The following is a 112,941-nucleotide window of genomic DNA, read 5'->3' on the forward strand; positions in this document are numbered from 1 at the left end:
TCAACCCCAGAACCTGTTCTAAATGTTGGGGCTCAGTCCCAGAAGAAATCAAGTAGAAAAGCTAATTAAGAAAGCTGTTACCAAGCTACCCTGCTTCACTGCCACCCTGAGCATAGTCCCGTAGCTAATAATAACAACAACAATAATAATAATACTCCATCCAGCTGACTGGGTTGCCCTAGCAATTCCAGGCAGCTTCCAGCAAATTATAAAACTTACCGTGGTTTTATTACATTTAAAAATTCACCGGATTGCCTTCAGATGTCTTATAAAAGTCAGATGGTAGTTTATTTCCTTGACATGATGTGAGGGCGCCACTACTGAGAAGGCCCTCTGCCTGGTTCCCTGTAACCTCACTTCTCACAGTGGAACTTAGTAAGCTGCCTGACCAAATCAGGTCATTGGATCACAGAGGTCTCCATTATCTCCATCACCAAGGAGAAGCTGCAGCCCTCTGGAGAGAACGAAAGCACCCTCCTGAAGGGTGGTCAAGAGTCAAAGGTCCTTAGTGGAGAAATCGCAGGCCCCTGAGCTGAATGTGTCTGGACAGGGTGATGGACTAGCTGGAACTTTGAATCCAATTTACGATAGCCATCTTCAACTATCTAAAGGGCTGCCACATAGAAGATGAAGCAAGCTTGTTTTCCGCTGCTGCAAAAGGTAGGGTCCAAACCAATGGGTTCAAGTTGCAATAAAAAAGATTCCAGATAAACATCAGGAACTTTTGGACAGCAAGAGCTGTTCTACAGCAGAACAGACTCCCAAGGGTGGTGGACTCTCCCTCACTGGAGGCTTTTAAGCAGAGGTTGGCTGGCCATTTGTCATGGATGCTTTAGCTGAGATTCCTGCATTGCAGGGGGTTGAACTAGATGACCCTCAGGCAGTGGCGTAGCGTGGGTTGCCAATGCCTGGAGCAAGGCAAATATTATGCCACCAATCCATGGTTCCTGTCAGGACCAGGTGGCAGCAGCGTTGGTTGTGGGAAAGGGTCTTCCTTGCAGGGAGAGGGAAGCTGGGGAGGGGATAGCAGTGGCAGCCATTTATTTTATTACGTGTTATTATTTATTTCATGAAATTGTACACCGCTTGTTAAAAAACAAACAAACCACCAGTTGATTTTTCTTCTGAAATTTTATACCCCATCCCAATTTTGCTCCTGGGGCAATAGCCCCTCTGCCCCTTCCATGCTATGCCACTGCCCTCAGGATCCCATACAGCTCTACAATTCTATGATTCAAATCATAAGAGCTTCTAATCTCCTGATTCAGGAAGGCAATTCATATCTTCCTCTTCTGCTTGACCCTCACATCCAATGAACATTGTGACCCCTTTGGAACCTCAAAACCAGAGGTAGCTTCAGGTCGGAGTGTGTGTTTGAGATCTAGTTAATCAGTTCCATCCAGCTTAAAACAGGGCAGTTGTTTTTTTAAGAAAGTCCATGCACATATTTGGCGGCTGCTTCTTTTGTGCCTCCTGCTGTTCTGAGAATTGTTTTGCCAAAACTCACACTGTTGCATTTGTGAACATATCCCTACTATGCAGGGAAAACAGCATCAGTGTTTACACAAACCTGGTGGCCACTTTTCTTTATAGCCTCTAGCAACACCTCTAGGATTGCATCAGCTTTTTGTAAGCAGTATCTTACAGCTTCAGATGCACGAACAGTGCAAGGGTTGGAGATTATACATGCATAGGTATATATTACGACAACACTGAGCATTTATAGCACGTTCAAAGTGCTCAGTGCTTCATGTGCACTTAGTATCTTAGTAATTGTTACAATAGCCCTGCAAGATAGGCCAGTGTTGTTATCCCACCCAACATGCTGGTCAGAGGGAAGTCCCAAACCACAGTTAGTATACCATCCACTTTGTGACTGCCCCCTGTGCCCCATGCCAGCCATTTTATGATGGTGCCCATGATACTTGCTAAAAATTTCAAATAGGCCCATGGGCCCCCTAAAATCGCTGACCTTGCTCTCCTGTATGTACTCAGAAGGAACTCCTACTAAATTCAGTGGGGCTTTCTCCAAGGTAAATGGGGTGAGGATGCCAGCCATGGCTGCTCTTTTGCAGAGAGAAACTTAATTTTGTGTGCATGGACAAACACACATCCTGGTGGCATATTAAGGAAGCTTATTTGTTTTCTCGGTTCATTCTCCTCATGAAGTTGCTTACAGTCCAAGATGGACAACAGAGAAAGATGAGGGATGTGGATGAAACACTGGCAAGTACTGCTGAGATGCAGTGCCTGAAGTGACTATTGAGTTGCTGGCAAATGGAAGGTCACCCCACCAAACATTACACATACTTAAGGATTGTTTAGGGTCGAGGATGAGAATCTAGGGTAAACCAAGACACTCAGGCCTTTGAGGAGGGTTTTGCAAGATAGGAGATGGAACCAAGTGAATTTTCACTGCGGGAGAATGGACAGTCTTCATCTACACAGCCTGCAAGGCCTCCACTGAAATGCCTTTTAGGACACATATGACTCCATTTTCCCAACAGCAAATGTGCAAACAAGGCTGCAAAAGGTCTGTGAGAAATCTGTGAAGTTAGCTTATCTGAACCATCATTATATATCTGATCTGATAATGAAGTTATCCCTCAGGAAGAGGGAGACTTGAAAGTTCACAGGGGTCACATGGGAAAATTCCACAATTGACAAATAGAACAAGCAAACACAGGGCCATCAGGGTCAGTGCAAAATGTGCTTGGGACACATTTAAGAGGTGTTGCACATGGATGGGGGTTGCTTCCTCAGATGAGGCAACTCAAAGCTTTATTTGAAGGTGGAAAATTCCCAGGAAAAAATGTATTTACAGACCTGGCTTTCAGGAAATACAAACTTCAAAGCAGTCTTTATTTTGTTGAGACAAACTGATTGGTCAGTTAGAAAAAAAATTACAGTGAAGATCCCATTTTTGAGAAGGGCAGGGAAGAGAATAGAAAAGTTTAGGAAAATTCCTTTCATTTGCTATCTGACACTATGCAGCTGGCTGATTAGCCAATGCCACCCCAGGCCCATCAGGACAGTCAAATTTGGATCTGAACAAACTGGATCCATAAAGGCAAATATGGACAGTAGCATGGAACTTCAACTTCCTGTGTCTGAGCAGCGAATGAGTCTTAATTTGCACTGGAAGATTCCCACTTAACTGGAAACTTTACTGTGCAATCCTATACATGCCAACTCTGAAGAAGTAAGTTAAGAATGTAAGAAGAGCCCTGCTGGATCAGGGCAAAATTCCATGTAGTCTAGCACCCTAATCTCAGTGGCCAATGAGAAGGATTATTCCCCCCCCCACACACAAAATTCATACACCACATAATTGTAAAAACAACCCTAAAAGTGGTTTATAAAGATAAAACAAGGAAATCAAGGAAAATTCAGATTCATACCTGCTTGATCTCAATAAGCAGGGAAAGGGAAGCCTGCAAACACAATCTGAGTGAAATGGCAGCACTCTTCCTATTAGTGATACATTGGAGATAGAACACAGCCATAATGGCTAGTAACCATTGGTAGCCTTATCCCCCATGGATTTTTCAAGTTGTCTCTTAAAGTATTATTTTTGAGGTGAGGTAACCAGAACTGTACACAGTATTTAAACTGTGGTCTCATCACAGATTTGTATGACATCATGATACTGTCTTATTTTCTATCTCTTGGCTAATGAATTCCTAGCAACAGAATTCACCTTTTTCATAATTGCTGCACGCTCATCTGCTTAAATGGGACTTTCTTCCAGGTAAAGGTAAACAGGACTGCAGCCTTAAAATCCCAGTAGACTTTGTGGCCATGCAGGCCATCTCAGCAGAAACTCAGAATTCATCATTATCGAAACAAGTCCAAAAACTCCCCAAAACATGCGAAAATCAATAGGATTTTATTGACACATTCTGCCAGAAAACTCACTGAAATGTATAAAGTGGATGTTTCTTAGGTAATTGGACATACAGTGTATTGCACTGATTTGTTAACTAACAGAATAATTGCTTCAACATACAGGATGTTCACAATGTTACAGACACACACACACATACAAATCCCTCTATTTTAAAGTTTAATAAAAAATAGAGAATTGGGCATGGGAAATGAAGTGATTTGTGCCAGTCCTAAGTGATTTAATGTGCCTCATCTTGATGCATCTTTTCAGAATTACTTTCTGCAGTTATGTTAGTTAAACCACACAAATGGAGGAAATCATGAATGCTTATTAAATAACAACAATAAAATCCTCACATTCTGTTTCACTGCATAATCCTGGAGTGCTTAACAAATGTTAATGACACTAACTCTTCTTTAGAGCTCATCCCAACGCCATTTATAACCCTTCACCAACCAGATGCCCTCCCAGCTGTTCTGGACTACAACTGCCATCAGCCTCAGCCAGCATGTGTTTACTGGGGCTGATGGGATCTGTAGTCCAAAACAGCTGCAAGTTTGCAAATACTGGCTTAGCTGATTGCTAAGATAAGTTTGGCTAGGCCAAAACAAAGGGCTGCTTTCTCTAGCAACTGTTTGTGGCACCAGAGGAAGGCCTTGTGAGCTTGACATGCCATAATGATTATGAAAGAATGGATAGGAGTGCATGTGACAAATCTCCCCATAATTAAATACTGCATCGTTCAAGGGTTTAAAGCTCGTGCAACTACCACTGAAGCTTGTGCGTTTCCAACAGGGCCTGCCAGCTCTCTGAATGCATGGCTGTGTTTGAAAAAGGCTGTTTCACAGAGAGCCAGACTAGATGGTTGAACAGTAAGACTTATGATGACTCCCAAGCCTCTCCCCAACACAATCCCAAGTGCTCCTGCAGGATCTGAAGAAATGAGGTCACATTCATAAAGCCCCAGCATACAGTACTTTTAGAAGTCAGAGTTTCCATTGTCATACACACATATCAAATTAACTAAAAGACAAATGCTTGTCAATGTAAATCTGCAGCGATCAATCAGTGGCTTTACTGAAGGGGAGAAATCTGCAATGGTATCATAATTCTGGATTCCATTTCCTGAATAAGGGGCACTGGAAAGGAGAAAGAAATTGTGTTAGCACTTTAAAAAAAAAAATGCTAATGCAAGATATTACAAATGAAACATGGGGGGATTTTGTAGCCAACAAAGCATTAGACTAGGAAGCAGGACCGGTTCTAGGATTTGGGGGACCCCAGAGAAAGGGAAGCTCAATGGGGCCATCTTAACCTAGGAGAGGAAAGACAAGTCTCTCACATTAGCAGGTTTTTGGGTAACTGCCACTGCCACACAGGTACTAAACTGTTACAGCAAGGTGTTGATACTTTTTCAAGCAAAGGGTTCCATTTCCAACTTGGCAATTTTCTGGGGGCTATATGCTTATGGTGGGTGGGCCCAAAGCCAAAAGTGGGCACAGCAACGAATATAAGTTTAATCTTTGTATAGAAGGCAACTTTCTACATATACAGTTGGAGAACAGCCTTTACCAAAGGTGTCATGGGCTTTGAAGACATTCGAACTCAGGACGCAAGGGAGAAATGTGCTTAGAGGAAGGCACGCTTGGCAAATCCACACCATGATCAACTCCTGCCCGGAAACCAATGTCCCCACTGTGGAAGGACGTGTGGATCCAGAATCGGCCTCCACAGTCACTTACGGACTCATTTTAAAAACTGTTTTTATGGAAGACAATCTTACTTGGCTATGAGTGATTGCCAAAGAAGAAGAAGGCAATTTTCTACATATACATGCCCCTCTTCACCCTCTATTCAGGCAATCAAGTGTCAAGACCACATTCCAGCCAGGCAAAAACACTCCAAGGTAGTAGGACTGGTGAGGTGTGTGACTAGGAAGGAGTGTGGCCTGGGGAGAGTTCTGAGGACTGTGTTTGGTCCTTAAGCCTGAGGATCACCACCCCATCTTACCTGTATAGTATACCAGCTCATCCCAACCAGGCTTGTGCCATGCGGCGTTCCTGATATCTTCTCTTGTCTGGAGATCTTTGTACGCTGGAAGTGTTGGGGGGGGGGGGGGAAATAATTTGGAACTATCAGTGTCTTGATGTCCATCAGCACCTTTCTCTCAAATACAGCAACATACCAGAAACAAAGCACCCTGCTCTAAGGAGCCTTGGAAACTGTACTGCTATGAGGAGGCAGGGGTCATATCAGTTTCACAAAATTGTTTGTCCTGTTGGAATGGAGAGCAGATTAAAAGGGGGATAGGAAGCTATCTTAATCCGAGTTAGATCAGTGGTCCACCTATGCTTAATATTTCAACACTGGGATATAATATTGTCCAGGGTTTTAGGTAGTGGGATTTCATGTTCCCTACCTGGAGTTGCTAGGGACTGAACCTGAGACCTTTTGCATACAAAACAGGTGCTCTGCCACAGAGCTACAGTCCTTCCCCAGATTTCTCAGGTCCAGGATGACCTACCCCAAAGGTGATGAACCATGTAAAGCTGCCCAATCTGTGAGAAAAAGCCACCAACAGCTTCTTTGTCATCCTGCCGGAAACCAATGGCACGAGCCCTGGAAGGTAGAATACATATGTATTACAAACAAGACATGAGTGCTGGAGCTGAGACAATTACAAAGGTAACTATCAGATGGAACAGTACTAGAAATAATGCAGCAAGGATCTACTAATTCCATCACTGCATAACATTATAATAACATAACCCCCTTGGTATTCAGAGCTAGAGAAATATTTCAGAGGGCTATAAGCCTGCATGAATTCTTAATATTACAGCATCTGCTATAACTTCACACCAAGGGTAAAGGTAGCCCACGTTGGCCCACAGGGAAAATGTGAAAAGGACATTCAAAGTTCAGGCCAATAATAATATCACAAAAAATATCACAAGCTTTTGAGTTTCCCTAAAACTCTTTATCAGGCTAGATGGTAAACAAAGAAACAGAAAGAAATTATGATGGTAATACCATGTGTCTGCATTTGGTGATAATCTTAAAGACAAAATTTGAGACGTAGGCAGGCATTTAAATGAGACCCTTTAGGTGCTGTGGAAGTATCAGGCACTACTTTCCACTTTGCCAACATAAAAGACCGATTAGTTTATCATTATTACTGTTTTCCACCTATCAACGGTCCTATGCATTTCACCTAAGGATAGAGACAGATGTGGACAATGGCCACTTCTTCTGTTTCCAGAGATGGGGAGTCAGACATTGTTATGCTTTATGTTTCCAGCAGGCTTTGTTGCAACTTGCTCTCTCTCAGCAGATGCAGACTCAATTAGTTATCATCAGTCAAAATTTCTGGTGAATTCTCCATTAGATGGTAAATAAAACGACTAATGGCCACCACTGTCTGAAAAGAACTTATCAGAGATTATATTATCAGTCATGCTCATTGGGAGGCATATCCTCTGCCCACCCCACCATTTATTCCTGAAAAGGTGGAATACTGTTTTGTTTCTCCAGAGTGCAACTCTGAAATTTTATTTTCCCATGCATAGGGTGTTCTCTGCCTCCTGGGTGTTTACTGTCTGTATGTGTCAACAAACCCAGTTAATCAAACAACGGGCAAGATCGCTGAACAGGAGGACATGACCCTAAACTGGAGTTCCAGTGCATCAACTTGCCCATCTACTATGAAAAAGTCCTTTGAATGGGTATGGTATTTCAACAGCCCTCTCCAGGGTCGAGCTCCAGGAAAAATGAGCTTTGCAGGTTTTCAGAAGAAGTCAGCTGCGCACCGTGCCAACTGGATGGCTGCTGTGACATCATGAACCCACCTCACCCCTCATCCCCAGTGATTTGAAAAACTTAAAAAAACCACCCAGATTCTGTGCCTTTTTAAAAAAGGCATAGAATTATTGTTAAACTGTATGAAGGCACATGTGCTGCTTTAAAAAATAATAATAAAAAGGAAGAGGCAAGTCTGATGACTGAAAGTGCACTGGAATAACTGGCAAGTATGTTTTTATTTCTAGGAAGGCAGGCTCACTGCACAGGAGACAAAAAGGGGCAACTATTGTTTTGATGCACATTTGTACACATAGTGCTGGGTGGATATCATGTAACAAATGCAATATCCTGCAGATCAGATGGTGAGCCTCTGGACCATGAGCTGTGCCTAGTTAGTGTACCTTTTTATCTGGCCTGCAGCCTCACCTCTTCTTCCCCACTCCACCCTGTCCTCTGCGCTGCCACAATTTCCTCTTCTGCAGGTAACACCTTGAATTCAAGCTGGGCCGCAAAGGAAATATCTTCCTTTGCAGATGTGGCTTGAATCCAAACTGCTACTGCAAAGGAAGAAAGAAAAGAATCCAGAGCACACTTTCACCTGTAATCAACGCACATGGCAAGTCCAAGTGATTGACAAATGGGCAGCTCTGTCCATCTCTCAAAATGGTATTTGGAATTGAGGGGAGCCCAGCATAGCAAGGGACACTTACCAGTAGTTGCCCCATTCAATCATTGTTCCAGGCTGGGGGGATAAAAGAAATACAGAGCAGGTGACTCTATGAGAATGACACCCTCCATTCCCTCCCCCATTGCAATTGGGAAGTAGATGTGGGTTTTCTCTCCTGCCTCCAGAAAGGTTTCTGAATTCTAATCAGTAACAAAAAAGACGACTCAGCCCAAAAGACATGGGGCAATTACATAATCACTTTAAGACCAGGATTCCCTCAAATACTTTTTTCAATGTCCCAATTTTCATTTCCATCACCTGTTGACACTGATAGGGAGCATTTCTGTCAGAAATATGATATATACACTGAATATATATGATAAATACACAATAGGATTGCACTGTGAGTAAATGCAACCTTTTCTGTTCAAAAGGCAGAACTTCCAAGAGAAAAAAGGAAAATCAATGAAAAAGAGTTGCAATGTGCTCTCTGTTATCCATTTCTGGCAGGAATCAACCTGCCAACTTGTCTACCAGAAGGATTCTCATAACAAATTTAAAGGCTAGCCTGACAAAGAGTGAATGCAGTCTCGCTCTTAAAGGTCTCATGAACCCAAGGACACACACACAGAGAGGGAGGGAGGGAGGGAATGACTATTCTATGAATACATAAAGACGCTCACACGGAGTTGATAAGACCTCAGTTCATAGATATTGGGCCCTGTCCTCGGAACAGGCTCATTCCAAAAACTGAACTCCAACAGCAGCTGATTCTTGCGGGAGAGAAGCATGTTACCCCTCTCTTTGCGAAACTCCACAAACCCCTAAAAATAAAATGAAAAATCCTTACAATGACAAGGCAAGATCACATGCATTTATTTTTTAAATTATCTAATTTATGCTTCATCTGTCCGGATATTAAGAGCTTAATACTAGGAGGACACAAAACTTAAAGAGTGTATCCTGGTTTGATACACAAACTCTGGGAGTCCTTAACAATGGAGGGTTTTTTTTTGCAATAAACTGTTAAATTTGAGAGGCAAAGTGACTTTTAAGGGTCAGGCTGATGAAGTCCAATCTTTTATGCTAGTACTTACCTTATCATGTCGAAGCTTACTCATGACCTCTGTAAGAGCTGGATAGCCTCCCTCATACCGCCACAGATGAACTGAAATGAAAAGTGGCATATTTAAGAGTCTCCCTTCCCTACTGGAAATTCAAAACAGACTCCTCAAACGTCAGCTTCTTCCTGGCCAAATCTTGTATCCCAATGTCATTTCACCTAGCTCTTTCTTTCCAATCCTGGTGGCCACCAGACCCTTTTCCCAGCACACCATGAGAGCGGTTAGCCCTCTCACTTTCTCTCAGTGCCTAGGAACATGCCTTATACTGAATCAGATTATTCATCCATCTAGCTCAGTACTGTTTATACTGACTGGTTGCGGCTCTCCAGGATTTATTCACTGGTCACTGTCCTTCCTTAAGCCTATACAGTGGTACCTCGGGTTACAGACGATTCAGGTTACATATGCTTCAGGTTACTGGCTCCGCTACAGGCTCCAGAAATAGTACCTCGGGTTAAGAACTTTGCTTCAGGATGAGAACAGAAATCGTGTGGCGGTGGCGCAGCAAGCCCCATTAGCTAAAGTGGTGCTTCAGGTTAAGAACAGTTTCAGGTTAAGAACGGACCTCCAGAACGAATTAAGTTCTTAAGCCGAGGTACCACTGTATAATTTTCTTTCTCCACCAGCAGAAGTCAGAGGCCACACAAAAAAGATAAATGGGACAATGCCCTGGGGAAGATATCCTACACAAGCCCCACTGAAATGAATGTGTGTGTTTGGGTGGGGGCGGGCAGCAAAGAGTGGCTGTAAACCACCTAGAGGCTTTCTGTTGAGTAAGTAGTAAATAAAGTTTGTAAAAAGAAAAAAGAAGAGAAAGAACCATAGCTCTACCACGAGCCCACTTCCAAAGATTTTACCAGTCAGAGGAAGGCTGCAAACTGTCACCCAGTCACTCAGGCCTTTCTGATACAGAATTTGAGCCAGCATCATCTGCCAAGAAGGTCGTGTGGACCATGAAATTGGCCAGTCCCCTGAAAGAACTGCAAGAAGACCCGTCTGAGATGGGGAGTGTCTAGACTTGGGAGTGGCACATCCAAACTTGGGAGTGGCAACTCTGAATGTGTCTGAACCAGCCTGCCAGCTACGCAAGGGTGTATATTCACAGGAGCTGAATATACCATTTGATGGTTCTGCAGTGCCTGGGCCTGGGCCAGAGCAGCACCTTTACATTGGGGACATAAGGATTCTGTTGAGGCTGAGTTTTGATGGAGAAAATGTCCATTTTCTCTGGGAATCTTCCTGGGCTTGTTAGAGGTTCTCTGCTAGTGTTGGTTGTCCACTGTCCCCAGACCTTGCCCCACATCCTGCAGGTTCCCATCCTGGCTGGAAGAGGGCCCCTATCACAAGCACACATCATTAGCGCAGTTGTGCATTCTGTTGTATGTCTTATCTCCTACCAGCCTGATCTTGCTCTCCGTACCACGTGTTCCACGTCCCCACCAGTGTACATGGATATTCCTTCCCTTCGTGGATCTTTGGCAGCACCTCTTGACTTTAAAAAAAGCAGAAGCAAAAAGGAACATAAGTACAGTAGCCATTCCATCAAGCTAAAGGAGAGAAGGCAGATGGGATTGCAGGGCCTCTTGATTGGCTCCAATGGAACACCAACAACTTTTCCATCTACTTGAAATCTATCCATTCCAGTCTGAATTTGCTTTTTCCTCCTCCCAATTCCTTTTCTTTTTGTGTCATGTCTTTCAGATTTAAGCCTGAGGGCAAGGACAGTCTTATCACTGACATGCATAAGCTGCTCTGGGAACAATTTTTAGCTGATAAAAATGTTTTTATGAAATAAATAACATTCCCATGTGTTTCCTATGTTATGAGTTACCCAAGTGTCATCTAGTCCAACCCCTTGAAACACAGCAATAACAGATAAAGAATCCCTGACAGATTGCCATCCACCCTGTTTAAAAACCTCCAATGAAGGAGAGTCCACCACCTTCCAAGGTAGTCTGTTCCATTGTCAAACAGCCAGTGTTCGAAATCTGCCAGGCAGAAGGTGCATTTTGCACCTGGCTATCGGCCATTTGCAACCAAGGACCATCTGGAAATGCATGCCTATGGATCTTTCAGTCTTGACTGTTTTCACACACTAGCAACACATCCTGTAGAATTCTATCCATTGTATTTTATCTGCACAATCAGAGCTGTCTGGCCCAAAAATGGCAACTAGGCATTCTGTTTTGATACTATAATCCTGATTTAATGAGCCATTTTGTGCCTAGCTTAAATACAGTGGTGCCCCGCAAGACGAACGCCTCGCAAGACGGAAAACCCGCTAGACGAAAGGGTTTTCTGTTTTGGAGGCACTTCGCAAAACGAATTTCCCTATGGGGTTGCTTCGCAAGACGAAAATATCTTGCGAGTCCCCGCGGGTTTTTTTCGCTTTTTTCCCAAGGCGCTAATCCGCTTATCAGCTGTTCCGCTGATAAGCCGCTTAACAGCTGATCGCGAAAAGCCGCTAGACTGCTGTAGCGCTAATCCGCTAAGCTGTCAATGGGCTTGCTTCGCAAGACGAAAAAACCGCTAGACGAAGAGAATCGCGGAACGGATTCTTTTCGTCTTGTGAGGCACCACTGTATCTGAGTTTCTAACACTGCGAACAGCTCTTACTGCCAGGAAGTTCTTCCTAATGTTTAGTCATTTTCTTGTCATTCGAATCCATCGGTACAGACCCTACCCTCTGCAGCAGCAGAAAACAACCTTGCTCCATCTTCCATGTGACAGCCCTTCAGATATTTGAGGATGACCATCATTTCACCTCTCAGCCTTCTAACCTCCAGACTAAACATACACAACGCTTCTCATAATGCTTGGTTTCCAGACACTTTATCATATCAGTCACCCTCCTCTGCACCCGTTCCAGCTGGTCAATATCCTTCTTAAATTTATATCGCATAAATTTGTGGTACAGAAATTAACAACAAACCCAAGAGATGCAAAATGTTGGTTGCTCAACAGCCAGCCCTTTTTTGCTGTGGATGCTAACTTAAGGTTATCAGATGTCCCTGTTTCTCGGGGACAGTCCCCGGATTTACAAATCAGTCCCCTGACAAAGTCCATCTATTTAATAAGAAGTTGAAAAGTGTCCCCAGATTCATTGGGAAAAAAAATCTGGTAACCTTATGCTAACTCTTCAGTCTCCCTTGAATAGTCTAGCATATACCTGGTGAAGAGGCAGACTTTTCTCTCATTTGCATAAGGTGTGGTATATAAAGTTAGTGAAGGACTGCCAGAGTCTCTACTGAGACTTGGAAGACCCCGCCCACCACCACTGTGTTCTCTCTTCTCCAAACCACAGCACCAAAAAAACTGCCAGGGTGGCAATGACCTGTGTGCTGCTGGATAGTTGCCATCAATGAGCTTAAAGAGAGCTTTTAAGTACTGCCATCAAGATGAAAGCCACCATAACAAGATGGGCTTAGCAGCAGGGCAAGGGATATGGTGCCAGATTCACCACTTCCCCAGCCCAGTTAGGATTTCTCTGCCCCTTCCTAATCCTATGCAAGTTTACTCAGAAGTAATTCTCACTGAATCCAGTGAACTGTATACTGAGGTAAGTTTGTATGAGTTTAGTAACTAACAAGGTTCCAGATTTTAACCCCCCAAATGTTCCAGCATAGCATTCAGACTTACCAAAGCTTGTTGTAGGATTCTAGGCATTCTGGTTTGACATTGTGAACTGAAACAGGAAAAGTCATCATTAAATGCTGAGAGAAAGAAAAAAAAGAAAGACAGACAAGGGAGAAATATAAAAAACAGCAGCTCACACTGTATTTTATAAAGACTGCTGGTCTCCCGTTTGGCTAAGAGGTTGGAGTGAGCATCTTTCCTGGGATCAACTTTGCGGACAAAAAGCGATTTTAACCAGCTGTCTTCTGCGGATCGGCTGTTTGACGACACAAGGCCCCTGCAAGTGAGCAAGACAAACATTGTTCTAGAACTTGTGTAAGCTTCATTCCTGTTTCATTTTTATCAGGACTGAGAAGTAGTGCAGGAAATAGCAGATTCCCGATTAGCCTCCCAGCTTCTGGAAGGTGTTTTTCACATTATCTCTGGAATACACAAGATTCACCTACCTTTAATTCAACCTGACTACATTAATCTTAGTTTACTAATCATAGGAGTTTGAGCTGACTCATCAGTAGATCGACAGAACAATCTTATGAAAGTTTAATCAGAATGAAGTCCCATTATGTTCAGCAGGACTTACCCCAAAGTTAATATGCATTGGACTTCAGCCAAAATATTTAAAATGTATATATGAGAAAGTAGTCATAAAGAAAACAAAGACAGTATTTTTTAATAGTTGTTGCTTGCCTCCCTGCTTCTCTCATAGACAACCAGGGAGGCCTCATCTTGCCAAGGCCATTTGCTTATACAAGAACTTGTATTATTAGCTAATTTTAAATTTGCCAACCAGTTAATCTGGTGGCATCTTTTTAGTCAATCAAAATATTTTTAATTGAATCATTCAACCAATTATTTGAGTACTAAAAGGTAAAGGTAAAGGACCCCTGGACGGTTAAGTCCAGTCAAAGGCAACTATGGGATTGCGGTGCTCATCTCACTTTCAGGCCAAGGGAGCCAGTGTTTGTCCACAGACATGTGGCCAGCATGACTAAACCGCTTCTGGTGCAATGGAACACCATGACGGAAACCAGAGCACATGGAAATGCCGTTTACCTTCCCGCCACAGCGGTACCTATTTGAGTACAAGGACTGCTTCTACCCATATATTGAGCACCATTGTCCAGTTCTTCTGCCACCACACCCCATACATGTCAGAATCATAAAATTCTAAAGTTGAAAGAGTTATCTAGTCCAACCCCCCTGCAATGTAGGAACATATGCGGATCAAACCTGCAACCTTGGCATTAGCAGCACCATGCTCCAACCAACTGAACTACCCAGGCTGATATATGTACCGTATTTTCCCCTCTATAACACACAGATTTTTTCTCCTAAAAAGGAAGGGGAAATGTCTGTGCGTGTTATGGAGCGAATGTGTGGTCCCTGGAGCCAAAAAATCAAGCAAAAGTCAAATCGCGAGTCACGGAGAAGGGAAACCTGAAAAGAGGAAGTGGCAGCTTTCCTGCATTCTGCCTCAGGGTCTTACTGCCCACCCTCCTCTGTTTCGTTGCTGTGATTGCTGAAACGGAACAAAGAGCAGGGAAAGCCCCTCCCCTCCAGGCAAGCAGAGGGGAAAGTGTCGTCTCTGTGCTCCGGTACTGCTGGGGGAGAGGGAGAGAGAGTGGGGGAGGGAGAGGGGGGGAGGGAGAGGGAGAGGGAGAGGGAGAGAGAGAGAGAGAGAGAGAGAGAGAGAGAGATGGCTGGCTTGGGGGGGAACTTTTGCCTCCCACCCTTAAATCCCTCTCCAGCATTCTTAGCCAGCTGCTTCTCTGCACACCCCTCTCATGTCCCTTCTTTGTTTTTCCTTCGCTCCCCACTTAAAATGTGGTTACAAAGCATAGATCAACATGGATCCTCAGGATCTTTGCATTGGGTCACCCCAAATTCACCATCAGATCACATAGCATGTCCATGGCTACAGCCTGCACCAAAAAAATCACGCACCCACTGTTGCCTGGGGCTGCAATGGTGCAAAAACGTGGTTAAAAAGCATGGATCCACATGGATCCTCAGGATCTTTGCATTGGGTCACCACAAATTCACCATCAGATCACATAGCATGTCCATGGCTACAGCCTGCACCAAAAAAATCACGCACCCACTGTTGCCTGGGGCTGCAATGGTGCAAAAACGTGGTTAAAAAGCATGGATCCACATGGATCCTCAGGATCTTTGCATTGGGTCACCCCAAATTCACCATCAGATCACATAGCATGTCCATGGCTACAGCCTGCACCAAAAAAATCACGCACCCACTGTTGCCTGGGGCTGCAATGGTGCAAAAACGTGGTTAAAAAGCATGGATCCACATGGATCCTCAGGATCTTTGCATTGGGTCACCCCAAATTCACCATCAGATCACATAGCATGTCCATGGCTACAGCCTGCACCAAAAAAATCACGCACCCACTGTTGCCTGGGGCTGCAATGGTGCAAACACGTGGTTACAAAGCATGGATCCACAGGGATTCTCAGGATCTTTGCATTGGGTCACCCCAAATTCACCATCAGATCACATGTCTGTGGCCACAGCATGAAGCACAAAAATGATACATCCACTGTTTCATTCAGAATGTTTTTTCCCTTGTTTTCCTCCTCTAAAAACGATGTGCGTGTTATGGTCAGGTGCGTGTTATAGAGCGAAAAATACGGTAAGTGAGCTCTAGTTCATGAAAGCTTATACCATAATAAAAGTTTGTCAGACTTTAAGGTACCACAGATCTATTTTGTGTAACAGGCTAGCATAGTTACTTCTCTGGAAAATGAAATTAGAGTTTTTCCATTGTGTGGAGCTATGATATACCAGTATAAACTGGAAGTAAAAGTAATCTCAAAAGCTTCATTTTAATTAAGTCTGGGGCAGAAATCAGAGAGCAGCAACAGCTGTTGTTCAGGAGTTTTTGCTTGTCTACTGATTTACTGGGGAGAGGAGGATTAGTTAAAGCTTTCAAGCATGCTTATAATACCCAAATATTTGCAGTAACAAAATTGTACTGTGTGACACAACTGAAAATCAAAGATGAAACTGAAATCAAACCCACAAACCTCCAAACTACACTACTTGTTATCTTGAGGAAGACAGTGTATCTAATTTCCCACCATTTGTGTCCTGGAGTGCATGTATCCTTATCTTCTATGAAAGTCAGGGAGGATTATGTGATGGTTAGAGTTTGCTGAAAGTAAAAGTCTTAAGCAAAACCACATCCTTATTCACACACTAGAAGAACTCTTCCCAAGGGGTGGGAAAATCCTAGGCAACTGAAAAAGTTGATTTTGGAGAATAATTGATTTTTCAACCCTAAACAACATTTGCTTCTAGAAAACCTAAAGCATTTTTCAATTTAGTTTAGTTTGCTGTCTTGACCATGTCATGATATAGCTTTACAGATCGGTTCGAACAGCAACAAAATCAGTAAGCAATCATTATAACAATTTACCACATGAGTATTTAAATCTATCTGACTCAATTGCAAGAACTCATGAAGTGGCAGATATCTCTCCACCTCCAATTAAAAACTATTTCTTTTGAATTAAGATAGGAAGGCAGCTGACACAGGAATATACAGTTCTTCCCTCCTGAAAAATGGGACACTAGAATAAACAGCAGAGATCATTATCAGCATAATTATTTATTTAATAACATTTATATATACACAACTTGATTGTTAAAAATAACAACAACCTCAACATGGTTTACAAACATAGGGTATGTTCCTGTTAACATTTATCCAGAACACAGAAGGCATTTTCTAGAATCTTTAATTGCATTTGTTTATTTTATCTATTATAGTGATTTTTACCACCACCCCTTGAAGCAAGTTCCCAGGCCACATAAGTAAATTTGGTTGGGGTCCTTAAAAAAAATTAAAAAATCAATCCATTCATATCTCACCCTTCCTCCTGAAAGAACCCAGGGTGGCTCATTATCATTATTATTTAGGACCCAAAGGAAAGCGGGGGGGAAACCCCATTGAATGAATAAATAAATAAATTTGTTGCCGTTATTATAATTTCAATTGGCATTATTTCAGTCCCAAAAATAACTTCTTAAGACTAATAACCAACAATAACAATATATTTAGTCTCCAGGCAAAAACATTATTTTCTCATCAAACCTTTGGCTTTTAATTAATTACCTGAGGCCCTTTTGCATGGGTGGGATGTTTTAATCCATTTTTTAAAAAACAGAATTGTCTTTATTTTTATTTTCCCCATATGCTTAAAATATTACAAGTCCGTTTGTGCTGCCATGGCAAAAAAGCAGCTAATAAATTTAATAAATAACAACGATCATACAAGATGGCTTACAACAACAGTAATAATACAATGTGATAAATGAAAAGGGGTGTGGGGGGGTCTGTCCATCCCCCATAATTTAGATGGGAGTGTGTAGAGGATTAGCCAAGAGATTAATGGGGTGACCCCCCCACAATGGGGTGAGGACAAGGGTTAATAGGTGGGGGCTCCGAGGTAGAACACTTTTACACCGTAAAATATGTGGAGGCGGATATCCATGAGGCGACCTCCCCATTATTAATGGCTGGGGGGCTTCTGCGTGAGGCGGGCTGAGCCAATGTACACACGCCCTCCTGTATGGAGATGGAGGGTGTGTGTACGTATATATATATATACAGTATATATGTGTGTGTCAAAGACACTATTTATTGAATAATATGAGCGGGGAAGAGAAGAGACGATGAGACCCCCCCCCCCATTCCCACAATTTATTAACTCTGAAGCGCTGTTGGGGGAGGAAGCAAGAAACCACCTGACCAGCCCGTGACCTTGAGCCGCGAGCGGGGGAGGAAAGAGCGCGCGCCAGAAAGAAACGGCTCTCCTCTCCCCCCCCCCCCCGTCGCTCGACCTTCCCGCCACTTTTCAGCCCTCCCTCCCCGGCAGCTTCCCCCTCACCTGAGGAAAAAAAGGCGGGAACGGCCCCCTTGGGCTGGGAAGGCGCTGAGGCGGAGGCGGCCGCCGCTCCCCCGCCGCAGCAGCAGCAGCGCCCCGGCCGCCATCTTGACCACCTCAACCTGAGGGGACGGCGCGGGGGAAAAGGAAGGGGAAATGGGGGCGCAGTGCTCCCCAGTAGCCACTAGAGGGAGCCTTTCCCCCCCCCACCGGGAGGGACGGAGTTGAGGAGGGGGACGCGGAAAGGTTTCTCTCTCCCTCCCAACGCCGCACATTTCTCCGACGAAGGTCTCAAAGGCGCAGCGCCATTAAGCTGAGGCGACTCTGGCCAAGGTGCAACCCCAGAACCTTGTTGGGGGGTTGAACAGTGTGACGGATTGAAAAATAAACGGTTTAGTTCCCCTCCAGGGGGACTGCCCTACGTGGATCCTAAAGTGCTTGCTCCTCTTAGAACAATTTAAATGAATAGGCTCTAATAGACCTGAGGAAAAGCCCCTTCTGAACATGGGCAGAGTGCATTTTTTGTTCACAAAGGGCACCACAGACTAGGCCTACAGAGGGCTCCTGTGGTTGTGTAGACTAGTGCGCTCACCTCCACCAAAAGAAAGCATTTTTTAATGTAATTATTTTTCAAATCCAATGCAAAACATGTAAACCATTGCAGATTAAGGAAGTGGCACTTGTATACCATTTGCACAAAAACCTCAGCCTGAGGAAAGGCTAAAGAAGACATTCTGGTCCAGAACAAAAGTTTGCATAATCCATAAATTTGGAAAGACATTGGATACCTTTCTGATGTCAGATTTGTTTGTAGATGTAATAATAGATGCCCAGCCAGCTGTAAATGCATGTTTTGTGTTTTTCTCCAGCCATGCACAATGTTTGCATACTTTTTTCAATTAAGGCAATTATCATACTGATGCCAAACTTAGTGTGGACACCCGATCAGCATAGCCACAGCAGTCCACACTATTAAACTAGTACAGCAAGTCAAAATGGCCCCTATTTGGTCCTTCCAAAATTTGCAGGTAGCTGCTGCAACAAAGAAGTATCATATTAAAGTCTTGCTTTGTAAATCTGTACTCTCCACTGTAATAAATTTAGTAAAAAGTATTTTTAAAACATCTAATTTTTGATAGATTTCCTCCCCACCACCCAGAAGAACCCATTTGTTTTTTAATACATGGAACAGGAAAAAAACAATGAACATTTCCCCACCGGCTTTGCGTCCAAGTTCTATACATGTGAATGAAACTCTGGCCAGAAAAATTATAGCCAGCTGGCAACTAATTCTGAAATTGGGACAATATTGGTTTGGGAAATCAAGTTTTCTTTTTGGGTGACCCCCTGATAATCCACATTTCTAAAAAATAAAAAAAACAACCAGTAAAAGCAATATTACTCCCATGAAATTAATTTTATTAGGAGAATATTGTATTATATTCAACAGGCTTACTTAGATGTAAATTCCACAGAGATAAATAGAATTGCCTGTTTTTACCAGGGAGTGAATTCCATTGAGCTCAGTAATACATTAAAGTAAGCATGTTTAGGATCAGGCAGTTGTTTTTGTAATACTTTCAGCCCAAGTGTTGTATAATTATAGTATAATTATTCGGATTATCCTATATAGTTTTATGATTATGTAGTGTGTTGGGTTGGGAACATTTAATAGAAGAGCAGAGCATAATATATCATTTTTACCAGCAGAAAGTGCCCAACATTGCTTGGGAATTATAAGAAACCAAAAATATCAGTACAGTTTTGAAACCAGTACATAAGAAATAGCCTGCTGAATCAGGCCATTGGCACATTTAGTCCAGCATTCTGTTCTCAGTGGCTTATGATATGCCTACGGGAAACAAGCAAGCAGAACATGAGCACAAGAGCCCTCTCCCTCCCATGAAGGGGCAAAGTCTTCTGGGATGTTTGCCTGTACAAGCACCAATAACAGGAACCTGCACTGTGTAAGAACATGGAAGAGTGTTTGCTAAGGTTACCAGATTTTTTTCAATGAATCCGGGGATACTTTTCAACTTCAATAGATTTTGTATGGGGACTGATTTGTAAATCTGGTGACTGTCCCCGGGAAACGGGGACGTCTGGTAACCTTAGTGTTTGCACCATTTCCATTCCTGCGCCTATCCCAGGGGACTATTCCCATGGATCAGATCAGTCTTCCAGTTTTTAATGGTGCCCAGAAACTTACACCCAGAGGCAATTCTCACAGTAGTGCCTGATCCTAAACGTCTCATACCAGCTGAAGTGTTTGAAAAGGTGGTGGGCTCCATCTACCCTGTGCCATAGGAGCCAACTCCTAGGGGCCAAGGTCCCTTTGCCCCCCCATAAAATATTTGAGGGGGCTGGGCCCCCCAAAGTTAATGGGCATTGCCATTCAAATGGTGTGTGTGTGTGTGTGTCACATCTTGTGATCAATGATGTGGGGTGGGGCTTACCTGTCCGTCCATCCCCCAATATTGGATTTCACTGCTTTGCTGCACTGTGAAGTATTAAACATTGTGTATTGTTTTTGGATACCATCAAGCAGAGAGGCCACTTATAAATATTGTAGCAGACCAACTTACATTCACTACTTGAAAGATTTTAAAAGTAAACTGAATGTTTCTGTTGTCCTGTGAGCAGGTTAATTCAAGTTTATTATGAATCATGACAATTTCAGAAAGAACACATAAACATTGTGTTACGTACAAGCTCATCCACAGAAGCACATGGAAAGTCTCAGATTATGCTGCCTACCCTGTCCTCATCCCCATCATTTATCTGAAGAAGAAACAGTTAGTTCTTGGAGCTTTTCACTAAGGTAACTGGTATCTCTATCGGTCAGGTTTTCTGAGTCCGTTACACTTTCCAGTAGCCTACTGCCGGCACAAGGCTTCCCCGTCACTGGATCAATGATTTTCCCAACCTTGTACACAATCTCAGCCAGTTCGTGTTTCACGTGCTTGCTCCTCCGTTCAGGCAAAGCTTTTAAGAGAACAATGTCTCCCTCAATGCACTGCTGCTGGGGGTCATGAGCAAAGTATGTTTTCCGCTTGTTATAGAACTGTGGGAGAAGAGAGGAAAGAGCACATGGATTATTCAGTGGTAGGCAAATGATTCAGAAAAACCTGAGTGCCAGCAAGACTGAACCAGGATAGAATTTAGCTGCTCAGCCCTAACATTGACTGAAGTTCTCCATCATACTGGTGTAACTCAACCCCAAAGGAAAGTTTACCTTTAGCAAGTAAGGATCCAGCACCAGCCGCGTAACTCTCACTTTGGCTGTTTTACGCATCTTGGTCCCAATGACTTTCCCTATGATCCATTTTGCGTGGACAGCACCACGCAATGCAGACATGGCTCAGTTACGAACACCCTGAGAAGCAAGAACAAGGTATCATTTTAACAGCCAGTGGCAAAGTACAGCCAAGCCAACACACCTATCATTATTTAAAATAACAAGCCTTCCTAGATATTTAGAATGCTGATATGTTTTTAGTTCATTACTGGGTTTAATTTTCTGAATGTTTTAATTGTTTTTACAAATAATTTTGTTTTATTTTTATAAACCTATTTGATGGGGTTTTTTAAAACAATCAAACAGTAAATAAATTTCATGAAATAAACAAATGAAACAAATAATAAATGTATCTGTTTGGCTTATTTCCTACCCTTCACCACCAAGTCCCAGGGCAGATCACAGCAATTAAAAAACATAATATTAAAAACACTTTAAACAACCTTCTTCAGAAACAGCATTTCCCCTTACATTCTAGCCATAAGAAAGGCAGAGGAACACCCCAAGTTTGCTAGTCTTGAAAACCCAGGCTCCCCTAAGTATTAATGCTAGATGCTAGTAAAAATGCTTTAAGCCCAGTGCACATCAACACCACATACTAATTGAGAAAGCAGGACAAAATTGTTGCTGTGGAAAAGCTGGTACTGCCAGTGTGTGATGCCTAGATCTTAATCATGAGAAAGGTGTGTTGCAGTACTTTATCTTGTTGGCTGTGCTCTGCCTCCACTGTCAGAGGCAGTGATGCTTCTGAATACCAGTTGCTGGAAACCACAAGAGAGGAGAGTGCTGTTATGCTCGAATCCCGCTTGTGCGTTTCCCAGACCCACTGTAAGAACAGAATGCTGGACTAGATTGCCCGCCCCCCCCCCTTTGGTCTGATCCAGCAGGTTCTTCTTATGTTGTTAACAGATTTATTGTTAGATTTCAGACCTGGAGGGCCACGAACTCCCCGGCCCTTGATAAAGTATCTCACAAGCAGGGATGAGAAAATCCCTCTATGTCTGAGATCCTGGAAAACTGCTGGAGAATAGGTAATGCCACAAAATGATGAACAACCTGACACTACATCCACTGTTTTGTTTTTTAAAAGTTACTAGTCAATAAACAAAAAAGCATTGCAGCTGACAGTTTAAGGCTGCTGCATTGGCACACAGCTGTCTGTCAAATATATCCCCATTAAGTGACCTTGCTCCTGAAAACTTGGGGTGCAATTTACGCTTCCACCATAGGATGAAAAAAAGGTGAGAGGAAATTAGGGGGGTTGTAAGCGGACTGGATGAAGAGAAGGAGCCCTCCTGCCTCCCAGAATTGTAGGAGAGTTTAATTTTAGAGGAGCAGAGGCGGCCTTCCCCCTCCACAGCCCTACGTGAATCTCCATTAGATCGTCCACCTCTGCCTTTGTACCCCAACCAGGTCTCTGCCCCGCAGAGACAGTAAAGCTCCCCACCCCAGGCGCCCTCCGCCCCATAAATCCGTTGGAAACTCTTACTGGGTCTCTGTCTCCAGGCTGGAAACGGGAGCCGGGGCCAAGAGAAGGAAAAGGCGGAGCCAGTAGCGGAAGTTCCGCGTAGCCCATCTAGGAAAGGAGAGTGGTGTCTGTTTGTAGCCTCCGAGGCCCTTCTGGGATTTGCCTGCGTGGTTTAGCGGGTAAAGCACCGGCGTGGGGAGCAAGAGGATTGTTGGTTCGAGGACCAAGCCGGGGTGACGCTAATAGCTTCTTGTGTTCGGTCTCCATTAATCAGCCGCATAACAAAGTATATCTTATTCTTCTTAGAGTTGCATTAGTTCATTTGACAGTAGCATCATGGCCATTCTTCACAATGCAGAGGGATAGGCTCTGTATGTTGGATTTCTGTCTGTTCTGTGCGGGTTGGTTTTTTTACAGCAGAGAAGTTGTGCCAGGGTGGACGTGTTGGAAGAAATGACAAACGTTTATACAAATATCACGTCTGTTTTAAGGTTGCCATGGCAGGATTTCCATGCCTTTCAAAGTTCCACAACAGGCAGAAATACGACAAACGCAGCATTGCCGGCGCTGAGTTTTCATATTTGGGAAAAGCGCACATGCCAGATTTCTGTCGGCTGGAGGTGCAGTGATAGGGAAAACAGTACATACCTGCAAAAAAAGGAAAGGAAATAGCTGCCTTCCTGTTCACTTTCCCACCATCTTAAAAACACAACATTAGACTCACTGGCTGCTTAATAGGTTAGAAATTAAATGACTGCAAAGGCCTGTCTGCATTTTTTAAATGCAGATTTATCATACTGTACACCCCTTTGGTGGTTTTGTGTTGCAAAGTGCTTTTAAAATCTGAAAATAAATAAATAAAGTATCCTCCAGCATGTCAGAGGATATTTGGGGTGCCCTGATGTTCCATGGGGAGGGGTTCCATGGGGATAACTCCTCGTGCCCTTACACCCCCACTTGCCCATCAGGCATTGCTGGGTGTTCTACTAAATCTGCCCGCTACTATACTTTGCATTTTTCTTCTCCCACCCTGTTGACAAAGTGGAGAGAGTGGTTGTTATTCTGGGTTGATATGCCAGAAAAATATCATTCATTCATTCATTTATTTTTAATTCAAAGCCTTTGTACCTTGCTCTTCAGCCCCAAAAGTCTCCCAGAGTGGCTTATATAACATCATTTAAACAAGACAGTCCCTGCCCACAGGCTTATTGTTGTTGTTTAGTCGTGTCCGACTCTTCATGACCCTATGGACCAGAGCACGCCAGGCACTCCTGCCTTCCACTGCCTCCCACAGTTTGGTCAAACTCATGCTGGTAGCTTCGAGAACACAGTCCAACCATCTTGTCCTCTGTTGTCCCTTTCTCCTTGTGCCCTCCATCTTTCCCAACATCAAGGTCTTTTCCAGGGAGTCTTCTCTTCTCATGAGGTGGCCAAAGTATTGGAGCCTCAGCTTCAGGATCTGTCCTTCCAGTGAGCACTCAGGGCTGATTTCCTTAAGAATGGAGAGGTTTGATCTTCTTGCAGTCCATGGGACTCTCAAGAGTCTCCTCCAGCACCATAATTCAAAAGCATCAATTCTTTGGCGATCAGCCTTCTTTATGTTCTTTATGGTCCAGCTCTCACTTCCGTACACCACTACTGGGAAAACCATAGCTTTAACTATACAGACCTTGTTGGCAAGGTGATGTCTCTGCTTTTTAAGATGCTGTCTAGGTTTGTCATTGCTTTTCTCCCAAGAAGCAGACGTCTTTTAATTTCGTGGCTGCTGTCACCATCTGCAGTGATCATGGAGCCCAAGAAAGTCAAATCTCTCACTGCCTCCATTTCTTCCCCTTCTATTTGCCAGGAGGAAAGAGGAGGAAAACAATCCCAGGTTCCAATTCTTAAACAATTGTTCCTGTGCATATTGGGTAGGAAATGCCTGCTGCAGCTGGTCTTTTAACAGAGCTGATATAGAGAGCCCTGCTTCCCATCTCTCCCCCTGGTGGAATTTTAACAATCTGCATCAATGTGTCAGTAAATGGTCTTGATGGTTGTTTTACATGTGTGTGTTTTTTGTAATGAAATGTTTATGATCTATTGTAATTCTGTTACATTTTTGTGCACCTTTATGTAATTGGATGTTTTGTATACAATTTGTTTTTTGTAGTTCTTACGTCATTTTCTTTATGTGCATATTTATTTAATTACATAACTTAAAATGTGGACTTCTGATTGTAATTATTAGTAGCCGTTGGTTTTGAATGTGGAAATTGTGCTGTGTTTCTTTTATTGAATTACTGTACTTTTTGTTAGGATTTGTAAATTGTTTTGAGATTTATTTTGAAATATGAAGTGGTACGTAAATTGACTAGCTGAAAAATTAAATCTGTCAACAGGAGCACAAAATGAGCCTCTCAGGGCACACTCCTCATGGTGCCCTAATTTATTGTTTTTTCATTAGCCATATTTTTATAGCAGCCGTGGATCACGTGTTCAATGGGTGACTCACAATTTTTTTTAATGCTATAAAGTACAGGACTGCTACTATTATTTATTTGATTTGTCATTTGCTTACTACAAAAAAGTCTCCAAGTGGTTTACAGAAAAAGGCACTGCCTTGGTGACTAGCAGTGCCTTATTTCAGCTCCAGCTGGTTTTGCCACCAATGACAGCTTTGGGACAGAGATGACTTGGCCACTGTACGCCATGCTCTGCTAGCTTCCAGATTTGCTTATTGCAATGTGCTCTATGTGCGGCTGCCCTTGAAGACAACTTGGAAACTTCAGTTGGCCCATAATGCAGGCGCAGCAGACAGATTACTGTCTGGGGTTCCATTTAGATCTCATATACAACCCCTGTTTTAAAACAGCTGCATTGGTTGCCAGTTTGTTTCCAGGCCCAATTCAAGGTCTCACATTGGTCTTTAAAGCTTTAAATGACTCAAGCCCCAAATATCTGAAAGACCACCTTCTTCCCTAAAGACTCTCTTAGGTGCTGAGATCTGCAGAGGGGCCTTCTTGGTATGATGATAATAATAATAATAATAATAATAATAATAATAATAATAATAATAATAATAATAATAATTTATTATTTATACCCCGCCCATCTGGCTGAGTTTCCCCAGCCACTCTGGGCAGCTCCCAATCAGTGTTAAAAACAGTACAGCATTAAATATTAAAAACTTCCTTGAACAGGGCTGCCTTCAGATGTCTTTTAAAGATAGGATAGCTGTTTATTTCCTTCACATCTGAAGGGAGGGTGTTCCACAGGGCGGGCGCCACTACCGAGAAGGCCCTCTGTCTGGTTCCCTGTAACCTCACTTCTCGCAATGAGGGAACCGCCAGAAGGCCCTCGGCACTGGATCTCAGTGTCCGGTCTGAACGATGGGGGTGGAGACGCTCCTTCAGGTATACAGGACTGAGGCCGTTTAGGGGTTTAAAGGTCAGCACCAACACTTTGAATTGTGCTCGGAAACGTACTGGGAGCCAATGCAGATCTTTCAGGACCAGTGTTATGTGGTCCCGGCAGCCACTCCCAGTCACCAGTCTAGCTGCCGCATTCTGGATTAATTGCAGTTTCCGGGTCACCTTCAAAGGTAGCCCCACATAGAGTGTGTTGCAGTAGTTCAAGCGGGAGATAACTAGAGCATGCACCACTCTGACAAGACAGTCTGCGGGCAGGTAGGGTCTTAGTTTGCATACCAGGTGGAGCTGGTAGGCAGCCGCCCTGGACACAGAATTAACCTGTGCCTCCATGGACAGCTGTGAGTCCAAAATGACTCCCAGGCTGCGCACCTGGTCCTTCAGGGGCACAGTTACCCCATTCAGGACCAGGGAATCTCCCACACTCGCCCCCCTGTCCCCCAAAAACAGTACTTGTCAGGATTCAACCTCAATCTGTTAGCTGCGATCCATCCTCCAACCGCCTCCAGGCACTCACACAGGACCTTCACTGCCTTCGCTGGTTCTGATTTAAGGGAGAGGTAGAACTGGGCGTCATCACTCCACCCTCAGAAGCTCAAGGAGAGGGCCTTCTCTGTGGCAGCTCCCACGTTGTGGAACTCCCCTCCCCAAAGATTTCATTATAGAGCTTCCAGTGAATGCTGAAGATGGCCCTCTCTATCCTGGTTTTTGACACTGGAGGTGTATGTTTTTAGGACCCACCTTATTTTTATGGTTGCAAGCTGTTGTAAATTTTTTTTATTACTGCAGCCCATCCTGGGACTTGTGGGCACCGCTGGTCCCTTCTCAGGCAAATAATGTGTGCGAGTGCAACCTTTGCATGCGCCCACCCACTCTCCTCTTCCCTCAGGGAATGTTTGATCAAGACAGAACATGCCACCTTTTAGATAAGTGTGTCTTCCTCCAGAAATTTAATCACTGAGGAATCTGTGATAAGCCTCCAAGGCGCCTCGGGATGCATCTTCATTTGCTTTAAAGAACTGAGTTTTTAATTAAACACAAACATTGGAAACTCAGTTCCGGGAGCTCTCAGGTGGGCGCCATTGCCATGATAAGAGAACAAGGGAGGTGTTCATGGTGAGTTCTGGCACCACTTCTTCTAGAAAAATGGCACTGTACAGTGGTACCTCGGGTTAAGAACTTAATTCGTTCCGGAGGTCTGTTCTTAACCTGAAACTGTTCTTAACCTGAAGCACCACTTTAGCTAATGGGGCCTCCTCCTGCTGCTGCTGCACCGCCGGAACCCAATTTCTGTTCTTATCCTGAAGCAAAATTATTAACCTGAAGCACTATTTCTGGGTTAGCGGAGTCTGTAACCTGAAGCATATGTAACCTGAAGCGTATGTAACCCGAAGTACCACTGTATAAGAATATAAGAAGAGCCTGCTGGATCAGGCCAATGGCACCTCTAGTCTAGCATCCTGTTAGCCAACCAGATGCCCTTAATGGGAAACCTCCAATCAGGATTCGAGCACAAGAACACCTCCTGTTGTTTCCAGCATTGCTGCCTCCAGCTGTTGAGGCAGAGCAAAGCCATCCTGCCTAGTAGTCATTGATAGCCTTGTTGCCCTCCATGAATTTGCCCAATCCCTATTTTAAAGCCATCTAGGTTGATAGCCACCACGGCCTCCTGGGGGAGCGAGTTCCATAGTTTAACTATGCTCTGTGAACTTCCTTTATATATTGATCACTGGCTTCGTCCAAGGGCTTTCTTCATCTTTCTTTCACACGACAACTCTGTGAGGTGGTGAATACAGCAAAGAGTCTTGAGGCACCTCAAAGCCTAACAAATGCATTACACAACATGAGCGTTCCTGAGCCAGGAGGACATCAGAAGAGGACAAACAGGACAAAGGAAGTTGCCTTACAATGAGTCAGACCATCTAGCTGAGTGCTGGAATCGGCCCTCCAAAATTTGAGGACATTCCCAGCCCTACTGAGAGATGGAACCCAGGACTTTCCGCTGCCTTATACTGATCCATTCTGTACTGTTTCAGACCCTTCAGAATAATAGCACCCCGCCCCCCGCAAAGTGCCAAACAACCAAAGAATGCCAGATACAGTACTACTGTGCAAAATGCAACAAGATTGCTTTTGTTGTTGTTGTTGTTGTTATTTTTGCACTATCGATGCACACAACACTTCACACAGTAGAAGAGGACAGATCTCTGCCCCAAGGACCTTCCACATTTCCCATGAGAGGAGTGGGATGGACAAAATACACATTTATTTCGGTCATGCATATTTTCTGGTGTGTGGTCAGGCTAAGGAAGATAGCCAGTGTCCAAGCTGAATCTCTAGTGGCAGAGTGTTCCACAGGACTGGACCAATGACATTAAGGCTCCTAGTTGTTGTCAAATGACCCTTGCCAACTCAGGGAATGACCCATGACACTCCTTCAGAATATTTTGGTGACCAGGCTGGGATGTAAGGGTTCAGGTAATCCCTGGAACTAATGTGTTAATGGCTTTGTAAATTAATACTGTACAGTAAAAAGGTAAAGGGACCCCTGACCATTAGGTCCAGTCGTGGCCGACTCTGGGGTTGCGGCGCTCATATCGCTTTATTGGCCGAGGGAGCCGACGTACAGCTTCCGGGTCATGTGGCTAGCATGACTAAGCCGCTTCTGGCGAACCAGAGCAGCGCACGGAAATGCCGTTTACCTTCCCGCCAGAGTGGTACCTATTTATCTACTTGTAGTTTGACGTGCTTTTGAACTGCTAGGTTGGCAGGAGCAGGGACCGAGCAACCGGAGCTCACCCCATCACGGGGATTTGAACCGCCGACCTTCTGAATGGCAAGCCCTAGGCTCTGTGGTTTAACCCACAGTGCCACCCGCGTCCCTATACTGTACAGTACTAGGACCTTAAACCCAACTCAGTAGCATTCTGCAGCAACTTGGGCTTGCAAACCAGGCCTAAGGACCACCCCACATACATCACATTGCAGTAATCCAGCCTTGAGGCTAGCAACACATGGACCACAGTGGTACCAAAGAGAGTGTCAAAAAATAGCAAGCTTTTGAGATCTGCAGAGCTCTTCATCACGTAAGACCCTACACAGGGTGCGAAGAGAGTAGAGGAAAAATAATATTAATGTTCTCCCTTTCTACCTCCTGCTTTATGTAACCTGACGAAGAACTCTGCAGAACTTGAAAGCTTACGCATCGTCTTCTGATGTTTTGGTTAATACAGTATAATGGTGAAATTGATTTCTCCACCGCACAAATGCAATGGATCCCAGCGGGTTATGGTGAGAGGTTGCTGTTTTCCTCTCCCTGTAGTGTCTGCTGTTTAGAAATCCCCAGCGCGGGAGGAGGAGGAGTCTCGCAGGCACCCAGGCAGGAAACGGCTCGACGTCTTTTGCCATCACCTGGGAAAGTAAATTCTTCGCTTTCTCCCCGGCAGCTGAGCTGACATGCTCCAGCGTGGAGGAGACAAAGGGAAGGGAAGCCCCTTGCTAGATCACCCCCTGACTATGATTTTTGCACCGTGGTGATGTGAACGTGGGCTGTGCAAAATGCAACCTTTAGAATAAATAAACAAACAAATGCTTCTTTTGTTTTTTTAAAAAAGCATTGATTCCGAGAAGAAATTCAGAATCCAATTTGACTCTCCTGCTGTGGAATTGCAGCCTCCAGGAATAACGAGAGATAGAGGTAAGGAAGCGGCTGTTTGGATCTGGGAAGTCATTCAAACCGCTAAATTGTTTGCAAATCCTTGTCATTGAATCAAAGCAAGGCGGAAAGGAAAAAGGAAAAGATAAAAATTTAAGAAGCAACATAATAAAAGGTGTAGAGGGGTGTGTGAGAAATCATGTATTTTTCAGCGTGTGATTTATGCATTTTAAAAAATGTGTTTGGCTCCAGTTTAATCCTGTCCACGTCTACTTTAAAGTAAGCCTCATAGATTTCTATGGGTCTAACTCCCCAGCTGAGCATGTCTAGGATGGCAGAGGGCTGGATTTCTCTGGGTTGAATGCAGGCAGTGACCAGCAAGGCAGGAGGACAAGGAAATAAGTGAGGGAAGTCTAGCTGTGAAAGAGGCTGGTCACTGTATTAATTTATTTAAAATATTTATTACCCGCTCTTCATTGAAGGATTTCGGGGTGGTGAACAGAACCTGGGAATAGAATCCACATGCCATAGAAATGCAACTGGTACTCCAGCAAGAAAACGTGGCAAAACCAAAATCTGCCTTACAAAATCACAATAAAACAATAAAAATATATTTATTTATTATAAAATAAATAAAACTAAAAAGCACCTCCAGATGCTTTGAACTACAGCTGCTGTTGGTCCTTGCAACATTTAGATCTTCAATATCTATTCTGCTAATGCAAAATATAAAAATATATATATCACACGTTGCATGTTCCCTCTCTTTGCATTAACACTCCCCCCTCCCCTGTGTTCTGGGTATTGGACGTGCTTGCACTGGTAGTATTGCCGCTGCAGCAAGTCTATTGCCAACCTGGTGTCATCCAGTTGCTTTGAACTACAACTCCCATCAGCCCTTGCAGCCAGAAAAGCCATGGAAACTGGCAGCCACCGCACCTGGAGGGCACCACATTGGCTATCCTTGTTCCATTGCAAGCAAAGGCTGGTCCATTAGAGTGAACGGGGCACTTCCTTACCAGTCTCGGTCTGCCCTCAGCCTACCTCCTGCCTGCTTTCCTACTTACACCCAGCCCGGAAGGTGGCAGGACTTCTGTGAAGGACTAGCTGAACCTTATGGCTAGTAGCCGTCAATAGCCCTCCATGTCACCTTCCTCCAGTCTCAGCATTTTCCCTGTAGAACTCAGCAGGGAGGAGGATGGGGACAAAACCAGGTTTAGTTGGCTTTGTCTGTTGTTGGTTTTGGCTCTACCTCCTGTTTGACTCCCTGCCTTAGGTCCCACCAACTCTCACTGGGTACCAGACATCACTGTTCACTGCTTGCAGAGTTGGAAGGGACCAGGAATCTTGGCCCAACGTGGGGCAAAATGATTAAGAGCCTCATGCTGTACCAACTGAGCTGAGGAGTTTATCCTTATCCTGAGATAAAGGTAAAGGGACCCCTGACCATTAGGTCCAGTTGTGGCCGACTCTGGGGTTGCGGCACTCATCTCGCTTTATTGGCCAAGGGAGCGGGGATTCGAACCCCCGACTTTCTGATCGGCAAGTCCTAGGTTCTGTGGTTTAACCCACAGCACCACCCGCGTCCCTATCCTGAGATAGCTGTTCCTAAATTACCCTTGGGAGGTCCAGTCCCCAGTGCCCTAGGGATGCTTGAAGGAGATAGATTGTTTACAGCTCTGCAATAATGTGTCATCTCCCCACCCCCAAATAATAGAAAACCTCCAGGGCAGCAATATTTTGGCTAAAGCGCTTTCCCCCCCCCAAGAGCACCATTCCCTCCTGTGGCTTCCAGCAACAGGAACATTACTTGCCTCCAGTAATGTGGAAGAAGAGCATAGCCAACATGGCCCAGATGAACACAGCAAAACGTTTTGATGCATTGTAATTCATATTCATGTGGTTAAACCACAGAGCCTAGGGCTTGCTGATCAGAAGGTCAGCAGTTCGAATCCCCGTGATGGGGTGAGCTCCCGTTGCTTGGTCCCTGCTCCTGCCAACCTAGCAGTTCAAAAGCACATCAAAGTGCAAGTAGATAAATAGGTACCGTTCCGGCGGGAAGGTAAATGGCGTTTCTGTGTGCTGCTCTGGTTCACCAGAAGCGGCTTAGTCATGCTGGCCACATGACCCGGAAGCTGTACGCCGGCTCCCTCTGCCAATAAAGCGAGATGAGCGCCACAACCCCATAGTCGGCCACGACTGGACCTAATGGTCAGGGGTCCCTTTACCTAATTCATGTTCATAGTTTGGATCGATGTTATTTATGTTCTGATTTTCAAACTTGTTTTTAACCTTGGCTTTTGCTGGCAATTGTAACAATGCATTTTCACAAGGACTCCCCCCACCCCCAAACAAACAAACAACCCTCAAAGTGATTTGGAAATGCAGAGAATTGATCTTAAGACTTGGACAATGAAAATAGGGGAAACTGACAGGTTTGCCCAACTTTAGTGGCAACAAGCGACTGGTGATGGGGATAACAGCCATGTCTCCCTCAGGCCTTGAACTCCTTTGGCAAAGGCTTTGACAAAAATAGACTGCTCATAGAAAGGCAAAGCAAATGGCCCTTGAGGGCAGGGCGTGGTGCAAGAAGAGATAGAGAAACTAGATGGCTTTCTGCTTCATTGAGCTATTCAGCTGTCTTAGCAGACTAGGGTTATCTTCTTCATTTGAACAGAAAGGCAAACCTTAAATCAATCAGTTGCCACCACCGACCACACCTGGGGCTGGTCAGCTTGAGGGCACTGGGACAGATCCCTCCCATTAAGCTGTTTTAAAATCTGGCTCCTGGCAGCCCTTCCAAATTTTAAATTGGGACGCGATTCACCTTTTGCCTACACTTGAAAGGGAAGCAGCGTTGCTCCTATAGCAAATTCTCTGTGAAGTGCCTCTGCTGTTCATCTCTCATTACCTTGGGCCCACAGGCCAAGACATTTGAGAGGCAGAACATTTAAATGTCACCCTCTGTGCGGGCAAGAATAGGATAGGCAATTATTTCTTGCCTTATCTGCTGCCCTTTAGTGCTGCTCTGAAATTTGCTGCCTGAGGTACACGGATTTGCCGTGCCAGTTTCATTCTCCCCACCTTTCATCCACTGTCGCCTTCCAGAGAGGACGCGATTGAAGTTTATAAAAGTATGCAGTGTGGAGAAAGGAGAGAGAAGTACCCCCCCCCCAAAAAAACCCTATTTATTTATTGCATTTCTACCCTCCCTCATCCTCAAGGGATAAGGTGCTCAAGGTGGCGTATGTGGTATTTTCCCTATCTCATTTCATCCTCACCACAACCCTCTGCATTAGGTTATACTGAGAGGCAGTGACTGTTTGTAAGAGCTGTTTGACCATGGAACGGGCTCCCTCAGATAGTGCTGGACTCTCCTTCATTGGTGGTCTTTAAGCAGGGGACGCGGGTGGCGCTGTGGGTAAAAGCCTCAGCGCCTAGGGCTTGCCGATCGAAAGATTGGCAGTTCGAATCCCCACGGCGGGGTGCACTCCCGCTGCTCGGTCCCAGCGCCTGCCAACCTAGCAGTTCGAAAGCACCCCCGGGTGCAAGTAGATAAATAGGGACCGCTTACTAGCGGGAAGGTAAACGGCGTTTCCTTGTGCTGCGCTGGCTCGCCAGATGCAGCTTGTCACGCTGGCCACGTGACCCGGAAGTGTCTCCGGACAGTGCTGGCCCCCGGCCTATAGAGTGAGATGGGCGCACAACCCTAGAGTCTGTCAAGACTGGCCCGTACGGGCAGGGGTACCTTTACCTTTACCTAAGCAGAAGTCAGACGGCCATCTTTTCAGGGAGTCTTTAGCTGTGAATCCTGCATTCCAGGGGGTTGGACTATGGCCCTGAGGCCCCTTCCAACTCTATGGTTCTGTGACTAGCCCAAGGTCACCAACTGTGCTTCATGACCCAGTGGGGATTCAAACCCTGGTCTCTGCCAGGTCCTAGTCCAACACACTAACCACTACAGTACACTCTTATTAGGGAGTCAAGAGCCAGGCTAGGGCTGCCCTGATGTTGATGCTGTTTATCTGTTCTTTTCATGCAGCTGCTTGTTTGCACTGGATTGCAGGCATCCTTTGTGTGGCTTTCCCTGCAGGCATAAAAATATGTCCATCACGGGGCTGAAGAGGAAGCAGCCAAAAACGTTTAAGGTGAAAGTTATAACGATGGAAATCGAAATGGAGTTTAGCTGCGAGGTAAGTGGCTCTTCTTTTTTTTAAAAAAAGGCCAAAAGTAAGGTGCAGAAATGCTTCCATCGACACTTTAGGCTTTGCATATAAAATTAGGCACTGGAGTAGAGAATTTTTTTTTTCTATAATGCTAGAACTTGTGGACAAGCTGAGTGCTGGAAGATTCAGCACAGGCAAAATAAAGGGCTTCTTCAGACAATGTAAACTATGGAACTCACTCCTGCAGGAGGAGGTGAAGGTCGCCAGGCTGGAGGGTATAATCTTATACACATCTATCAAGTCCCCCCCCCCCCGCCTTCCTTGTCTTTTTTCCTCATCCCAGCAGCTCCAAATATTGTAATCTTTTCTTCTAAGGGAGTTGCTGCAGCCCTTTGACCAATATGGTTGCCCTTTCTGGGCTTCTGACATTGGCCACACACTTTCAACAATAAGGGCTAGGAACTTGATCGTTCCACAGAGCTGAATTCTGCACCCCACACTACAAGATACGCCTTTTCTTTGCTTGCAGTGTTTGAGTTCTCTCATCTTAGGCCAGCAACGGAGCGGGTCATCCCTTTCTAAAAACCAGGCTGTCGAGTTTCTCTTGGTTTTCCCCACTGATGTTCTGTCTTTCTTCCTGTAGATGAAATGGAAGGGGAAGGACCTCTTTGACCAGGCGTGTCGTGCGCTGGGTCTGCGGGAATCCTGGTTCTTTGGCTTGCAGTACTCTATCAAAGGAATGAACACCTGGTTGAAGATGGATAAAAAGGTCTGGAAGCTAGACTTTAGCTTGCAAAAGAGCTTGCATGGCAATCTAGAAAGCCTTAGTAAGCTTGATTCATGCAGCTCCAGATGACAGGACCCGATTCAGTGGATTCAAATGGCAAGAAATGAAATTCCGTCTAAGTATTAGGAAGCATGATAAAAAACTGTTTGACAGAGGAACGGACAACCCCTGAGTATGGTGAACTGTTCTTTATTGGACGAGGTTTTTAAGCAAAGGTTGGATGGCCATCTGTCAGGGATTATTTAGCTGTGATTCCTGCATTGCAGGGGGTTGGACTAGAGGACCCTAGGAGGTCCCTTCCAGCTTTACAATTCTGTGATTCTATACTTGGGAATGCTGCCAGGAAGTGAACTTGGGACTTTCTGTGTAGAGGCAGATGCTCTACCATTGAGTTACAATAGCCCTTTCCTGTTGCATCTCATTGTGTAGCCATAGAAAAGCCACCACACTTTCTGACCTTGGCTGCAAACTGGGCCAGGATATATTGCAGATTGGTGGGTGGGTTTCTCAAAGAGAGCAGGGCTTTGCCTAAAGCAACCAAATGTGCTCCTGGCAAAGTATTTCTGTTGCACAGTGGCTCATCTGCTCATCTGTCTGTCTGTCCATCTTTCTCTTTACAAAAAGGAGTTCTAATACTCTCAAAAGCATACTTTAAAACACAGAGAAGGAAAAAGAAGTTGAAAAGGCACACATGTGTAACTAATTCTTTCTTTCACCATGTAATGCTATATGTAAAGGTAAAGGTACCCCTGACCATTAGGTCCAGTCTTGACAGACTCTAGGCTTGTGCGCCCATCTCACCCTATAGGCCGGGGGCCAGCGCTGTCCGAAGACACTTCCGGGTCACGTGGCCAGCGTGACATCGCTGCTCTGGCGAGCCAGAGCCGCACACAGAAACGCTGTTTACCTTCCCGCTAGTAAGCGGTCCCTATTTATCTACTTGCATCTGAGGCTGCTTTCGAACTGCTAGGTTGGCAGGCACTGGGACCGAGCAACGGGAGCGCACCCCGCCGCGGGGATTCGAACCGCCGACCATATGATCGGCAAGTCCTAGGCGCTGAGGTTTTACCCACAGCGCCACCCGCGTCCCTGTAATGCTATATATATGTGCTATATATCAGGTTTGGAGCACCTTAATCCCTCCTACAGCTCCCATCACCCCCAGCAGGCATGGCCAGTGGGATGCTCAGGAACATATCTGATGATTCCCACACTATCTTTATCTCTACCTATAATCCCTAAAGTGGTAAATACATTAAATCTATTAATATAAAATGTTTAAGTTCATAAATATTCTAAATATTAGAATACAGTATTACCAACATTATCCTCTATAAATACAGTTCTACCTTGGTTTTTGAAACAGCTTAGTTCTCGAACTTTTAGGCTCCTGAACACCACAAACCCGGAAGTGAATGTTCTGATTTGCAAACTATTTTTGGAAGCCGAATGTCCAACAGGGCTTCCGTGGCTTCCGATTGGCTGCAGAAGCTTTCTGCAGCCAATCAGAAGCCACACTTTGGTTTCCAAACGTTTTGGAAGTTGAATGGATTTCCGGAACAGATTCCATTCTACTTCCGAGGTACGACTGTATAATCAAACCCAATATTTAAAATACACATGTATACTAAAAGCCCATAAATTTACAAATATATAAACCTTATAAAGAACAATGTAAGATTTCATTTATTTTAAATGTTCTTTAAAACTGATTCCCTTTGTTCTTCAACAGGTTCTGGATCAGGAAATTCCTAAGGAAGATCCCATCAGATTTTGTTTTTTAGCAAAATTTTACCCTGAGAAAGTTGAAGAGGAACTTCTGCAGGAGATCACCCAACACCTCTTTTTCCTGCAGGTCAGAAGGTATTTCTTTTATTTTAAAGTTGACTTTTGAATTGCTGTAGTTACCTTCTGGGCGTTTGGTGTGTCTGGCCCCTAGGTTTTGGAATCACTGTCTGCTCATTCTTTCATGCTGTGCCTCCTGTCAGTGGCGAGAGCTTGTGAAGAGTTAATTTTCAGGGTTGAGCAGGTTTCCTTGTGAAAGGTTTTTCTTCTGTTGCTGTTATATTTTTCTCTCAAGATCACCTTGACAATTATTTGTGTTGAGCTGTTTTGCAAAGGCGAAGGCACTAAAGGCTGCCTCCCCCCCTCCCCCCCCCCCCGGTTCCTTTCATCTCTGAAAACCTGCACTTTCATTTTCTTCTCTTTCAAACCAGCCTTGGCTTGCCTTGACTTTGAGGAATGCAATTCGGCTGTAATTATTTTTTCCCCGTTCCAAAAGAAATGCAAAACGGGGAGCAGGGTGAGGAAATCGACGCATTAGAACTTGCAGAGGTTCCTGACGGTTAAGAATCAGACATCGCACCTGCAGCAGAATAATTGGGGACGGGGAGCGGGGGCAGAGAGAGCGTGTATAGGCAGCTGGGTGCTTCAAGGCATTCAAATGAACAGATTAAATTAAAGCAGGGAGTGGGAAGTCTGGCCACACTTCCTCTGCAGCCACACCCCTCAGTGGAGTTTCCTCCCTCCTCCAGTGTTTTGGCTTGGCGGTGTCCTTGAACTCTTTTGGATGGAGGAGAAAGACCGATGTGTGCTTAGAGAAACTAATATTTTAAAACCACAAGAAGAGCCTGCTGGATCAGGCCCAGGGCCCATCTAGTCCAGCATCCTTTTCTCACAGTGGCCAGCCAGATGGCTGTTGGAAACCTGCAAGTACAACACAAACATAAGAGCCCTCTGCCCTCCTGAGGTTTCCAGAAATTGGTAATCAGAAGCGTGGCTACCTCCGGCCATGGAGGCAGAGCATAGCCATTATGGCCAATAGCCATTGATAGCCCTCTCCTCCTCCATGAATTCATCCAATCCTCTTTTAAAGCTGTCAGAATTGGTGGCCATCACTGCCTCCTGTGGGAGGGAGTTCCACAGTTGAACTCTGACCTGCCTTCCTTTGGTCTGTCCTGAATCTTACAGCTTTCAGCATCGTTTCATGTCCATGAGTTCTAATGTCCTGAGAGAGGAAGGAAAACCTTTCTTGGTCCATTTTCTCCCTGGCCACTCCATGTTGAGCTAGATGGACCCTTCTTGGTTTAACACATGGGTAGGCAAATTAAGGGACGCGGGTGGTGCTGTGGGTTAAACCACAGAGCCTAGGACTTGCGGATCAGAAGGTTGGTGGTTTGAATCCCTGCGATGGGGTGAGCTCCCGTTGCTCGGTCCCTGCTCCTGCCAACCTAGCAGTTCGAAAGCACGTCAAAGTACAAGTAGATAAATAAGTTGGTACCGCTCCGGCGGGAAGGTAAACGGCGTTTCCGTGCGCTGCTCTGGTTCGCCAGAAGCGGCTTAGTCATGCTGGCCACATGACCCGGAAGCTGTACACCGGCTCCCTCGGCCAATAAAGCGAGATGAGCGCCGCAACCCCAGAGTCGGCCATGACTGGACCTAATGGTTAGGGGTCCCTTTACGTTTAGGCAAACTAAGGCCCGGGGGCTGGAGCCGGCCCAATTGCCTTCTAAATCTGGGAATTAATGTGTTTTTACATGAGTAGAATGTGTTCTTTTATTTAAAATGCATCTCTGGGTTATTTGTGGGGCATAGGAATTCGTTCATTGCCCCCTTCCCAATATAGTCCAGCCCCCCCCAAGGTCTGCAGGACAGTGGACCGGCCCCATGCTGAAAAAGTTTGCTGACCCTGGTTTAACGCTTCACAGGAGTGCTTATTTTCTAACTGCCAGCAGCTTTGTATGTGGCGAGAGGGTAGCATTTGAACGTTCCTTAGTTAGCAATGATGCTTTTAAAAAAAGGGGTAATTGACAGCCTGAAATGTTCTTGGGTACAGCTCACAAGTCTGCAGTTGCTGCCAGAGATTCTTTTCTTTCCCACTTATAACTCGGCTAACGGTTACTTTTCATGTGCCAAGACAAAGTCTGGGCATGTATTGTTTTGTTTTCAAGCTTGTCTAAGCCTTGGATTTCTCTCTCTCCTCTCCGCCCGCCCCCCCACTCTTCTTCCGCCTCCACCTCCCAGGTTAAGAAACAAATACTGGATGAAGAAATCTACTGCTCTCCTGAGGCTACAATTTTGTTAGCGTCTTATGCTGTTCAAGCCAAGGTGAGGCTTTGAAATTGCTTGGTTGTCACCTTCTATTGCTTGCAGAACAACATTAAAAACCCCTTTTGCTTAATCACACAGTGCTAATTAATGCAGGAAAGCACCCATTTAAAGCAGTGCTGGAAAACAGGATGGGGCGATTTTGACACCTTGTTTTCTTCTCTTTTGGGTGTTGGCTGGTTTTTTAGCTTGTTTATGCAAGAAGATATATGAACATATCCTAATTCAAAGAGCTTGCAGGAGGGCGGAAAAAAAGAGCATTCTTTTTTAAAATTTATTTTTATTAAAGATTTTCTTGGTTTACAAAAGTACGTGCCTTGTCTCTTTTTCCAGGTTGTACAGTCTATCTTACAAATCAGCTACATTTGTTGTGAGACATTAGGGTTGAATACAGTATAAGGTTGGGGAAGAAGAGGGGGGAGAGCAGGGGTGGGGAGGCTTATATTCTTTTGCATAGAGTACGTGTGGCGTTTTGTGTCACCGTCGTTTATTACATTTCCTTGGCTGTGAGAGGTGTTGGGGCAGGGTGTGGTTGGTTGTCTGTGGCTGGCTGCAGTGGGGTTTGTTTGCATTTGTGAGGGGGGGAAAGGCTTGTTGGGTCAGGTAAGCCAGATTGATTCGTATGCTGTCGGTGGATTCTTGTTGTGTTGGGCTGTGTATGTGATAAAGGGGGGCCATACTGGGGTGAAGGCGTCCTCTTCTGTTTGCCCCTGTGTCAGTTTCAGTTTATTGGTTAGCTTTTCTAGTAAGGTCGCTTCCCATACAGTTTGATACCATTGGTCCATGTTTACTCCTGACAGGTCTCTTCAGTGTTTGGCTCTGAGGCTTCTGGCTGCTGAGAGTAGGTGGGTTATAAGCTCTGTATAATGTTGAGTGTTCATTCTGATCTTGGAAGATGTTCAGTAGGGCCAGTTCTGGGGTGAGCTCTAATACCTGTTTAGTTATTTTGCATATCTCTCGTAGGACTGCTATCCAGAAGGGTTGGGTTTTAGGGCATCCTCACCACATGTGGAAGTATGTGCCTGTGGAGGGACAACCTCTCCAACATCTTAGTGAGGTCCCTGGGCATATCAGTGCCAGTTTCTGTGGTTCCAGTTACAGATAGGTAGCCGTGTTGGTCTGCCATAGTCAAAACAAAAAAAATTCCTTCCAGTAGCACCTTAAAGACCAACTAAGTTAGTTTCTGTGGTGTTAAGTACCACCTGTAAGTGCTTTCAGGAGAAGGTTTTCAAAGGTGGTCAAGGGCCTAGTGGCTACTGATTTTACTGCTGGATTGTTTAAGAAGGCACGTTGTTGATTGTGTGTTAGCAAACTAGTCCCCTAGTTTGTCTTGTATTTCTTGCGTTGGTATGGGTTTGTTGTTTTTGTAGAAGAGTTTAAGGAGTTTTTTGGCTCCTGTTTGTAGTGTGGTGAGAGGGTTGTAATGTCTTGTTATACCAATTACAACGCAAAATTTTTGACGTTTTTTTTTAAGGGATGCCCTCTCCTTTATGCAGGCTCCTCTGGTGACGGCTTTCATTGTGTCCTAGAGAAGGGGGGTTGTTATGTCGCCCATGTCGTTGTCCTTAAAGTAGTTTTGGAGAGTTTTCAAGTGACTCTCTCTAGCTAGTTGGTTTGTGGCAGAGCAGTTCTTTTGCAGACACTTCTGGTTTTGCAAATAAGGATTTTCGCAGGCTCCAAAGACATGGAAGTCTGGTACAGCCTCCTCTCTGACTGTGATTTCACCGGGTGTTGCTCACCTCAGCTTCTCTGAGATTAAATTTACATATTTTCTACCTTGATGTAGATTTTTTTTTAGTCAGTGTTTTAGGCCTCTACACTATTCATTTAAAGCAGCATAATACCACTTTAAGAAGCCATGTACCACTTCAAAAAGCACCATATTGGCCTGAATATAAGCCACATGTATTTCCAAATTCTGACAGTGAAAAGTTAAAGTGTGGCTTATATTTGCGACCTTCCCTTTCCCCCAACGGCTCCTGGGAGGTTTGGGAGCAGTGAGGGACTGTGCTGTATAACATTCTTTCTTTCTTTGTATTTTTTAAAATACATTGTAAGATTCTATCTCCTGCCAACCTAGCAGTTCGAAAGCATGTCAAAGTGCAAGTAGATAAATAGGTACTGCTCTGGCGGGAAGGTAAACGGCGTTTCCGTGTGTTGCTCTGGTTCGCCAGAAGCGGCTTAGTCATGCTGGCCACATGACCCGGAAGCTGTACGCCAGCTCCCTCGGCCAATAAAGCGAGATGAGCGCAGCAACCCCAGAGTCGGCCACGACTGGACCTAATGGTCAGGAGTCCCTTTACCTTTACCTTTAAGATTCTATCAAAAAATGAATAAAACGTAGTTTTAAACAAATCACTCCAACCGAACACTAGCATTGACCAGCTCATTTAAAATATATCCTGCTGATGATTCTTTCTTCCCTCCTGCAAAAGTTAGCATACAGATGCAAGAAGAGCCTTGCTGGATTGAAAGAGGTTAATTGACTAAGGAAACTTTATGTGAAAATAGATTTGGAAAACTGCTACAATGATATATATGGAAACTCAGTTAGGGGGACTTGAGGAAGTCACCCAACAATGTTAACAAAAGTGAAACTATTACAATTAGGATCTGTGTTTGTTTGTTTGTTTGTTTGTTTGTTTGTTTTTTGATGTTTTCTTTTTGTATTTGTTGATACGTTTGTTATAAATTTGGAAAATTAATTAAAAAAATTGGGGGGGAAAGAGCCTTGCTGGATCAGGCCAATGGCCCATCTAGTCCAGTAAGTAACCTTTTATCCTAGAGGCCGAATACCCCAAAGAACCTAGAAATCTAGATAGACTGCCTCTGGACCTGGAGGTTCCATAAGAAACCTGCTGGATCAGGCCAAAGGGGACCCATCTATTCCAGCATCCTTTTCCCACAGTGGCCAACCCCTAATGCCTGAGGGAAAGTTCATTGGAAGTGTGATGGCCGGCTGAACCAGTTCATATCTGTTGGGTTTAATATGCTCGCTGGGGAATGTGTTGGGATTGAAGACGAATATCATTTCATTTGTTGCCGTGAACTGCCTTCATCCTCTTCTCCTGCTGAGGATTCTGTTACCCTTTTAGCAAGCTTTTTCCTCCTAGCTGGCTACTCCCTTCATGGCATGTTCTGTGAAAGGGTCACCGCCTTTCCTGATCTCTTTCTCTTCTTTGCATTACAGTATGGTGACTACGACCCAAACCTGCACAAGCCGGGCTTCCTGGCTCCAGAGGAGCTTTTACCAAAGAGAGTAAGTTTCCTTTTTTAAAAAAAAAGACAACCACCAACAGCAGTCAGAGTAGGCTGGTGGAGTTGGGCAGGTAGTGGGGCAGACTGGAATTTCAGGACCTGGGACAGTTCTGAAATAGCCACTTGCTGCAACAAGATCTTGATCTTTTAGTGTGGTAGCACCTACACATGCTGGAACTCTTTGCCTATTGACACCAGGAAAGTGCCTTCACTGTACTCTTTCTAGTGCCTGCAAAATATTGATTTATATTTTGATCCGCTGTTAGTTTATTGCCGGAATTATTTTTAAATAGTTGCTTTTATAATTTTATTGTTTTATACTCTTTCTACACTGCAGACGGGGTCTGTCTCTAGTCACAATGTGGCTTTAGAGCTCAGAGGTCAATAGCCGACATGATTTTCTCACTGCGTCAGCTGCAGGAGAAATATCAAGAGCAGAGACTCCCCTTGTACATCACCTTCATAGTCCGGACGAAGACACTCATCTTTAACCAGGCCTTTGATTGATTGATTGATTGATTGATTGATTGACATCCAAGGCCTTTAAAAATGTGTTAGGGTGGGATTATTGGGTTGTTCTTGTTTTTATTTCGATTTATGTCTTTTGTGTTTTTATATTGTGATTTTATTCTGTGAACCGTCCTGAGACTTGCTGGTATAGGGCGGTGTACAATTATTATTATTATTATTATTATTATTATTATTTATTATTAAGATGGGGATTTGGGGGCTCTTCCAAGACAGGAGACTCCTGAGAAGACCAGCTTTGAGATTTGGAGAAGGGAACAGCTTCACTCATTTCCTTTTCCTTTCCAGGTCCTCCGCCAATATCAGATGACACCTGACATGTGGGAAGAGAGGATTACAGCCTGGTACGCTGGGCACCGGGGCATAGCCAGGTACTGGGGCACCTGTGTCTGAGGCCATAGCATGGGGCAAGAGGAGGCAGCTGAGTGGCTGATGCGTCTTCACTGTCCTATCAAACGTTGCTGGAGCAACTGAGAAGTGCGGCTGCTTCTTAGGTGCTTCTTTTTCGTACTAGAATGCAAGGGCAGGAAAAAACAAGAAGTGGGTGGAGCAATGAAGATAAATTTTACCTTTCTTACAGCAGGCTGGTTTCCACATGCCTTTTCATATTGTCTTGCTGCAGCTTGTACCATATTTTTCGCCCTATAGGACGCACCTTTTCCCCTCCAAAAATGAAGGGGAAATGTGTGTGCGTCCTATGGGGCGAATGCAGGCTTTCGCTGAAGCCTGGAGAGCGAGAGGGGTCGGTGCACACCGACCCCTGCTCAGCGCGTCCAGGCTTCACGGACCTCTCCGCAAGCCACGGGAGCGCTCCCGCTGCTTGCGGAGAGTTGCCTGCATGCTGAAGCATGCGTGCACCGAGCTCAGCGCCTCCAGGCTTCGCGGACCTCTCTGCAAGCAGCGGGAGCCAGCGCTGGGCTCCCAGGGCTTGCAGAGAGCTGCCTGTTTGGGGGCTGGGGTCAGGGGAAGCTCGGGCTTCCCCCGCCCCAGCCCTGCGCCTGGGGGAAAAATAATTCCCCCCCCCCTTTATTTCCCCTCAAAAAAACTAGGTGCGCCTTATGGGACGGTGCGTCCTATAGGGCGAAAAATACGGTAAGTTGTTTTGATTGGTGCCAATGGAAAAGCAGAATAGAAATCCTACAAAATAATTAAATGTTGCTCACTAGCGTGTTGCAGGGGGTTGGGCTGGATGACTCTTTGGCTCCCTTTCGACTGTAAAATTCTATGTTTCTCTACTGTCCTCTTCTCTTAGGTATGAAGCTGAGATGAACTATCTTAAAATTGCACAAGACTTGGAGATGTATGGGGTCAATTATTTTCCTATAGCTGTAAGTGCCAATGTTGTTGTTGTTTTTAAATGCAGCTATATTTTTCTGGATGCATGAAGTTTGCTCCTTTAAAATTTGCAGCAGGAAGTAGGGGGCTGGGGGGGAGAAGGTGACTCAGTCTCCTATAGAGAAAGTCAGGGCAGAGCAGCCGTGGATTTGAGTGGATTTGAGCTGGGAGAGGCTTAACCCCATCCCCTCTGTATCTCAGGGTGCAGCTAGGACCACCCTGTCCTGTCCCCTTTATAAAGATCTGAGGAATGAGACCATTGCCCCACTCTTACTTACCATCCCAGGCCGCCCATCTGAGGCCACATTGCGCTTTCTTTTATCAGATCAAAATGATCAGACAACAGCAAAGGTTGCTAGGTTTATCGAGGGTGCAATGAGATTAAGGGCCACTATCTGAATGATAATCTTGGCCATTTGATTGCCCTTTTTACCCATTGCTGTCTTTTTTATCTGTATAGATTTTATTTGTATATATTGCTTGTTTTATGTTGCTATGGCCGTCGGCTAATGCAAATAAGGTTAATCTTATCTTATCTAGGACCATCAGACAGTTAGGAAGTGTATAGATGACATCTTTAGAGTAAATTGCCAGTATGAGCCCTCTCCTCCAAATTGGATCAGGGCCCTAGAGTGGTTGAAATAGGGGTCCTTTCACCCATGGCCTTCTGCTGTGGTGTCAGTCCAGATCAAGCTTCCTGTGACTGCTTTGTGCATTTTTTTGCGTGGGGGCGGGGGGAGGCTCCCACTGGAAACGCAAATAGCAGGCCTGCGTGGATCCATCCAGATCTGGATTGCAGCAAGGGGGCAAGGCATTGGAGTGTCTCCTGTTGGGAACCAATGCCCCATGTGGCTAGTTGCACAACTGCAGCTTCTTAGGGGAGGAGACCTGCTGGGACAGGCCAATGGCTGACCTAGTCTAGCATCCTGTTCTGACAGGGACTACCCAGATGCCTTGTTGGGAAACCAGCAAGCAGATTAAAAGCATAAGAGCACTCCCCTCCCCGTGTACTTTCCGGCAACTGGTATTCAGAAGCATTGCTTCCTCCAACTGTGGGGGCAGAGCAGAGCCATCATGGCTAACAGCCATCGAGAGCCCTCTCCTCTTTGAATTTGGCCAGTCGTCTTTTCAAGTCATCCAAGTTGGCAGCCATCACTGCCTCCTGTGGGAGGGAGTTCCATTGTTTAACTTTGCACTGCATGAAGAAGCCCTTCCTTTTATCTGTCCTGAATCTCCCAACATTCAGCTTTGATGAGAGCCAGTGTGGTGTAGTACAGTGGTACCTCGGGTTACATACGCTTCAGGTTACATACGCTTCAGGTTACAGACTCCGCTAACCCAGAAATATTGCTTCAGGTTAAGAACTTTGCTTCAGGATGAGAACAGAAATCGTGCCTTGGCAGCACGGCAGCCCCCATTAAAGTACTTAACCCGAGGTACCACTGTTGTTAAGAGTGGTGGACTTGTAATCTGGTGAACCGGGTTCACTTCCCTGCTCCTCCACATGCAGCTGTTGGGTGACCTTGGACCAGTCACACTTCTCTGAAGTCTCTCGGCCTCACTCACCTCACAGAGTGTTTGTTGTGGGGGAGGAAGGGGAAGGAGAATGTTAGCTGCTTTGAGACTCCTTCGGGTAGTGATAAAGCGGGATATCAAATCCAAACTTCTTCTTCTTCTTCTTCCCGAGTTCTAGTGTTATGAGAGGGAGAAAATATTATCTGTGTACACTCTCTCCATACCATGCATTGATATTTTGTCATGACACCTCTTATTTGCCTTTTCCCTAAACTTAAAAAGCCCCAAACACTTCCAGAATGATTCCACCTAGGCTGACCTTTGGCTCCCATTGGGTAGGAAGGAGCATGTGAGGAATGGCTTTGCCATTAAGCCTTGCTTGAACCACCAGGTCTACCTGATCTCTGGTGTGACTTGTGTTCCATCAAGCTCTTTTGTACTGAATCTTGGTTTCCTTGTGATCTGCTCTGATCTAGATGCTTATTCAGTTCTGACTCCCAGTTCTAGGCTCCTGATTCACTCCCATGGCCCAGCCCTAATCTGGATGGAATCCCCAGCAATTTCTTTGAAAGAAGCCACTTGTGTGATTTCTAATTTTGTGTGTGATGCCTCACTTAGTTTGCTACCTGGGTTCAGGCTCCAGCAGCCAACTTTGAGCCTCCCACTTGGCCCATTCTCAGGCTGTGTCTGAGAATTGATGCCTGAGAATCAGTCAAGCCTTGGCTAAGGAGTTTTTTTCTTCACTCTGGACATTTGCCTCCAACATCTGTTCCTGCAGCAAAAGAAGAATTGTACAGACTTTCTGCTTGGCGTCGATGCCAAAGGGATCCATGTCTACAGCATCAACAACCGCTTCTCTCCAAACAAATCTTTTGAATGGAGCAGCATCAGGAACATTTCCTACAGCGAGAAAGAGGTAGGTAGGTGTGTCTTATTAAGGGGTGGCAGAACTGGAGAAGGTCAGGTTTTGCCTTTATGCTCTGGCTCCACTTCTGTCTATGAAATTCATTTAATTTTACACTTTTCCACAAGAACTTAACCGACAGCTGAGAAGGTATGGCAACTGATAGAAGGATCTCTGCTATGGGGATATGCACTTTAGGATAGTCTAGAGCAGTGTTCCCCCAACTTTTTCCAGCCACTGTCCCCTTGGTTCCATAAACTCATCCTCAGGGGCCCCTACCCTATCCTATGGAAAAGCATCATTCAGAAAAGTGGTTTGCATGACCCACTAAGGAAGGTACACAATAAAGTTCAGCAAATAATGTAGCATGAAAAAATATTTTTACGCTTTCTGACATGTAAAAATTGTGTTATTCAATTGAATATTGGATATAAAGATTTTGTTCTAACTCTCGCAATAGTAATTGCATTTAACCTTTTAGGTAGAATGCATTAGGCTTGATTTTTTTTGTGCATTTTGCGGCTCTCATACGCTGCATTCCATCTCTCCTTATTTGACCACAGAGAGGGACAAATGAAATGGTCACTCAGGAGCTTTGGCTATGCCTGTTTTGAGTTAGCACTGGGTTGTTGATCTCTCCTTGAAGCTCTTTGACATGTTTTGGGAACAGGGAAGTAAGACAGGAGATTGAAATTTCAATAGCTCCTACTGAAGGCACGGCTGTCAAGGTAACAGAGGTTAAAGTGTGAAAGCTGAGAGCAAATGCTTTGGGGCACCCCAGAGTAATTGTGGGGGAGCAGATATCAGTATGGAGCCATACGTGTTTTACATCCCATGACCTGCAACCTTTCCTGATGTAGGGAGAACAATGTTTTAAAGTTTATAACGCTTTGTGTGCTATGTATATAAGTTTTCTTCTAACGTGCCTCATGGCAGTCTTTCCAGCAAGAAGTTCTGCTGAGCAGCTGATTAGCAGGGCTGGCCTGTAGTTTTAGGCAGTCCTTTTTTTCTAAAAAATATGTTTAGGGATACTCTTGTTTTGACTCAAGAAAACCATCATTCTGTAGTTCAAATTGGGGGAAATAAGTACAGTAAATGGACAAAAGTACAAAGATTAACAAAATGTTTAGGGGTATGCACTGATTTTAGGGATATTTTTGCAATAGTTTTAATAAACCAGGTCCCTACAGCAGGCATAGGCAAACTTGGCCCTCCAGGTGTTTTGGGACTACAACTCCCATCATCCCTAGCTAACAGGACCAGTGGTCAGGGATGATGGGAGTTGTAGTCCCAAAAAACATCTGGAGGGCTGAATTTGCCTATGCCTGCCCTACAGGATGCTGAGATTGTTGTTAGTCTCTTGGTCTCATGTTTTATTTAAAAAGGTGTTCCCTCACCTGTGTAATGAACCGATGGTGTAGAAGTAAATTCTTATCAAATGACTAACAAAGACATAAGGGTGAAGGAATTTTATAGCATAACATATTTATATATAACTACTCACCAAACATGTGCAAACCCTCACCTACCACAAATGCATGGCAACAAAAAAATTAAGAAAATCAGTAGCTATTATTACCAATAATTGGCTATCTTGTGGCTTGTGAAACCCAGCATCATCAGTACAAACGAATGTGACCAATGGAAATAGCTTGGAAAGCAGTAAGAAAAGTAAAACTTCAAATACGAAGCGAGGGAAGTGTTTCGTTCTGGTGAATCATAAATAAGTGATCAGCGTGTTCAGAGGGGCTCAGCACCCCCTTGTCTCTTAGTGCCCCCAGGTAACCCCACTGAGCCGCCAGGGGGCAGTACCCCCCCACTTTGGGAATCACTGGTCTATGGTAAATGCTGTGTGGACCCTCTTTTTTATTATTCCACTTGCATCTAATTATGGGAAAGCAGTGCTTCAGTCACATAAATGCTTTGCATGTGAATGAAGTGATGAAGATCACCTGTATATCCTTTTGCTCTCTATCTCTCTCTAGCTCACAATTAAGCCCATTGACAAGAAGGCCGAAGTCTTTAAGTTCTTCTCCTCACAGCCAAAAGTCAACAAACAGGTGAGGGTTTCCTTTTGGCTGTCTCCTTCAGGGTGGTTCCCTCTGTAGGAAGGAAGCAGAAGCTGATCTCTTGGTGCCTTTGGAAGGACGGGAGGGACAGAGATAAATTCAGGCTCACCAGGGGAGTCATGAGCTTAGAATTGGTCTGTAAGCATGTGGTCACATAGGCCTCTGTCTCGCTGTCTCATCAGGATCCTTTAGTCAGTGGTTCGCAACCTTTTTTGGCCATGCCCTACCTAAGCATCTCTAAAATCCTGACACCGCCCCCCATTGACATATAATTCTTATTATTCAAAATGTGAACTCCTATTCACGTGGAGGAAGCCTAAAAGGCCATTTACTGTTAATAACTCATTCTCAAATTGCCCCCCTGTGGGGCGTGGACCCCACGTTGGGAACCACGGCTTTAGTCAGAGCTTAGGGCAATAGGAACTACATGCATGGTGAGGTCTAATGGGATGGCCATCACCTTTGAGCCCTGCCTGTGCACTTCCCTGGGGCATCAGGATGATGGCTGTTGGAAACCCAATAAATGCGGAATTAGATGGATCTCTAGTTAGGGTTGCCATATTTCAAAAAGTGAAAATATGGGCACAAAAGTTGTTGAGGTTTTCACCCAGACACTGTTTCCGATGACCGAATCCCAGCTATGCCCAGGAAATGACGAACGTATGGCAACCCTAGTTTAGCTCAACTGAGCTTCCAAGCACCTCTGAATGGCGGGGCTGTAGGATCACCAACAGGGTATCGTGTGCCATTGGGGTTGGGTCTCACAGGGGAAGCAAAAGCTGTCAAACCAGTTTCTTCTTCACGCAGTGCATAGTTAAACTATGGAACTCCCTCCCACAGGAGGAAGTGATCGCCACCAGCCTAGACGGCTTTAAAAGATTAGACAAATTCATGGAGGAGAGGTCTATTGATGGCTGCTAGCCATGATAGCTATGTCCTGGCTCTACAGTCAGAGGCAGCAATGCTTCTGAATACCAGTTGTTGGAAACCACAGGAGGGGAGAGTGCTTTTGTGCTCAAATCCTGCTTCCAGACTTCCCACAATGGGCATCTGGTTGGTCCCTGTGAGAACAGGATGCTGGAGTAGATGGGCCCTTGGCCTGATCCAGCAGACTCTTCTGATGCTCTTACGTTATATTCTTCTGGGCTTGCTGAGCTGGGTAAAGTCAGGACCACAGCCAGCTCCCAGCGGGCCTTGCGAGCCGAGCGCTTGGGAGACGTTGTCTCAGCAGAGTGTTGAGGCCTGTCCTGTAACCGGCAACAGCACTTCCTCGGAGGAGTTGGCTATGCTGTCTTGAAGGGCCCTCGTCTGCAAGGAAGCCCTGGCTTTCATGATGTGGAAGGGATGGTGATGTTAGTGGAGACTCATCCTCTGACTGAGGAAGGCAACCTCTTCAGACCAGAATAGGAGGTGCTAAGGTTCGTCCACTGAATGGGGCAGCCTGTATTTTCCTCAGGGTCCTATGTGGGGTGTGGTTCAGGGATCACAACATGGGGGGTGGGGAGTCAGTTGCATTTGCACCCTGCTTGTGAGCTTCCCAGATGTATCTCCAGCTGGCCATTGTGAAAATTAGGATGCTGGATGATGTGGGATCCAGCGAGGGTTACACTTGCCTTCCTTTCCCGCAGATCATGCAGCTGTTCATTGGAAACCACGACTTGTTTATGAGGAGGAGGCGAGTGGACCCCATCGAGATCCAGCAAATGAAAGCGCAAGCTCGGGAGGAGAAAGCAAGGAAGAAGGTGAGCTTTTGGGGGAACATCTGCTTCAAACGTTATCGCAAAGCTTCTACCCGCTGCCTCTTTGTGGAGATCTCTCCTGGGCCGGAAAGCTCATTGGCTGACTGTGAGAAGGTCACACCCTCCATCCACCCCTTCTCTCTCTCTCTCTCTCTCTCTCTCTCTCTCTCTCTCGCCTACCTCACAGGGTGGTTGGGAGGGTAGAATGAGCAGGTGGGAACCATGTGGGGCGTCTTGGTTGGAAGAATACTGGAACAGAAAAACTGAAAGAAGTCAAATATGGCAACCACTTTTGGTGGACTTATTTGCAAGGAGGCTTTCATGATATATTACAGCTCATAGCATGGAATCCATTCTGGCATACAGACGGTATATAAATGAATAAAGAATGTAGTGTTTGGTAGGGGAGAGGCAAGATTAAGATGGGCATTGTAGCTGTTGGCTCAGGGGGCTGCACAACGTTCCTGTGAAGCGGCTCTGCTCATGGTCAGCCTTGCCCATTTCCCCAGATGGAGCACCAGCGCCTGGCCAGGGAGAAGCAACTGCGGGAAGAGGCTGAGCGGGCGAAGGAGGAGTTGGAGCGGCGCCTTTTTGAGGTGGAAGACAAGGCCCGGCAAGCCAATGAGGCTTTGGTGAGCATTGCCATGGCAATGGGGCCTAAAGGTAAAGGTAAAGGGACCCCTGACCATTAGGTCCAGTCTTGGCTGACTCTGGGGTTGCAGCGCTCATCTCGCTTTATTGGCCGAGGGAGCCGGCGTACAGCTTCCAGGTCATGTGGCCAGCATGACGAAGCCGCTTCTGGCGAACCAGAGCAGCGCATGGAAACGCCGTTTACCTTCCTGCTGGAGCGGTTCCTGTTTATCTACTTGCACTTTGACGTGCTTTCGAACTGCTAGGTTGGCAGGAGCAGGGACCGAGAAACGGGAGCTCACCCCGTCGCGGGGATTTGAACTGCCTACCTTCTGATCAGCAAGTCCTAGGCTCTGTGGTTTAACCCACAGCGCCACCCGCGTCCCACAATGGGGCCTAGGGTTGCCATATTTCAAGAAGTAAAAATCTGGAGAATTGGTGGCTCAACGTAAGTTGTTGAGCTTTTTTCAGGCGATTGCCATGAGCTATTGACCTTTTTTGGTGGGGTGAGCAGGTGATTGTTGTCCACTGTCTGCCACCACTGATTCCCCCAATCGCCATGCCGATTGCCCAACAGGCTGAGGAGCAGCTACGGGCGCTTAGCAGGCTCCGGCAGCTCCAGTCCCAGTGCGACTCCCGAATGCCCAGGTCTCTCGTCATTATTGAGTGCATTTTATCTTTTCAATACAAAATCCCTCTTCAGCGCCGTTCGGAGGCAGCGGCAGAGCTGTTGGCCGAGAAGGCCCAGATCGCTGAGGAGGAGGCCAAGCTCCTGGCCCAGAATGCCGCCGAGGCTGAACAGGAGCGTCACCGCCTGGAGATGGCCGCCTTGAAAACCAAGGAAGAGAAGCTTCTGATGGAGCACAAGATGCGGGAGGCAGAACTGATTGCCATGAAGCTGGTGAAAGAATCGGACCGAAGGTGATGAGGCCTGGGGCGGGATGCTCAGTGGGCTTTGGGGCTTCTGGGGCTGGCCGGACGCTGCTTAGGATGGCCTCCAACACGTTTTTCTGCCTTTGGAGGGCATTTCCTTGAGCCCTTCTTTCAGGTTTGATCAGGTTTGTTTGTGATGTCCCCTTGAAAAGTACACAGAGGAAGGAGGAAGTTGAAAAAGTGGCACTCTTTCCCACTTCCTCTTTCAGCTCGATGTCTTTCTCAGGATTAATCCAGCTGACCCAGCCTGCTTTTTTTAAAATGAATAGTGCTAATTCTCACCTCCCAGACTAATACATGGATTGGAATGTCATTATCCTTTGGATTTTGCACTTCTTTGAATTTTGCAACTCTCTTCCTGGCTCCAAGATATGTACCAAAATGCATTAAAAATGTTTTTCAATAAACTATATCTAGAAAGGCATACATTGAGATAAAATATGTACTTAAATAACTTAGTGAGAAAATATGTATTTTGATATTATTATTTCATACAAATTATGCACCACTTAGGCAGCTGACAGATTTATGAATATTTATCAATAAAAGCATGGAAAATTACGTAGGGCCTGTGGCAATTCCCAGTGCATCAGTTTAGCATTGTGGGGTTGCTTGAGCACTGATGGTGGTGGTTCTTGGTCGGCAGGGCTAAGGAAGCTGAACATCTGAAACAGGACTTGCAGGAAGCCAGAAATGCAGAGGAAAAAGCCAGGCAGAAACTCCAGGATGTTGGCAAGCTCAATCCTCCTTCTGTAAGTTTTGCTCTTGGTAGGGAAGTGTGGGGTTTGCTAAGGCACCTGCAATGGCTTTTATTGCCCCTCTGGGCAAGTTCCCAAGATTTTGCATTCTTTTTTAACATTTCCTTTATTACCATTATTAACAAAGCAAAAGTGTGGGAGCAGGGTATTACATCATACCATATACAAAGCAAACAAGCAATAAATAAATAACAAGAGAAAGAAATGGCTGCATACCATCTAAATTGAGACATCCATATTTCCTGAGCTGGTGAAGACATTTGAAGACAGCCCTGTATAGGGAAGTTTTTAATGTCTGATGTTTTATTATGTTTTTATATTTTACTAATAAATAATAATAATAATAATAAGCATCTAAGTCTGAAGCAGAGGAAATACAATCCCACCGGATGACATAAAAGCATTCTGGATCCTCCATCCTCCACCTGGAAACATGCAGTTTATGTGCAGTTCTTTCCACAATAGCCACAAGTTCTTATACTACACAGAAAAATGCAGATTTTTTTTCAACGTCTTTCCTTGCTGGGCTATTAAAATGCTCGCTGCAGCTAGCATTCATGTCAAAATGTCAGTGTTCTCATTTTTAAAAAGTAATTCTGTAGCCAATATTAGAAGAAAGCTATGAAGCAAAATATGCAGGTAGCTCTCTAAGCGATTTTTATGAAATGAGCCAACCTGGCTGCTCCCTCTTATCAGTGTTTATAGCCAATGTATGTGGTCACAGTTCTGAGCAAGATGTTAACTTGTTCGGACAGCAGGCAAAAGGCCAGTTCTCCAGATCAAAGTGGCTGAGGTGGCTTGTATGTTCCTAAGCCAGTCTCTGTCCATCCAGCGGGTCTTAAAGCCCCTTTGCAGGCCAGAACTGGAACCTGTCCCTGGACTTGGCACCAGGCTCCAGACACAAGTGCCACAGGTGGGGCATTATGAGCCTGAATCAGAATTTTCATCACCCAAGACTGTCTTTCCTAGAAGATGTTCTGTGCCCACTCAGTGTATTTTTATTTATTGCATTTATATCTCATCTTTTTTGCAAAGGAGCTCAAGGTGGGGTCCATTGTTCTACCCCCTCCTCATTTAATCCCCACCATAACCCTGTGAGGTTGGTTAGGCTGAGAGACTGTGACTGGACCAAGGTCACCCAGTGAACTTCATGGCTGAGTGGGGACCTGAGCCCTGGTCTCCCAGGTCCTAGTTGAATGCCATAACCACTACTGTCCCCTTAAAAACTGTTCTGCCTAAAAGCCTTCCGGGTTTCAGATGATGTTTCAAACCCTTCCTCTCTGTTTTGTCACCAGAATGCTGCCAAGGGCACCCAGCCCTCCTCCGCTGATGCCAGGGATGCCTGCCCTGACAAAGTATCCATAAAACTGGATTTAAGGGACATTGACTTGAAGAGGCTTTCCTTGGAGATAGAGCGAGAGAGGTAGGAACTGGAAATAATAATAATAAATAATAATAAATTTTATTTATACCCCGCCCTCCCTGGCCAGAGCCGGACTCGGGGTGGCTAACATGAATAAAAACATAATAAGAAAAAAGAAGAAGAAAATTAAAATACAGGTTAAAATGCAATTTAAAATGCAGTCTCATTTTAAAAGTCAAAACCATAAGTGGAATGAAACATAAGGGTCAGACTGAGTCCAAACCAAAGGCCAGGTGGAACAGCTCTGTCTTGCAGGCCCTGCAGAAAGATGTCAAATCCCGCAGGACCCTAGTCTCTTGTGACAGAGCGTTCCACCAAGTCGGGGCCAGTACTGAAAAGGCCCTGGCCCTAGTTGAGACCAACCTAACCACCTTGTGGACTGGGACCTGCAAAATGTTGTCATTTGTGGACCTTAAGGTCCTCCGCGGGGCATACCAGGAGAGGCGGTCCCGTAGGTATGAGGGTCCTAGGCTGCATAGAGCTTTAAAGGTCAAAACCAGCACCTTAAACCTGACCCTGTGCTCCACTGGGAGCCAGTGCAGTTTGTAAAGCACTGGATGAATGTGATCCCGCAGCAAGGACCCCGTAAGGGAAGCCTGTGAGCATCACCTGAATGCAACAGCAGGACTCTCCCCACTTGTGATTCCCAGCAACTCATACTCAGAGGCATACTGCCTCCAACGGGGCGGGAGAACACAGCCATTGTGTCTAGTTGCCATGGACAGCAATATCCCCTCCATGAACTTGTCTACCCACCTGTTTGAAGCTGTCAGAGTTGGTGGCTGTCACTACATCTTGTGGCAGAGAATCCCCTAGTTTCACAATGCTCTTTGTCAAGGAGTTCCACCTTTTGTCTGCCTTGAAGCTTCTGACATTCAGATTCACTGACTGCCCTGTATTGTATTACAGTCGTACCTTGGAAGTCGAACAGCATCCATTCCGTAAGTCTATTCAACTTCCAAAACGTTTGACTTCTAAAGAGTGGCTTCTGATTGGCTGTAGGAAGCTCCTGCAGCCAATCGGAAGCTGTGGAAGCCCTGTCGAACGTTCGGCTTCCAAAAGAATGTCTGAAAACACTCCCGGTTTTCAATCGTTCGGGAGCCGGAATGTTAGACTCCCAAGGTGTTTGGGAGCTGAGGTACAACTGTATTATTACACAATTAGTATTAATTGCAGGGGTTGGACTAGATTACCCTTGGGGTCCCTTTCAACTTTATGATTTTAAGAGTGGGAGTGCACTTTCTCCACACTTTTGTCCTCCCCTTTTACTTACCAAATATTGTCAACCAAACAGACAGATGCAGGCAGTCCTAAACGTTTTGTGTTTGTCTGTTCCCCTCCACCACCACCCAGATTAGATTACCTGGATAAGAGCAGGAAGTTTGAGGATCGGCTGAAAGAACTCAAGTCCGAAATCCACGCCCTGAAAGTTGAAGAGAGACACGCAGGCTTCCTCTCGCACTGGAGCGAAGTCCTCGGGTCGCTGGGCCGTTCCTCGGGGAAGATGTGCAAGGTTGGACTGCAGCCAAGTGTTTTATTTCCCAGATTTTTCTAATGTATATGGAAAGGCTTGTGCTGGAACAGGCAAGAGGTCTCTTGGGCCTGGTGTTTGGCTGTCGCCAGTGGTGATGGTGGTGAGCTGCCTGCAGCGAGCAGGATGCCAGGCAAAACAGGAACAGCTCAGGCATCCTTAATTTCCAGAGGGGTAGCCTGTTGCAGCAAAATCAAGAAGAGTCTTGCGGCACCTTAAGAAATTGTGTCTTGTGGACTAGAGTCCACTTTGTGCATCTTATAAAACAGGGGTGTCAAACTTTCAAGAGACTTCGATCTACTCCCACTATAAAATAACTGGCAGTGATCTACCTGTCAAAGTTGCTGAGATTTTTTTTAGGGGAGGATGACCCAAAGTTGTTGAGCTTTTTAAATATATTTTTGGAATGGGGGGAGCCATTGGGGGGGTCACAATCACTGGATCGCAATCACCCCGCGATCAATCACTAGATTGCAATCAACCTGTTGGATACCCCTGTTATAAAGTGTTGTTCTCTGTTATGCACATGGTTCTAAGAGATAGGATTGTGTGTGAGAGAAAGCAGTAAAACCAGAAAGGAATGAAATGCAAGATTATTATTTATTATTATTATTTATTACCTGCCCTTCACCCTAAGGTCCCAGGGCAGGCTACAGCATTAAAACACAGCATTAAAAACAAATTTAAAAATATAATTAAACTGTATGCAAAATATAGCACAGTAACTTGTTACCACAGGGCTGGGAAACCTCTGGTCTGTGGGCCAATCTTGACACATGAAGGGGGTCTAGCCCACAAAGGTTAGCCCCGCTCCCCAAGCCATGCTCACCAGTCCATCAGCTGGCATCACTGGGAAGGTGGTAGAATCCAGCTGGTAATGTAGCAGGGACAGTGAGCGCAATTATCTGCATTTTTCTTGAGCTGCTGCTAAGTGAGCCCCCAGGGACAGTTTGGTGGTAGCTTATGGGGCTTAATCCCAGAATTTGTTTGCACTGGGCCCCAGATCGCCTGCACTTCCCCTGCTCTTTTTAACCATTTTAAAAGCTTTGCTGGGATGCACTGGAGAGACCTTGCTGCATACTGCCTTAAGATGCTCAGAGTCAATTTGTGCCAAGTGCCTTGACCCGAGCCTTTTAAGTATCTAGCAATGTCAGCTGCATTTATACTGAGAACTAATATTGCAGCCTCTTCTCTGTGGCACTGATGTGCTTTTGAGGGTGGCATTCTAGGGAAAGACACCAACCTGGTCCCTAGCAGGACCTGGCTGAGACCTAACCATGGAATCCTTGAACATAAGGGGAAGAAGTCATTTTAAAGGGACAGGTCCATAGCTCACTGGTAGAGCATAAGCTTTGCATGCAGAAGATCCCAGGTTTAACCCCCAAAGTCTCTAGGTATGGATGGGGATTCACTTGTCTGAAACCCTGGAGGGCCGTTGCCACATTGTCTGTGTAGACAATGCAGAGCTAGATGGGCCAAAGGTCTTATACTCAGTATAAGGCAGCTTCCTGGGTTCCTATTTTTGCTTCCCTACTCTTTGAACCAGGAAGCTGCCATACACAGTGAGATCCAGCTCTGTAGCATCTACATTGACTAGCAGAAACTTTCTAGGGTTTGAGCCTGCTTGTGAAGGAGCTGAGCATCTCTTTTGTAGAAAATTGAGTGCTTGGTGCCTTCACAGAACTACAGTTCCCTGGAGTCTATTTTTGAGCAGGGAGTCATGAGAATCAAACAGACTAAAATGGTTCAAAATGGATGCAGTATGGATGCACCCTGATTTTAGCAGGATGTTAATGGCCAATGTGCGTGTTGTTTTTCTAAGACTCCATTGTGGATGAACCCCTTTGAAGTGGACTTGTTGGACAGCCTGCAGCAGCCTTTTGTACCGTGCCCGCTCAACGTGACCAACGGCTCTCTGCCCAGAACGCCAGCGGAGAAACCCTCTTTTGAGATAGACGCCCTGGCTGCCAGTAATGTGGGCACAGGTATAAGGAAGCACATTAAGGTAACTGAGCTTGGCAACCTTCTACACTTCCTGGTTCAAATTGTGTCTTATTTGCCAGCTGCTCTCTTGGGCTGCTTATGTGCTATTTTGACTGAGATATTCACACAAAACCTGGTGCGCAGAATCAGGGCGCAAATTCCCATGGAGTGTGACACTATTTCCAATGAAAGCTTTTGGGCAGGTGCTGCTGAGTGCTCATGTGTCAGGCCTGAAGATCATGGCTCACCCTTTTGTGTGGTTCCAGCACATGGGCACTCAGGTATATTGCCTCTGAACATGAAGGGTCCACTTACTGTAGCTCTTGTGGTTAACAGCCATCGATAGGCCTGTCCTCTATGGATTTGGCTAATCCAGGGATGGAGAACTTGTTGGTTTCATGAGATCAAATGTGGGGAACCTTCGGCACTCCAGATGTTGCTGAACCACAACTCCCATCATCCCTGGCAATTGGCCACACTTGTAGTTTGTAGATGTAGTCTGGCAACATCTGGAGGGCCAAAGGCTTCCCACGCTTGCTGTAGATGTTGCTGGCCTTCAGCTCCCTTCATTCTTAAACACTGGCCATGCTACCTGAAGAGTGATGGGAGTTTGAGTCCAACAACATCCAGAGGTCCCCAGGTTCCCCATCCCTCATCCATTCCTTCCTTAAAGCAATCTAGTGGCTATCTTTGTGTACATAAGATTACCTGTGGCTTTCAAAAAATGTTTCTATGTCTTTTCAGTTCCAAATCCTGAACTACACCTGCTTTTTCAAGCTTAAATAACTTTATTTTCTATCTCCACTCAGGTACAACAACACAAAACAGACGTGATCTATATCTGAAGCGCCTTAAGGCGACTGCCTGCAGCTTGGTCACCATTTGTTTTGAGGAAGTCTAAAGGCTACTCTCAGATCCTAGACTGTTGTAGAAACCTGCCACATCTGTGCCCTACTTTGGTTCCCAGGCCTTCAAAAGCAAATCTGGTGATACTGGATGCACCAGAGGTGGGTAGGGCTGCCCACCACACCTTAGGTATCAACCTGAAGGTATAATAAAACTTCATGTATTTAGTGGTGACTCAGCATTTCAATAGGTACACTTACACACAGTTCTATAATAATTAAGGTATGGCCCCAGTTTGGCTAAAGTTAGTTGCGACTAAATCATCAATTAAGCTTACTTGGAAATAAGTCCCACTGAACATAGTGGGACTTACCTTCTAAGAACTGAAAGCTGTTTGTTGTGACCAGCTCCGTGTTCCACTGAAAAGCAAAGGGGCTGTAATCAGAACTTAACTGAATCAGGTCCTGTGCATTTAGGAATCTGTGTGGATGGTTATGTTCACAAGTATTGTGATGAATGTAGAGAATTCTGCAGCTATTATTAATGCCATTTTAAAAAAATTAAAAGATGACAAAGGGCTTTGAATTAAGGGACAAAACTTGAAATGCAAAAATCTCCTAGTTAACTAAAAGCGGTTTAAAAGGACTATGCCATATGCAAATGCATTCCCAAGCTGATGTGGGCTTTAACACGTTTTAGAAATCTTTCTTGGAATGGGAGTTGTAGCCCCTTTCATAGAGGGGACCAGATTGTGAGAAGGCTGATCCTAAGCGTGCCCACTTAGAAGTAACTCCCATTCTTTTCAGTGGGGCTTACTTGGGAGTAAGCATCTAGGGTTATAGAAACAAACCAAGACCTGTCCTTGAGTAAACATGCACAGGGAAGGAACTGCTTAGTTAGAATCTGCATATCAGCCATTCAGTCAAGGGTTAGGGTTTGTAAACAGTCACAAAGGAAGAGGCTTGGAACAAAAGACGGAGGAAGAGGAGTTAGCAGAAAGCTAATTTTAATGTCAGTATCCAATGCGAAGATTCTGCATTTTATATTTTGCAAAGGCCAAAATAACACAAGTCTCTCATCAGAAGCTCCCCTCTGCACTCACAAACAATGCAACGTGGAGGAATCAGTTCTCTTTCTAGCCAGCGTCTGCCCCCCCCAAAAGCTGGGGAGCTGTGTCTGTGTTCCTTAAGAGCAGGCAGGGATGGAGAAACTACAGCCCTTCAGGGGTTGCTGGACAACTCTCTGCATCTTTGACCTTACTCGGCAATGATGGCTGAGGCTCACAGGGACCAACAAGCACGGCACCATCATATGGAGGCCCACAGGTGTTCCCTATTCAGCAGCACCCATAACAGGGATGGGGGACGGATGACATCAGGGTGACTCTTCCCTATTTCATGCATAAAACATACTTTCATGGCATCTCACCAGTGCAACATTAGAAGGAAAAAACAATGTCTTGCCTTATAAAGTTCTCTTTCTTAGTGTCTAGTATCTGAGGTTAAAGGTGCAGCGGCTCCCAAAGAGGTGCCTGCAAAGAGTCAGCACTTCGTTCTCTGCAGAGAGCTAGAGAATGACATGAACTCAGGCAGGAAATGCTTTTTTTGGGGGGTGGAATATGACTGTAACCCCAAACTTATCTACAGGAAATTAAGGGCCTCCTGGCAATTTCTACTTGGCACCTAAATTGTCTTTACCTGTGTGGTCTATTTGCCAAACCATCAGTTGGTACAATGAATGGAAAGAACTCAAGGGAAGGGTAGAGAGTCACTGGAGCCCAGGCTGGGCCTTTTGCTAGATCAAGAGGCTGATCTATGAAATAAATACTGATTTCTATATTTTAAGTTATTGTAAATATAATTTTCTTTTTTCCAAAATAAATTATCTGAACAATTATTTCTGGAGCTTGGCTTTTCTGTGTCTGGTCAGTGCTTTGACGGGTCCCTCAACATAAACAATGACTCCGCAGCCACTAAAAGCATACGGTGGTGCTGCTGGAACTCAAAACCAGCTGCAGAAGGCTGGGCACACAGATCTTCCTCCTGGCCCAGCAACCCACAAGCTGCTTCCAAGTACACGCACAGAAGACCGCGTTCAACATTCTCTTGTCACTGCCCTTCACAGCAGGCAACGAAAAGGCAACTGGGAAGGGGGGCTGCATACTAAGGCTGTGGCAGAATCAGGCCTGCCAATGCTTGCTTTTCCATTTATTTATTTTTAGTGGCTATGGTCAGTGTCTTCTCTGACAAGTGGCGGTCCCAGCTCACAGCCTGCTGCAGTTCTTCAGTCTTTAAGGAAAGATGTTTTGGTCTTTTGTGGACCCTTGACCCCCTGCAGCTAAGCATTCAAAGAACAAGGAAATAGTCCCAGCAGAACCAACCTGACTAGGAAGGGCTTCCCACCTTTCGAGTCAAATGAGAAGGTTCTTATTCTCCAAATTGCCTTAAAATGCAACCACTCACCAAGGTTGGTGTGGGATTAACACCCAAAGAAAAGCTCAAACAAGAATTGGGAAAATAGCAAAGGTCAACCCACAAACAGGCGACGAGAGGGAGCCTTTAATACAGTTCTTGCTGGGGTTGGGGTGGGATTGGTCGGCGGCTACTCCAGGCGCTCATCCCCTTCTTCCACATCTTTCAGGCTGAGCACTTCAAGGGTCCCTTTGCCTTTAGTCTCACACCGAATCAACTCGTCAATCTCCCGGAAGCAGCCAGGATCCACAAGGCACACCTGTAACATTGGCATTTGCATCAGGTTGCGTCTCATGGAGAAATGCTTGGCTGGGTCAGATCCAGGTAGCTTCACCTAGCCCTCCACCCTGTGTCTGACAGCAGCCAGCCAGATGCCGCCAAGAAGCCCACAAAAAAGGCTGTTCCGTTCTGCCCAAGCAGCAGCCTCTGAGTAGGAGCTTCCATTCAGCCACCTGCAGAATCCTCCTCAAATATGTTTCAAAGGGAATTAAAGTCATCTAAGCCACTAGCCATCCACCACCCACATTTAGCAGCTGTGAATTTCACACAGTATGAAGGACTAGATGGGGCTGATGGGAACTGTAGTCCAACAACACTTGAAGGGCAGGCACCAGGTGAGGGAATACACCAATAGTGACTGCGGCACCCAATGATGCCTCTGCTCTGCCTCCACAGTTGAAGGCAGCAATGCTTCTGAACACCAGTTGCTGGAAACCGCAGGAGACAAAAAATGCTCTTGGGCTCAAATCCTGCTTGCTGGTATCTCACAGGCACCTGGCTGGCCACTGTGAGAATGGGATGCTGGACTAGATGCACCACAGGCTTGATCCAGCAGGGCTCTTCTAACATTTGCTAAAAATCTTCACAACCGTTCATTGATTGGTATGGCCTATGGATACAATCTTATACTGATTTACCCAGCAGAAGGCCCTACTGAATCCACTGGGCCCCCTCACAAGCCAAGATGCAAATGGCTAGGCTGTAAAGGTGACTCCCCATCTCTACGGCTCCTTGCATGTGATCAGGGATCCCAGAGGAATCACTTACCTCCCCTCCCCCTCCAGAAAATGTATCTGACTTACAATTTCCAGCTGCTCGTCAAAATCCTCACTCTCGATTACTTTGATCAGGGGCTTCAGCTTCTCTTTCAGCCTCTTCCCCTCTTTCCGGGGGAGGACAAAGCGGAGACGCATGTGCGCCCGCTCAATCTGCATAGTCTCCTTCAGCTGCTTGATTACCTCCAAGGCCTACGGGGAAAATCAAGAGGCTTACTTGTCCAACTGAGGGACAGTGGGCTCTGACGCTTCAAAAGCAAGGCCTTCACACTTTACAAGCCACACAGAATACAGTCATACCTCTTGTTGCATTAGGTTGATGTTGTCTCTTTTCGGCTTGCAAACCCGGCAAACCCGGAAGTGTATACTTCTGGGTTTCTCCATACGCGCAGAAGCGTTCTGTGCGCTTCGCACATGCGCAGAAGCGCTCTATTGCGCTCTGTGCCTACACTGAAGTGCCGCTCTAGTTGCAGACTTTTTGGGGTGTGAACGGTTCCCCGGAACAGATCGTGTCTGCAACTAGAGGTACCAGTGTACAAAATATACAGCAAAGATCACACATCCTACAGCAATCTGATCTGAAGTCAATAAACCATAATTAAAAACATGACTTTAAAATAAATAACATATCAAGTAAAGAAACAGTAATCCATTTAGAATGTAACCTTACACAATAAAATTCTCTCTCAAAATATCGGCAAATAATAATCACACAGAAATTCATTCTGAGCAATTACAATGAATCGTTACTAAACTTGTAATCAATAAAAATAACAGCAAAGTTACGATATGTAAAATTCCACGATATATAAAATTACAAAATGCACTGGTTCCCTGGTCCACGTCCAATAGCTCATCCTTATGCTGCCCTAACTCACACCTGGCACCTGCAGCTCTCCTCTGCCCCTTTATTCTTCCCAACAAACCTGATACAAAGGGATTGGCTGGCCTAGCAGGGAACTGAACCTGGATGTCCTGAGTCCTAGTTCAAAACTTAACTACTTAATCACTGTCTCTAGTTAAGCTCCGTTAAGAGTGACTACTGTTTGCCCCCCAGGAAGAGTAGAAGGTAAATCACTTCCAGTAGGCTTCCTTCCCCAGCTCAGGAGCAGCAAGGGAGAGATCACTGCACTGCTCCTAATTAACAAAAGAAGCTGCTTTATACAAATTCAATCTTTTGTCTACACTGACTGGCAGTGGCTCTCCAGGGTTTCAGGCAGGATAACTACTTGGAGAAGTTGGAGCAGGAATATGGGTACTTCCTATGGGCTTGCCCCCCAAAAGGCTAAAATAAAATACTCTTAAATGAAAATAAAACTGATTCAGGAGCTTAGCATGGCACACCACTAGAGATAAGATGGTCTCCTATGGGAGTCACTTACCTGCTGCTTGGTGCTTTTTCCAGGTTTGACTGAGTAGTGAATATCCTTCATAGCTCTTTCAATGAGGATGACTGTGTACGGCCTCTTTGTTTCTGGGTTCACACATTTCTCTGCCACAATGGTTGCAATGTCACGAAACATCTGCTCCAGCTGCGTGTGCCGTTCTTTATCCGACACTTGCAGCTCTCCCTTGGCCAGAATCTGAAAGCAAGAGAAGCTTTGTGTTTGGATGCTGCCTTTTTCTGATTCAAAGGATGCAAAAATCTGGTCCAGTCTTCTGAAATGTTCAGGTACAGCTAGACAGGTTACCCCACGCACCAAGCCCTGGAAGAATGACTAGCTTGAATTTTTTGAGGGGAAATTGCAAGTCTGTATTAGGGTAGTGGTGGGGGGGACTTCTAGCCTATGGGCCTAATGTGGCCCACCAGTTCTCCCCATTTAGTCCATGAGGCCATTTCAGCCCTATACCTGCCACATACAATGTCAGATGTGGAACAGATACACGTACAGATGGGGCCTGGCTGGCTGAAAGGGGGGTTGCTGATGCCGCCAATTATATGATTGTCAGGTCTTGCAAAACACGATGCCTTTGCCCACACAATTTGACTTCAAACCAAGTTGCTTGACATCACCACTATCAAACTAGGCCTGACCACTGTGCGTACTCATTGTGGCATTAAAGATGACCCAAAGGCATTTTAACAAGAGAAAGAGAGGGGATGTTGTCTGCCTCCCAAGAGACACCTTGAGAGCCTACCATCTTGCAGATTTCTGTCTGGTCTTCTGTACCAAAGGCTTTGACCAGCTCTTCCTTCTTTGCCACTTGGCCCTTGGAGACATTCACAAAGACGGTGTGTGTCTGCAGGACTTCATCAAGGTCCTTTTCCCTAAGAAATATTTTTTTTTCCAATTAGTAAAGCACATTCTAGAATAATCACATGAGGACTGGATGCAAATACTAAGAACATTATGGTCAGTCATTTGCCAGCACTTTAAGGTGGCAACTACTACAAAACTGCCTAAGAGGAACTCTGCTGGATGAGGCCAAAGGCATGAGATCAGCATCCTGATCTCATCAGATGCCCTAATGGAAAGCAGGACCTGAGTGCAACAGCAGTGCTCTCTCCACTTGTGATCCCCAGCAACTGGTTCTCAGAGGCATACTGTCTCCAACAGTGGATGCAAAACATAGCCTTTGTGGCTAGTAGTCTCTGGCTATATTATCCTCCGTGAGTTTGTCTAACCCTCGTTTAAAGCCCTCCAAGTTGGTGATCATCACTGCATCTTATTATTTCTTTATTACATTTATATCCCACCTGTTTTTCCAAGGAGCTCATGTACATAGTTCTCCCCTTCTCCTTTTTATCCTCACAATAACCCTGTGAGGTGGGTTAGGCTGAGAGACCGTGACTGGCTCCCACACAGTGAGCTTCATGGCTGAATGGGGATTTGAACTCTGGTCTCCCAGGTCCTTGTCCAATACTCCAACCACTACACTACACTACACTTGCGGATATGAATTCCAGTTTTAACCATACCAAGATTAGGTATTTGCATATTAGGCTTGCTTCGACAGCAATGGCTGCTGTTACTTTAATTAATAAGCTGTATGTTGTTTTAAACTGTTTTTAATATTGAGCTTTAATGCTGTTTACCTGCCCTGGAACCTTAGGTGAAGGGTGGGTAATAAACGATCAGTATAACAATGCATACTATCGAAAAACTCTGTGGGTAAGCAGGCACAAGAATTTGCCTTGCACTCTGTGCATGCCCAGAAACCCTCTGTTTTAACCATTAGGTCAACACAACTCTGGGAGGCTGTTTATCTGTCAATCTCAATCTCTTCGTTTCCGGCCCGTGCCCCGCCCCCGCTTCCGGTCAACTTACGTGCCGCTCCGCCAGCCCATGACCTTGTTCCGATAGCAGGCGATCTCGAAGCGCTTCCCTGCCTTCTTGACGCGCACCACGGCCACATTAGTCAGGCGGATCTGGTTGGTGGGTGTGAAGATCGACATGATGGCGACGGAGATGAGCCCGCAGTTGCTATCAGAAGCAATGGCCGCTCTGCGCCTGCGCACCAACCGCTCTCCCCTCCTGGCTCCGCCCACGGACGCCAAACCAGGGCCAATGAACGAGCCTTTTCCTCCTCCGCCTTATTGTGGCGAAGGTAGCGGCGGAGCTCGCGAGAGACGAGAGCGCCTGGTGTGGGTGCTTTCCGATTTCCGTCCGGGTGGGAAATCAAACCCCGTGATGACTTGTTCCGGCGCACCCTTCCTAGATGGGTTTATCTGAGAGTTTACCTGGCCCATTGAAACCAAAGGGGGCACTTCCCAGTTGATGTTGTTTCCTAGTCCCCCCTTTTAAAAAACCCAAAACATTTATTAACTTTACAAACCGGGACTCGAGGTGGCTTACACAAAGTAAAACAACGCAGATAAAATACCCAATGTTAAAACATATAAAACGTAATCCTTTAAAAGCAATTAAAACAATTAAAAAGAAATCTATTCAAACCAAAATTTAACCGATTTAGGGTTGTTCTTCTTGTTGTTGTTTTTGCTGAGACTCCCGGTCATAACATGCCCCAATGAAATCAATTATGTGCTGATAGAATGATGTGCGAGAGACCAGGGTTCAAATCCCCACTTGGCCATAACGCTCACTGGGTGACCTTGGGCCAGTCACTCACTGCTTTCCAGTCTATCGTCCCTCACAGGGTTGTTGTGGAAATTAACTGAGGAGGGGGAGTACCATGGTCGACAATGAGCACCTTGGAGAAAAAGACAGGATATAAATATAATACATAATAACAATAAAATACACTTAATACTGATACAGAAGAGGGTACAGTATTCAGAAGGTGTGGTTGTGAAAATGTCAACAAGACCAGCTTTTCATCATCATACATACTTAGCAGGTTCGATGTGATTTTAATTTCTGAGTTTCATGATTTGGCAAGTTCACCCTCCTCCCAATGACCTTTTTACACGAGTGAAATAATCCGAAGTCTGACACAGGACCATAGATTCCGTCAGAAATCATAGACTTCTGGTTGTTTTGCTGTGATTGTTTTACATGTTCTACAATGACACGGAATTTCTCTGCTCCCTCCAAGCTCCGCCTTTAGTTAAAATAAGACATCTTCTGGAAAATTGTACAGTATTGAGTGTTTTGCTTTCTCATTCAGAAAAATGAAAACAAATTCCTTGTCAGGGACACTATCAGGGGAGCTTATTATTTTATTGTCGTTAAATCGCTTTGCGTTGTTTCCTGGGAAGCGATTCGTAAATAAGTACAGTAAATAATAAAATTGGGTGGGGGAGGAGGAGGAGGAGGAGGAGGTTATTGCAAAATTAGCCGCCCAAATCCTGGACACGATTTACTCCCAAGTAACCCCCTTCTGAGTTCAAACGGGCTTAAAGGTCGGGCGGGAGAGAGGAAAATTTTCCTGCCCGCGATCGAAATCTTTTAACATCCGTGGAGGGGAAAGATAAGGGGCGAGACGTTTGCAGAAGCTGCCACCTCGAAGGGGTTAATGCAGCCTTCCCAGAATCCCGCGGGGTGGGCAAGATGGCCCCTTCCAGGAGCTCGTGGGGCTGCTCCTCGAGAGTAAGCCGCTTTTCCGCCCGCTAAACTGGAAGCCGCTGTGGTTGTTGCTGCCGCTCGATTGCCTAGAGATGGGTAAGGACTGCGTGCCTGCTCGGGAAACAGCCCTGAGATCGTTTAAAAGCTGAATTGGCATTGGGGTTTTTGGAAGGAACCGAACAGATTGTGTGTGTGCTTGTTGTTGTTTAGTCGTTTTGTCGTGTCCGACTCTTCGTGACCCCACGGACCAGAGCACGCCAGGCACCTCTGTCCTCCACTACCTCCCGCAGTTTGGTCAAACTCATGCTGGTAGCTTCGAGAACACTATCCAACCATCTTGTCCTCTGTTGTCCCTTTCTCCTTGTGCCCTCCATCTTTCCCAACATCAGGGTCTTTTCCAGAGAGTCTTCTCTTCTCATGAGGTGGCCAAAGTATTGGAGCCTCAGCTTCAGAATCTGTCTTTCCAGTGAGCACTCAGGGCTGATTTCCTTCATAATGCATAGGTTTGATCTTCTTGCAGTCCATGGGACTCTCAAGAGTCTCCTCCCGCACCATAATTCAAAAGCATCAATTCTTCGGCGATCAGCCTTCTTTATGGTCCAGCCCTCACTTCCATACACCACTACTGGGAAAACCATAGCTTTAACTATACGGACCTTTGTTGGCAAGGTGATGTCTCTGCGTTTTAAGATGCTGTCTAGGTTTGTCATTGCTTTTCTCCCAAGAAGCAGGCGTCTTTTAATTGTGTGTGCTTACCCCAGTTGTTACTATTGTCTGTTTGATTTTTTTACCCACCCTTCCCCTTATGTCCTAGAATGGTCCACAACAATTTGACATAATTCCTGCTCCGCAGTTGTGAGAATTTGATCTTTTAGTGTGGCAGCACCTGTCCTTCCCTGCCCTTTGACATCAGACAGGTCCCTTCCCTGTACCCTTTTCAGCACCTGCAGAAACCTTGTTTTTAGCCTACCCAATGTTTAGAAAGTTTATGCGAGGTTTAATCTGTTTTTAGTTTTGGTAATTTTACTATTTTATCTTTTTTGTAAACAGCTTTGAGGGTCTGGTTTGTTTTTTACCATCAAGCTGTACTGTATATAAATTTTATGAAATAAACAATAAGTAAAGGTAAAGGGACCCCTGACCGTTAGGTCCAGTTGTGGCCGACTCTGGGGTTGCGGCGCTCATCTCGCTTTATTGGCCAAGGGAGCTGGCGTACATGTGCCCAGCATGACTAAGCTGCTTCTGGCGAACCAGAGCAGCACACGGAAATGCCGTTTACCTTCCTGCTGGAGCGATACCTACTTATCTACTTGACGTGCTTTTGAACTGCTAGGTTAGCAGGAGCTGGGAACGAACAACAGGAGCTCACCCCATCACGGGAATTCGAACTGCCGACCTTCTGATCGGCAAGTCCTAGGCTCTGTGGTTTAACCCACAGTGCCACCTGCGTCCGTAAACAATAAGTAGATAACATTAAAATAGTTAGAAACAATAATCACATGAATATTGATGTAGAAAATAGGGGGGAACTCTGTTGCAACAGAAAAATAAAGAACCGCCTTGCTTTCACTGCATCCTGCCTCCATCTATCCATCTCTGACCCATCATGGACTCAGGGGACTCAGTCCCTTGGGGAGTTGGGCAGCAAGAGCCAACTCCCTATTTTCTGTATCAATATATTATTGCAAACTGCTTAGACTGCAAACTGCAGTCTGTTTTGCAAACTGCAAACTGTTTTGTTTTTCACAATCAAGTAGCATATACATTTTGTTAAAGAGAGAAGAATAGTGTGGGTCCTAAAATACTGTACACCTCAAGTGTCAAAGTCTGGGGGAAGAGGTTTGTGTTTCGCCGTGATCCTGAACAGGACAGGCCCACTGCATTTTTGCTTTCTTCCAGATATGACCATGGAGACGTGGGGCAGCCTCTATGCTCACCTGGCCTTCTTGTGGCTGAACAGATTCTACTTGTACTCTGGAGCGGTGTTTGGGATCAGCCTTTGGCTCTGCATCCAGTTTGTCAGTAAGACCAAAAAACAGGTACTTTCCCCCCACTGTTCCAGCTTCATTGGTGTTCTTGGTGACCTCTCCTGAAGAAGGGGCCTAGCGCATGGTGGCTGCTAAAGAACCTGTATTATTAGCACTATTCAGTATATATATTTATTTATTAACGATTTTGGTTTGCATAGAAGTTACAGTATAACCCCTTTGATCCTGATACAGTATGTAGCTACCAAATATTGCAGGAAATGACTTTGCTACCTTCCATAAATAAATTGGCAGCAACATCCATTTAAAATTAAAAGTTATTAAGTTAGTACAATCCGCACATACATATCTAGATTGGGGATATCGAATGAAGAACATACAATGATAATCAAAGAACAAGTAAGTAAAAAATAAATATTTTGTCAGTTTAATGTAAACATTTATTAAATTCTCAGTATCTCATGCATTCCAAATTGTTGCATACTGTGGTTTGTGTGTGCAGGGAGGTATTATTTCATTATTTGTATTATACATATGTGTCAGAGACTGCCTCCAGGTCCCAGCTCACAGAGGACCAACGCTAGCCGGTAGTAATGTACAAAAGTCTTTATTGAAGTACAGTTTCCATTTTCAAGCCGCAGCGCGCAGCTCTACGTCTAGAAGCTAGACCGGCGAAGCTCCATCTGAGTCTCCACCCCCTGTACACCAGTTTAAGACTCTAACCTTACTCCACCTCTTACGTCTCTCCTTTCTCCTCTGGGTCCTACTACCCCCCGGGGTCCCTTCCTTCCTGGACTCTTCTGACGCTGACCCCCCTGACTCTTCTCCCTCCTTTCGGTGGGCTTTAGGACCTGGCTCCCTATCCGGGCTGCCAACTGCGCCGCCCTCTTGTACATTTGAACTTGGCGCGTGCGCCCAGTCTCCGACCTTCCTTTTGACCGTTTCCTCGCTCTCCGATGGAGGCGTGGCCAATCCTGACTCATGTCCTCCCGCTGGCGGTGAGCCGCCTGATCCCGATACCTGGGACTCCTCCCCCCTACTGCGCTTTGGTGGAGAAGCTGGTCCTGATTTCCAACTGCTGCTCTCTGAGTCCCCTCTGGCCCCTCCTTCCTGGGGTGTCCCCCTTGGCAACCCCCTTGCTCTGACCACGGGAGCCCCTTTCTGTGAATCCTCCGATTCGCTGGAGAGACTCAGAGACCTCGGACCGCTGTCATCGCTAACATTTCCTTCGGATTCCTCCCCCTCGCTCTCTATTTCCTCCCTTTCCTGTGCCTCTGCTCCTGAGCCCCTGACAATATGTAATAAAATTAAGCCAAACTTTGACTTAATTAATTTCAACTTTGTTGAAAGACTATGTAAGCTGCAGAGGTATAAATTCAAAGTGAAAATGTGGGTCCCATGTTGCAGCCTGGGAGTCAGTGATGTGTCTTGGGTCTGGACTGGTTGAAGATGGTTGAAGACTGATGCTTTAGGACTCCTGCAGTTTTATATTTCTTATTTTGCAGAATAGAAATCAGCACAGAAAATCAAGCCTTCCCCAAATTGCTACAGAAGGCCTTGCAGGAGAGCAGAAAGGCCCCAGCACTGACAAAGCCCATGTCACCGGGGTGAAGATTTTTTTTGGTTCTCAGACTGGAACAGCAAAGGTCAGTGCTGTGATAAAACCAGTGAGATTAAAATGTGAGTCTTCTCCTTTTGGTGGGTGGGTGTGGTGGTCGCTGTTATTGTTCGGGGGAAGGCACTCTGTTTGTGCTCAGAGGAACTTAATTCATTTCTTCATTTCTCCTTTGAAATAAAAATTTGAAATTCCTCTGATTTAGACCATGGAACCCCTTGCAACCATAGATCACAAGTTCAAATCCCCACTTGTCCATGAAGCTCAATAGGTGATGCTTTGGGACCAGTCACTGCCTCTTGGCCTAACTTACCTCACAGGGTTGTTGTGGGGATTAACCATGAATGCCACCTTGAGCTCCTTGGAGAAAAAGGTGGAGAATAAGTGCAATAAATAAATACAATAAAAAAGTGTTTACTGAAGACACATATACGCACTGCTGTGCTACAAATATCAAAGCAGTTTACAGCAATACAAACATAAACACACAGAAACACACTATTTAGAAGCCACCTTATTCTTGCAGCTGTGATTCGTTTAAAACTGTTTTTAATTTTGTATTTTCAATTGTTGCAACCTATCCCAGGACCTTCAGGTAAGAAATTGAATAAATATTGTTATAATTATTTTCTTTTTCTCCTTGCAGAGATTTGCGTCAATACTTGCTGAGGCTGTTGCCTCCCTTAACTTGCCTGCTGAAGTCATCAACATGAAGGACTATGACCCCGAAGACTGTCTAGGAGATGAGGTTGGTCGTTCTGCTTCTCATTTTCTTTGGTGGGGGCCAGCATGGAGGCACCTCAGGCATTGCCAGCTCTTTCCCTTAACTAGGCTCTTATGCTGTTAACAGCTGTGTGGCAGGGGAAAGTTCCAGAAGTGCAACTTTTCCTGCCGGGTAGATGCAGTGTTGGATAAGCAGCTTTCGAGGACAAAGTGTATCTGTAGAAGCCGTTTTCAATGTCCCATCTGTAGGAAGCATGTATGGACTCCTCTTAGGAGTTGGCAACCTTCAAAGCTGATTCACACATGCATGGGCCTCAGAAAATGGGGAAACCTGATGAAACTCGCTTTCACCAACTCTATCTTAATAGCATACCGTATTTTTCGCTCTATAAGACGTACTTTTTCCCTCCTAAAAGGTAAGGGCAAATGTGTGTGCATCTTATGGATTGAATGCAGGCTGCGCAGCTATCGCGGAAGCCAGAACAGCAAGAAGGATTGCTGCACAGCAATCCTTCTTGCTGTTCTGGCTTCAGGGATAGCCACACAAAGTCTCTTCAACAACATTTGATTCAGAATATTTTTTTCCCTTGTTTTCCTCTAAAAACTAGGTGTGTCTTATGGTTGGGTGCGTCTTATAGAGTGAAAAATATGGTATATTGCAGGGGTGCGCAAAAGTGTATATGTTTATAACATGAGGAACCTCTGGCCTGGAATGGGGCCTTGAATGGCTTGCCTGGATAGTATATTGTTCGTATGTTAGAAGGGTTGCAGTGTAGTCTACGCTACACTGCTCAATTTTGCTTCTGACCACACCCACTCTTTTCGTTGGTTCCCGCCCGCCACTGAAGCGCTTGATGAATCAGGCCAATGAGGGCCCATCTAGTCTAGCATCCTCCTTTCAAAGTGGCCAATCAGGCACCAGCGGGAAACACCATAAGAAGGATCTGCGTGCAAGAGCACTTCCTGCAGCTGGTATTCAGAAAGCATTGCTGCCTCCAACTGGGGAGGCATTGCATAGCTTTTGTTATGGATAGTAGCCCTTGATAGCCCTCTCCTCCATGTCTAATCCTGTTTTAAAGCCATCCAAGCTGGTGGCCATCAGTGCGTCCTGAGCAGGACTCTTGGGCTGAAAAGGATTCCCCTCTCCTGCTCTGGGCATTCAGAGATGCCACATACTGGTGACTACGGATCAATGGCCAGGAATGTACAAATTGAGTGATGATAACTCTTTAAACTTGCGAAGATTTACTGTGTAATTGATTTAAAAAACATTTCAATTGACTTAAAAAGGTACCCCTGATGAAATGGGTCAGCAGACAGAAAAACTTATATATATTTTAATGCAAGTACTTCTAAATCTGTAGCTAACAAGGGCTTTTGCCCTGTGTGCAAGAGAAGCAGAAGGGGTTCCTCTTCTGAGACAGCGTTTCCTGCAATGGATGTGTGCTTTGTTCAAATTTCACTTTAGAAGTCTTCACTTATTTTCTGAGGTGCAAATTTATGCAGATCTAACGGATTAATCACTTGGGAGAAAAGGTGCATTTTGCTTTAGAGGACTCACTTATTTTTCCGTCTGCCGTTTTATGCCGCTCTACTGTTTACCATATTTTTCGCCCTTTAGGACGCACTTTCCCCCCTCCAAAAATGAAGGGGAAATGTGTGTGCGTCCTATGGGGCGAATACAGGCTTTCGCTGAAGCCTGGAGAGCGAGAGGGGTCGGTGCGCACCGACCCCTCTCACTCTCCAGGCTTCAGGAAGCTCTGCGCAACCCTCGGGAGCCCGGCGCCAAGCCGCGCCGGCCTCCCAAAGGTTGCGCAGAGCTGCCTGCATTCCGAAGCCTCCGGCGCGCTGAAGAGCACGCCCGGGCTTCGCGCAGCTCTCCACAAGCCTGGGGAGACTGGCGTGGCTCCCTAGGCTTGCGGATAGCAGGCTGTTCTGGGGGCTGGGGTTGGGGGAAGCTCGGGCTTCCCCTGCGCCAGCCCCGTGCCTGGGGGGGAAATAATTTTTTTTCTTTATTTCCCCCCCCCCCAAAAAAAAACCTAGGTGCGTCCTATGGGGCGAAAAATACGGTAATTGGTTAGTGAACTAAAACATACAATTGATTAAACCCATACTCCATGCAGTTAATATTTCTTAGCAGTGATTTCTACATTGCATGGAGTTGGACTCAATGGCCTTTGGGATCCCTTCCAACTCTACAATTCTATGAGGGAGAGGCGTAAAAATAATAACAGAGAATTTTTTCCCCATTTGGTGGGAATCTCTCCAGACAAGCAGCAAGAACATCTGCGTCTTCTTAGTTGCCACTTACACAGATGGGAAGCCGACAGAGAATGCCGTGTGGTTCTGCAAGTGGCTAGAAGAAGCATCCAGTGACTTTCGAGTTGGCAAAACGTACCTGAAGGGCTTGAGATACGCCGTCTTTGGCCTGGGGAATTCTCTCTATGCTGATCACTACAACACTGTGAGTCCCTTTTGTCATTCCTGCTAGAATTGATACTGAGAGCTGGTGAGAAACTGAGATGCAGTGGGTGGGTGGGTCACAGAAGGACATCTAGTTTGACCCATTGCCCTCTGAGAGCAGATTCTGCTGCTATGTGAGGCTTCCTTGCACTTGATCCAGAAGCTGCCATTAGTGCAGAATGCTGCAGCACAATTGCTTACAGGAGTGAGGCCACCTCAGCATATATCACCTCTGCTCAGAGATCTGCGCTGCTTGCCACTTTGCTTCCAGGTCAAATTCAAGCTGTTACTATTAGTATTTTAAAGCCCTTTACAACTTGGGTCCAGTTTACCCAGGAGATCGTCCCCCTTATAGGCCCCCTTGACCACTTCGATTGGTGAAACTAGTTTTGCCACAGGTGCCACATAATACCCATTCCACATTTGGAAGAAATCCCTCTTTTTGTGCAGCAGCACCTGCACTTGGGAACTCCCTGCCTAATGATTTCAGGTAGGCGCCTTTGCTGTACTATTTTTGGCGCCTGCTAAAAGCATTCTTGTTTTTTTTACAATCGAGTGGTGTATGAATTTTATGAAATAAGTAATTAAATAGTCAATGAGAAACTGAGATGAGGGAGAGAGCTCAAGGGATCATCTGATCTGACCTGTTACCCTCAGAGAGCAAATCCTGCCCCTAAAGAATCTCCAGGGGATTTCTGCCCAATCTTCCCTTAAGAACTTGCAAGGAAGAGCATCCCATAATAGTCATCTTTGACTTGTTGCTGGACCGTCCTGGCTTTTTGGACAGACCTGGTGGTTTTTGAACTAACAGTAAGAGCCAGTGTGGTGTAGTGGTTAAGAGCGGTAGTCTCGTAATCTGGGGAACCGGGTTCGCCAGTCACACTTCTCTGAAGTCTCTCAGCCCCACTCACCTCACAGAGTGTTTGTTGTGGGGGAGGAAGGGAAAGGAGAATGTTAGCTGCTTTGAGACTCCTTAAAGGGAGTGAAAGGCGGGATATCAAATCCAAACTACTCCTCCTCCTCCTCTTCTTCTTCTTCTTCTTCTTCTTCTTCTTCTTCTTCTTCTAACACCATCCCACCACCTGCATTTGCTCTCACAATATATTTTGTTCTTTCCTTTAAATTGGGCGTATAGCAGGATTCCACCAGCGGGCCAGATCTTTAGCTCCCTACCCCCGGTAGGCTACTTTGACAAGGGTGGCAAGGTACATATTGATGGCTTTAGGACTCAATCACCTAAAGGTCTGCCTTCCCAAGGGCTGTAGCTCAGTGATAGAGCCCCTGCCAAGCATGCAGAAGGTCCCAGGTTCAATCCCCGGCAGCATCTCCTGGTAGGCCTGGGAATGTCCCCCTGTCTGAAACCTTGGAGAGCTGCTGCCAGTCAGTGCAGACAAAACTGAGCTAGACGAACGTCACGGTCTCACTCAGGCAGCTTCCTACGTTGCTTACGCCCAGGTCTCTTGTGTTTCCGCCGCAGGTGGGCAGGAGCGTGGACAAATGGCTGTGGATGCTGGGGGCCCGGCGGGTCCTCTCCTGCGCCCTGGGGGATGCCAATGTGGTGAAGAGCAAGCATGGGAGCCTGGAGGCTGACTTTGAGGCCTGGGAGGCCAAGTTCCTGGCCAGGCTCCAGGCCCTCCGCAGAGGGGAGAAGGCGGCCTGCAGAGGGGAGTGTAAGAAGGGCAAGTGCCGCTCCAAGAGGAAGGCTGGGCAGGAGACGTCGTTGGAGCAAGAGCAGAGGGTGAGTGGGACTGGGTGTGGACAGTGAGCCAACGGTGTGATGCTGCAGCACAAGGAGCTAATGTGAATCTAGGCTGCATCATGAGAAGTCCAGGGTCGAGATCAAGGAGGTCATCACGGTCTCTCAACCTTACCTGCCTCACAGGAGGCAGGTGGCGCTGTGGTCTAAACCACTGAGCCTCTTGGGCTTGCTGATCAGAAGGTTGGAGGTTCGAATCCCCGTGACGGGGTGAGCTCCCGTTACTTTGTCCCAGCTCCTTCCAACCTAGCAGTTCGAAAGCACACCAGTGCAAGTAGATAAATAGGTACCACTGTGGTGGGAAGGTAAACGGCGTTTCCCTGCGCTCTGGTTTCCGTAATGGTGTTCAGTTGCGCCAGAAGCAGTTTAGTCATGCTGGCCACATGACCTGGAAAACTGTCTGTGGACAAACACCGGCTCCCTTGGCCTGAAAGCGAGATGAGCGCCGCAACCCCATAGTTGCCTTTGACTGGACTTAACCATCCAGGGGTCCTTTACCTTTTTTTTTTTTACCTCACAGGATTGTTGTGGGGATTAAATGAGGAGTGAGGAGAACTATGTACAGTGGTACCCCGCAAGACGAACGCCTCGCAAGACGGAAAACCCGCTAGACGAAAGGGTTTTCCGTTTTGGAGGCGCTTCGCAAAACGAATTTCCCTATGCGCTTGCTTCGCAAGACGAAAGCCCATTGGGAAATCTCCGGGACAGCGGGGAAGCGCAGCGCGTCTTCCCCACTGTCCTCGGACCTCCTCCGAAGCCTGACGGCGGGGCGGAGAGACCTCTTCCCGCCGCCAGGCTTCGGAAGGATGCTCCGAAGCTAAAGAAGCTAAAGCAGCCTGCCGCGACCCTCTCCCGGCTGGAGAGGTGACGCGCGCCTATGGCAGGAGCCTCCATAGCCGAGCGTCACCTCTCCAGCCGGGAGAGCGCGCGCGGGGCTAAAGCAGCCCCCCGCGACCCTCTCCCAGGTGACGCGCGCCTATGGCAGGAGCCTCCATAGCCGAGCGTCACCTCTCCAGCCGGGAGAGCGCGCGCGGGGCTAAACCAGCCCCCCGCGACCCTCTCCCAGGTGACGCGGGCCTATGGCAGGAGCCTCCATAGGCGCGCGTCACCTATCCAGCCGGGAGAGCGCGCGCGGGGCTAAACCAGCCCCCCGCGACCCTCTCCCAGCTGGAGAAGTGACGCGCGCCTATGGCAGGAACCTCCATAGGCGCCCGTCACCTCTCCAGCCGGGAGAGCGCGCGCGGGGCTAAAGCAGCCCCCCGCGACCCTCTCCCAGGTGACGCGCGCCTATGGCAGGAGCCTCCATAGCCGAGCATCACCTCTCCAGCTGGGAGAGCACGCGCGTGGGGCTAAAGCAGCCCCCCGCGACCCTCTCCCAGGTGACGCGCGCCTATGGCAGGAGCCTCCATAGGTGCGCGTCACCTCTCCAACCGGGAGAGCGCGCGCGGGGCTAAAGAAACCCCCCGCGACCCTCTCCCGGCTGGAGATGTGACGCGCGCCTATGGCAGGAACCTCCATAGGCGCCCGTCACCTCTCCAGCCGGGAGAGCGCGCGCGGGGCTAAACCAGCCCCCCGCGACCCTCTCCCGGCTGGAGAAGTGACGCGCGCCTATGGCAGGAGCCTCCATAGGCGCCCGTCACCTCTCCAGCCGGGAGAGCGTGCGCGGGGCTAAAGCAGCCCCCCGCGACCCTCTCCCAGGTGACGCGCGCCTATGGCAGGAGCCTCCATAGCCGAGCGTCACCTCTCCAGCCGGGAGAGCGCGTGCGGGGCTAAAGAAGCCATAGCCCCGCAACCCTCTCCCAGCTGGAGAAGTGACGCGTGACTATGGCAGCAGCCTCTGAAGGATGCACCGAAGCCTGGCGTGTGGGGGGGGGGCGGAGAGACCTTTTCCCCGCGCCACCCTTCGGATGGCTGTCCTGAAGACTTGGGGTGGGAGAAGGGTTTTCCTTCCCACCGCCAACATTCAGAATGCTGTTCTTATTGTTGATTGTGGGGTGGGGAAAAACCCTCCTCCCACGCAAGCCCCGGGAACAGAGGGAAAGTGCTGCGCGCCTTCCCCTCTGTTCCCGTACCTGTGCTGAAGGCTTGCGGTGGGGAGAAAAGCCCTTCTCCGCACTGCCAGCCTGGCAAGCGGTTTCCCTAGGAACGCATTAATTGATTTTCAATGCATTCCTATGGGAAACCGTGCTTCGCAAGACGAAAAACTCGCAAGAAGAAAAAACTTGCGGAACGAATTAATTTCGTCTTGCGAGGCACCACTGTATTCCACCTAGAGCTCATTGGAGGAGCGAAAGGTGGGATATAAATGTAAATATAAAGAAATAAATCCAGCCTAATGGCCTTTTGTGGGGGTGGGTGGGTGGGTGGAGGAGAGCAGGGTGTTTTGGGGCTTTGTGGCATTTGCAAGCCCTCTTTTGTTTTCACAGGCGGAGGTGGTGGAGGAGGAGCTTTTTGAGACCACAAGTGAAGAGGATTCTGGCAATGAAGAGGGAGAGGGTGTGAACCGGATGGTGGATGTGGAAGACCTGGGCAGAGTCATGGGCCACATGAAGAAAGCCCAGGTAATGGTGAACTCTTATTTTCAGCCCTGTGGCAGTGGGTTCTCATTGGTTCATTTATTCATTTATAAAAATACTTGTATACAGCTGTTCCTAAATTATTATTAGTATTTGTTAAATTTTAATACTGTCCTACATCCAAAGATCACAGGTGGTTTACAACTTAAGAACACAAAATTCATAATATAATAAAGAATAAGCCCCCCCCCCCCGGCACACTTAAAAGAACATAGATTGTTTAACAGTCAAAGGTTTGGTTGAAGAGGTATGAGTTTGCCTGGCACCTAAGATATGTGATGAAGGCTCCAAGCAAGCTTCCTTGGGGAGAGCATTCTACAAATGGGGAGCCACCGCAGAAAAGGCCCGTTCTCATGTTTCCACCCTCCAGAACTCCTGAGAAAGGGCCTCAGATGACAATCACAGGGTCTAAGTCGGGCTTGGAAATCCCTAACGCCTCTAATCCTAGACTAATGGTACAACACAGTTTGGCAGATTCCGGTATCAGAAAAATAATCTGACAAGTTCAAAGTGATGAGAAGTGTGGCGGTTTTCATGCAATTTGATATGGTTTTATTGTTTACACTAATAACGAAGCATGTGGTAGAAAGGTTGTATCCAGTATATGGTATGGTTTGGCTCCTATAAGTTGTTCTCCTTGGTACCAATGAAGATCCGATAAATAAATATCACACTTCCATTTTTGGGGATGGAAAGAGTTAGTAGTGCAGAAAGCAAGAAAGCAGGCCCCAACACTTTGACATATCCCTGGGCTTGCCAACCTTTTGAGGGCCGCTTGGTAAATTTGGAATTCTGATAAAGGGCCCTGGGCACCAGTCACAAAATGGCTGTTGTGAGAGTGGGGTATATCACAAAATGGCTGCCTATAAGAAGGGTGTTGACAAGCTGGAACGTGTGCCGAGGAGGGTGACCCAGATGATCAAGGGTTTGGAAACTAAGCTTTATGAGGAACGGTTGAAGGAGTTGTGTATGCTTAGCCTGGAGAAGAGAAGACTGAGAGGAGATGCGGTAGCCATCTTCAGTTTTCTAAAGGGCTGTCTCATGGAAGATGGAACAAGCTTGTTTTCTCCTTCTCCGGAGGGTAGGACCCAAACCAATGGATTCAAATTGCAGGAAAAGACATTCTGACTAAACATTGGGCAGAACTTTCTGAGGGTAAGAGCTGTCTGACAGTGGAACGGGCTCCCTTTGATGGCGGTGGACTCTCCTGCGTTGGGGGGGCTTCAATCAGAGGTTGGATGGCTTTTTGTCAGGGATTCTCTAGCTCTGATTCCTGCATTGCAGAGGGTTGGACTAGATGACCCTTGGCATTCTATTCCAATTCTACAGTTCCATAACACAGAAAAGCCTCTCCTGATGCAGCAGGGTTCTTATGGAGAGCTGCAGACGTACCTTCATCCTTCCGCTCTAGGACCAACGCTAAAGAGAATGTTTGTGCCTTCCCTGAATTTGATGGAGCTGGTGATCTGTTTGTTCTGTTGCTCATTAACACTCTGTTGCTTCTGCTAATGAAGAAAGTGAGGCCTAGCTTTGCCATCCCTCTGCAGAGAGAGCGTGAGCTTGACCAAGAGGTCGAGAAGACGGGGCGGCTCCAGCGGAGAGGGGAGGATGCCTTGAGAGAGATGATCACGCCAGCTTTGCGGGATGCCCTCACGAAACAAGGTGATGTGGACTGCAAGGAGGCCCAAGGGGCAGGAGACTCCAGGGTGCAAGGAGACCCGGGGGGGAGTGCATCTGTCCTAGGCTGAGAAGCTTGCCGCCTGTCCTTGGCCTGCCTGGGCTAGAAAAATGGACATGATTGGCAGGAAAAAGCTGGGTGTGATTGGCAGGAATTGTCTCCAGGTTCTCCAGTCTCAGTTTCCCTCTCCTGATCAGCAGCCCTTGAACCTAAGGGGAGCTCTGCTGCATCAAACCATCCAGCCCTGCATTCTGTTATGGCCAAACTAGATGCCCTCAGGGAAGCCCACTGGGTAAAAGGTAAAGGGACCCCTGACCATAAGGTCCAGTTGAGGCCGACTCTGGGGTTGCGGCGTTCATCTCGCTTTATTGGCCGAGGGAGCCGGCGTACAGCTTCTGGGTCATGTGGCCAGCATGACTAAGCCACTTCTGGCGAACCAGAGCAGCACACGGAAATGCCGTTTACCTTCCTGTCGGAGCGGTACCTATTTATCTACTAGCACTTTTGACGTGCTTTCGAACTGTTAGGTTGGCAGGAGCGGGGTCCGAGCAACAGGAGCTCACCCCGTCGCGGGGATTCGAACCACTGACCTTCTGATCGGAAAGCCCTAGGCTCTGTGGTTTAACCCACAGCGCCTAAGCAGGCACAAATGCAGTTGTGGCATCTTGCCCCTGTTGGTAAAAGGTGCTTGAAAACGGATCCTTTCAAGGCACACGCCCTTTTCTGTTCTGGTTGTTGTATCTCTGTTTTCTTAAGCAACTGTGCCAACCTCAGGAAAGTGAGGTTGGATATTTGCAAATATATTGTGAGTTTGAGAGCTTCCATCCTAATAAATAATAATAATAATATTAATGATTTTAATATTTGTACCCTGCCCATCTGATTGGGTTGCCTCGGCCACTCTGGGCATCTTCCAACAAATATAAAAACATGATAAAACACTGCACATTAGAAAGCTTCCCTATACAGGGCTGCTTTCAGAAGTCTTCTAAAGGTTGCTCATCTCCTTGACATCTGATGGAAGGGTGTTCCAAAGAGGGTGGGTGCCACTACCGAGAAGGCTCTCTGCCTGGTTCACTGTAGCTTCACTTCTCGCAGTGAAGATCCTCAGAGGAGGACCTCAGTGTTTGGGCTGAACGATGGGGGTGGAGACGTTTCCTCAGGTATAATTTGACATTCCAGGGGTCACTTGGCAGGGTTAGGGTTAGGTGCTGCTGTTGCTGCCGATTCTCACACCCTCTGACACTGGTTCCCTTATGAGCAGCCTTCAGGGTGGAGCACATGCTGGTGAATTTTTCCTTTGTACGCGATGCTCGTTTCTTCACATTCACCCAGCCCTCTCTGTTCTCCATCCAGGCAAGCAAATAGGCATTTCCAGAGTTCAAGGACCTGTTTCCAGCCAGGCTAAAACACGGGAGGAGGGTTGGTGCAGGCTCCTTTAGCCATGTGTTTCTGCTAGATCTCCTTACGCTCAAGAAAACAAACAAATCCCTCTTCTGATTTCAGGCTACAAGTTGATCGGGAGCCACTCTGGAGTGAAGCTCTGTCGGTGGACAAAGGTATTTAATGTCCTTCCCTGGGTGGATTCTTGAATCAGTGAAGAGGAATGTCTGTGGCCCTCCAGACCACTTTGGCACGGCCAAGTGGCCAGGAATGGCAGGAGCTGTGATCCATAGATGCTCCCTTCCATTGTGCCCACCTTTTTAAGAGATGTCTTTCCTCTTCCGCAAAGGCCTCCTATAAATAATCTCTGCTAGTTGGATGTGATTTGATTCCAGCGCATTTTTAGCTTTGGGGATTTTTTCCTAACCGCATTGCTTTCTATTGGCCTCCCACCAGTCGATGCTCCGTGGGAGAGGCGGCTGTTACAAGCACACCTTCTATGGCATTGAGAGCCACCGCTGCCTGGAGACCACGCCAAGCTTGGCTTGCGCCAACAAGTGCGTCTTCTGCTGGAGGTGAGAAACTGGGTAGGGGTTGGGGACACAAACCAAAGCCCGCCCCATCCCCCCGGTCCAGTCCAGCATCCTCTTTTCCTGCAGTGACCAACAAGTTGTCTCTGGGAAATCTGCAAGCCAGGCAAAACTGCATCGTCCTTCCCCTGTGGTTCACCTTTTGAGTACCTTTTGAGCTGGAGATAGACTGCTCCTGTACAGGGAGGTTTGCATTTAGCTGCCATTGCTGGTGGCCCTAGCTAGGCCACTCCTCTTATGATGGTATCTTTTCCTTTTTGGGGAACAACTCAAAAATGGGTTTTTGTGGCTGCAGAGTCACCATTTGTAAAATTTCCTGTATTGGCAGCCAACTGGTTTTCAATGGGTGGCCAAGTTTTATATGAGAGAGAGAGGATGCGAGCGACTCCCCTTTGAAGAAAGGCTGCAGCGTTTGGGACTTTTTAGTTAGAGGAAAGGCAAGTAAGAAGCAATGTGACAGAGACGTATAAAATTATGCACGGCATGGAGAACGTAGATAGAGGAAAGTTTTTCATCCTCTCTCATAGCACTAGAACTTGTGGACATCCAGTGGAGCTGGATATTGGGAGATTCAGGGCAGATAAAAGAAATCCATTCTTCATGCAGCACAGAGTTAAACCATGGAACTCACTGCCACAGGAGGTCACCAACCTAAATGGTTTGAAAAAGGATTGGACAAATTAATGCAGGAGGAGAAGGCTATCAATGACTCCTAGCCACAATGGCTTTGCTCTGCCTTCATATTAATACTTCCGAATACCTGTTGCCAGAAACGACAGGAGCAGAGAGTGCTTTTGCACTTGAATTCTCCTTGCAGGTTCCCCACAGGCATCTGGTTGGCCACTGTAAGAACAGGATGCTGGGCTAGGTGGGCCGTTGGCCTGATCCAGCAGGTCTCTTATGAATCTGTGGCCACATTCACACTATAGCTAGAAAGCACTATGATGCCACTTAAAACTGTCTTGGCTTCCCCCCAAAATCCCGATAGCAGTAGTTTGTTAAGGGTGCTGAGAGATATTAGGAGGTCCAATATTCCCTGCACACAGCTACAGTTCCCAGAATTGTTTAACCATCCCTTTTCACAGGGAAGCCTGGAATTGTAGTTCCGGAAGGGGAATCTCTCCCAACAACTCTCGGCATCCTTAATAACTACAGCTCCCAGAATTCTTTGGGGGAAGCCATGACTGCTTAAAGTGGTATCATAGCGCTATGTGAATGTGGCCTAAATCTTGCTGTCCACTAATGAGGACAGAATGCTGAAAACTTGCTTTGATTAATTAAGGCTTTTCTTATGAATGGAAGGAGGGGTGCCTTATATGCGTGGGAGGTAGATTTGTACAATCTATTCACAGTGACTATGGTGTAGTGTATATTTAATTTGTATTAAATTATTTTCAGGCACCACACAAACCCTGTGGGCACGGAGTGGCGGTGGAAAATGGACCCTCCCGAAATGATCTTGCAGGAGGCCATTGAGAACCATCAGAGCCTGATCAAGCAATTCAAAGGTACCCCAGGGGCTGCCTGTGCTCTTGCTCAGTGCCTTGCAATCCCAAGGCAGCATCTCCAAGCAGGAGTGGGAGAAACTGCCAGTAGGCCATGTTCGTGTTGACATGCAGTGGGTTGCAAGGCCAGCTGGCTAGCCCCAGTTGGGTCGCTCCCATCCAGCCATCCCACTGCAAAGACCCATCGGCCTCTGTTCCGACATAAATCAGTGACCTGGGCTTCACTGTTACTATTAGCAGATCGAACTGCGCACACAAAATAGGTGTGAGGCTTATGAAAGCATACTACAACTACAGATTTATTAATCATAAATCAGGACAAAGAAACATGTTGTCTCTCTCTTCGTCTTCTCAGAGAGACAGAGAAAAAGCTATACACACAACGGAAGCTCCCATCAAGCTGTGCTGGAATGTAAACAGACATGTGACACGCAACAGTTCCACACGTCTGCTCCTTAAGGTGGAATGGAAATCTCAGCAGTTTGAAATTCCCCAAGCGCCTGGCGCGTTTTGCTACTGGCGCAGATCCACATGGAGATTTCTGGGTGCCAGGTTCTTACTCCTCCCTCCCACCCAGTTGTCAGCTTCTTTCTCCCAGTCCCTCAGTGGGTGGAGCTATTTAGGCGACATCTGCGCAAGCCCACAGAGACCCCTCTTCTCCTCCGTTTTGCAGGCGTCCCGGGCGTGAGGAACGACCGTTTTGAAGAAGGGATGGAACCCAAGCACTGTGCCCTGTCGCTTGTTGGGGAGCCAATCATGTACCCCGAAATCAACCGTTTCCTAAAGCTGCTCCATCGCAAGAACATTTCAAGCTTCCTAGTTACAAATGCACAGTTCCCAGAGGAAATCAGGTGAGGCCTGGAAGAGAAGTTGCTTTTCTCGTTATCCGTCCATCTACCGTATTTTTCACCCTATAGGGCGCGCCGGCCCATAGGGTGCACCTAGGTTTTTTTTTGGGGGGGGGAATAAAGAAAAAAAAATTATTTTCCCCCCAGGCGCGGGGCTGGGGCGGGGGAAGCCCGAGCTTCCCCTGACCCCAGCTCCCAGAACAGGCTGCTATCCGCAAGCCTAGGGAGCCTGGCAGGAACTCCCGCGGGCTCCCCAGGCTTGCGGATAGCTTCCTGAAGCCTGGAGAGCGAGAGGGGTCGGTGTGCACCGACCCCTCTCACTCTCCAGGCTTCAGCGAAAGCCTGCATTCGCCCCATAGGACGCACACACATTTCCCCTTCATTTTTGGAGGGGGGAAAGTGAATCCTATAGGGCGAAAAATACGGTATTTCCCATGGTTTTTCCTCCCAAGAGCTCAAGATGGCATGTGGGGTTCTCTGCCTCCCCGTTTCACCCTCACAGCAGCCCTGTGAGGTAGCTTAGGCTGAGAGACCAGAATAATTGGGAAAAGGTTCAGAAAAGGGCAGCCAGAGGGATCAAGGAGATGCAGTGACCCTTATGAAGAAAGGTTGCAGCGTCTGGGACTTTTTAGTTTAGAGAAAAGGTGAGCAAAAGGTGACATGATACGAGTTTATAAAAGGCATGCATTGCATGGAGGAAGTGGATAGAGAAAAGATTTTCTCCCTCTCTCCTAACACTGTGTTGGAAGATTCGGGACAGGAAGAAAGGACTTCAGGAGGGGAGGTTGATCTTGTGCTCAAATCCTGCGTGGGAAGTTTCCAATTGAGGCATCTGGTCAACCACTGTGAAAACAGGATGCTGGACATAATAATAATAATAATAATAATAATAATAATAATAATAATAATAATAATAATAATAATAATTTATTATTTATACCCTGCCCATCTGACTGGGTTTCCCCAGCCACTCTGGGCGGCTCCCTACAGAATGATGATGATGATGATGATGAAAAAGCCATAAAACATCAAACATTAAAAACTTCCCTAAACAGGGCTGCCTTCAGATCTCTTCTAAAAGTCAGATAGTTGTTTATTTTCTTGACATCTGATGGGAGGGCATTCCACAGGGTGGGCGCCACCACCGAGAAGGCCCTCTGCTATTGGCCTGATCCTGCAGGGTTTTTCTTATGTTCTCATGCCTTGCTGAAATGTTTCCTTGACCTCTGACAATTTCTCTTCCTTCCCTGGATATGTCCAGGAACCTTAGACTTATTGTATGTGTGGAATGTAGCTTACTGTACGAAGCATCCATCACTCCACCTGCTTTTTGCTGCAGGCATGTGGCCCCCAGCAAGTTAATCAGGAGGGCATGTGGCCCTTGGGTTAGAAAAGGGTTCCCTGGCCCTGCTTTAGACTAGCTCTTTTTCCTTTGCGAGGGAGGAGGAAATGTATCTTGATTTTTCTTCGGCTGCAGCGTTCTAAACTCTCTTGGGACCTTCCCCCCCCCTTCCCTTCCCCTCCTGCCGAAAAGGAGCCTCGAACCTGTGACGCAGCTCTATGTCAGCGTCGACGCAGGCACCAGAGACAGCTTGAAGAAGATCGACAGGCCTCTCTTCAAGGATTTCTGGCAGAGGTTTCTGGACAGCTTGCAAGCCCTGGCAGAAAAGGTACCCTGTTCAATTGTTGTCATTCCCTCCCACCCTCCGTTGCTGCAATAAGGTAAGTTAAAAGTTGTGACCAAGCTGAAGGCATTTCAGCTTGATTCTCTAGGCCAAAAGCTCAGGTTTTATTACTATTATTATTATTATCAAATTATTTTTATTCGTTTTCCTTCAATAATACAAACAGCAATAAACAACAAATACTAACCTAAATTAAACAACATAAACTAGCCTAAATTTCCATTACAATCTTTCAAAAAACTGCAACATCTTATTAATGTCTCTATTGTATACGCATGTTCACCTCCCTCCCTCCCGATTTCGGGTATTATTATTATTATTATTATTATTATTATTATTATTAAATGATTATGTATTTTTATCCCACCTTTCTCCCAGGGTGGCTCAAACGAGTTAAAAGCAGCACGGATACAACAGAAAAAGCTGAAAACACATAAAAGTCACTCATTAAAGAGTAATTAAACGCTAATAGGATTAAGACAATATATATATAAAAAATAATACATAGTGAAAACAGCACAGGCTTATTAAAAGCCCTTTCTTTAAAAAAAAACAGCCAGTCCACAAAGGCCTGTCGGAATAAAACAGTCTTCACTTGCCATCAGCAGGACAAGAAGGGAGCCAGTCTAGCCTCTCTAGGAGGGAGTTGCAAAGTCTGGGAGCAGCCACTGAGAAGGCCCTGCCCCGCATCCCCACCAAGCATGCCTGTGAGGGTGGCAGGATTGAGAGAAGGGTCTTCACCAAAGACCTCAGAGCCTGGGCAGGTTCATATGGAAGAATATGGTCTTTCAGATAGCCCCTCCACCTCTCTGTGTCAGGCCTGGTACAATATTTCATATTTGCTAGCACTGCCTTTTTAGATCACAGGGCAGGCATAGGCAAACTCTGGCACTCCAGATGTTTGGGACTACAATTCCCATCATCCCTGACCACTGGTCCTGTTAGCTAGGGATGATGGGAATTGTAGTCCCAAACATCTGGAGTTTGCCTATGCCTACGCCAGGATGACTAGGGATTCACCCCTCCTCCCAATTCTTATTTATGTTCAATTTTGTTTATTTAAATGTTTATCAGCTACACTCTCATATAAAACATCACAATTCTATTAATGTACCCTTAACAAACTTATCATTCCCATAATTATCTGTGGGAAGCCATGAGTGTCTAAGTGCATGGTGTTAGTGTTACCTTAGTCTCCCTCTCTCACTTTGTGGCCTCTTCCACTGTGTGTGACCGAAAAGCTCACTATCTGCAGCTTTCGAAATGTGGTCAGATAACGGAATTTCTTTAGTGCAAACAGTTTTGATCAGGGCTATGCAGTCCTGACTGTCACCTTCTTTTTGTTGTTGATGTGGCGCAATTTAATTTGAACCCACTTCCTTTTCCCCCTATCAGCAACAGCGCACTGTCTATCGGCTCACGCTGGTGAAAGCCTGGAACGTGGAGGAACTGAAGGCCTACTCTGACTTGGTGTCTCTTGGCAAACCGGATTTTATCGAGGTTAAAGTGAGTTGTTGATCATCAGGGTGGCATCGTCCTTCTCATAACAGACTTCACCATCACCTCCACTCTCCCTGGGTGCAAATCCAGCCTACCAAAACAATGAAAGTTTGCACAGCTAACACTTTGAAGGGATGGTTTGCATGGGCCTGGATCCAAAAATCACACCAAAATACCCAAAGGGCAGGTTGGGTTTGGCTGCTCTTGTTTGCACTTCAGACCTGCCTTTGCAAAAATAGTTTGTGGGTTTGTGGAGGGGAGAGGGGGATCTGTCACTGCTGGCAGAGTGGAGTCTCCCTGTCCAACAGCAGTATGGCTGACTTGCTTGTTCCTGGGCTCAAGGGATGGGAGAGGGCTGTTACCTTTGTGTCCCTGCTTATGGCCTTCCCCGAGGCATCTGGTTGGCTGTTCTGCTGGGCTTAATGGGCCTTTGGTCAAGGCTTCCCCCAGAGAATTCTGGGAGCCGTAGTTTGCTACTGCAATGCGCTCTTTGAAGGTGACTCGGAAACTCCAATTAATCCAGAATGCAGCAGCTAGACTGGTGACTGGGGGCGGCCGCCGAGATCATATAACACCGGTCCTGAAAGATCTTCATTGGCTCCCAGTACGTTTCTGAGCACAATTCAAAGTGTTGGTGCTGACCTTTAAAGCCCTAAACGGCCTCGGTCCTGTATACACCTGGAGCGTTTCCACCCTCAACATTGAGCCCGGACACTGAGGTCCAGCGCTGAGGGCCTTCTGGCGGTTTCCTTGCTGCGAGAAGTGAGGTTACAGGGAACCAGGCAGAGGGGCTTCTCAGTAGTGGCGCCCGCCCTGTGGAACACCCTCCCAGGAGATGTCAAGGCAATAAAAAACTATTTAACTTTTAAAAGACAAGGCCCTGTTTAGGGAAGTTTTTAATGTCTGATGCTGTATTGTTTTTAATATTCGGTTGGAAGCCGCCCAGAGTGGTTGGGGAAACCCAGCCAGATGGGTGGCGTATAAATAGTAAAGGTAAAGCTACCCCTGCCCGTACGGGCCAGTCTTGCCAGACTCTAGGGTTGTGTGCCCATCTCACTTAAGAGGCCGGGGGCCAGTGCTGTCCGGAGACACTTCCGGGTCACGTGGCCAGCGTGACAAAGCTGCATCTGGCGAGCCAGCGCAGCACACGGAAACGCCGTTTACCTTCCCGCCAGTAAGCAGTCCCTATTTATCTACTTGCACCCGGGGGTGCTTTCGAACTGCTAGGTTGGCAGGCGCTGGGACCAAGCAACGGGAGCGCACCCCGCCGCGGGGATTCTTTTTTTAAATTTTTAAATTTTTATTTTTTAATAATATTATTAATTTAATAATTTAATTTAATATTTAATTTATATTTAATTTATAATTTATATTATATATAATATAATATAATATAATATAATATAATATAATATAATATAATTAATATAATTAATATAATTAATATAATTAATATAATTAATATAATATAATAATAATAATATAATAATAATAATAATAATAATAATAATTATTATTATTATTATTATTATTATTATTATTATTATTATTATTATTATTATTGGGGCCCAGAACAACAATTCCTAGAGTGGTTTAACAGTCGATCCTTGTCCCCAGTGAACTCATGGAATTGTAGCTCTCTGAGGCGCCTCCTAACTCTCAGTGCTCTTCACAAACTACAGCTCCCAGAATTCTCTGCGGCAGGGGGTGGGGAGCCAGGGCTATTTAAAGTGGTATTGTAGTGCTTTAAACGTGTAGTGTGAATGTGTCCCCTGTTCTCCAGCCAAGCCCAAACAAGGAGGATTTGATGCTGGGCTGGTGAGAGGTGTGGCCTGGGAAGAGTGGGTGTAGTGGACCACTTGTGTCCCGGACTGGTTGGACACGGAGGAATGGTGGGAAGAACCAGGGAAGAAGGCTCAAAGCCTGGGGAGTGGTGGTGGGACAATGATGAGTGGCCAGAGGGAAAAGCCTAGGAGAAGGAAGTGTCAAAAGCTGAAGAGGGAACATGGTTTAATGAGGAGGGAGAAAGAATCTGTGGCAGAGCGAAGCCCAGACTGCTGAAGCAGGGGAGGAGGGAGGCCAAGAGGCAGCGAGGAGTCCGGCTGGTGCAGACTCCTAGGTATCTCCCCCTTCTTCTGCGACAAGCTCTGCCCCCCTCCTGATCTCCCAGAATCATAAGAGGCATGAAGAGGGCGGAGGATAGTTTGGCTTCACACAAGTGCAGTCTCTGATTGCTAGGAAAAAGCCCTGGAGAGGTGGGAACTTAGACGGCTGTTGGGAGATGGGGATTTTGAGTCTTGGCAACTGATCCATGAGACAAGGTCTACAGGGATGAGCTGCTGTGCTCATTAGGCCTGGCACTCTACCAAGCCTGTGTAGATGGTGTTCTTGCTAATAAAGAGAAGTCCAACATGGAACGATGTGATTTAGTGCTGGCTCGCATGTGACCCCCAGACCAGTTTCCCTATCCCTTCCTCTACAGACCTGAAACGTTTCCCTCTTTCTCTGACAGGGTGTGACCTACTGTGGAGAAAGCTCAGCCAGCAACCTCACCATGGCCAACATCCCGTGGCACGAGGAGGTGGGGCACTTTGTCCAGGAGCTGGTCGACCTTCTCCCGGACTACGAAATCGCCTGCGAGCATGAGCACTCCAACTGCCTCCTGATTGCCCACAAGAAGGTAGGTGGATCCTTATTTTACCACCATTGATTTGAACTCTCGACCTCAAGTTTCTGATCCTTAAGCTTGCAAAGATGTCTTCAGCTTGTAATTTTTTTGTTTGCTCGCTGTTTTTCAGTCGTAACACAGTTCAAAATGCTTCATGGCAGTGACAGTAAATCAATATTTACACACACAAAACCAAACATCTCACCAATTAAAACAATATTGTAAAAACTACAGCAGATGCAAACGTCGGAAAAATGGTAATCAAACAATGGCACAAATAGTGTTTAGAAAATGGTCAGGTGTAGTCATGGGGGAAAGGAACTGATAAGTCTTTATTTACCTCTCCAAGGAAGGGAGAGAACGTCTCACCCTGACCTTGATCAAAATCATCAAGGGGAACTCTGGTGTACCCCAACCTGGGCAATATAATTTTGAATCAGATAATGGAATTCTGTAGCACACACAGTTTTGATCAGGACTTTGCATTCATCATCTTTTTGCTGTTGATGTGGCAGAGTTTAATTTGAACCCTCAAGCTTGTGCCAGCTGAGCTTGCTGTCTCTGATTTGATCTTTTGTTCTTTGTCCCGTTGTTGTTTTTTTAATTAAAAAAAAAACAAATTTCCTGGAGGGGGATGATCAATGGTTCATGGGTGTGTGTGTCTCCCTTTCCTTTTGCAGTTCAAGATCAGCGGGGAGTGGCACACCTGGATCAACTATGATCGCTTTCAGGACCTCTTTCGTCAGTACGAGCAGAGCGGGGGAGCCAAGACATTCACCTCGGCTGACTATGTTGCCCCGACTCCTCAGTGGGCTGTCTTTGGGGCAAAGGAAAGGGGCTTTGACCCAACGGACACCCGATTCCAACGGAAGAACAAAGCCAAGGACATCTCAGGGTGTTGACACTCTCAAAACAGCAACAGCCAGAACTCCTTTTAGAGCCACAGTCTATAGACAAGCCTTCACCTTCCAGTTGATTTAGACTACAACTCTCATCATGCTGGCTGGGGGATGATGGGAATTGTAGTCTCGAGAACGCCAGGTTGGTTTAAGATCATTTCAGGGAGATTTTAGCATTTACATTAGCCTCGGAAACCTTTGCAAGGAGGTCTTTGATAACCACCAGACAAATCTGAGGCGGGTTCTCATCTTCTGCTCTATTCACTGATGAGCAAAGTGCTTTCGAAGAAGCAGGCAAGAGCAATTTGTCATTTTTGAGCAAAAGGTAACCCTGAAAACTTTGTGCCTCTCACCCCTCCCCAAGCGGGGGCAATAACTGCACCTCGTTCTGTTTGCAGTCCTGGAAAACCCAGTGCTGCCTTTTTGCCTTCTCACTTGATCCCTTTGGTGTGGTCAGATTCCTGCCACATAGTCAGTGGTTTCGTGGGTTTCTGTGTGCGAAATTCGCAATCCTAAACATTGCCCAGTTGCATTTCCACAGGTGATTTTCTCCAAGTTTTATACATCACTGTGGGATGGAGGGGAGGTAGGAAGATCACAGACCCCACCAAAATGACCCTTGGTGCTTCATTCTTCCAGATTGTGGATGGTGGAGTTTGTCCCAAAGGGGGCTTGGGCGTCTCTCCAGACCGGGGCCCTGCAGGAACATGAGGGAACAGTGTTTCTGGTGTCACGCCTGAAGCAAGAAGCCAAGCCCTTGAATTCTACGCTGTCTTTGGGGTCTCTGTTCTTTGGGTAACCTGGCTCAGCTCTCAGGAAACGGAAAACAAAGTTGCCTTAAATTTGGGTGCTGGCAGCTTATCAAAGGTCTGTCTCGCTTAACTGGATTCTGCCACACTTGATCTGGTTTAACCACCACAGTGTGCTTACACTAAGGCAACGTTCACCCCTTACATTTAGAGCAGCCCTACATACAGAGCCATCTGATATCGCTTTAAACTAGCCATGGCTTCCCGCAAAGCATTCTGGGAGCTGTTGTTTGTGAAGGGTCCTGAGAGTCCTTAGGAGACTCTTGTTTCCCCTTAGAGAGCTATAATTTGCAGAGTCCCCAGGGAAGGGGGAATTGACCATTAAACAAGCTCTAGGATGGAAAGCCTCAACACCCTTAATGAACTACAGCTCCCAGAATTATTTGGGGGAGGGAAAAGCCATGACTGTTTAAAATGCTTTAAATATATGGTGTCAATGTGCTCTCAGTCTGTTGCTCCACTTGGAATTCTGGACATTGTAGTTTTGGGTGATCCTCTGCAGAAGCTTTCCACAGGACTCGTTTCTGGCTCCCATAGGGAGGGAGCTTGCTTCTGTCTGTGTTTCAGACAAGCACCGCCTGAGCAGGGATAAAAACGCTTTCCTGTGCTTCTGGTAGACGAGATGGATTTTGGAACATTTCTTTGTTAATAGAGGTCATTATATATTTCCTCATACAGAATTGTAATTGGCTGCACAGATTTCCCAATAAGTTGCCTTAGGCTGTGCTGCATTAATGTGAAATTCCCCTTTTGGCTGAAGAGATCAAATTTCTGTGGCTACAACCATAGGACCCTCATGTGTGGGTCAGGGAATGTTTTTGAAACATTTGCTTCAGTTGCTCAGGCACTGGAAGAGGCAGGCAAGGCGAAGCTCCTTGCTTGTTCTGCCAGGGGATGGCGCTACCACAGGAAATGTTTGGACTCTGGGCCTGATTTGTCCCACCAGGCCTCTCCATTTACCCTATGAGGCCATTCCGGATGAGCCACACCCATATGACGTTAGGAAATGATACGGCTCCCTGCTGAAGGCGGGATTTGTAGGTACTACCCATCAGCAGATCATCTGTTCCTTTGCTTGTGAGGTTTGATTTCAAACCACTCAGACAAAGTAAAATGAGCCGCCTGACACCCTTGAAGGGGTGGCTGAATCCAGTTCCTGGGGCTGCAGTAAAAACTATTAACCCACCTCTGGCTTATTACTCTCCCAAATCTGAATACATTTCTGTCTAGGAATTGTGCCATGCGAGAAATGAATTTTCTGCAGCAATGCCATGTTTTGGGGTCCCCTTCTGGGCCTTGTCCTCTGTTATCTACCACTGTTTGATTTTATTACACTGGTCTTTTAAAAATAGATATTGCGTTACAATTTCCCAACCTTGTGAGGTAGGTTGGGCTGAGAGGCAGTGACTGGCCCCTCACAGTCACCCCCAATGAGCTTCATGGAAGAGTGGGAGCCCTGCTCTCCCAGCAAGAGAGAAACTCTTGTTTTACCAGTTCAGAAATCCCAGCGTTCATCCATGCTGTTTGGAATGTGATGGGTATAATCGACAACCCGGATTTCTTCAATAAAAAGGCTGTTCTTTACCCAGCGGGAAGGATATAGCACTCCCCAGGGTCCAATTAAGTTGTTAAAAATTACGCATTTGGCCTTTCCATTTTTTATCTGCCTTTAGCTAAAGCTAACTTTTGATATTGCTGTTGTGGTAAAATGATAAAACCTTTACAAGCTAAGATAAAAGAGGCCCAAATGCTGCTGCCTCTTCTGTGGTTCCTCTCATTCCAAAGGCGTTCAGTTGGGAAATATTCTTTGCAGGGGTGGCATGCCAGGATTTTGGCAGCAAAATGTGCAAAGTTTCAAGAAAGGGTCTTTTGTGCTAGGGTGCGGTTCATACTGAAGGCGCATACGTACACTGACATTTTCAAAAAGAAAACGGACAGGAAACGGCCTTATCTATATGGCGAGAAGTGTTTCCTGACAGATAAACGCACAAGCCCTCTTTACATTCCTGAAATGTCTTAGAGCTCACTGTTTTCAAGCGAGTGGGTCGACGGGGAATCTGAGTCTGCTTCACAGCTGCAATTCCAAACATATTCAGAAATGAATAAGCTTTTTTTTGGGGGGGGGGGGAGACACTCGACAAAGGTGTATAAAATTATACATGGTGTATAAAATTCTGGGCCATCCAAGGAAGCTGAAGATTCAGATCTGACACAGGTAGTTACCCTTTTCACCCAGGTACATGTGCAGAATTTGCTCCCATGAGTTGCAGTGATGGTCACAACACTGGATGACTTTGGAACAGGGGTAGGCAAACTAAGGCTGGATGTGGCCCAATCGCCTTCTCAATCTGGCCTGTGGACAGTCCGGGAATCAGCTTGTTTTTACATGAGTAGAATGTGCCTTTTATTTAAAATGCATCTCTGGGTTATTTGTGGGGCCTGCCTGGTGTTTTTACATGAGTAGAATGTGTGCTTTTATTTAAAATGCATCTCTGGGTGGGGCATAGGAATTTGTTCATATTTTTTTCAAAATATAGTCCGGCCCCCCACAAGGTCTGGGGGACGGTGGACCGGCCCACAGCTGGAAAAGGTTGCTGACTCCTGCTTTGGAACATAAGAAGGGGCTGTTGGATCATTCCAAGTTCTTACAGCGGCCAAATAGATGCCTGTAGGAAACCATCAAGCAGAATCTGAACACAAGAGCGCTCTCCCCTCCTGTGGGTTCCAGCAACTGGGATTCAGAAGCATCATTGTGCCCGACTCTGGAGGCAGAGCGTGGCCAGTGCAGCTAACAGCCCTATATCCTACACAATTTCGTCTAATCCTTTTAAAAAGGCCATCTAGGTTAGTGGCCACCATCTCTGCCTCCAGTGGGAGGGAGTTCCGCTGTTCATGCACTACGTGAAGCTTCCTATGTTCCTCAATCTCTTTGAGGGAAAAAGAGATATAATCTCGGAATATTTTAAAATGAGGGATGCTGGTGGGGCCCAGGTCTGGCTGGAAGTCACACCCTCAGATTCTAGAAACCCGGGGGTTGAGACTGGTCACTGCTGAGAGGGGAAAAGCACTTTGTGCATGCTCAGAGAATGTTACTGCTAAACATGCACAGCAGAAGGTTTGAGAGGAGCTAAGCCCTGCAGGTTTTTACCTCCCATTTTGTGCAGTGTTACCGGAGGCTGCATGTTTACTCAGGAGTAAATTCCATCGGGGTTGCAATAGCAAGGCTGATTCGGTGCTTATACATATACAGTATATAGCCCCAATTGGCAAGCTCCCAAATTCCCAGGAAGCCACTGGCTTCCCGCTTGGAAAGCCTGCGGGGACAGGAGCACTTTATACGTGCTCAGAGGCGGTCCTGCGTTTAGTTGCGACTCTTATATCAGGGACTCTCCCGAAAAATGGATTTCGAGGTTAGAGTCCCTCTGTGGAGTAGCAAAGAAGCTGCTCTGAGGCTGAGCACGTGCAAACTTGCAAGTCAGCGAATTTCAGATCGGGGTGTATTTCAAACCAGAGCACATTTACGTGATATGGCCACGAAACTTGATGGTCTCCGAACATGTGCAGAGCGCCACGCTTTTGCCGCTTAAAAATCAGCCTTAGCAGCGGTGAAATCAACAGACCTCACTGGTCTGGTAATGCGTTTCAGACCAGAGACGCGGCCAGGAAACTGGGGCGCCTCTGAGCATGCACAGAAAGCCTCCCTTTGGGCTCCTGGCTCAAAACACTGTCCCCGCCCCTTCTGCTAAGGAGGCTGCCGAGTCCAGCCAATCTGAAGAGGGCGAGGAGGGGGCGGCGCCCGATTTGAAATCTTTTCAAGGACCCGCAAAAAGAGGACCAGATCTCCCAGCTGCAAGCGGCAGAGGTAAGTTTAAGGGGGGGGGGGGGCTCTCTGGGGTCCGGCTGCATGCATGCAAATATCGGGGCATCATAGAGGCTCCCCCTTTGCACCCCAAAGCAGGATGCGACGCGCCTTTCTTTGCAACGCGGAATAAACCGAGCCTTACATTCCTGCAGGGCGTGGGCGAGCAAAAGCATACAAACGAATAAAATACAAAACGATCGGGAACAAGCTCGAGTACACAAAACAAAACGTAGACTGGGCGTTTCCCCGCATACTCTTAAAAGCGTTGCCAGGAAAGCAAAATATTTGGAAATCGTTTTGCACGGCCAGAGTAAAAATGGATAGCGCATTGATCCATTAGCCATTTATCCTCGCGTGCTGTTTCTGTCTGAGTATCTCTTGTTTTCAAAACAAAATTAAGAAATTCCTTCCAGTAGCGCCTTAGAGACCAACTAAGTTTTTAAGCCAGCGACCAGTGATGCTTGGGAATGCTATCCAGCTACATAGAGTTTTGAACACAAGAAGATCCTGCTGGATCACGCCAACGGCCCCCATAGTCCAGCATCTTGTTCTCACAGTGGCGAACTGTGGGAAACCCACAAGCAGGATTTGAACACAAGAGCCCTCTCCCCTCCTGTGACTTAATAGGAACTGGGATTCAGAAGTATTGCTTCCTCTGACTGTGAAGACAGAGCACAGCCACCCTGGCTAGTAGCCATCCATAGCCCTCTCCTCTATGAATTTGTCCAATTCTTTTTTAAAGCCATCTAGGTCAGTGGCCCTCACTGCCTCCTGTGGGAGGGAGTTCCACAGTTTACCTATCTGTCCAACATCTGTCTCTTCATTGAAGAGACATGAGTTCTACTGTTATGAGAGAGGGAGAAAAAAACTTCTCCATCCACTCTTTCCATGCCGTGCTTTATTTTAAAAGCATTTATCACGTTGCCTCTTAACTCGGCTTTTCTCTAAACTAAAAATCCCAAACGCTGCAACTTTTCCTCATAAGGGAATTGCTCCATCAACCCCTTGATCAATCTGGTTGCCCTTTTCTGCACCTTTCCTATCTCTACAATAGATATAAAGCTAGATCAATTCTCCTGTATTCTGATTCCCATTCCCCTGCCCTAGTAAACACAACATTACTGTATTTTTCGCTCTATAAAACGCACCAGACCATAAGACGCACCTAGTTTTTGGAAGAGGAAAACAAGAAAAGAAATATTCTGAATCCCAGAAGCCAGGACAGCCAGCGGGATTGCTGCACAGCGATCCTGCTGGCTGTCCTGGCTGGCTTATGAGATAGCTGCGTGCAGCCTCTCCCAGCCGGGGAGGCTGCACGCAGCTAAGCAAAAAGCCAGGACAGCCAGCAGGATTGCTGCGATCCCGCTGGCTGTCCTGGCTTCTTGCTTAGCCGCGCGCAGTCCCGCTGCTCCCTGAGCTGCTCTTTGGGGCTGGTGGGGGATAGCTACGCGCCGCCTCTTCTGGGCAAGGGGAGGCTGCACGTAGCTAATCCAGAAGCCAGGACAGCCCCAAAGAGCAGCTCAGGGAGCAGCAGGCAGGCTCTGCTCTGCCGGCACTCAGGGTTTCCCCCGCCAGCCCCAAAGAGCAGCTCAGGAGAGTGCCGCACTCCGGCAATTTAGCTCCAGGGACCACACATTAGCTCCATAAGACGTACAGTTTTTAAGAGGAAAAAAATGCGTCTTGTGAAGCAAAAAATATGGTAAATCTCTGATTGGAATTTGACTGACCCCTCTTGAGTAATCCAGGTGGTTAGCAACTGACACTAAATGCCTGCCTTTGTTCTCCCCTCCCTGTAACCCTTTTGTGATCTTATGGACTAGAAACCTGAGTGGGCTTATTTACAATACTTTGCTTAGAGGAGCCCGGCACCAGGAAAGGGAAGATGACATCTGTGCTCCAGGGTGTGGTTGGGTCCGCCGTCGGCTGGCGAAATCACAAGATCCTGCCTGATCTAGAGGAGAGTCCGCTTCCAGACAGGTTCAGGAAGAAGTCTTCTCGCAACCTGACGTCCATGCGGATGTCTCTGCGGAAGCGGATGCCTTTAAAAGAAGTGGAGGTGAACATTGACGAGAATCCGACATGGGAGAGCCTGCAGGCCAAGGAGAAAAGACAGAACTTGCGGACGCTTACGAGGACAGCTAAGAACGCCTTTGGGACAGTGTCGCAGGTATGGGTGGCTGCAATGGGCAGGTATTCAAAGAAGTTCAGATCCAGCTACTGTAATGCTAATTCATCTTCCCAGAAGCCGTTTACAAAAAAAGATAAAACAATGACATTATCACTAAAGCAATACTGGTGACGATAATGTAAGACTTTTGAAACGTTAAAATAGCAATAGAGTAAAAACGGATCAAATCTCGCACTGACCTTTTTAAGCCTTGTCTAAACAAAAATGCGCTGTGGGTTAAACCACAGAGCCTAGGACTTGCTGATCAGAAGGTTGGCGGTTTGAATCCCCGTGATGGGGTGAGCTCCCGTTGCTCAGTCCCTGCTCCTGCCAACCTAGCAGTTCAAAAGCACGTCAAAGTGCAAGTAGATAAATACCGTATTTTTCGCACGATTGGACGCACCGGACCATAGGACGCACCTAGTTTTCAGGGGGGGAAATCAAGGAAAAAATATGATTCCCCCCCCCCCCCAGCTCTGGGAGCAGTGGACAGGCTGCACGCAGCCTGTGCGCTACTCCAAGACCTTCTCCCTGCTTTTGCAGGAGGTGGCGGAATTCCCCCATCTCCCGCAAAAGCCGGCAGGAGGGAGAAGGGACTGACTCGGCCAGTCAGTCCCTTCTCCCTCCTTGGGGAAAAGCCCCCAAGAGCTGCGCGCTCTGTAAAGGCTGCGCGGCTCTTGCAGGCTTTTCTGCGAGGTGGGGGAATCCCCCCACCTCCTAGAAAAGCCAGCAAAGCCACGCAGCCCCTTTAAAGAGCGCACGGCTTTTGCCTGCTTTTGCGGGAGGTGGGGGAATTCCCCCATCTCCCGCAAAAGCGCGCAGGAGGGAGAAGGGACTGACTCAGCCAGTCAGTCCCTTCTCCCTCCTTGGGGAAAAGCCCCCAAGAGCCGCTCGCTCTTTAAAGGGTGCGCGGCTCCTGCAGGCTTTTCTGCGAGGTGGGGGAATCCCCCCACCTCCTAGAAAAGCCAGCAAAGCCACGCAGCCCCTTTAAAGAGCGCACGGCTTTTGCCTGCTTTTGCGGGAGGTGGGGGAATTCCCCCATCTCCCGCAAAAGCGCGCAGGAGGGAGAAGGGACTGACTCAGCCAGTCAGTCCCTTCTCCCTCCTTGGGGAAAAGCCCCCAAGAGCCGCTCGCTCTTTAAAGGGTGCGCGGCTCCTGCAGGCTTTTCTGCGAGGTGGGGGAATCCTCCCACCTCCTAGAGAAGCCAGCAGAGCCGCGCAGCCCCTTTAAAGAGCGCACGGCTTTTGCCTGCTTTTGCGGGAGGTGGGGGAATTCCCCCATCTCCCGCAAAAGCCCGCAGGAGGGAGAAGGGACTGACTCAGCCAGCCAGTCCCTTCTCCTTCCTTGGGGAAAAGCCCCCAAGAGCCGCTCGCTCTTTAAAGGGTGCGCGGCTCCTGCGGGCTTTTGCGGGAGATGGGGGAATTCCCCCACCTCCTAGAAAAGCCAGCAGAAGCCACGGAGCCTCTTTAAAGAGCGCGCGGCTTTTGCCTGCTTTTGCGGGAGGTTGGGGAATTCCCCCATCTCCCGCAAAAGCCCACAGGAGGGTTGGAGAGTAGCGGGAAGGCGTCGCGCGCCTTCCTGCTGCCCCCCATCCTCTGGGGCTGGCGATGGGGGAAGCGCTGCTTTTCCCCCGCCAGCCTCAAAGAGCAGACTCTCCTGGCTTCAGCGGAAGCAACGGGAAGCCTCCGGAGCGCAGGCTTCGGAGGCTTTGCCTTGCTATCGCTGAAGCCAGGGAGCCTGCATTCGCTCCATAGGACGCACACACATTTCCCCTTAGTTTTTAAGACGGAAAAACTGTGTCCTATGGTGCGAAAAATACGGTAGGTACTGCTCTGGCGGGAAGGTAAACGGCGTTTCCGTGTGCTGCTCTGGTTCGCCAGAAGCGGCTTAGTCATGCTGGTCACATGACCTGGAAGCTGTATGCCGGCTCCCTCGGCCAATAAAGCGAGATGAGCTCCGCAACCCGAGAGTCGGCCACGACTGGACCTAATGGTCAGGGGTCCCTTTACCTTTACCTTTACCTTTAAACAAAAATGATCTTAGCAGGTGCTGAAAAAAGTACAGGGATATCAACAGGCAGTGAGTTCCAAATTGCCATGTTAGAATATAAAGTTCTTACAAATGTTCATGTGGCTTCTGTAAATGGGCCACTTCTGCAGACTGAAGTAGTCAAGCGGGCAAGGCGATCTTGTTGCAGTTCAATATCTGGAGAGTAGCATGTTTTCTACCCCATGCATCCCAGAGCCTAAATCCCAGACACTGCCTTAAATACTTTTTTTCCCATTTCAGAAAATCCAGAAAAGCTGTCAAGGCCCCACACAGTCGCTAGTCTCCTCCTGGAACAAATCTTCTGTGGGTGGCAGCAGCAGGGGCTCTGCCAAAACCCAAAGCAGGCAGCCCCGGACCCCTCGCCGCAAGAGCGACAGGCTTGCCACTGTCTCGACCCCGACATCTGACACCAGGATTGTGTCCCCATCCGGCAAGAGATCCCCCTTTCAACCTGGCTCCTGCCGACTTAACAAAGAGCTCCTCCCTCTCCGGAGATCCATGAGGGCTGCAGCCTTGAGAAGCCCATACGGTTCTCCTGTCTCTGTCCGACAAAGGAGGCAAGTGGAAGAGAAGTCTGATGCTTGCTGAGCTAGTTTGCCAGCAAGGGCTTAGGAGGAAGGAATTGAGGGTTGGAGCCTTTATTATTTTCAGGCTCAAAAGGTGTTTCCAGTGAGGCTGATGTTTTGATCGATCAGCTCTGTGGCTGGGCATCTCTCCTGCAGGCCAAAGTTCCTGGTTACAGATCCTGGCCCCTCCATGTAAATTGCAGGCTGGGGGAAACCTCTTCTTTGCTTGGAAATATAAGGCCACTCCATATGTGAGATCTATGTCAGCCTTTCCAGCAAAGAGGTGTATACCTTTTTCTGCCCAAGGGCCACTTTTCTATCTGGAGAAACCTTCTGGGGGGCCACACAGCAATTGTGGGCAGGGCCAGAGGTAATTCCTGGAATTGCGATGTTTCCTGAGGTCAAGGAGCAGGGTTTTCATCTGTGTCTGGATAAAGGTGGACGCCATTTTGATTCAAGATGGTGGACTGATCCTTTCAAAACTGCAGTGACTTTATGGTGTCTTTGAACTCCTGAGCAATGAGGCTGCTTGTATTGAATAAGAATAATAAATTAAGAACATAAGAGCCTTCTGGATCAGGCCAATGCCCCATCTAGTCCAGGGAGGAAGTTCCATAGTATGCATTAACTGTATTCATCAACTGGTTTAATGCTGAATTTTAAATTGTTGTAACCCACTCTGACACCTGCTGATGAAAGGTGGGGGATAAATTTAATTAACAGCAACAACAACAACAATAATAGACAGAGCAAAATATGTTACTCTTAACTTTGCAGAGTAGGCTACGTTCCTGCCATGGAGAACTCAGACTTCTGTACATATACAGACTATCTCTCTATCTCTCTCTCTCTCTCTCTCTCTCCCTCTCTCCCTCTCTCCCTCCCTCTCTCTCTCTCTCTCTCTCTCTCCTGGTTCACCCATTCAAAGGAATGTCTGTTATGTTCTGCAGAGGCTACTCCTACTGATGGTCCTTGCCTGAATTCCCCCATAGCGCTAATCCTAGGGGCTCAACCTGGCTTAAGAGAGGTCAGTTTGAAGTGCTCTATAGATAAATCTATACATTTTGGAAAGTTGCTTTCCTGCCTTTGCACACCTCTGATGATATCATCAATGCTTCTTGAGATCAAAGAGCAGGGCTTTCATCTGTATTTTGGATACAATCGGGTGCCCATCTTAATTCAAGATGGCAGACTGGACCCTTTCAAAACTACACTGACTTTATGGTTTCTTGATATTCCCAAGCTATGAGGCCGCTAGAATTAAATAAATAATAATGGACCAGGCTAGGAAGAAGTCCCCAGTATCTCGCTCAAGAACGTACCTGCTTGCTCCTGTGCTGAACTGCAGGCTTAGTCCATCTGTGCCCCGATTCATGACCCTCCTTCGTTCTCTCTCCATTGCAGACAATTTGATTGCAACCTGGAGCTGGTCTCCACCGGCATTCGCCAGTTGAAGCGTCTCTCTCGGGCCTTCAATGACATCATTGTCCAAGAAGAGAGGTGAGCTCGTTGTGTTGGGTGGGGCTTCTTCCTCCCATTGGCCAGGCTGCCTGTCTGCTATTTAAGGCAGGGCTGTAGTTGCCTTGACCCTGCTGGGGGCGGGGGTGTGCATTTCTTGAAGGGTGCGTCAGGACCTGTGTTCAGATCCTCCTGGTCCAATGTGCTTTTGCAGATGGAGTCTATTTATTTCTTCAGTGCTGTATTGGTTTTAACACTCGATTGGAAGCCACCCAGAGTGGCTGGGGAAACTCAGCCAGATGGGCGGGATATAAATAAATAATAATAATAATAATAATAATAATAATAATAATAATAATTATTATTATTATGTTTTTTTAAAAAAGTCTCTAAGTGTTTTACATAAGAGTATGCCACAGTCATTAAAAAAAACCCCACACGATTGAAAACAGGCTTTAAAGACAGCAGACAATAACATTATCAATATAATGTTAATAATATTGTCAATATAATTGTCAATAACAATACCAAAGCCGTAGATTGTATTCTACATGGAATAAACCCACTTAAATGAGTAGACCTAAGCTGTTCCTGCACTGCTGAGGATTGGATTAGAAGAGCCTCCGTATCCCTTCCAACTCTATGATTCTTGGCATGTCAGTTAATTTCAATGATTCTACTCTGAGTAGGACTGATACAGCCAACTGCAACAAAGGTATCTGCCTAATGATAATCGGCAAGGAGTTGCCATAGATATTTCCTTCCTGCACTTGCAGGGAGCTGGAGGACTGGGTGACCTTTCTGGCCCTGTCCAAGCCCACAACTCTATGATTTTGTTCCTTGCCAATCCAGAGGAACGGAAAGAAGGTTGTGGCAGTGGGGCTGGATGGCAGGTGGTGTCGCTCAGGAGCTTGGCCCTTAACTTTCTGTCCTGAGATATTCTAGAGGGCAGCCTGTTGCTGACCAAGGCTCTAGCGGCATCAAAATGGAACCACCTATGAGCCAGTTGAAAATCTCATACCTTTTCAGCTTGTAAACCCTTTGTTCCTAATATTCTCTCCATCTACTAGCGATATGAGAGATTCTCTCATTTCTAACTGAAGAGAGAAAAAACAAACACCCAGGTAAAAATGTGTTCTTTTTGTTTTGCTTGGAATATTCTCTAACACACCCGTTTCCTGCATGAAGAACACCAGCTTTTTAAAGATATGTGTGCATGCCGAATTAAAGCCCTCTTCGGAACCTTTACCCCCTGGTTTTCTATGACAGATACCCCCCTGAATAATACCAGCCTTCCTTAAAGTGTGCCAAAATGAAATCTTTTATGTGTTTGCAGATGGTTTGGGTGGGTACATGGGTGTCAAGCAGCTTAGCCAGGGAAGGCCAGTGCATTTCTTCTGGGTTACATCTACAGAAGTATAATATCCAGTTCATGGGAAGTCATGGTACCACTCTATTCTGCCTTAGTCAGACCCCCACCTGGAGCTGTGGGTCCAGCTCTGAGCACCCCAGTTTAAGAAGGATTTTGGAAAGTGCAGAGGAGGGCAACCAAGACGATTAAGGGCTTGGAAACCATGCCTTATGAGGAACGGTTGAGGGAATTGGGGATGTTTAGCCTGGAGAAGAGGAAACTGAGATGTCATATGATAGCTACCTTCAAATATCTGAAGGGCTGTCCCATGGAAGATGGAGTGGGCTTATTTTCTGCTTCTCCTGAGGGTAGGGCTCATGTTACAAGAGAGGATATTTCAGCTGAACGTCAGGAAGAACTTTCTGACAGCAAGAGCTGTTTGACAGGTGGTGGACTCTCCTTTCTAGGAGGTTTTTAAGCAGAGGTTGGATGGGCATCTGTCATGGGCCATTTACTGTAGTTGAGATTCCTGCATTGCAGAGGGTTGGGCTGGATGATGCTTGGGGTCCCTTCTGACTTCTATGATTCAATGAAATGACAAGGAAGGAGATTCCGACTAAACATTAGGAAGAACTTTCTGATGGTGAGAGCTGTTCGACAGTGGAACAGACTCCCTGGGAAGGTGATGGACTCTCCTCCCTTGGAGGTTTTTAAACAGATTTAAAGTGCCTGGCCGGCACTTTCTTGATCTCCTGGGGCAGAAGATATAGAAGCATGATTAGTCGCACCAACAGGGTAAAGAACAGCTTCTGTCCGTGGGCTGTTAGGCTGCTGAATGAAAAGACAACAACAGGGCAACTGACTTTCGGGTTTGGTGGGTGTGCGTCAGTAAACAAGGGGGATTAAGACTAAGAGAGCTGAATGGGGGGTACTCAAGTAATCTCACTGTATACAAGTTGTACAAGTGACAATGAAGTATTTCAATATCTGCCATGGATGAGACTCCTGCATAGCAGGGGTGGAACAACATTGCCCTTGGAGTCCCTTCCAACTCTAGATTCTGTGAAATGTGGTGCTGCATCTCCAGCTGTGGCCTGCCCTCAGTCAGCCCTCACTGGCTTCCCTTCTAACTTACAACCAACCAACCCACCCAGAGGGTGCTGGCCCTGGCTGTCAGCTTCCACCCACACCAAACATTTAATGTGCTAACAATACTCCTTTAATGTTTGACGTTTTAATTTGCTGGAAGCTGCCCAGGGTGGCTGTGGCAGCCCAGTCAGATGGGCGGCATCTATTCCTTGGGATGTCTGCCCTGTCTTCACCGATCTAACTAGGAAGTCCTTTCTGTCTCCCAATTCGACGTGAGATGTTCTTAACACACTTTTCTCCTTCTCTGCAGAGATCAAGCCATTGTCAACTACTACCAGGTGATGGCGCAGAACCTGCGGGCTGCCCAGGTGCGGTCCCAAAACCTCTCCCAGTCTTCGCTCAGGAGGCGGGTGGCCAAACTGCGCTGGGAGCTCAGCAGCTGGGCTGAGAATAACTTTAAATAGTATTAATCTTCGAGAATATGAAGGGTGTGTGTGTGTGTGTGTGTTTATCATACTTTTTTAAAATAGTGTTTTTTGTATTCTACTCTGAATAAGCTTGTGTTTTAAAAAAATGCACACTAATTTTTGTAACGTCTCAGTGAAACTACATGGATTTTTCTTCCTATATATGTGAACGTCTGTGCTAAAACAGATTCTATTTATGGCATTAAGTCAAGCTTAACCAACCTGAATTTCATCTCTCTTTTATTTGAAGGCTGAGGTGTAAGTGTATCAATGAATAAAAGGAAATAAAGCTACAATGCTGGCCTACTTAATCGCTGGAAAGCAGGGATGAAGGACGTTGTGGTTCCTTCCAGATGTTGCTGAACTACAACTCCCAGCAGCCACCACTGTCAGTGATGAGGAATGATGGGAGTTGGAGTCCAGTAACATCAGGAGGGCATCAGGTTGGCAAAGGCTCATCTAAGCCCTGCTTTAGCTTTTTATATTAGGAAGACTTTACCATCTCATTTTTAATTGTTCCCTGTTTGGGGCTATGTGTGTCATTCAGCACTCTATTAAAAGCACCAGCCAAAGTTAGCTGGTCTGGGTTGTCTGTACGACACCCCGCCCCCCACAAGCCAACTTGAAGGAGGCCCAAAGAAGAAGCGTAAAATGTGACACTGAAGGCAGCTTCCTGGTAATTTTGGGCTTTAGTTTAAAAGAGAACACCAAGCTTCTAGTCCTTATGCATGAAAGGAGTTGGCTGAAAAGGTTTTGACAACACACAACAAAATATTGGGCCTTTGAAGACTTACTCAGCATCCCCCTAGTTTGAGGGAGGGAGGCTTCAGTCCCCCCACCCGCTGTCATTCCTGGTTAAAAGCTAATAAATTGCAAAAAACCAGGCTATTGGCATAATTTACATGTGGAGTAGGGAGTTGGGTCCCTTTCTTATTTTTTTGCTTAGCAGAGATATCACACAATGCCAGACTTCTCAACTGCTACGTATTGCTGCTATCTGCTCCCACTTGCTCCTCTCCTAATTTGGGGAATGCTGGGAATTAATCTAACTGTTGGTGACTCCTCTGCAACTTTCCCAGTCATTCCTGGTTGCCGGCTCAGGGTACAAAATGATGCAACCAGAACTGTCCACAGTCCTCTCGATGGGCAAATTGCAAAGAAGACGGTCAATTCCAGAACCAATGCTTAACTTCCTTATTGTGTGTCTTATTTATTTTTGTTGATAATGAGTGTAGATTATTTGAGGAAGTCACAATCACACAAGCTTTCACAGGGATATTTCCAGCCCTGATCTTCCTCCCAATGCAAATTAACACCATCAAGGGAGCAAAGTTTTGCCAGGCCTCACCAAGAGCCCATATTGCTTCAATCTTCAATCTTGAAAACCCTCCATCCTTCTAGTGACTGTTTCAATTTTTTTTTAAAAAAATGTTTTTATACCACTTTTTATCCAGGGGGGTGGCAGACAGAGTTTGACACGCCCCCCCTTTTTTTAAAAAATACTGTTTATTTTCCTGCTACAGAGGATAAATTTTGAGGAAACAATTGTTACAACAGTAAACAACAAGTAACTTGTCCTGATATAATTTTACAGACTTTTATCACGCCAGGTTTGCCCCTCTTCATTTAATCCCCCCAACAACCCTGTGAGGTAGGTTAGGCTGAGAGGTAGTGGCTGACCCAAAGTCACTCAGTGAGAGCTTTGTGGCTGAGTGAATGATTTGAACCCTGGTCTCTCCCAGTTCCTAGTCCAACAATCTAACCGGTCTACCACACATGCATTTTGAATGCAAACTCACATTGGGCTCTGCATCTTGATTTGGGGCTCAGTTAACCTCTGGAGACCAATTGCAGCTGGTAAAATGAGTTCTGGAAACCAGATGCACTGTGTCAGTGGGTTGTCCTAAGCAGGCTGCAGATTTTAAACAGTGTCCCATTTCCTGATTTCATTTTCTAACTTGTGTCTGGTCAGAGCAAGCCATTATCTCTCCCTGCTGCACGGCTGAGAATTGGAAAAGAAGCAAAGTGTTTTGTTTTGTTTTGCTGAAGAAAAATTGAGCTGTTTAAACATCAATGGCCCCAGGCAACTGATTGAGGTTTCTCAGGGTTGGATAATTTCAGATGCCACAGGGAAAAGTTGCCCTTTAAAAAAACTGGTTGGGATCCAACATTCAAAACAGAGCTTTTCTTTTTAAAGTCTGTCTCCTTTTCATCTTCCGTGGGTCCTCCTTTGTCTAGAAAGATTTTAGCTTAAGCAACAGTTGAGCTGTTGCTTCCAAAACTTGGCTTTGCAGATGTTTGGTGAGTGAGGGTGGTGCAGTGGTCAAAGTGCTGGACTTAGAACCTTGGAGACCTGGGTTCAAATCGCCGCTCTTCTAAAACTGAGGAGGAATTTGCTAAAGAGGGGATGCTGCTGCTTGTTCGCTGCTTCCAGGGGAGATCCTCCAGGGAGAGGCAGCAGGTTTTAAAAAGCTTTGAGAATAAAGTACATTTCCAGTTCCAATGGTTCTGAAAAAAGAGCAGATTTAAGCAGGAAACTTCCTTGTGCTGTGTCCATGTTGCTCAGCATTCCTGACATGGACTGGCTGAAATTCTCCAGTGCTTCGTATTTCCCACGCTGCCAGGGAGTAAATCTGAGGCCTTCTGCATGCGAGGCAGGTGCTATACCATTGAGCAATGGTTGTTCTTTCCCAGATTCCTTGGTTTCTGTGTAGGCCAACATGACAACAAAGTTTGGTTCTGTAAAGGCAGGAACTGCAGGGGCCCGTGCAGCAAACCTCTTTGCTCTGTGAAATTCCCCCACCACCAATTTTTAATTCTTTCCCCCATTTTTCCTTCTGGCTCTGTTATAGCTTGCCTATTTTTTCTCCTGGTTAACTTTCTGGTCAGAAGGACAAATGAAAGGGTTCCATTTCAATGCTGAAGGACTGCTTCAAAGGGATGGTCCCTCTGGCATAACCCTAGTCCTTACATCTAAAAAAATGTAGTATAAACACCGACAACTGGGAAACACTGGCCTGCGAGTGCCCCAATTGGAGAACAGCCTTTACCAAAGGTGTCATGGGCTTTGAAGACACTAGAACTCCAGACGAAAGGGAGAAACGTGCTAAGAGGAAGGCACATTTGGCAAACCTTCACCGTGATCGACTCCTGCCCGGAAACCTATGTCCCCACTGTGGAAGGACGTGTGGATCCAGAATTGGCCTCCACAGTCACGGACTCACTGTTAAAACCATGTTTATGGAAGACAATCTTACTCGGCTACGAGTGATTGCCAAAGAAGAAAGAAGAAGAGTTCTTAGTGGTATGAAAATAGAACCTTATGCCTGGAAGCTGCACCTGAAATCCCCTTCAGATGAACTTTGTTCAAAGGGTATTTTAAGATGCAACTTCCAGGCATAAAGCTATTGTTTAATTACTCAGTGAGCAAAGGGCATTCCTAAGGAGACCAGCCCTTTGTGGAAGTCCTTCAGCACACAAACAGATCCAGCTTCTATCTACCTCATAATGGCCCATTCATCCAGCTGTAACAGCCAGGGCCGTTGTGGTCAATGAGTCAAGAAGCAGAACAAACCATTCTGTAAAATGGGTGGGGAATGGGTGTTGCTAGACTCTAACTCCCATAATCCCTGACCATTGGTACCTATGATAGGTATCTAGTGCAAAACATGGTGCTCTGCTCAACAGACCCAGAATCTGACCACCAGGGATCTTTCCGAAAGGGGATTAATCAAATTTGTCGTGGATATGGCTGTCAAGGTCTAATAGCGCTCAGATCTCAATGGAAACTCCATATCCAGAGGCATCTACCGCTGGGTGCCAGATACAATAGAACAGGGGTGGAGAATGTAGCATCCTCCAGAAGTTGCTGGAAGGGTTATAGGGAGTGTGCGAATCCCATGTTACAACAGCTCCACTGGCGATTGCTCTGTTTGTGGGCACAATTCAAATATTGGTCATGAAAGCCTTATACAGCTTCGGCCCTGGCTATCTGAAGGACCCTATTCTCTCCTATGAACCTGCCCAGGCTCTGAGGTAGTTGAGGGAGGCCCTTCTCTCAATATATATATATATATTCTACTACGAGTTTAATTACTTTTTATCTGTTATGTTTTATACGTTTTTAGCCTTCTGTATTTTATCATCGTTGTTTCAATTTTTGTAAGCTGCTTTGATTCCTGCACTGAGAAAAAGGCAGGATTTAATAATACTACTACTACTAATATATCCATTGGTCCTGCTGGCTGCTGAGGCTGCTGGGAGCTGGCATCCATCAACATCTCCACCAGAAGGCCACAGATGTCCCCCACGTCACCTGCCTAAGTTTGCCACAAGAGAATAATATTACGGGTAGCCTTGGTATTGTGCTGCTTGCCTTGGTTGAACGCAGAGGTTTTCAACCTTTTTGTGTCCACGACTCCCTTGACCAACTACATTCCTTCTGTGGCACCCCATGTGGGGCTTAGGAGCCCAGTTATGTCACCCCTTGCCTGCAGAGCTGGCAGCCTCTCACTCTTTTCCAAACACCCTCCGTTAGTGTTCCCTCAGCTCCTCTCCTCTTCCCACTCCTTGGGAGTCCTGCTGCTGCCCCTGGTCTCTGAGCTGTCCCATTCACTCTAAAGAGAGATGCCTCCTCATACTGCCTCCCAGGGGCCTGGGAAGAGGATGCCCCCAGCCTTAGTGGCCCAGCAGAGACTGGCCAAAGGTGAAGATGAGACCAGCACTTTACCTTGGGAGGCAGCAGCAGGTGCTGCTGGGCCTGCATGGCGGAAAGGCTCCCCTTCAGCACTGGGCACTCAGCTCCCAGGCAGGCCTTGCACACAACAAGGACAAGAAAGGCCAGCACAGCGCCTGCCTGTCCAGCCTCCCACTTATCTGTCAATTCCCAATGGCAAGAGCTGGCAGACTGGCTGCCTGGCTGGGCTCTCTTGCCTGCTTGCTTGCTTACTCTAAAGCCTCCTCAGCTCCTGGCAACCAGCCCCAGAGGCACCATTTGCCTGTGGAACTTGTAGCCAGGGCTGCTGCAACGAACAGCTGTACAAGCCTTTGGGAGGCAGAGACGTGAAAGGGCATCAGAGGAGGGAGAGAAGGAAAGAGGGACAGAGGCCAGAGTTGCCCACAGCACCCCTGACTACCATTCAAGGCACCCCAGGGTGTCATGTGTGGTAAACAAAATCTGCCCTTTTTCCCTTATGGGGTATCCAAGAGCCCGTATAGAGTCTTTAAGTGGGTTCCCTATCGGTAGGAGAAAATAACAGAGGCCAACCAGAGAATATTGAGAAGCAAAGCAGCTAGAAAGCCTGATCTTTATTAAAACTGTTGCAACAGGGTACTCCCCTCACACGCAGGAGAGAGGAGGAAGACCCAAAACAAAGGTTTGCCTTCCCTTATATAGACTTTGAAATTGCCCACCCTCAAACTCCAGACCACCCCCAGAAACATCATACATGCATCACAGAAGGGGTGTAGCCCGGGACCACCTCCCCCAATACATCATACATACATCACAGGGGGCTGTCTAAAACAGAATCCTGAGTGTGTTGTTTATCTCCTGACTGCCATTTACCTGATTGCATTATTTGGGTTTTGGCCACTCTTTTGTTATTATAACTACGGTACTTAATTCCTGAATCCAGGAATCCTCCTTTCATAGAAACATTTGGTCTTTTTGGGAGAGTCAAAATGGTTTCAGGACTGTCTTCCTGTACTGTTTCAGACATGTGGTGTATATCGTAATGTACGTGTTTGCCTTGTACATTTAATTTATATATTTGAGACCTAAAATTCTTATAACACGTGACACGCTGCTTGAAAACCACTGGTTTAAAGAAACATTAACCTGTTCATTTTGTTTCCTCCTGATCTGATATCCCCTCATTGTGTGCTTTTGTCTTAGTCACACCAAACAAGGCAAGAGGTGAAAAGCAAGAGTTCTTTTATAGCATTTGACAAAGATGCTTCCTTATGGCTTGCTTACCAGTCCCAAAGAAAGCAGTCATGTTGGCACTCAAGACATCTGGCGAGCAAAACAGCTCAATAAATTCTCAGTCCTTCCTGCTGGCTAAGGCTGCAGATTTTAAGGACATAAGCAAAACTTACAGTATTATGGATCAGGCCCATGTCATCCTGCTCCCACAGTAGCCACCCAGATATCCACATGGGAAACCTGCAAGCAGGATTCAAGCACAAGAGCCCTCTCCCCTCCTGCAGCTTCCAGCAATGGGGATACAGAAGCATTGATACATCCAGCTGTGGAGGCATAGCCATCAAGGCTAGTAGCTGTTGATATCCTCCATGCATTTGTCCAATCCTGTTTTAAAGCCATCCAAGTTGATGGTCTTCGATGTTTCCTGCGAGAGGGATTTCCACATTTTAATTCTGCACTGTGAAGAAGTCCTTCCTTTCATCCGTCCTGCATCTTTCACCATTCTGGATCACAGAAGAACAGCTTCTAAACTGGATCGGGACTAACTGACCAAGCTGTCTCAGAGGGTACATGAAACAGCAGTATCTCCATTTATCAAAAACAAACATGTTCATAAGATGATGGATTTTTCGGAGCTAGCTGACCTAACTGGAAGAGTCCACGACCAGAAGGAGGAGGAGTACCAGGAGGAGGAGTACCAGGAAGGGGAAGCGAGGAAGTCACTTAATGTTAAGGAGTATAATTTCTAATAAGATTATGATTTGTGTTTGTTTGTTTGTCTTGTTCGTTTATAGTTTTGTGAAAATTAATTAAAAAAACTGGAAAAAACACACCAGCAACTGTAAAAAAAGAATCCGAGTAAAGAAAAGTGAGGAAACCGTCAAAACAACAACAACAAAAAAACATATTCATGGGTGCCACTGACATGGTGTGTAAGCCAGCATAGAGCTCTGTGTACAGATCAGAGCTTTTCAGAAGATTCTAGACTCTGGAACTGGGCCATCAAACATATTTGCCCAACAGACCTCTGCAAAAAAAGGGATTATTGTTTCCACCCCACCCAAAACTCCCAGCTTTGGTTTGTCTCGAAGCAAGGGAAAATCCAGCTAGCAAGAAGCACACAGCCTTCCTGCTTCTTAAGTTCTGTGGGGAATTTAAATTTCCACTGTACAGTGTAAGTCAACAGCTGAACAGGAGCAGCTTCTCAAGGTCGTGAGTTCAAGCCCCACGTTGGGCAAAAGATTCCTGCATTGCAGGGGGTTGGACTAGTTGACCCTCATGGTCCCTTCCAACTCCATGAGTTTATGATTCTATGAAACTTTTTAGAAGAAGCACTTTAGAGGACCAGCCCTACCACTGGACACAAGGAGGCTGCTGCCTCAGGTGGCAGTGATTAGTTCTCACGGTGGCCAACCAAATGCCCCTTATGGGAAACCCCCCCATTAGGGAGTACAAGAGCATTCTAACCTCCAGAAACTGGCATTCAGAAGCATAGCCTTCATGGCTAGTAGCCATGGATAGCCTTCTCCATGAATTACCATATTTCTCGCTCTATAAGACGTACCAGACCACAAGACGCACCTAGTTTTTAGAGGAGGAAAACAAGAAAAAAAATATTCTGAATCTCAGAAGCCAGAACAGCAAGAGGGATCACTGCGCAGTGAAAGCAGCAATCCCTCTTGCTGTTCTGGCTTCTGTGATAGCTGCGCAGCCTGCATTCGCTCCGTAAGACACACACACATTCCCCCTTACTTTTTAGGAGGGAAAAAGTGAGTCTTATAGAGCAAAAAATACGGTAGTCTAATCCTCTTTTCAAACCATCCAAGTTGGTGGCCGTCACTGCCTCCTGTGGGAATGAGTTCCATAGCTTAACAATGTGCTGTGCGAAGAAGAACGTTCTTTTCTCTGTCTTGAACCTTCCGACATTCAGCTTCATTGGGTGTCCGCGACTTCCGGTGTCACAACATAGTGAAGGGACGAAAGTTTTTCTCCCCATCTCCCAAATGCCATGCATATTTGTATGGACTTTTGTCTTGTCTCCTCTTACTTCCCTTTTCTCTAAACTAAAAGTCCCAAATGCTGTAATCTCGAAAGGGTTGCCCTTTCACGAACCTTTTTCCAACTCTACAATAAGTGGCATAAATTTGCTTTAAACGTATGGTGTGGGTGTGACCCAAGTCTGACTAGATTCGTTGGGATCCACTTTTGAGAAAACACACATCGCATCAACCTCTGTTGCTGGTCAATATTTTCAAAGTCTTTTCTGAGCACATCAATGGCCTGATGACTGATTCACAAAGGCAGTTTTGGTCCTCAGGTATAGTGAGAAGCAAGGAGGTCAAACTGCCTTGTTTAAAGGCAATTTTCCTTTGCGGGGTGAGGGGGAACAAGGGAGAGTTTTACTCTGAATATATCAGGACTAGGGATTGAGTAGAAATGCAATCCAGTTTGCTTTCAAAGTTCAA

General features: G+C 46.4%; 6 protein-coding genes across 13 annotated transcripts; 3 read left to right on the top strand and 3 right to left on the bottom strand.

Annotated features, from left to right (window-relative positions):
* Positions 1–3,870: 3,870 nt before the first annotated feature.
* On the bottom strand, positions 3,871–18,183 carry NIPSNAP2 (nipsnap homolog 2). The gene is made up of 10 exons (XM_028707680.2): positions 18,026–18,183; positions 13,252–13,391; positions 13,118–13,163; positions 10,876–10,970; positions 9,452–9,522; positions 9,038–9,178; positions 8,398–8,429; positions 6,414–6,508; positions 5,900–5,983; positions 3,871–5,028 (listed from the first exon to the last, which is right to left on the bottom strand). Exons 1-10 carry the CDS (start codon positions 18,127–18,129, stop codon positions 4,964–4,966), a joined length of 873 nt encoding a protein of 290 aa, XP_028563513.2. The 5' UTR covers positions 18,130–18,183; the 3' UTR covers positions 3,871–4,963.
* Positions 18,184–20,644: 2,461 nt separating this feature from the next.
* On the bottom strand, positions 20,645–22,916 carry MRPS17 (mitochondrial ribosomal protein S17). The gene is made up of 3 exons (XM_028707679.2): positions 22,810–22,916; positions 21,258–21,398; positions 20,645–21,086 (listed from the first exon to the last, which is right to left on the bottom strand). Exons 2-3 carry the CDS (start codon positions 21,378–21,380, stop codon positions 20,796–20,798), a joined length of 414 nt encoding a protein of 137 aa, XP_028563512.1. The 5' UTR covers positions 21,381–21,398; positions 22,810–22,916; the 3' UTR covers positions 20,645–20,795.
* A 6,580-nt stretch (positions 22,917–29,496) lies between these two features.
* On the top strand, positions 29,497–60,258 carry LOC114585128 (merlin-like). Of its 4 annotated transcripts, XM_028707453.2 has the most exons (18): positions 29,497–29,892; positions 33,893–34,043; positions 34,660–34,785; positions 36,536–36,658; positions 38,827–38,910; positions 42,101–42,169; positions 42,985–43,067; positions 43,949–44,024; positions 46,325–46,462; positions 48,436–48,510; positions 50,148–50,261; positions 50,768–50,890; positions 51,592–51,809; positions 52,468–52,573; positions 53,875–54,002; positions 55,356–55,515; positions 57,356–57,538; positions 58,326–60,258. In XM_028707453.2, exons 2-18 carry the CDS (start codon positions 33,954–33,956, stop codon positions 58,359–58,361), a joined length of 1,932 nt encoding a protein of 643 aa, XP_028563286.2. In that variant the 5' UTR covers positions 29,497–29,892; positions 33,893–33,953; the 3' UTR covers positions 58,362–60,258. The 4 variants fall into 4 exon arrangements, with proteins under 4 accessions (XP_028563286.2, XP_028563285.2, XP_028563283.2 ...); XM_028707452.2 differs by having other exon boundaries at positions 29,548–29,892; positions 42,985–43,040; positions 57,356–60,258; XM_028707450.2 differs by having other exon boundaries at positions 29,549–29,892; positions 57,356–60,258.
* SBDS (SBDS ribosome maturation factor) lies at positions 59,352–65,335 on the bottom strand. Its single transcript, XM_028707456.2, has 5 exons — positions 65,158–65,335; positions 64,028–64,157; positions 63,271–63,471; positions 61,916–62,080; positions 59,352–61,092 (listed from the first exon to the last, which is right to left on the bottom strand). The coding sequence occupies exons 1-5, from the start codon at positions 65,283–65,285 to the stop codon at positions 60,964–60,966; spliced, it is 753 nt and encodes a 250-aa protein (XP_028563289.2). The 5' UTR covers positions 65,286–65,335; the 3' UTR covers positions 59,352–60,963.
* Positions 65,336–66,809: 1,474 nt separating this feature from the next.
* On the top strand, positions 66,810–93,293 carry LOC114585394 (S-adenosyl-L-methionine-dependent tRNA 4-demethylwyosine synthase TYW1-like). Of its 3 annotated transcripts, none has more exons than XM_077919690.1 (16): positions 66,810–66,951; positions 68,755–68,894; positions 70,349–70,489; positions 71,105–71,206; positions 73,451–73,645; positions 75,122–75,382; positions 77,827–77,961; positions 79,491–79,638; positions 81,161–81,213; positions 81,494–81,612; positions 83,026–83,135; positions 83,806–83,983; positions 85,515–85,650; positions 87,061–87,171; positions 89,678–89,845; positions 90,514–93,293. In XM_077919690.1, the coding sequence occupies exons 1-16, from the start codon at positions 66,948–66,950 to the stop codon at positions 90,733–90,735; spliced, it is 2,223 nt and encodes a 740-aa protein (XP_077775816.1). In that variant the 5' UTR covers positions 66,810–66,947; the 3' UTR covers positions 90,736–93,293. The 3 variants fall into 3 exon arrangements, with proteins under 3 accessions (XP_077775816.1, XP_028563834.2, XP_077775818.1); XM_028708001.2 differs by having other exon boundaries at positions 66,811–66,951; positions 68,728–68,894; positions 79,524–79,638; XM_077919692.1 differs by having other exon boundaries at positions 66,819–66,951; positions 68,728–68,894.
* A 1,761-nt stretch (positions 93,294–95,054) lies between these two features.
* On the top strand, positions 95,055–104,846 carry PIMREG (PICALM interacting mitotic regulator). Of its 3 annotated transcripts, XM_077919694.1 has the most exons (6): positions 95,055–95,403; positions 97,260–97,570; positions 99,860–100,176; positions 101,590–101,685; positions 102,714–102,767; positions 104,394–104,530. In XM_077919694.1, the coding sequence occupies exons 1-5, from the start codon at positions 95,226–95,228 to the stop codon at positions 102,742–102,744; spliced, it is 933 nt and encodes a 310-aa protein (XP_077775820.1). In that variant the 5' UTR covers positions 95,055–95,225; the 3' UTR covers positions 102,745–102,767; positions 104,394–104,530. The 3 variants fall into 3 exon arrangements, with proteins under 3 accessions (XP_077775820.1, XP_028564300.2, XP_028564302.2); XM_028708467.2 differs by lacking the exon at positions 102,714–102,767 and having other exon boundaries at positions 95,056–95,403; positions 104,394–104,846; XM_028708469.2 differs by lacking the exon at positions 102,714–102,767 and having other exon boundaries at positions 95,285–95,403; positions 97,224–97,570; positions 104,394–104,846.
* The last annotated feature ends 8,095 nt before the right edge of the window (positions 104,847–112,941 follow it).

Source organism: Podarcis muralis, chromosome 15 (genome assembly GCF_964188315.1).
Source record: "Podarcis muralis chromosome 15, rPodMur119.hap1.1, whole genome shotgun sequence".
NCBI classification, from domain to species: domain Eukaryota; kingdom Metazoa; phylum Chordata; class Lepidosauria; order Squamata; family Lacertidae; genus Podarcis; species Podarcis muralis.

Excerpts from the sequence above, each read along its gene's own strand:
- NIPSNAP2 (XM_028707680.2), bottom strand. The coding sequence starts at position 18,129 with ATGGCGGCCGGGGCGCTGCTGCTGCTGCGGCGGGGGAGCGGCGGCCGC. Across the intron at positions 13,164-13,251 it reads CAGTCTTTATAAAATACAGT|TTCACAATGTCAAACCAGAA; the intron begins GTGAGCTGCTGT and ends TTCCTGTTTCAG. Across the intron at positions 8,430-9,037 it reads TGAGGTCTTATCAACTCCGT|CCTGGAACAATGATTGAATG; the intron begins GTGAGCGTCTTT and ends TTATCCCCCCAG.
- MRPS17 (XM_028707679.2), bottom strand. The coding sequence starts at position 21,380 with ATGTCTGCATTGCGTGGTGCTGTCCACGCAAAATGGATCATAGGGAAA. Across the intron at positions 21,087-21,257 it reads TGGATCCTTACTTGCTAAAG|TTCTATAACAAGCGGAAAAC; the intron begins GTAAACTTTCCT and ends CTTCTCCCACAG.
- LOC114585128 (XM_028707450.2), top strand. The coding sequence starts at position 33,954 with ATGTCCATCACGGGGCTGAAGAGGAAGCAGCCAAAAACGTTTAAGGTG. Across the intron at positions 48,511-50,147 it reads AGCCAAAAGTCAACAAACAG|ATCATGCAGCTGTTCATTGG; the intron begins GTGAGGGTTTCC and ends CCTTTCCCGCAG. Across the intron at positions 54,003-55,355 it reads TTGGAGATAGAGCGAGAGAG|ATTAGATTACCTGGATAAGA; the intron begins GTAGGAACTGGA and ends ACCACCACCCAG.
- SBDS (XM_028707456.2), bottom strand. The coding sequence starts at position 65,285 with ATGTCGATCTTCACACCCACCAACCAGATCCGCCTGACTAATGTGGCC. Across the intron at positions 64,158-65,157 it reads ATGGGCTGGCGGAGCGGCAC|GGAAAAGGACCTTGATGAAG; the intron begins GTAAGTTGACCG and ends AATATTTCTTAG. Across the intron at positions 62,081-63,270 it reads GAAAAAGCACCAAGCAGCAG|GCCTTGGAGGTAATCAAGCA; the intron begins GTAAGTGACTCC and ends TTTTCCCCGTAG.
- LOC114585394 (XM_077919692.1), top strand. Across the intron at positions 75,383-77,826 it reads CGTTGGAGCAAGAGCAGAGG|GCGGAGGTGGTGGAGGAGGA; the intron begins GTGAGTGGGACT and ends TTGTTTTCACAG. Across the intron at positions 87,172-89,677 it reads CGGATTTTATCGAGGTTAAA|GGTGTGACCTACTGTGGAGA; the intron begins GTGAGTTGTTGA and ends TTTCTCTGACAG.
- PIMREG (XM_028708467.2), top strand. The coding sequence starts at position 95,226 with ATGCACAGAAAGCCTCCCTTTGGGCTCCTGGCTCAAAACACTGTCCCC. Across the intron at positions 100,177-101,589 it reads GTCTCTGTCCGACAAAGGAG|ACAATTTGATTGCAACCTGG; the intron begins GCAAGTGGAAGA and ends TCTCCATTGCAG. Across the intron at positions 101,686-104,393 it reads ATCATTGTCCAAGAAGAGAG|AGATCAAGCCATTGTCAACT; the intron begins GTGAGCTCGTTG and ends CCTTCTCTGCAG.